A 144179-nucleotide genomic window follows, 5' to 3' on the forward strand; every position below is an offset into this window, starting at 1 on the left:
AAGGCCCTAGCGTAAATTAGCTACACTGGCGGAGGTAGCAGGCATTGCCACACTGCAAACAGAGGCAGCCAGGGGGAGAAACTACCCTTACCATTAGGGACATTTGAGGCATGACACTAGCCAGGAAGCGAACTGGCAGAGAAGAGACGCTGGCACCACCACCAGCAGCAGCAGCATTGGGAAAGGCGAATGAGTGGGCAATTGACGACCCGCTCACCTGTTTCACCTGAGAGCAAAGCATCCAAAGACTGTCAGTCCTAGACGTTTGGGTTTGCGGCCTTCCAGAGCTCAGACACAAGGCCCTAGCGTAAAGTAGCTACACCGGCGGAGGAAGCAGGCGTTGCCACACCGCAAACAAGTGCAACCAGGGGGAGAAACTACCTTGAACGTTTTGGACATTTCAGGCATGATTTCAGCCAGGAAACGAACTGGCAAAAGATGCTGGCACCACCACCACCAGCAGCATTGGGAAAGGCGAATGAGTGGGCAATTGACGACCCGCTCACCTGTTTCACCCCAGGGCAAAGCATCCAAAGACTGTCAGTCCTAGACGTTTGGGAGCGGACTTCCAGAACTGAGACACTAGGCCCTAGCGTAAATTAGCTACACCGGCGGAGGTAGCAGGCGTTGCCACACCGCAAACAAGTGCAACCAGGGGGAGAAACTACCTTGAACATTTTGGACATTTGAGGCATGATTTCAGCCAGGAAGCGAACTGACAAAAGATGCTGGCACCACCACCACCAGCAGCATTAGGAAAGGCGAATGAGTGGGCAATTGACGACCCGCTCACCTGTTTCACCCCAGGGCAAAGCATCCTAAGACTGTCACGTTTGGGAGCGGACTTCCAGAACTCAGACACTAGGCCCTAGCGTAAATTGGCTACACCGGCGGAGGTAGCAGACGTTGCCACACCGCAAACACGTGCAACCAGGGGGAGAAACTACCTTAAACATTAGAGAAAGAAAATTAACTTTCCAAGCTAAGAGCTGGGTAACCCAAACTGGGCAGATTGAATTTAAGAAAGGCAATCTGGAGGACTTCCGGGGCGGCAGCTGAACGGACAGGCTGCTTTTTACATGGGCTCCTGCGACACTACTTATATCCGCTACCATCGGACGGAGAATGGTTTTTTCTTGCCCGACATACTCATCTCCGACACCATTGCAGTGAGTCTCACCTCTTCTCCCCCGGAGTCCGGGTCACTTACCCGTCCTTAAGCCTGGCGCGTGAAACACGCCGCTGCGCATCCACCATCCAGTCCCGCACCACGGGCTGGCAACACGAGATGCTGATCACCACGTGGTAACTTTGGGCCTTGTCCCATACACCACACAACACTGCCAAGTGCCTCTATTTCACCACTCACCTGAGATGTCCTGGTCCACTTGAACCTAGCGGCTTCTTCCTCCTCTACGCATCTTCCACGATACCGGCCGACTTCTTCTCTACACATCCTGCAGACACTCCACGGTGACAGCTGCCTTCCTATACTGCACAACAGCATTGAAGGTTTTGTTCCTGTTCATCGGCTGGCCACTCTGCATGGCACATTGAGATCTACCTGCTCGCCTAGGCCTTCTCCTTGTTTCTGTTTTTGTTGTCCCTCAGTTTACTTTCCTGCCCTGGTGCTGGACTCTTCTCGGCGGCAGCTACCCTCCTCTACTGCACGGCTGCGTTGAAGGTTTTGTTCCTGTTCATCGGCTGGCTACTCTGCATGTCACACAGAGATCTACCTGCTCGTCTGGACCCTTTTCTTGTTTTTGTTGCCGTTTTGTGAGTACTGAACCTATACTGTATTTGACACCTGGACGCCTGTTTCTCCTGTGATGCCTGCCACATCTCGCTAGAGACTTCTCTGCAGTGCTGCGCCGGACACTATATCACTTCCATCACTCCATAACACTACCTGTACACCTGCTTTAAGTGTGTGCTCAGCAAACTCTTTTTACCTGATAAGTGTAGTCTCTTACTATACATTATTGTACATTGTTGGGTTAACATTCACTGTGTCTTTACATATTGCTTTCGGCTTCACAGCCCATTGTGCCTCACTTATATACTGTGCCTTTAGTGTGCTGCTCAATTACTTCGGTGGGGTTTTAGTTTGTGTTTTTTTGGGTTTTTTTCTCTCTCTCTCTCTCTCTTTGCTTTACTCTCCTTCTTGCCTGACCCTACCTCCTCATAGAAAAATACATGGACAACATGTCGAAGACATCGACCAGGCAGGGGAAAGCTAAGGACAAGTCGGGCTCAACACTCAAGTCCTCTTTGATCCAGGCTTCTATGCAAGGCGAGAATATAGACGCATCCGTTCCCTCTGCTCCTGCGCCCCCCGCTCCTCTCTCCTCACATGACCTTGTTAACATTCTGTCACTTTTACTGGATCAGAAACTGGAAAAACTCTCGAGGAATTGGCGACGCATTCGGAGGATCGCTCCGTGAGTTATTCCCAGACTTGGTTTCATTGGCTGGCCTTTCTGGGGGAGGCTTCCTCGAGTTCCTTGCTCCAAGTGTGAGGCTCTTTTTCGTACCTACCCTTTTGAGTAAGGCTCTTTTTCGTGTCTGCCCTTTCTTCCCCTTCTTCCCTCCCCCCTCCTCCTCCCCCCCTTTTTTTTTCTTGTCGTTGTTTGTGTGTGGGTCATTGTTTTTGGTCCCTTGTCACTTCTGTTCGTCCTGTTCTTGTTTGTTGCCTTTGGTTCCTCTTCCACTCCCCGTCTTGTCGGGCCTTTCCCTCTTTTCTTCTGATGCTTCTTTTCATGGTCCTCTGTCTTCCTTTCTCTTCTCGGCTTTCATTTTCCCTTTTCCTTCTCTTTTTTCTTTTCTCCTTCTCTCTCCTCTTCTTTCTCTCTTTTTCCTTTTGTCTTTCTCCTTCTTGGGAGGTCCTGTTTTGGGTGCGGTTGGCTCTCCTTGCGGGGAGTTTACCCTGTGCTTCTGTACTTTGTAATTTTGATGGTTCGTGACCCGCTGCGCCGGGTACTTTTTTGTTATTTGTACCTTCTTGTTCTACTGCTGGACTCCCTTATATTTCTGTTTCTCTTTTTGAAAACTTAATAAAAACGAATTTACAAAAAAAAAGTTATAAAATGTCGACAGGAGGTACTTTACTGTTAAATTCAATGCAGTTGTCAGATATTATCTTTTGGTTGCTGTGGGGGGCTCGCTGGGACTCTCCCGCACCGTGTTTCCTAAATATTCTAGTTCTCTTCCCGACTCCACGGGCGGGCATTGGTTCAGCCTTTAAAACAAATGCACACAAATACTGATTCTACCTCTACATATTCTAAAGCACATGTTCGGATGGTCTCCTGGAATGTGGAGGGCCTAAACTCCCCTGTAAAGAGAAAAAAGGTCCTGTCTCACCTTAAGAAATTATCTCCAGATCTCCTGTTTTTACAGGAAACCCATTGGACGGATCCTGTCTCTAATACTTTAAAAGCCCCTTGGCTGGGCGACTGTTACTCAGCCATGTATTCCTCCAAGTCCCGAGGGGTTTACAAGGCAGTTGCCCTGGCTCGTGAAGTCGGTTATCAGAGATCCGGGGGGTAGATACATTGTACTTACACTGACTCTTAATGGTGTTAAATACACCTTGGTTAATGTCTATGCACCTAATGTGAATCAAACAGCCTTTTTTGCTGATTTGTATTCTTTTTTGTCTGGCCTCCAGTGTCCAAATTTGATCCTGGCCGGTGATTTTAACATGACTGCCCACTCCCATTTAGATTCCTCTGCTCCTCAAGCCAGACCTCGGTCCTTCCTCTCTGCTCCATTGCTAAACCACTTCCGCCTCAATGACGTTTGGAGACTCACACATCCAGTAGAAAGGCAATACACTTATTTCTCAGATCCACATAATTCCTTCTCTCGCCTGGACTACGTTTTCCTTTCCGACGACTTACTCCCTTTCCATTTGTCATCCCATATTGGTAATATTGTCATTTCTGACCATGCCCCTGTCTCGACTGACTGGATGCTTCGTGATCCCCTTGCCTTTTCACGTAACTGGAGATTCCCATCCTTCATGTCCCAGTCAGAGTCCGTCAAATCATTTTTGGAAACTGAGTGGCACAACTACATTGATGATAACATTGTTCATCTGGACAATGTTAATCTGTTATGGGAGGCCTCCAAGCCTGTACTCCGGGGTCAGATTATCGCATACATGGCGAGGCGTAGGAAGGGGGCCGATGAAAACCTTGTTTCTCTTAATAAGACATTGACTCAGGCTTACCAGAATTATAAGGCTCATGCCACCCCTGAGAAGGAACGGCCTACAAGGGGGCTAAGGCCTTGTAAAATGCTTGGGCAGCTGAGAAGGCCCAGACCTCATACACCTTTGTCCGTAATAGGTTTTTCCGTTGGGGCAATCGTTCTGGAAAACTATTGGCCAACCTCGTGCGGCACTCCCTACATACTCACCGGGGGGTTCGGGAGGTGCGTCCCACTCCGACGTCTTCCTGTACAGACCCTAAAGACGTTGCCTCCAGTTTTGCAGATTATTTTGAGTCCTTTTACTCGGCTGTTCCGGTTAATACTGAGACAGTCTTGGAGATATTCACCAAAGCACAAATACCTAAGCTACTTCCCGAGGATAGGGCCCCGATTACACTCTGGGAGCTACAGTCATTAAATCCTTGCCTAACAACAAAACGCCCGGCCCTGATGGCCTTCCGGCCGAATATTACAAGCTTCTCTTGCCCCATATTCTCCATTATTTGAAGGATCTTATAATAATATCCTGAACAGCACCCCCCCCGCGAATTTTAATACTTCTCAAATAGTGGTTGTTTTAAAACCTAATAAGGACCCTACCCTTCTTCCGTCGTATAGGCCCATCTCCTTTCTTAATCAAGATCTTAAGATTCTTTCTAAGCTAATGGCCAATAGACTCCAAACCATATTACCTAACCTAATTTCTACTTCTCAAACCGGTTTTATGAAGGGGAGGCGCTCGACACAGAACATCCGCCGTGTCTTAGCTGCCATTCACCACACCAAACTTACCCGTCAGTTCCATAATATTATTATCAGTTGCGACGCCGATAAGGCGTTTGACAGGATCTCATGGCACTACCTCACCAGTTTTCTCAAATTTCATCATTTCGAAATGCCATTCCTGAACCTGTTTAGGGCGCTATATGAGTCCCCTGTAGCACAACTGACAGTAAATGGTCTTAACTCACGGTTCTTTTCACTAGGGAGGGGTACTAGGCCCCTTATTCCCACTTTTTTTCAACCTGGCCATGGAACCCTTGATACGTCTTCTAGAGTCCTCTCAATCTATTGTAGGTATCAAGGTAGGCAGGGCAGAACTTAAATCAGTGTTTTTTTGCGGACGATTTTCTTTTATTCCTATCCGATCCTAAATCGGCCATCCCCCACCTTCTGTCTTTATTACAATTATTTCACGAGGCCTCCGGTTTCCTAATTAACCCGCTTAAGACAGTGGCCTTGCCCATTTATGACCAGGCTAAGTTAGGTTGGGGTGATACTTTCCCCTTCCAATGGTCCTCTTCACGCTCAATAACTTACTTAGGTCTGCAGATTCCCGCAAATTTACATCTTCTCTATGACTTAAACTTTTCCCCACTCCTCTCTCGCATGGCAAACGATTTCCGCTCCTGGGGACGACTACCGCTCTCCCTAACGGGTCGTTGCCATTTATACAAAATGGTGACCTTCCCTCGTCTTCTCTACCCCCTTCAAATGCTGCCGCTTATCATAAAAAAATGCGACCTCCACACACATGATAGACTCCTTCGTACCTTTTTATGGCAACATAAGAAACATAGGATTTCTTTATTTAAACTCCAACAGCCTGTTTCCCACGGTGGCCTTAACCTTCCATGCCCTCTGGTGTATAGCCTTGCTGCTAACTATAAAATAGCACTTGAATGGCTCTCACAAACACCTTGCTGCGCCTGGCCTCTCTTGGATCAACAGTTTACGCCTGATGTTCTCCTAGCCTCTCTCCTTCACCTGCCCCCTTCCGACTGGCCCGTTTCCTTACGGGACAACCCCCTACTTGTTACCCCTGCCAAGGCCTGGAGGTTGGTGCGTAGGGCCCAAGGCCTTAGCCTGAATGTCTCCTTGTTCCTGCCTTTTCTCCGCAATCCTGATTTCCATGACGGCAGGGCTGCTGCTTTGTTTTCCCACTTATATGCTAAGGGGGGCAGGCTCCTGACCCATTTCTTAACTGGTGGTACCGGGGCATTACTTTCATACAAAGGACTTCTGACTAAATTCTACCCCATTCCTATTCATAGGTTGCATTTCCTACAAATCTCCAGTTATGCTTCTAAAATTCTCTCCCGCCTTTCTCCATCTGACATTAACAATAGACTAGATAAACAGACCCTACTCCTGCAGACTGGTCCTACCTCTGTCTCCCGACTGTACAGTTTAATTCGCCCGTTGATTGATCTTGAGACCTCGACTCAGGGCCTTGCTAAATGGCGGCTGGACCTCCCAGACCTTACGACGGACTGCCTGATTGACGCCACTGTTAGGGCTACTAGGATATTAGTCTCTAAATCCTATTCCGAAATGTTTTTGAAATTGTTACATAGGGCCTACCTTCCCCCAAAGCTATGGAAACTAGTGCACATGGCGGGAGATTCCCACTGCCCAAAATGTCTTCATCCTGACGCAGACTTAATGCACTGCCTTTGGCTCTGTCCCCATATTCAGGTTTTCTGGGCTTCCATTCATGATTTTGTCACTACATCGTTGAAACTGCCTCTTACTATGACCCCCGAATGGGCTTTATTTGGCATTTTTTCCTCCACCGATACCTGTCGACTCCAGCGAGAGATAGATCCCTACTGGTGGTGGTGGCGGCGGTGGGGAAGAAGGCCATTCTTTTCCAGTGGATCCAACCACATCCACCCACTTTAACCATGTCCCTGTCACGGCTTAATTATATTTTCCAAATGGATTGGACCGAATCTTCCCTACATAGAGAAACCAAAGCCCGTGCCTTCTTTACTAAATGGTCGGCGTATATTCCCCCACTGGCTCCCTCCACTAGGGCCTCTCTCCTTTCCATGTTCCAATACACTGGATGGTTCTCTCGGCAATTTCTACTGGGCAGACACCCCCTGCCGGGTTTAGGTTGATTTTTTATTTTTTTTATTTTTTTTTCTATTGCTATTGTAAGGTTTTACTCCTGTATCTTGAATTGTATACTTCTGTACACGGTGTATCGTTCGTTATCCTGGCTTTATGCTGTGTCGGGTGTCCCTTCCGCTTCGTACTCCTCATCATACTCTTACTTTGTCTTATTTATCACTGTACCACTGAAGACTGCTTTATGACCATCTTGTAATCCTTTTTCTTTTTGGTCTTTGTATATGTATGCTTGTATGCTTATACTTTATACAACAATAAAAGTAAAAAAAAAAAAAAAAAAAGAAAGGCAATCTGCGCCATCAGATGAGGTGCCATGCGTGAGCGCTGTGGACCAGTCATAGAAAACACGCGCTCACTTTGAACAGTGGTTGGTGGACATGATAGTAGCTGCTGCGCAACCCATGAAAGTGCAGGCCACACACTCTTCTTTTCATCCCAATAGCTAAGAGGATCAACATTAGGCACAGAAGGAACTTCACAGAGGTAAAGTTTGACCATTTCAGCAGCACTACTCTCCTTTCTGCTGCTAGCTCTGTCAGATGGTCCAACTATACTCCCAAGTGCCTCTTCCCAAAACGCAGCTGCTCCACTCAGCTGTATTGTGCTGCTTGTGGCACTGCTGCTGATGCTGCTGCTAGGAGTAGCAGACAACATCATCTCTTCCTCCTCCTGCACCTCTCCCTCCTCGGACAGCATTCCCATTTTACACGCATCTTTTGAACCAATTGCTCCAGGTAGCTACTGAGAACATTGAATTTCATTGCTAGCTTTCCCTTAATTCTTGGATCACAACGGCACGCTAGCATCATTTCGGGACTTTCTTCCATGCATTTGCGAAGGTGTACTTTTAGCAGATCCTTCAGCTTCCTGACTATGGCTGCTACGTCAGGATGTAGAGTGCCACCTTGAACAGCCTCACGGTTTTCAAGGAACACATCCATCTTGCTGCCTAGATGGGAGAACACTGGGATTACCTGGGCCAGACTGGCAGTGTTTGAGCTTAAATTTTCAGTGGCATCCCTGAATGGTTTAAGGACTGCCACTAGCTGGGCGATCACTGTCCAATCCTCCCTATTCCATGGAGATGTAATCCCAATATTATGCTCTGAGGCAAGATTATGGATTGCCCTCTGCTGCTCCAAAATCCTCTCCAGCATCTCTAAAGTGGAGTTCCACCACGTACTGACATCCTGTCGTAGGCAGTGTACGGGAAGACCTGCCCTCTCTTGCTCTTCCCTCAAAAGTTGGCTAGCCTTAACACTATGGTGAAAGTGCCCAGCGATCTTTCTGCAGCGGGACAGAACTACTGCTGCTACATTAGTTCCTTCTGACATTGCTGCCTTCACTACAAGATGGATGATGTGGGCTGCACAGCGCACACCAACAATATGACCATTTCGCAGCGCTTTCACCATATTGGCACCTCCGTCAGTTACCACAAAACCAACTTCAACACAACTAAACATTTTCCTCATTGCATGCAGATATTTCGCGAAGTGTGCTTTTCATCCATCACTTCTGCATGGAGACGGAATGATCGGTAGCCTGCTGCAGCAGCTTCCTTAGACACACCGGGCTGCCACCAGTGTGCTGTCAAAGAAAGAAAGGCATGCTGCCCACTAGGTGCACTCCACAAATCTGTTGTGGAATGAACAGACTGACCAGCAGCCTTGGAAAGCTCCTCTTTCACTGCTGAAACACAGGACCGATACAATGAGGGGACAATGTTCCTACTGAAAGTAGAACGTGACGGAAAGATTGTGGAGCCACAGCCGCCATCAATTGTTTGAAAGGCTCCCTTCAATCATGGAGAAGGATGCCCCTCCAACAGCAATGAACTGACCAATAAGTCGCGTTACTTTATTGGCCTGCTGCTTGGGCATTGTTCTCTTGGAGTGGAATCCCCCAAATTGTTCCAGGGTGGGCTGGACATGCAGTGCTCCAACCTGCCTTGGTCTCTGGCTGCCAGCACTAGCTGCTGCTGCTATTGGCTCAGAAGCAGATGTTGGGGTTTTTCCACTCTCTCTGGAGATGGTACTAGTTGTTGTTGTAGTACCACGTCCACCAGCTATGCTGCACACTACGTTTTTCTTCTGCATTTTTCCCCAATAGCACAGCCATGTGTTGAGTGCTGAGGTGATGCTTCATGCTAGCACTGGTAAAATGACCAGACACTTTCCCTCTGCTTATTAGCTTCCCACAATGTTTGCACTTTCCATAGCGCCCTTCTTCAACATTTTCAAAGTGCTCCCAAATTGGGGCACTCATAGCTTTGGAGTGTGCCTTGGGTGCTGCTTCTACTGCTCACGGTGGATGAACAGCGGCAGAACTAGTGGTGGTGGCACTGGTGGTACCAGTACTGGCCATAGTGGGACTGCTTATTGCTTTAACTCTACCAGATTTGGTAGGTTTTGCTGCTGGTGGTGGTGATGGTTGTAGCGGAGAAGGTGGAGGCTCAGGGGAAAATTGTGCACGAGTCATCTGTGCACTGCTCCCTGAGGAATCTGATTCCTGACCACTCATCTCCTCTACTTCCTCTGGCTCATAGTCTAGTTCTTCATTAGCCAGATCAAATGGAATTCCTGCTAGGCTGGAGCTAAGACTGATATCATGACTAGTAGTAGTAGTGCGAGCAGGAAGAACAGACTCTGCTAGGTGGAGTTCCACTTTGTGTAGCCCTCTCTCTAACTGTCTTTACAAAAATATTATAAGGACTTGGTGGCTTGCTAGAGGTGCTAGGATGACATGGCGTGGCAGTACCGGTGGGAACAGTAGGCGCAGCACTAGTGGTGGTAGAGGTGGTGGTGGTGGTGGTTTTCTGAGTCTTGCTGCTAATTTGGCTCTGCTTGGTACCTTGCATGCTGCTTGTGGATGGGGAAGATGCTGCTTGGGGCAAAAGGCACTTCTTTTTACTCACTGGGCTAGTAACATAGTAACATAGTAACATAGTTCATAAGGTTGAAAAAAGACCAAAGTCCATCAAGTTCAACCTATATACATATTGCGTCCCTTACTGTGTTGATCCAGAGGAAGGCAAAAAACCCTTATGAAGCAGATGCCAATTGCCCCATACCAGGGGGAAAATTCCTTCCCGACTCCAAATATGGCAATCAGAATAAATCCCTGGATCAACGTTCTGTCCCTATTAATCTAATATCCATAACTTGTAATATTATTGCTTTCAAGAAACACGTCCAGGCTCCTTTTAAACTCTTTTATTGAGTTTACCATTACCACTTCCTCTGGCAGAGAGTTCCATAGTCTCACCGCTCTTACTGTAATATACCGTCTGTGCTGGTGTAGAAACCTTCTTTCCTCCAGCCGTAGAGGATGTCCCCTTGTTATAGATACAGTCCTGGGTATAAATAGGTCCTGGGAGTGATCTCTGTACTGCCCCCTTATATATTTATACATAGTTATTAAGTCCCCCCTAAACTGTCTTTTTTCCAAACTAAATAACCCTAATTCTGATAATCTTTCTGGGTACTGTAGTCCTTCCAGTCCCCTTATTACTCTGGTTGCCCGTCTTTGAACCCTCTCCAGTTCCACTATATCTTTCTTGTACACTGGTGCCCAGTACTGTACACAGCATTCCATGTGTGGTCTGACTAGTGACTTGTACAATGGTAGAATTATTTCCTTGTCGTGGGCATCTATGCCCCTTTTGATGCACCCCATGATTTTATTTGCCTTAGCAGCAGCTGCCTGACACTGGTCGCTACAGGTAAATTTACTGTTAACCAAGACTCCTAAGTCCTTTTCCATGTCAGTCGTCCCCAGTGTTTTCCCATTTAATACATATTCCCAGCCAGGATTTTTCTTCCCCATGTGCATAACCTTACATTTATCTGTGTTGAACCTCATCTGCCACATCCCAGCCCAAGCCTCCAACCTATGCAGATCCATTTGTAATCGTGCACTGTCCTCTATTGTGTTAACCACGTTACAGAGCTTAGTATCGTCTGCAAAGATTGATACTTTACTATACAATCCCTCTACAAGGTCATTAATAAATATATTAAAAAGAATAGGACCCAAAACTGACCCCTGTGGTACCCCACTAGTAACAGTCACCCACTCAGAGTATGTACCATTAATAACCACCCTCTGTTTCCTATCACTGAGCCAGTTACTTACCCACATACACACATTCTCCCCCAGCCCAAGCATTCTCATTTTATGTACCAGCCTTTTATGTGGCACCGTATCAAACGCTTTGGAAAAATCAAGATATACGACATCCAGCGATTCACCCCGATCCAGTCTTGAGCTCACCTCCTCATAAAAGCTGATCAGGTTAGTTTGACAGGACCGATCCCTTGTAAACCCATGCTGATATGGAGTCATACATTTATTTTCATTGAGATTCTCCAAAATAGCATCTCTTAGGAAAGACTCAAACAGTTTACATACAACAGAAGTTAAGCTAACAGGCCTATAATTCCCCGGGTCACATTTTGTCCCCTTTTTGAATATTGGCACAACATTTGCTATGCGCCAGACCTGGGGAACAGACCCTGTCACTATAGAGTCCTTGAATATTAGAAATAGGGGTCTGTCTATTACATTACTTAACTCCCTTAGAACTCGGGGGTGAATGCCATCTGGACCTGGTGATTTGTCTATTTTGATTTTTTTTTAGGCGGCACTGCACTTCTTCCTGGGTTAGACAGGCGACATGTACTGGGGCATTTATCTCATCCTGCTGTATATTACCTGACATTTCATTTTCCTCTGTGAATGCAGCAGAGAAGAATATATTTAATAGATTAGCTTTTTCCTGATCCCCGTCTATAACTTCTCCCTCATTACTTTTTAAGGGGCCAACACTTTCATTTTTAACCTTTTTACTATTTATATAGTTAAAGAACATTTTGGGGTTTGTTTTACTCTCTTTGGCAATGAGTCTGTCTCCACTTTTGCTGCTTTTATCTGATTTTTACATATTTTAATTTTTTCCCAATAGCTTTTTAGTGCTTCCTCACTGCCTTCCTGTTTTAGTAGCTTAAATGCCTTTTTTTGCCATTTATTGCCACCTTTACATTTTTATTTATCCACATTGGTTTTCTCTTGTTCCTGACTCTTTTATTCCCATACGGTATGTACTTTTCACAGTGAGAATTTAAGATATTTTTAAAAATCTCCCATTTAGTGTCTGTGCTTTTGTTTTTGAGGACATTTTCCCAATTTACAGTGTTAAGGGCTTCTCTTAGTTGATCAAACTTTGCCTTCCTAAAGTTCATAGTTCTTGTGGCTCCTCTAAGAGTTCCCTTATTGAACGACAAGTTATAATGTATTATATTGTGATCACTATTTCCTAGGTGCCCTCTGACCTGCACATTAGTTACTCTGTCAGGTCTGTTGGTTAATATTAAGTCCAGTAGAGCGCCCCCTCTGGTTGGGTCCTGTACCATTTGGGACAGATAATTATCTTTACTTATAGTCAGAAACCGGTTTCCTTTATGAGATTCACAGGTCTCGGTTTCCCAGTTTATGTCGGGATAGTTAAAGTCCCCCATAATAACCACCTCATTGTGATTTGCTGCCTTGTTTATTTGCTTTAATAATTGATCTTCTGCTGCTTCAATTATATTTGGTGGCTTATAGCAAACCCCGATCAGTATTTTATTATTTTTCTTTCCATATATTTCTACCCATAATGACTCCACATCATCATTTCCCTCACATATATTCTCCCGCAGTGTGGCCTTTAGGCTGGACTTTACATAAAGGCAAACCCCTCCCCCTTTTCGTTTTTTTCGATCCTTCCTGAATAGACTATAACCCTGTATGTTAACCGCCCAGTCATAGCTATCATCCAACCATGTCTCTGTTATACCCACTATGTCATAATTTTCTACAGACATTATTAACTCCAGTTCACCAGTTTTATTGGTCAGACTTCTGGCATTAGTAAGCATACAATTTAGAGGTGTATGGTTTTTTCTCCTATCAAGCCTATCCCTATTAACTATTCTAACCCCTCCCTCCGCTCCACCCCAGGTACATTTATAAGCCCTAGCTCTCTATCTACACTATCTTCCCCTTCTATATTATAGTTTCCCTCTCCCCCTTTCCCTAGTTTAAACACTCCTCCACCCTTCTGGCCATCTTCTCCCCGAGCACAGCTGCACCCTCCCCATTGAGGTGCAGCCCGTCCCTACCGTAGAGCCTGTATCCGACAGAGAAGTCGGCCCAGTTCTCCATGAACCCAAACCCCTCCTTCCTACACCAGCTTCTGAGCCACTTGTTTAGCTCCCTAATCTCCCGCTGCCTCTCTGGTGTGGCACGTGGTACAGGTAATATTTCAGAAAATACTACCTTGGAGGTCCTTGCCTTGAGCTTGCTACCTAAGTCCCTGAAATCATTTTTAAGGACACTCCGCCTACCTCTTACTTTGTCATTGGTGCCAATGTGCACCATGACAGCTGGGTCTTCTCCAGCCCCTCCCAGTAATCTGTCAACCCGATCCGCGATGTGCCGAACTCGAGCGCCAGGCAGACAACACACTGTTCGGCGATCCCGGTCTTTGTGACAGATCGCCCTGTCTGTCCCCCTAATAATAGAGTCCCCCACTACCAGCACCTGTCTGGCCTGCCCTGTGCTCCTCCTTCCCTCCTTACTGGAGCAGACACCGCTCTGGAGGTCAGAGGCAGTGACTTGCTGCAGTACTGCTAACTCTGAACTAACATCCCCCTCATCTGCCATCTGGGCAAACTTGTTGGGGTGTGCTAGATCAGGACTAGCCTCCCTGGCGCTTTTCCCCCTACCCCGCCTTCTAACTGTAACCCAGCTAGCTGCCTGACTGTCTTGTACCTCCATCCCGCTATCCACCCCCACCTCTACCCGCGAGAGAGCTTGCTCAGTGAGCAGCAGACTCCTCTCCAAGTTGTCAATAGATCTCAGTGTTGCCAGTTGCTCCTCTAGACTCAGGATTTGTGCTTCCAAATGAGCAACCTGCACACATCTCGCACAGCAATATGCACCTTCAAAGCGCTGATCAAGGATTGCATACATTGAGCAAGATGTACACCTGACCGCATTGTCAAACATGGAGGACATCTTTACTCTGAATACCACAAACAAAACACAGTGCTCCCCTTGCAATAGATATAAATATACTCTCCTTCTTTGCTTGTAACTCCTCACTTAGAGATGTCACTTAGGAGATTCGCCCCAGCTCAGGATTCGCTTGTGTGTCCAAGCTAAATGCAACTGCAAAATGCCAAGCAGCATTAGAAGTACTAGTTGTGCTACCCTTTAACTTTGAACGTGCTTCTGGTGCTTTAGGCTTTCCGTAAAAAAACATAGAGCTTGTGGGCCTAGCAGCACTACTACTGCCTGCTTTTGGTGCCTTTCCTTTACTTGATGATCCTTCAAGCAATGCTTCCCAAATGATAAGCGAGAGCTTGGCCTACTTGGCCGACTAGACTGACGCAAAGGCTTGATCTTAGAACTGGTGGTGGTAGATGGAGCTTGTCCCTCCTTAGTCCCAAAAGAAGGATCCATTTAAAAAATGTAAAAAAAAAAATTAAAGACAAAAAAATTAGAGGAAGTTCTCTTCAGTGCTACGGCTGAAAAAGTAAAACTATGCACAACTGCACTGTGCTGTTGTGTGCAATCTGCCAAAGTGCTCAAATTATTTAAATTATTAACTCAAGATTAACTATTTATATTAACTAGCAGTATTTTATTTTTAATTTGAATTTACACGGGCCTAAGAGCCTAGCCTACTACTATGCTAAAGCTATATTTCCTTACTATGCTAACTTTAGCTAAGTCTAACTCTAGGCAGACGCTCTCAAGCCCACTAAGCTAAAGTGAGGTTAAATCAGATTCAGTATATGATTTATTAATTAATTGTTACTCACCTGTCCTCGGTTCCCACGTTGCCGCAACAGCCGCCGCGGAGGAGAGGGAGACCCCCCTCCAACGCACGGCCACCTCCACAGCAGCTGCCACGGAGGAGAGGGAGACCCCCTCCAACGCACGGCCACCTCCACAGTAGCCACCACGGAGGAGAGGGAGACCCCCCTCCAACGCACGGCCACCTCCGCAGCAGCCGCCACGAGGGAGACCCCCTCCACCGCACGGCCACTTCCGCTGACGTCCTCCGAGGTGCCGCGCAGGAGAGGCAAACCTCCTGGCTCACGGCGCCCGGCTACTGCGCTCCCTAATTGCAGGCCTTTATGAAGGGAGACTTCGCCACACTCAAAATGGTCGCGATTTACGGACAACGGAAGTGATGTCATGAGGGGCTGATGGGAGATTCTGACTTCCTCCGCGGTTCTCCATTTAAACCCCTCAGACCTGTTACACCTTGCCTTCTGATGGTCGTCTATGACTTGTGCTAGCACCCAGGTAGCGTTTACTGTCCTGATTCCTGTGTTTGACCTCGGCTCACCTGACTACGCTGTTTTGCTGTATCCTGACCTCGGCTTGTTTATCGTTTATCCTGATCTCCTGAATCCCGACCTCGGCTACTTTTATTGGCTATCCTGCTCTCCGGAATCCTGACCTCGGCTTGTCTGAACTTGTTCTGTCTTGGAGTCCTACCTGACTACGGTGTCTCCTATTTACTTGCACGTGACATTAATATTAAGTTATATAATATTAATAGATTAGAATTACTTATATTATGGATTATAGATATATTATAGATTATGAATTAGAATTTATTATATTATGTTATATAATATATATTAGAAGAATTACTTATATTATGGATTATAGATAGAAAAATATAGATTATGAATTAGAATTTATATTATGTTATATAATATAATATATTATAGATTAAGATTAAAGATTAGAATTATTTTAGTACTACAGCTAGTACCTTGAAGCTTTGCTTAGTTGTTGTCGTCACACAGTCAATCTTTCTTGAAAAGAAGTTAGAAAATAAAATGTCATAGGAAAACAGTTAGCTTCACTGCCGGCTGCACTCACTAGCCCAACATGTTCACTTCACTGATGGACTGAGGTGAGCACAACAAATTAAATAAAATTAAATATTATTAATTAAGAAAAATTGACTTGGTCTCTTGCTGTTGCTAAAACAAAGCACAAACTAAAGAGCTGCAGTGAGGAAGAGTACACTGTGAGAAATGGCAGGCTGAGGCTTACCAGTCTCACACAGAACAGAACTATCTCTCTCTGTAATGTTCGGATGCAGCACAGCAGTGTTGCCAAAGCAGTCACAGCGAAAAATGAATGGATCACTCAGACAAGCTCTGGTCTTATAAAGGCGGTTTCAGAATTCAAAAGGCATTGGATGAGACCCTTAGCGTGACGACACAAGAGCGAGCTGATTGGACAGATGAGGATCAGTTCACTCCTGTTTGAAATTTTGGCGGCTGCACAGCAAAAACGAAGACTATCGCGAAGAATCTTCGATTCTTTGTGTTTGTGAGCCTTCGTCTTTGCCTACGTTTTGCCAGCGCTGTATTCTGTTCTACGTTCCTTCGGAACGAACAAAAAAACGGACTCTTCGTGCTCGTTTTCATGTTCGCCCAAAGACAAATGCACAAGTCTAGTTTTTATCGTGTAACAGTCTTAAATCCTGTTGAAAAGAACAACCCCAATTCCTTGTTGAAAGAGATAAGTCTCTGTAGATCTGAATGCCTAGAGATCTTGGATTTTTAAATAACTTGTTTCTTCCAGCTTTTAGAATGCTTTCCTTGAGGTGATATGAAGTAAATGAGACTATGACATCTCTAGGCAGGGCCGGCCTTTGGGGTGTGCGACCTGTGCGACCGCACAGGGCGCCACACTCCAGGGGGCGCCGCCGCGGGGACCACCGCCGCCGCAGCGCGGTCCGACGCCACTGCCGCCGCGGGGTCCGCTGCCGCCAGTATGGGGGCACCCGGCACCCCTCCAGAGACGGACAGTAATGTCCGCCGCTGGAGGAGCAGGCTCGCAAGGGAGCGGTATCGGAGGTCTTTAACAGACCTCCGATACCGCTCCCTTGTGATCCCCGCGGCAACAGCTGCTGTGCGCCGGGGTTTGCTGTCAGATCCCGGCGCACAGCACTGAAGCCGCGCCCACCGGTCTCCGTGCCCTCTGACCCGGAAGAAGAGAAGACAGAAGAACTAAGAAGAAGAGCGAAGAGGAGGCAAAGAAACTGAAAGAGGAAAGGTAGGAAAGCATAGAGTGACAGTGAGAGTTGATTGGTGTATATGTGTGGATTAGTAAATATGTGTGGTTTGGTATATATGTGTGGTTTGGTATATATGTGTGGTTTGGTATATATGTGTGGTTTGGTATATGTGTGGATTAGTATATATGTGTGGTTTGGTGTATATGTGTGGATTGGTGTATATGTGTGGATTGGTGTATATGTGTGGATTGGTGTATATGTGTGGATTGGTGTATATGTGTGGTTTGGTGTATATGTGTGGATTGGTGTATATGTGTGGATTGGTATATATGTGTGGATTGGTGTATATGTGTGGATTGGTATATATGTGTGGATTGGTGTATATGTGTGGATTGGTATGCGTGTGGATTGGTATATATGTGTGGATTGGTGTATATGTGTGGATTGGTGTATACGTGTGTGGATTGGTATATATGTGTGGATTGGTATGCGTGTGGATTGGTGTATATGTGTGGATTGGTATATATGTGTGGATTGGTATATGTGTGGATTGGTGTATATGTGTGGATTGGTATGTGTGTGTGGATTGGTGTATATATGTGGATTGGTGTATATGTGTGGAGTGGATTGGTGTAATGTGTGGATTGGTGTATATGTGTGGATTGGTGTATATGTGTAAAGTGGATTGGTGTATATGTGTGGATTGGTGTATATGTGTGGATTGGTGTATGTGTGTGGATTGTTGTATGTGTGTGTGGATTGGTATATATGTGTGGATTGGTATGTGTGTGGATTGGTAAGTGTGTGAGAGTGATGGGTGTTATGCTGTACCATTTCCAATGTATTTTTCATTATATAATTATGCTCTAAAGTACATCATAACTCCCATCACTCTATACTGTTCCATACAGTGGCAGAGCTGGGAGGCAGAGGCCTTGCACCCTCACCGCAGGACTTCTGAAAGGTAAGTGAACTTCAAAGAGGGAGAGGGTAGATAGTTAGGAGGGGGTAGATAGGGAGAATGGAGTGAGATGGGGTACATAGGGCAATCATACTCCTATCATGCCAAGTAGTCTACGAGTACATCCTGGAATCTGCGGGCATGATAAGAATGTGATTGCTGTTAATCATATATATATATAAATATTGTTATTTAATTGTTTTGTTATGTGTTATGGTGTGTGTGGGGGGGTCATATTCGGTTTCGGCCAGGTAAATACTGCACTTTTGGTTTCAGTCCAGAATTCGTTTCGGTGCATCCCTACTACTAAGCCAGACAATGAAGTGGTAGGCCTACACCACATCAATGTTTGGCGTAGTATATAGTGATTGGGGTTTTGTTACAAGTTTTGATTCCTTTCTTTTTTTGGGATGGGGGGGGCGCCAGACGAGTAGTCCGCACAGGGCGCCAGAACACCTAAGGCCGGCTCTGTCTCTAGGTATATCCTCTGCAACCTCTTAAGGTTTCCTTAAACGGTGATATCTTTCTATTAAATTGTTTGTCATAAATGTCACAGTAAGGGGTCTGAAGCACAGTCCTCTAGGGCAATCAGAGTCAGGAACACCAGCTTGTAGCAAAACAGGCTTTATTTTTAATCGCTCAAAACTAAATCATAAAAAGAAAACCTAGCTCCCAATTGGAGCCCTCTCTAACTAAACTATGCTGGCCCACACTGACCAGCCTAATTACCCACTAACTTAACCTCCCAGCCAGATCCAGCTAAGCCAGGCTCTGGAAAACCTCCCCCAGACAGCACACAAAAGGTCCAGGCCTCATTTGGCTCAGGGATAGTCTTCTTCAGGGCCTCTCCTTGCCCTGGGAGCTCAGGAAACTTCCTCTTCCCCCAACAGTCTCTCTGATTATCAGACTCAAGGGGTTTTTAATGCCCAGCACCTGTGCCTGATGCCGGCCCCATAGGAATCCTGGACCAGATCCTGCAGACTTCTAGCCTCCTGGAAAAGCCGGCATGGATTTTCCACAGAAAGGGGGAACAGAGCATTGGCCCACCTTGCTCTCCAATTGCTCCACCCCAGTGACCCATATGTATGATATGCATAGCAGGGTTCACAGTCTCACAGTCCATATATTTATCTTCTAGATTTCTATTGGTCTGAGCCGTAATTGTCTGCTATTTTTCCAAACAATCATATTTAGCTTCTATTTTTGTGAGTTTTTCTGTCGTAGTGGCTATTTCAGCTTTGATTCCTTTAGCGCTACATTTCTTGCTTTATATTTTTCATTAAGTCCTCCAAAGCATTTCTTAATGTATCTTGCATTATAGGTATTGAGCCAGGTATTGTAGTACTAGATATTCCATCCTCCGTTGAGGAAAATGATTCTGCTTGAGAGAAATTCATTATCTCTTTAGATTGTCTAGTAGAGAAAAAAACTGAAGCGCCCTTATCGATTTTTGGTTCTTTCTTTGGTTTTCATGTTCTGTTGATTAGGAGGCATATTTATCTTGCAATTTAAAAATGGATTTGATAATCGAATATTTATGCTTTGGTAGCTAATATTCCCTCCTTAGTAACAGTACACGTCGGATTTAAACGCTTGTTTGATTAATTTAGCCTTTAGTTAACCGTACCAGGGTGAGAAGTATAGATAAAATCACTTATCTGCAGCTTTCCAATCGGTGCTCGTATCAAACAAAAGTAGACCACCATTAGGTTAACAGACCTCTTTTGCGGCGTTTCAGCTTGTTGTTGTTGTTGTTCTTTAGGGTCTGCGCATTTCTCCTGCTCCTGGCCGGTACAGCCAATGGCAGCCAGCCCGTCCCAGGTCTCCCCGCTCAATACCCAGACGGATCTTACTGTCCGGTCGGGGGACCGGCACCGGACTGTCCCAGCCTTGTACCAGCCTCACAACAGCCTCATATCACGCCAGTCGTCTCCAGCTTCGTGGGAACCGTCTACACGGTGGCTCCCACCGTGAGAGATCCCCTCGGCTCCTCCTCCTGAAGCGTGCGTCACATCATCACGCTACGCTTCCCCCTCCCCGAGAATGAGTAAGAGAATTAATGAATTAATGTGGGTATGAATTTTGTGAATGTGTCAGAGAATAAATTTATTAACCTCTGTATAATTTGTGTGAAATAGAAAAATAATGAATTAATTAATGTGTGGATGAATTGCGTGAATGAGAGAGAATTAATAAATTAATGTGTGGATGAATGGTTAGAATGTATTAATGAATATGTGTAAATGATTTGTGTGAATTAATGAGAGGATGAATAATTGTGTGAAGGAATTGTGTAAATGAGAGATTGAATGAGTGACTGTATAAGTGTTTTGTGTGTATGATAGATGTATATGTCATTTGGGGAAAGGCAACGATGGCACAAACAGGGTGCTTGAGCTTTGGGGATCAAGATGGCATGGGCAGGGTGTTTATGGGACAAAGATGGCACAAGAAGGCTGTTTATGGGACAAAGATGGCACAAGCAGGGTGTTTAAGCTTTGGGGACCAAGATGGCACAGGCAGGGTGTTTGTGGGACAAAGATGGCACAGGCAGGGTGTTTATGGGACAAAGATGGCACATGTAGGGTGTTTATGGGACAGCAGGGTGTTTGGGGACAAAGATGACTCACGCTGGGCTGTTTGGGGACAAAGATGGCTCAGGCTGGTCTGTAACTTGTGTGTGCAATCTGGGTGCTGGTCAAATTCTATGTGGACACCAGGGCTGGCTTTCAGGTGTGCAACTTGTGATCTATGCCTGTAATTTAGTTTTTTTTAATCTATACCTGTGGTAACCTACCTGGGTGCTACCCGCGGGCACCGGGTCTGGTGCGAAGTCAGCAGCTCCTTCCACTGCCCATCCAGCTTCTGCTTTGCGGGGAACGCGCTCCGGTGACGTCACGCTCAGCGCTTCCCCGAGCAGCAAGTTTATTGTGCTTCCCTGCTTCCGTACCTCGGCTTGTGTCCTGACTCTGCGTGGGCCTTATCTACTAAGTGCCTTATCCTGTTGTCCTGCATACTGAGATCCACTGAATCCTTTATCATCTACCCTTCTGACATAATAACGGAGCCTTATGGAACCCACAGGACTCACAGATGCCATCACTGCCCTGGCTCAGCAAATGGCGGCTGTGACTCAATCCCTTCAAGAGATGCAAACCAGCCAACATCACCTTAGGCAACAGGTGCACCAACTTCAGCTTCATCAAGGCGCTGCATCTGAAGCTGCTGCCACCCCTCCTGCACCTCCCCCGGAGGGAGCTTCTGCGTTGGTACCATCTATACCTCTACCCGAGAGCTTTGCCGGTGATCGTACTAAGTACCGTTCATTTATCACCTCCTGCCAGATCATGTTTAAACTGAAGCCCAGAACCTATGCTACCGACTATGTGAAGGTTCATAGTTATCTCTCTGCTGGCCGGGGAACCTCAAATGTCGGCGCACAATTTTATCCATAACCATAACTCGGTTCTGGAATCTTGGCCTTCCTTCTGGCAAGCACTCAACACACTCTACGATGATCCCTTCAGAGCATCATCCAGCACTTCTACTCTAAGAACCCTCAAACAAGGGAAAAGACCAGTGGAGGAGTACATCACCGAGTTCCGTCACTCTTCCTACTGAGTTTGCATGTAATCCCCAGTTGATCCATACCTGCAAAGCTGGGTATGTGTGTTTATCTGTTGGACTATACCTGCAATGAAAAGAGAGGTGTGGCTTAGTGAATGAGGGGACAAAAGGACTCTGGGGAAGAGTACGGGAGAGACATTTTAAAGTCACGGTTGAGTCAGAAGGAGGGAAGACTGCACTGACTCTCGCAGTCTTCCCCTAATCTGCAGTCAGTGTGGAAAATATATATTTTTTTTTTTTTGGTGTGGGAGTGTAGGGAGTGATTGCATGCTAGGGATGGTGGAGGTGCTGCAAAGGAAATAATTGCCTAGGGTCCAATTTTTTCAATATTTAAAGGGAAAATGTTTTTGTTACAAAGATTGCACTGTTAGCTGTCTTTATTCCTATATTTAATGTATTTAAGGTACATTATTGTCACCAGTGTTTCCAGTTATTTATTTTTGTACTTATTTGCACTTGCACATAAATAATTAAAATTAGATTTTTTCCCTTTCTTTTTTGTCGAGGGGGGGGCGCCAGAGAAGTAGTCCGCACAGGGCGCCTGAACACCTAAGGCCAGCCCTGAATGCAGTCCAGACCTTTATTACCAATTTTTTTCAGGATTTAGCAGAGCTTATGATACATGCACCGTAGAAATAATTTGAATTTAAACGGTAAGGTCCCTCTATTCATAATAAATGCAGGAAATGATGAGGCATCCACAGGACCTAATGTCTGTGCACATTCCTGAGAAGTATCTTTTTACAAGTTAGAGGGCTAGTGGTCACTCTGCATAATCCCCCCCTGATTTGGGCCTTTCCTACTATATCCCTTAGTACTGTTGGTTCCTTTTGGTGTCTTATAATAGGTTCTGCAACTGCAATCTCTGGGTTTAGATCCCAATGTTGTTGAATGGATTAAGGAGTGGCTGAGTGACAGAAAACAGAGGGTTGTAGTCAATGGCGTATATTCAGAACAAGGTCTTGTTACCAGTGGGATACCTGAGGGATCTGTACTTGGACCCATTCTCTTTAATATTTTCATTTTTGTACTTGTTTGCACTTGCACATAAATAATTAAAATTAGATTTTTTCCCTTTCTTTTTTGTCGAGGGGGGGCGCCAGAGAAGTAGTCCGCACAGGGCGCCTGAACACCTAAGGCCAGCCCTGAATGCAGTCCAGACCTTTATTACCAATTTTTTTTCAGGATTTAGCAGAGCTTATGATACATGCACCGTAGAAATAATTTGAATTTAAACGGTAAGGTCCCTCTATTCATAATAAATGCAGGAAATGATGAGGCATCCACAGGACCTAATGTCTGTGCACATTCCTGAGAAGTATCTTTTTACAAGTTAGAGGGCTAGTGGTCACTCTGCATAATCCCCCCCTGATTTGGGCCTTTCCTACTATATCCCTTAGTACTGTTGGTTCCTTTTGGTGTCTTATAATAGGTTCTGCAACTGCAATCTCTGGGTTTAGATCCCAATGTTGTTGAATGGATTAAGGAGTGGCTGAGTGACAGAAAACAGAGGGTTGTAGTCAATGGCGTATATTCAGAACAAGGTCTTGTTACCAGTGGGATACCTCAGGGATCTGTACTTGGACCCATTCTCTTTAATATTTTCATTAGTGATATTGCAGATGGTGTTGATGGAAAGGTATGTTTATTTGCCAACGACACAAAAATTTGCAACAGGGTTGATGTTCCTGGAGGAAGAAGCCAAATGGCAAACGATCTAGGTAAGCTGGAAAAATGGTCAGAGCTGTGGCAATTGGCATTTAACGTGGATAAATGCAAAGTAATGCACCTGGGCAGAGTATAGACTATTTGGTACTGTCCTAACCTCAACGTGTGAGGAAAGGGATTTAGGGGTAATTATTTCTGAGGATTTAAAGGTAGGTAGACAATGCAGTAGAGCAGCAGGTAATGCTAGCAGAATGCTTGGTTGTATAGCGAGAGGTATTAGCAGTAGAAAGAGGGAAGTGCTCATGCCGCTGTACAGATCACTGGTGAGACCTCACTTGGAGTATTGTGTACAGTACTGGAGACCATATCTCCAGAAGGATATAGATATGTTGGAGAAAGTGCAGAGAAGGGCTACTAAAATGGTTTATGGATTACAAAATAAACCTTACCAGGACAGGTTAAAGGATCTTAACCTATATAGCCTGGAAAAAAGACGGGACAGGGGGGATATGATAGAAACATTTAAATACTTAAAGGGAATCAACAAAGTAAAGGAAGAAAGTTTATTTAAAAGAAGAAATAAAACCACAACAAGAGGACACAAGCATAAACTAGAGGGGCAAAGGTTTAATGGTAACATCAGAAAATATTACTTTACGGAAAGGGTAGTGGACGCATGGAATAGCCTCCCAGTGGAAGTGGTAGATGTTAATACAGTAAAGTCATTTAAGCAAGCATGGGATAGGCATAATGCCAAGCTAGATATAGGATAAGGGCAAGTACTAAAGGAGAGTACTCAGAGGTTGGGCAGACTGGATGGGCCTTCTGGCTCTTATCTGCCGTCACTTTCTATGTTTCTATGTTTCTATGTTTCTTGGTTTGTCTTTAAGTGGTATTATGGTTCCAAGTCACACTCTTTCCTTTCTCATTAGTTTCTGTTTAGACACCCAATTAGAATGCGTGTCTATGTCCTTTTATTGTCTTTGTCTGCTTTAAAGCCCTTATTTACCTGCATAAAGTGTGCTTTTCCCTGCTTTTGGACTGTGTACTCTGCTGTGTGTTTGGAGGTATGGAGATTTTTCCCAGACGAACATATTTACTCTGAGGACCAGACTGGCTACCAATCTTATAGGCAAAATTAACAAGAGGAAGACGGCAACAATGGCCACGCATAAAGTGTGGTCACCCTGGTTCCTGTTACAATGAATAATTGAGAGTATAATAAAATAAATGGATTGAGATTTGTAAATCAAACTTAATATGTTTATCTTATATACCCATTGTCTTCGGTAAAAATTGGTGTCGCCACGCGTTTTGACCTTGACTATGTCACTCAAATTTGTTTACTTCAAATGGACATCTGCAAGGCTTTGAACATGTCACTCAAAGTTGTTTACTACAAATATTATTTTTGGCAAAAAACACCTGTACTAATGTGAACGTGACACCTACTGTATCTTTTGTAAAAAGTTAAACGCAAAGCACAAATATAGTTAACTATTGTACTTTTATAGCTGTATAATATATATTAATAAAAAAAAAATCATAGGGGTACACTCAGTGTGAATTGAATCCCAAATAATCATTCACAAAATCAGAAGACAATAAAAAGAAACTGTTTAAATCGCTGTTTATTCTGCTAATACAGAAAGTAATGGGAAAAAAGATAATCATCCCTAGTGTGAGCTACGACTAGAAGAAAAGAGATTCAATAACCTAATCAAGCTGGTACAACTGAGACCCTAACTCCCTAAAATGCCTGGTAGGTAAGTATATTGTTAATCCCCTTGCCTATCTAGTTGGCTATATTATAATCCCAACCTCTCTATAATTAGAGAGCGTCTGTCCTAAGAGTAAATTCGAAATTGTGCACTCAGCGGGATGAAAAAAATCAATGACATGTGACCTCTACCACTCAGACTAATGTCACTGACAGGGTGATCAGGTCTGATAGGAGCCCAGGTGCAGGGGATACGAGGGGCTCTGTCTGTACCCCACGATGCATGATGGCTTGGGGTTGTTACAGACAGGTGCAGGAAATAAATCACAGACAGAAGATGCTGATAATAGTCGTATTGCAGATGATGGTACAACATATAAACAAGGAAAGTATCTTGGCTGGAAGCCCTCTGTATGGGGCACACACAGCAGGAAGCCCTCTGGATGGGGCAGACACGGCAGGAAGCCCTCTGGATGGGGCAGACACGGCAGGAAGCCCTCTGGATGGGGCACACACGGCAGGAAGCCCTCTGGATTGGGCAGACACGGCAGATTGCCCACTTGCAGGGTACTCAGCTTTGGAGTCCACTTGTGGGGCGCTGGCCGTATCTCAGGAATAGATCAGGAACCAAACAGGAACAGATCAGGAACCAAAACAGGAACAGATCAGAAACCAGAACAGGAACCAGAACAGGAACCAGAACAGGAACCAGAACAGGAACCAGAACAGGAACCAGAACAGGAACCAGAACAGGAACCAGAACAGGCAATCCTGTTACATTAATGTCAAGGCCCAGACTGAAGGGCTGGGCAGGTTTATATAGGCTGGCTTAATCAGGTAATAAAGTACAGCTGGACATGATAATCACTCTGAGTGGTTCAGAGTGACAAGGGTGGCCACTAGTGGATGCTGATGGAAATGAGCAGCACAAGGTTGTGTGTATACCAGGCTGTGAAGGGTGGAATGTTATAACTAATCTGTTCCGCATCAGATTGTCAGTGACCAGTGGTGGAACTACTGGGGTCGCAGGGGTCGCGACTGCGCCTGGGCCCTGGAGTTCTGCCAGTCAGGGGGGCCCTGAAGGGCAGAACCCCAGGGCCCAGGCGCAGTTGCGACCCCAGTAGTTGTACCATCATCTGCAATATGACTATTATCAGCATCTTCTGTCTCCTCTGCTCCCTGTCGCCGCCGACACCTGCCTCAGCTCTGCCCCAACTGCAGTGATGGGAGCGTGAGGCGTCTGTCTCGGGTGACGTCATATGCCGGCGCTCAGTGAAGCCGCGCGCACCGCAGAAGAGCAGTGAGACAGAGGCCTTGCGATCCCACCGCAGGACTTCTACAAAGGGGTGTAGGCAGAGGGTAGACAGTGAGAAGGGGGGTAGGGATAGGGTAGATAGTGAGAAGGGGGGGTAGGGAGAGGGTAGATAGTGAGAAGGGGTGGTAGGGAGAGGGTAGATAGTGAGAAGGGGGGTAGGGAGAGGGTAGATAGTGAGAATGGGGGGTAGGGAGAGGGTAGATCAATCTTCTCTCAAATAAAATATATAACAATGTGGTGATAATAAAAGAGAAGTTACTTTGTGTATGTAGTGTACTTTAGTAAGTTAATGTAAAGAAGCTTAACCATTTTTCTTTCAGAACTTCAGATCACCGGAATCCAAAGAGGAATACACACAGAATTGGGTTTTATCACATGCGTTTAGTAAAAATAAGAGGAGAATGTTGTATGTTAGTTCCAGTTTATCTTGGCAGGTAAGAAAGTATATATATGAACCTGCTCCCATAGCTTAAACATGGCATTACTCACACAATATGCGCATCTCTGATAGTTTTCATAGCCCATCTCATAGACTAAGGAGAACCATGATAACTTCAATGTGTGAATGTGCCAATAGATCCCTAATATTATGTCCCCTACATAGTGTAACTGTTGGTTATTTAAGTAGGTACCAATGTTTTTCCAACATCTATTTAATTGCGGAAGTTAAACTACTGACAGCTAAGTACTTTATATTACCGAATTCGCTCGATTATAAGATAACCCCCCAACATTTGAATATTAATTTAGAAAAAAAGAAAAAGCCTGAATATAAGACTACCCTATAGGAAAAAAGTTTTATTAGTAAATATTCTATTTTTCATATTTAATAAAAACTATGCTTGAGAAAAATACATTTTTGGTTTTATTTCCTTTTATTTGCCAACCTGCCCACCAGACTCCCTGGTGTCAAGTGAGGGCAGCCGGTGGACGTGGCGCAGACAACCTCCACTGTTCCCACGACTTCCGCTGGTCATGTGGTGCCGGAAGTTTTTTAAAAAAAAAACATGGGGAAAATCAGCAGAAACTGAACCCCTGTATCCACAAACAGGAGTCTCTACAAGGCCTGGGCCCATAGTCGATAGGGGGGAGGCTATCAGGCCTCTTCAGGGGCCCCAGTGATGGAGGGTTCTGTCACATTGGGTAGCAGCAGAGGTTGTCTACGCGCATTGCACAGACGTTCACCGTCTGCCAGAGAGGAGGATCCAGGTCCCCTGCAGCGTTGCTGGGGATTCCAATGGACGTCTGCGCGATTCACATAGACAACCTCCCCTGCTCCTGGCCGGTACTTCCGCCAGGACTTCTATGGTGGAGCACTGGAAGGTCATGTGATGCCGGTGCTCAGTCATAGAAGCCCCGGCGGAAGTGCCGGCAGTAGCGAGGGATGTCTGTGCGCATCGTGCAGATGGGCACCGGCTGCCAGAGAGGAGGATCCAGGGCGCTGGATCCCAGCGCTGCAGGGGATCTGGATCTTAGTCTTGTAATCAGGCCTCTATTTGAGGTCTGATTGTAAGACGACATCAAATATAAGACAAGGGGTATTTTTCAAAGCATTTGCTCTGAAAAAACCTTGTCTTATAATCGAGCAAATATGGTATATTGTATATACTGCCAGTTGATAATAACATTTTACTCCAGTTGTGACAACTGTATGGATACATGGTTTCATACATGGATACATTTGATGGAAGTGACAGTCCTTTGAAATTTCATGCACATTTCAGCATCTTCTAAAAGAATTTTGCACACTGTTATTTTCTGAAATATTCACTTATTCATGGTTGCTGGATTTTAGTTACTTTATCGGGTAACTTTATTGTTTACAATATTAAATCCATTTATCCCATAGGGAATTATTTTTTATTATTTTATATTAAGTTACCCATCCCCTACTATTAAGTTGCTAATTGTGCCAAATGTTCATTTGGGTTTGTACTTGCTCATGTGAAGTTGTAAAGGGGTAAATAAAACAAATGAAATAAATGAAAAGTGAAATTTAAAGATATTCTTAATTTTGTAAAAGCATCGTATACCAGTAATTAATTTTTTTATTTTTAGATCTACAGCCATCCTGTTTTTTATAGGATGCCCTAAAAACTAGAATACATTTTCCTGTCAAAAATAGTATTTTTATTAATGACCACTAGAGGTCACATTAAGCTCAGAAAGGAAAATTTACAGCCCAAAATTGAACTATGTATATCTCACTGTATATCTCACGTCACACATACAATCATTTTAAAAAAAATATTTATTTTTCCACTAGATGTCACCTCGGATCCAGAAAATAAAAAAAGATGTGATTCATTTATTGAACGTTGCTCAGTTTAAGTCAATGCTAATTCCAGCTGATTTTCTCATATTTATCATTTATTTGTTTGGTAAATAAAGTTTTGTCACAAAAGAATAAACAGATTACAGGAACTGTTCATAACAACTTATAGTAAACAGCAATTTCTGACCTAGGCTGCAGTTCGAGTGATGTGGCTGTCCCTCTTTTGCAAAGCCTGGGGAAGTGTGTCCTGTTGGGCTACCAGGCTTCTTGGTACGCTGCTGCTCAGGGGGCTGCTTGGGGAGTTCAGATTTCTCCCTTGTGACTGGAATAGTTGCACTTTGGATTTGTACTATGGCACAACCACTATGGTAACTTAACTGAGAGCCACATGCCCTTCTGATGGGGAGTACTGGGACATTCCAGCACTCAGCTAAATGGATGGTAGCCGCAGAGGTAAATCCTGTTAGGTCAGCTGGGCAGCAAAGGCAGTGCCGATACCTGGGAACATTCCCAAGTAGGCTACCTGGAGTTTTCCATCTTGAGGGGGAATGGCTTCACTTAAGGGCATGGCTAGCTCCAGAACGCACATAGTGGGGGGGAACCTGGAGGGGAATACGCAGGACCGGACTGGGAATGAAAAGGAGCCCAGGAAACATTTGGAGACCAGCCCCATATAGTTTATTTTGCGGTCGAGCTCTTATACCCACAAGCACCCCACACTATTTGCCATATAAATAACTATAAAACATTCTTTTTATCACATTATTTGTATTAAAATGCCAGAAAGCATAAGTGTTAAAAGGCTCTAATAAATTAAATAAATTAGACATAATGGAATCAGAACATTTGCTACTGCAAAATGTTTTAGATGAAAAAGTTAAATTTTATTCAGTGGAACAAAACAGTGATCACATTATTCTTCACGATATTCTTGCAAGAAACTTTTATTTCTTTATCAATTCATGTAAACTATTTTTTCATATTAAATAAAAGCTATGATTGAGTTTTTTTTGTTTGTTTTTATTTCCTTTTATTTGCCAACCTGCCCCCCAGTTATGCACATCTGCCCCCAGGCTTGCCACTCTGCCCCCAGAAATGCCTTATACCCTCCTATATGACACTCTGCCTCCCTGATATGCCTTATACCCTCCTATATGCCACTCTGCCCCATGATATGCCTTTTAACCCCCTATATGCAAGTCTGCTTCCAGAAATGCCTTATACCCCTATATACATATATCATGGGACAGAGTGGCATTTAGGGGGTTAAAAGGCATTTCTGGAGGCAGAGTGGCATAAAGGGGGTTAAAAGGCATATCATAGGGCACTCTGCCTCCAGAAAAGCCGTATGCCCCCCATATAACAGCCCCCCCCCCGACTTACCACTGCTTCTGACTCCCTGGTGTCTGGTGGGGGCAGCAGGTGGAGGCCGGCGTTCATGAAATTAAAGGGGCCAGTGTGCACCCACTGCGCCGCCCAATGTCCATGCCTAAGCTTTTCATCCCACCCCTTTTAAGACGTGGGCCGAAGTGTTGAGGCACGGCCAATGGGTGGCGCGGTGCGTGCACCCCAGCCCCTTTAATTTCATTAGGCGCCGGCGGCCAGAGGACGCTTTCATACCTCTCGCAGCCGCTCAGCGGCTGTTTTGAATGTTGGTCTGCTGGCCGCCTGGCCCACCGGAAAATATCTCGGTGGGCCAGTTTGGCCCTGGGAATACGACAAACATGGGCGGGTACTGGATATAACCAGTGATCATGTCAACAGAAAGGGAATGTCTGAACTTTAAGTGTTGTCAATTGGCAACTTCATCTTTTGGGCAGGTATTTTTCCCTGTCAATCCTTAAAACGTCAAGATGTATTACTAGTATTATTATATTTTATTTACATAGTGCCAACAAATTACACAGTGCTTATGACTTTGAGTGTTAACTGATGGAATGTTGTCATGTAGTAGTACGTCCATCAGCAGGAAGGTGTTAAAGCATGCCTAAAAGGTTTTAATGCTTTATTTAATATGTTCTAATTAACCTTTAATGGCAAAGTTCACCCCAAGTGTAATTGAGCCTTGCACCAAGACAGTTAAAATTAAGTTGGAGGTGAATCTAGGTTGTAAGAGCAATCTATGTGAAGAAATATCACTGGACTTCATCTTTTAACACAACTCAGGGAATCAATAAACAAGTAACAAAAAACAATTTCCACTATTTTGCACTATTATAACAAATTTGTTTTAAAAGAAAATACAGTGATATACAGGGCAGGACTGGCCCACCGGGATCCTGGGCACCCGTGGGCCGGGTGGCTGGCAGACCAACATTCAAAACAGCTGCTGAGCGGCTGCGAGCGGGATTGAAAGCCTCCTTCGGCTGCCGGCGCCTAATGAAATTAAAGGGGCTGGCGTGCACGCACTGCGCCGCCCAATGGCCGTGCCTCAGCACTTGATCCCGTGTTTTAAAAGAGGTGAATTTCATGAACGCCGGCCTACACCCGCTGCCCCCACCAGACACCAGAGAGTCAGAAGCAGTGGTAAGTCGGGGGAGAGGGTGTTATATTGGGGGCATAAGGCTTTTCTGGAGGAAGAGTGCCCTATGAAATGCCTTTTAACCCCCTATATGCCACTCTGCCTCTAGAAATGCCTTTTACCCCCCTATATGCCATTCTGCCCCAGGATATGCATATAGGGGGTAGAAGGCATTTCTGGAGGCAGAGTGGCATATAGGGGGTCAAAAGGCATATCATGGAGCAGAGTGGCATATAGGGGGGTATAATGCATTTCTGGGGGCAGAGTGGCAAGCCTGGGGGCAGATGTGCATAATGGGGGGGGGGCAGGTTGGCAAATAAAAGGAGATAAAAACAAAAAACAAAAATTTCTCAATCATAGCTTTTATTAAATATGAAAAAATAGTTTACATGAATTAATAAAGATTAAAAGTTTCTTACAAGAATATCGTGAAGAATAATGTGATCACTGTTTTTTTCCACTGAATAAAATTTAACTTTTTCATCTAAAAACGTTTGCAGTAGCAAATGTTTTGATTCCATTATGTCTAATGTATTTAATTTATTAGGGCCTTTTAATTCTTGTGCTTTCTGGCATTTTAATACAAATACTGTGATAAAAAGAATGTTTTATAGTTATTTTTATGGCAAATAGTGTGGGGTGCTGTGGGTATAAGAGCTTGACCGCGAGATAAACTATACGGGCTGGTCTCCAAATGTTTCCAGGCAGGCCCGGACTGGGACAAAAAATAGGCCCGGGCATTTAAGCCTGAGCAGCCCATTTTTATTTATTTATTTATTGTTAAAGCCCACCCTTCATATACCATCTTTGCATTTACTCACTCATTCATACAAATCATTAACACATTCATTAATGCAGTCTCACAAATCATTCAAGCAATTCATCCACACATGAATTCATTAATTGTCATACACATTCACACATTTATTCATTCATTCTCATATGCATTCACACTACCCCCTCTCCCCATCTTATCTGCCCCTTCTCACTATGTTCCCCCTCTCACTATCTATCCCCTCTCCCCATTTCTCACTATCAAACCCCCCTCTGCCCCTTCTCACTGCACCCCCTCCCTCACTCTACTTACCTTGTTGCCGGAGCAAGCAGCAACTGCGACCGGGCCCGCAGCAGGGCCGGATTGATTTAGGGGTTGATGGAGCTGCAGCTCCAGGCCCCTACCTTAAAATAGGCCGCATAGGCCCAATCAGTCCGGTCCTGACTGGGCCTATTTTAAGGTAGGGGCCTGGAGCTGCAGCTCCATCAGCCGCCAAGTCAATCCAGCCCTGCCGCTGCCCGGCCCCCCGTGCAAATGCCCGGTGTGCCCGATGGCCAGTCCGGGCCTGTTTCCAGGGCTGCTTTTCATTCCTAGTCCAGCCCTGGTGATATAACTTTATCTGCATCTCTGGGAACTTCCCAGGTCAGGCTACCCAAAGCTGTCTTTAGTGGACGTGGTTTAGACGTGGGTATATCTTGCTATGCACGTGGGCAGGGTTGGCACCATAAAGGGCAGGGCTAGTCCCAGATAGCATAGAATTGTATGTCCATAATGGATGGGAGTGGGCATGACTAAATGCTTCTCTTGCTTCCTGGAGATAGAACAGAGTGGTCCGAAGACCCAGGGAGCAGTATTTCACCCAGAGACTCTGGGTAAAAATTTAATCTTCTATTTAGCCATTTACCCTTATATCAGGAGCTTTGGTAAGTGGATCCTTAAATATTTCCAAATAGCTACAAAAATGGTCTGCGGAGTTGCTCTTCCGCATAATCACAATCCCTTCATTTCAACTTGTGTAAGTGAACAAAAACCTACATTAATATACTGGGGGAATTTGCACTCACAAACAATCAACTTGTTTACACTGGACAGCAGGGCTGCCTATTAACCATAAAGGGTGAATGATTGGCTTTTTCTTCCCCTATTTGTGCAGCAGGGGGTTATTAAACAAACTGGGGAAGTATAAGTGCCATGCCTCATCCTTATCCCATGCCTGATTTAAAAATGTTCCCAAGGAAAGAAATATCCTGAACGGAACGTTAAGTACAATCTGAATTAATGCAGTAAGCGTTAAACCTGTTTCGAAAAGTTTCAAGCATATCATGAAATCATATGCTGCATGTGGCAGTGAAAGGGGTTAAGGAGGAAAATGTAAAGGGACTACTAAATATAAGTAAAAGATATTAAAGTCACAATTCAATGAATGCACACTCAGCCTATGAAGCATCTATTCCCTATTACATCTTTTGTTTTAATAAATTACTTGTGATTATAACTTTTTTTTATCTTAAGCCACTGTACAGCTACAATTTCTGCCTTTGTCTATTGGTCTGTCCTGCAGCACTCCAGCTAAAATGTGGTAAGATCCTTACTTGTCGTAATCACTAAGTTTGTTTTCTGTGTGAGCAAATCATTCTCTGCCCTGCAGCAGTGCATTGTTTGGTTTTATCGCTCAGAAAGCCTCACTAAGAATCTTTAACTGCTTGAGTGCTAATATTAGCCAACTGCTGATTGCTCTTCTTCTTCTTTCATTATCCCATCACCTGCTCTCAATGATGCATACTTCCTGTGTGTCCGGTTAGACGTGGTAGTGCCTCTTTTGGGCCCAATATCCTCCTGTTTGCCCTAATTTTTAGGAGCTTACTATGTTTGGTGGGTTTGAATGTATCAGTGTACATCTGTCCTACAAATCACAACAATGATAAACATAATAATAATGATAAACAGCAAAAAAGTTATCTAAAATGTTGTCAATAAAATACATTCATCTTCTTTTAAATGTCCTACTCAGCTGCATGTAACTCTACCAATTGGTCAAAATATCATGTAAAAACATGTGTCAGTCATGCTACTCACCACAAACCCAGAACAGAAGTATACCCCCTACATAAATTCCCTAACTCCACTCTTGCGTTCTTGGTCAGGCTGCATGGACACTCCTTTTCTTTCCAAGGATCCTAATCAGCTATTCTAGGTCCATTCTCTTTGTAACAGTCTAAAGCCCAAACAATTGTAATTGTATTGTAGACAAAATGTACGTGAATGGCATATGTTATTTCTTAAATGTGTATTGTCACGCAACTAAAGTGCAATTACAAAAGTAAAACAGTGAAAAAAAATAATCATCTTATATTTGCAAGTAAACTGTTTACTTTAACATATAACATCTTATAATATCTTAGCATTACTAAACAGTTTTAAAGTATTATGTTATTAAGTCTATGGACTATGTTTATATAATGTTACTGTTCCCACGCTACCCAATAACAAAATGGGGGTGCAATACATGTTAGCAAAGTTAACAAAACAGAGGAAATGCACTAGCTGGGAAGAGAAAAAGTATACCCACAAAAAATGTAATAAAATATATTTAAATAAATATAAGAAGTATTTTTATATATTATTTATTTATATAAAAAACTCTCCATAGTGAACTACCCCATTCTCCAGAATCAACAACCAAATCAGTCCTGAGATTCATAATACAGCTAAGGATACTTTTACTCATAGTACAAACTGTTTATACTGGCCATTTTTAACAGTGTTCCCCAACAATTTAATTAATTCTACTGAAGTTTATTATTTTACCACTCGGTTCAGAGAAGGTAGAGGCATTTTTTTTTATAAATGGAAATATATATTGTTCTAAATATTAGGACTTACACATACTCATGTAATACTCACATTATATTATTTTATGTGTGTCTCTCACACACAGTCTTTCTCCCACACTGTGCTTCTGTAAAATTTGATTTATATACGTTTGCTTTCTTTCTGTATATAAAAATATAAAAAGGGATCTAAAGCAATTTTGCTCCGATTAAATAGAGAAGACTTAAAAAAGAAACAATTATTTAATTTTGTGTTTAGTATATATATATATATATATATATATATATATATATATATATATATATATATTCTGCAGTGTTGTGTATTATGCAATTCCAAACTAAATTTACAAACATCTTGCTAAAAAAAACAACTAAACACTGAAAGGTATGTCTCTAAATGTTTTGTCATTTGTATGTAATACATTTATTTTTTTTTTAAAGAAATTTTTTAGCGCCTTATTTACCTCTCCAATCTCAATCTTCCAGTCCTAGTTCTATTTTTATCACAAAAGACAAAAATAAGATGAATAGGAGTTCATTTTACAACTTTAGTTTGTGTTTTTGAGAGTCTTACATAAAACATTCCTGCTCAAATAAAATATCCAGAGCCTAGGCAGATCTAAATAGATACAGTTAAATAGAAACAAGCATATTTCACATTTAATGTATGAATCTTTATTTTAAAATAATCAATACTGGGAGGTCTGTTATACAGATGAGCTTTGCGTGGATACTATTAAATGTGATACTGGGTTCTCTTCTTTTTTTTGTAAAAACAAGATATTTCTTATTGTGCTTTGATTTATTAAATAGAAGTAATGATTTGACACTCATTTATAGTCAATATGTAATGTGCTGTTTATAATTAAATACAAGCATATTATTTTTTAATAGACCTTAAATGTTTAATTTTGTTTTACAACCAAGTATTAAAAAATAGGCAAATTATCTTTTTTGTGATTACTCATAAGTAGTGCTGGGTTTTTTTTTTATTTAATTATAGGTATCCGACAGGCACAATTCTACTTTAATATGCTTATCTCTGAAGTCAGAAAATTGCTCCTTTTTAAAACTGACAATAGCACTGTATGTTTCCAAAAGAGAAAGACAAATTATACAAAATCATCACTTTAAATATATTTAAATAGCCAGGAAGAAGTCCAAATTGAAAACTTTGTGGAGGCTTTTTTGCTGTTGACTTTGATGATAATTTGTGTAATTTTCTAAGGTAAAGAGGGAGATGGCAAAATATAATAACCCCTAAAATGCCAGGTAATTTAGAAAAGCAACAACCGTTTATTTTATACAAATGTATTAAATGGCAGTTGTAATAAATTTGAATTTTTAAAATAATTGTAATTTATATTTTCAGGTGTTTGGATGCTATTAGTAAACTTGCACAATTTTTATATTGTAATCTGCCTAATTTAAGTCCATGGATCTATCTAAGTGCAGTCCAGCAACATGCCTAGAAGGAAATACCAAGTGTTGCTTGGGTGTTATAGGGACTCAAAGTGTATATGCAGGTTAAGTAACCAGGAGTTACCATCAAAAATGGAATTTATTTAGTATTGTTATGGCCACAATGATCAAGAACAGAAGCTACATTGTAAAATAAGAATATAATTACTTTTACAATAAAGAAACTACTGCAAATAATTTTTAATTCGCTTAATAGAGTTTGGATCATAGATGTACACTGTTTTCTGGTTGTAAAATATATAATAGAAGCCCAGAAATAATCCATAACCACAATGTGGAATAAACACACATAGCCAGTGCAAAAAACTACAATATGTATTTTCATTTGTTTTGTTAGTTACAAGGCTAAATATGAAACATGTTATTCCAAGCTAAATTTTCTACTTTTTTTTTTTCTTTTAACTGTGATATGCTGACAGTTGGGCCAATAAACTGCTACAAAAGTAAATTTTTTTGCAAGTTGACAAAGTGTGGCACAGATTTTTTTTTTTAATACAGTTTTTGGAGGTAAAATTACCTCTTAACACCTACCATAAACTCATTCTCTGAAACCACATCGCTAAAAAACATCCCATTTACCTTTATAGGTAGACTGCCACAACCACAAATCTGATGGGAACACAGGATTTTGAGGTTCATTTCTTGCATGTATCAGGATAAATGCTACATGGGTTGGGGATAACGTAAGGGGTAGTATTGAGGTACTGTTACTGGATAGTGAAAGTGTTAGGTCGGCATTAGCGTACAATGTTGGCAATAGGGATGATCTGGCCAGGCGAGAACAATCAATGCATGATGACCTAATGGGCCATTAAGAAAATAACAAATAGAAAAAGTCTGGTAAAGTAGCCTACCCCCCCTTGTTTATGTGGTATTAGCAGAGTTTGGCAGTCACCAGGCTCTGCCGAAAAATGGGTATTCATACTGAGCAATATTTAAGCTAGTAAACAGCACACGCTGTCCTCTGCCAGTAAAGTTAAAGAATTGTAGCGCAGTATTGTGTGAATAAAATAAATATTCTTTATTGGATCACATGATTAAGATGTTTTGACAAAACATATCACACTAGTTTCCTCAATGCATTTATGATCTTCATATGATCCAATAAAGAATCTGTATTATTCACACAAGATTTCGGTACAATACTTTGCAGAGGACAGAAAAGCGCTGTTTGCTCATTTGAACATTGTTCACTAATGTGTCCTTAATCACATAGCAATTTATTAGGTTGAAATGGTAAAAATAAAATGAATATTGTAATTAAAAAAAAATAAAAAAAATTATTGCTATAAGATCACTGGTAAGTGACAAGTTTAGGCCACTGACATTGATTGGTGGGACCGATCAATAATAAGTGACCTAAAGTGCCACTAATCAGAGCTCAGGTAGTAATATTTAACAATTACTGTCCCTGTCACTAATGGGAGGGGGGTATATTATGAACTCATAATGATTAGATCATTCCTATTCTACGCTACAACGTTCCACACTGCATCCTACCAAAGACCTGAATCAGTGGGACTGCAATTTAACCCAATGAGACTCTCATGAAAGTTAAAGCCTTCTCTGTACATGTTTGCAGGTTCTGATAAGATCTTGGGGTCAAGCAGCCCCACCTCCCACCCAGGTGCCCCATTAATGGGCTTCACATTACATGAATCTCATTGGGTTAAAATGCACCGCAGTCCCACTGATTCAGCTACTTGGTAAGCAATATAGCTATGAAAAATAAGATTGGACTCAGCGACCTTAGGGTACTTAACGGCAGGCTGAGCAATATATGACCATAGAGTGTGAAGGAATCCCCAATATTTATGCCTCAGATAGGTGTTTTTGAACGGTATCTGCTGGGTATACACTGAGTTCTTGCTTTTTTATTATACATGTATCTTTACAAAATCACACCAGGAGTGCACTTTCATTTGTATCTTTTTCCAGACCACATATGGAATGCATTAATCACCAATGTGCTATTTTCACAGTCATTTAACATTTTCATTTTAAAGCACTTAAGCATTAACAGAAATTGTTAAAATTAAGACAGACCTGTGGTCAAATATAATTATTTTACAAAAGATACAAATATTCCTCTCCTCCTTCTTCCTTAACTTATCCTCTCCCATTTCATCTTCAACACCCTTCTCCTCTTCTACTTACTCCCCCACCCCATCAAATACAAAAGGAATACTTCCAAACACAAGCTACAACAGCAAAAGCAATCAACGAATAGCTGGATGTCTTTGTCTAAAGGAAGAATATAGCAATTTCTTCTGGCCCACCACTGGGTGTCAACCTTTAACTATCCTACCCGCCTGCATTTTGGATGGCAAAGCTGATTATCTAAAACAGAAAATTAGCACACAATGGCTATTCTCTGAGATATCCCTTATGCAACTAATGGCAAAGCTTGTTAATTGGTTGTAAATGCCAGCTGGGTGCAATGATAATACTTTGGAAATAAGCAGGTATTCTGATAATTACAGCAATCTTCATCTATAAAAGCTTAAGTAGATGAAGAACAGGGGCTGGCTGAAAACCAAGATTTACCCCTGCAGCACTCACATTAAAAAAAAATGGAAAACCATATAGACAATAACGCAACAAAACAATTATATAGCAGGAAGCTGGAGCAATGGTAAGAATTTAGAAAAGTGTAATGTGGGAAATGTAATAACTAGCTATGGAAAAATGGCCCATTTTCATTTGTGTATAATTAAATAGTGGGCAAGGCAATTTGACTTCTTTTTAAAGTATTTTGCCTGCTTTTTATGATCCATGCTTGTATAATAACTTAGGTAAAGTTTTCTTAGAAATAAAAAGTCATAAAAGGAAAGAGCAAAACCCTTTTGAAAATCGACTTTGCATCAGTTTTATGTAATTTGGCTTAATGTACCTTTTCTCCTTAAAATCTAGCTCAGTTTCTTCAGAAGCCAGTTTCACCATAGACAACATTAAAAATAAATATAATTTTAAAATAAAAACATAATTGTTTTTTGCCACTTGACCATTGTCAAATTGTTTTTTTTCTTCTTTCAATGCAATTACTGTCTCATACATGAGTAATAGTTTATTGGGTATCAAGGAGAACAACAACTGCCCCAGAAGCCTTTATTAACAGCACTTAGTTGAGGGCAGATAGTCGTACCAGGCATCCAGGTGCAATCATAAGGGCCATAATCCTGGTGCATAATTTTCAAGTTTTCATGTCTTCATGATGACCTACATGATTTTGGTGGCATGGGTGGCTTTGGTCAAGTGAGCACATCATCCATTCATTATTACCCATAGTGCAATATGTACTGACAAAGTGTGCAGGTATGTACATCTTTGTGGGGTGCTATGTCCAGAGATGGGGTGTGGCAGGCTGAGGCAGGGAGGGGTGGTACCTGGGCAAAACTACCTTACTACCTTACATAGGGAACAACCTTTTTTGCTCTCATCAGAGCAGTGAGGAGGCCCCGTGGAAGCTGAGATGGAGGTCTGAGATACGACAATCCAGGCCTATTTTACAGTTCCCTGGGTCGGTCAGGAGAAATCAGAGGGTCTCTCAAACTAGCTCATGGTCCCCACTGCCTGCAAAAGCAATAAAGTGGGAAGGCTTAGCAGTACAGCATGGCAGTAGCTGAAAAATTGCGACTGGCACACGGAAAACGAGACGGATGTGAGTATGCAAATCTAAGTGTATGTGCATGATGGTGCTTGCAACATTCTCCAGTGTTCCAAAGGACACAGAGGAGCATACTGGTACTCTGACAACTGAATCCAAAATCTGGAAAATAAAAACTAAATCCAGGATAATTTTAGAGGTGTATGATGTTTAGGGTGATTTAAGGGACCAATATACTTCAGTATAACAAAAACACACAGAGGCTTTCAAAAAGCTAAATTTGCTGGCATAGCAACAAATCAGTCTTTCAGTTACATTTTCTTATATCACAAGATTCTAGAGTACCATCAAAAAGATGGTTGTTCACTTTTTGATGTATATATGTGAAATTGGTGGTATGAAACAGATTACGTAAGAAAAAAAAGATTAAAAAGGCTAAACATGAAATTAGGGGTGACGGGAGGATATGCTGAAAGAGAAGTCTGTCAAGATAGGGGGTGGAGGGGGGAGATTAAGCTGTCGAGAGAAGGGTTATGAGGGTGACATGCCCCCCAACTGTCCCGATTTGGGCGGAACAGTCCCGATTTTGGGACTCTGTCCCGCTGTCCCACCTATCCCTACATCTGTCCCGATTTGCCGGGGGGGGGGAGGCGAGAGCGGTACTCACCTTGGGCGCAGCTGCGAGGGGGCGCCCAGCCACCCGATCAGCAGCAGCCTGCAGGACTAGTTGGGAAATCAAAATCTCCCTCTAGTCCGCTCAACATCAATCACTATGCGCCGGCAAATTATGCCGAACGGCAGTATATGACGTCGTACCCCCACGCTCTGCATCAATAGCCGGCGTGCAGTAATGAAGGAGCAGTACAGCCGTCAAGTCTGAAGTGACCGACCTTGCACTGCCATCACAGGATGGAGGAAGAAGACGGATGGAGACGGAGGAAGAGTATATGTGGGTGTAAGGGCAGTGCATGTGTATATATGTGTGTGTTTGTAAGCTTGTGTGTGTGTGTGTGTGTGTGTATGGACATGTGAAACATGGTCATTCTGGGTCACATTCTAAAAAGAAAAAAATTGTAACATGCTTTTGGCTAGCCAATTTCTAGCCTTCCACTGCTTTAGAAGAACTTTGTGGCCCACTGTTCCTGTGTATACACTTTCTATTATAGGGAGAGAAGATTATGATCACCAGTACAGCAGCTCTTAGGTTGTACAGTATTTAGTGAGAACTGTGGTATGTATACATTGCATAAATGGGGAAAGGGATGCCCTTGCCACAGTTGTAATTAGGTTAATCAGGCTATCCTCATTATAAACAGTGCTAATGACAAATGCATAAATAAGTCACATAAAGCAGTCTGATTACAATCAAGTTCTTTGAAATTTTGAACAGGTATGTTATTCATTCCAAAAACTTTTGGTTTAATGTCTTCAGTTTATTTTTAATAGCATGTGACATGCTTCAATTTTGAAATTGTTCCTGCAGCAAAAGGGTTTTATCTGTTTTTATATCATTAGATTTCTCACAAACTGCCGTGCCTCACAATATTTTTATGGCTTTATTAATTAAACGTTTTCCAACAAGCTAGCTGTGGCATTTCTTATTATCAAGGGTTCAATTACTTTTAATGGTGTGAGACCAAATTACCTTTACACCCAGAAGCAAATTAAGAGGTATATTTAGCAAAAGAATAGCACCTGGTGGAATAGCTAAAGGAAACTACTCCTTGTGTTTTGGGGTATTAAAAGAACTAGCTGCTGGAGAAGCATGCTAGCATCCCTTCTATGTACAGTGATTTTATCCTGTTGCTTACAAATTATTTTATGATGGGAATATATTATTCCTAACTAGTCAGGTAATATCTCCAAATGGTGAAAGTTATCAAGTTCCAGGAGGACCTTGAGTGATCTTATATTACATACTAGTAGTTTTATTATTTTAGCCCAAAAATATACATTGTCACACATACTAGTTACATTATGGTATCCTCAATATGTATGCCTTAGGAGATAGCGGTAGTGGCCTTTGTAGAACACCTGAAATTAAGAGGGTTGACCTTGGTCCAGAAACTTTGCAACAGGACCACCAGACATGGTAGTAATATCCGGGAGATCCATAGCCCTTTCAGCAGACAGCTACTCCTTGTGGGAGGTACAGATAGAGACCTTTGCGGTTGCCTCTCAAATGTCTTGCCAAACTTCTCCCTCTACTGATTCCCTGACCTCCTGCTCCCACTTCTTGGTATGCGCTGAATTCTTGCTTTGTTTTATGTACATTATGTTAGCCACCTATTATTCAGGAGCTAGTAAGGCTGTCAGGCTCATTATATTGCAGCCCCTAACTGGATGTTGGAGTCCAGAGTGCAGGAGTGTAAGAACGCAGTGATTGAAACAAACTTCACAAAGGACACAAGCAGAATGTTTGGTTATAGGTTATATTACAAAAGCAAAGCAAGGCATCTCACCAGAAGCAGCAGAGTAGGAGGCATATCATGCATATGAGGTTAGAAAAGTCCAGACAAGTATTCAAAAGGGTCTGGGACAGGTAGCAAGCAAAAAAGGGGAAATCCAGTAGGCAGTCCGGGTGAAAGCCTCCGGTAGGTAGGTAGGTAGGTAGGTAGGTAGGTAGGTAGGCAGGTAGGCAGGCAGGCAGGCAGGCAGGCAGGCCCAACAGGCAATTCAGCGTCTGGCACGACCTATGGCTCCAAAGAACTTAATGAACTCACAACTCTGTTACTGGGAGGCAGGGATATAAAGCATGTTCATTAGGTAAGGTGTGAGTTGTCTAGGCTTCAGGTGAGGGAGGCATGGTAATAGCAAAACCAAACAGCTGAACAGAAATGCACAGCACATTCATTATATACATAGCAAGACATGTATACATGGTACAGGGTGCCACAAATGACAGGCAACAAGGCAAGGAACACAGGGGATGGAGTAAGGAGCTGAGATGTATAAGGGAAAAAGGGCAAAATACATAAAATACAGACAGAGATAAACAAGACAGCAAGCTGTGGAGAGGAGTTCAACTCCAGGCAGACCTCTTAAAGGGGCGGCCACGCCTGGCAGTTTCCAAGGCTGGGGCTGAACCCTGACAAAGGCTGTCCATTCAAAATGAGCAGTCCTCAATATACACTAGAAGATCCAAAAGTATGTGGACACTTGACCATGACACCTATATGAGCTTGTTGGATATCCCATTCCAAAATCTTAGGCATTAAGGGGAGTTGGCCTCCTTTTGTGGCTGTAGCAGCCTCCACTCTTCTGCAAAGGCTTTCCAAAAATCATTTTGAAGTGTTGGAATTTGTGCCCATTTAGCCAAAAAAGCATACTCAACTCCTAATGTGTCGGGCACTGCTGCTGTGTGTTAACCCCTTCAATCCCAGGGGTTTTTGGTACCTCAAAGCCCAAAGCAATTTTGCCATTTTTGGGGTATGTCGGTTTAGCGATGATTCTCTTTTCCTGTGAATAGTGTACCCATGTAAACTATATATTGTTTTTTTCAAGGAGAGATAGAGCTTTCGTTTGATACCATAGTTGGATGATTAGCTGAAAATTTAGAATGAGAAATTTAGTAAAAACTAGTGAAGATTAGAAAAATAAACTAATTTTATTTTACATTTTCCCTCTGAATCCTCACAAAATTAGGTAAAGTGATGGAAAATCCCCTCCAAGTTTATTAATTCAGGTGTCCTGATTTCAGAAATACCTAATTTATATAGATTTTCCAGACTTTCCCAGCACCAGGGAGCATACTATTAGGTGTACAATTTTTTATAATTTTTATGCCTATGGCTTAACGGGTTTGGGGGTTGTGAACGGGGGCAGGAGGGTTATACTGGCTAGATGTTATGCTAGGGAAATGGGAAGTAAGGTTTTTTTAATAATTTTTTATTATCTTTTTTTTATATATATATATATATATATATATTTTTTTTTTTTTTTAATTTTTTACATTTTTTTTATTTTTTATATATTATTTTTACACAGAAATGGTTAGAGGTCCTCCTAGGGACCATTATTTTAATGATTTATTTAATATTATTTTTTAAATGGACTAACGTTTTTTTTTTCTGCTTTTCTCGTTCAGGACGGGAGGGGGAGTGACAGACATGGTTTCTCACTCCCCTCCCCGCGATCCCCCTGCACCGATCACACTGTGATCTCTATGCAGGTCCTCACACACCTGCATAGAGATCGCAGCGTCTCTGTGCCTCATCCTCCGATGACCTTCCGGGTTACGTCAGCAGTTTGCAACTGCGCGATCGGGCACTTTCAACTGTAACAGCTTACCGGCTTTCATGCCGGAAGCTGTTACAGGAGATCGGGCAGCAGAAAGCTGGTGATGCCGGCTTCTGCTGCCAGGGGGGAGTCCAGGCTGTCAAACGACAGCCTGGTCTCCCGTGCAGCGGCAGGGATGTGTCCCTGACGCTGCACGAAGGGCTGGACGTACCGGGACGTCCATAGGGGTTTCTTAGTGGGCGTTTTTTGGACGTCCCGGTACGTCTATAGGGGATTGAAGGGGTTAAAGGCTCAACACGCAATCGATGGTAAACCAGCAATCGCGTCCCCAGCTGCCACAGGTGTGGGGACCTGCCACAACATTCCCTTCTGCCCGATCAATCCATTAAGAGCGATCGTGCAGGGTTAACACCTTCAATGCCGTGATTGTGTATGATACGATTGCGGCATTGCAGGGGTTAATATTTGTCCCCACAAGCCTGACCATTAGGAGTGATCTGATCATTATAGGAGCCCCTGGATGATCCTGCCCTAGAAGCAGAGAGGGGTCATCTAAGGTAACAATAATAAAATAATTAATTAATAATTACCTGTGGCCTACACTTTATTCATTTACAAGTGATCTGATAGATATACATATAAAAAATACAATATATATTTAACCTAATATATAGATTTAACCTAATAAAATACTATGTGACCATTGATTAATTACTTTTTTGGCTACTAATCATTGAGCCTTCTCACTTCAATAGCCAGGGACCTATTTTTCCATTTGCACTGGATATATATAGTTTTTATAGGTGGAACTGTGAAAATGTTTTCTTTTTCCCTAATTTTCCCCACATTTTTAGATATTTTTAATACTAAATTATGGTTTATACATAATTATTATTTCAAAAGAAAGCCCTACTTGTGCTGAAAAATATATAATGTGTGGGGGTGCACTAAATTTGCACCTGATTTAGTGGGCAATCACAGTTGAATAAAGACATAGCAAAAACACAAAAACTGCTCTGGTCATTTAGTGGAAACATGGTAAAAAAAAACAAACAAAAAAACCCCGGTCCTGAAGAGGTTAATGTATATTTGTTATGTGTGTTTACTTCCCCACTTAAATTGTTGGTGCTTAATAAATAAAAATATAATACTATAATAATAATAACAAGGTCAGGCGATGATGTTGCATGGGAAGGCTTGGTTAGCAATCAGTGTTACATAGCAGTACCACATTTAAAGTCACTGAGCTTCTTACTAGCCAGGTTTTGTCTAAAGAGATAGCATGCATATGGGCTTTCTGTTAGCAATGGGTGACACCTTAATTCGCTAATTAGGAAGTGTGTCCATATACCACTGGTCATATAGTGTAGTAAAAGACAATGTAGTAGTGTACGGAGGTGTCCAGAAGTATAAAATTACTGGCATCTTGGCTCCTGCACTCCATATTTTTTTTTTTTATTAATTTTATTACTGGCATTGGTAGTACCTTGGATCTTCTGGAATACATGTCTGATCTGGTACAAAATGGCTACAGTTTTATTTAAAAATAAATGTTCTCCTATTGCTTATACCTCACTGAAATGTACTGCAGTGTAATTTGCGATAATAATAATAAATATTATATCAAATAACAGTAACAGTAATTAACAGTAATCAAATAATTAATGTAATTTAAAATAAACATTCAATGGAAATATGATTTTATGGTGTCTACAAAAGACACACTTGCCTGTTAAAAGATAATTAAAACCAAGATATTACATACCTCAAGAAGATGTTTGTCTCTCAACGAGGCCCAGTGGGTTACCATGGCACAAATTTGCTTACAGTAAATAGATCAAACTTTGCAAAACTCATGATGCTCTGGAGATTCCTGGGTATTCACAAGAACTCCCATAATAGCCATAAATGCTTGTGCTGACATCCTTTGTCATAATAGAAGGATGTCAAGGACAGAAAATATACCAGCAAAATTCCACTGTTTTTAGTTTGTCACATTTAACTGTTTTAACTTCTTTGCATTACTAATGAATGTTTTTCAAGTCATGATTCTTAAGTCACATTACATACATTCTGTTGGCATAAAATGGAATGCCTTTAACTGAGGAATGTGCTTGTATGTGGAAATGCAGGTTCCTGAGGTGGTCCTGCACTAGCCAGTAGTAGTGTCCCTGGTCACAAAATGAACGGCTTAATTCATGGGGGCTTAATTCATGAATATTCATGTCACTCTTAAAGTGACATATATAATTTTTCCTCCTCCCCCTAATTAGGAGGGTAGGAGGATCTGTATTGTTGGAGGGATGTTTAAACCCTCATTTGACACTACACCCTTGCCTGTGTTAGTGCCTTTTTGCCTACACTAGCGTTCTGAATCCTGATTTATCTCTCTGGTATTGACTCCTGCTTGAACCTGACCTCCGTTGTTTTGCTGCCTGCCCTGACCTTTGCGTGTGACCCCGACTACTCTATTGCCTGACCCCTTTGGATACCGTTATTATTTTTTTATTTTCTGTTCCTGTGTTTCACCTACTCATTACTCTCGGTGGTGAACGGCCTGTATCTCCTGTGCCCTGGTGGCAGTGCGTCATCTCTCCACCAGGAGGCGCCAATTCTGCAGCGCGTTTCCAGAACCCGTTCCTCGGTCGTGACAGCCACTGGGAGGCGGGTGCGGGCGGTCTTGCTGGGGCTGCGGGCGGGAGGTCAGGCACTGTACCTGCGGGTCCCGGTAATCCCGCGCAGTCCCGCAAAGCTGCCTTCTCGCTGCTCCCTTACACGTGATGTGACGTCACTTCCTGTGACTCCGCCTTGTCAGAACACCCACATTGCGGAAGCGGGATTTAAAACAGCGGGAGCGGGATTAAAAAAACCATACAGCACTTTGTCATGTCCCTAGCAGTTTAACCCCTTAACCTCCATTGATGGGTCAGGCAAGTCACGCAAAAAACGGTCAGGTGACAGCCAATGACGTGCTTGGCACGTCATTTCATTAAACAAGCTTAGAAAGTGATCTACGAAAGCGAAAACCACTCGGTGCCCTCTCTTTCCTCTACCTAAAAAAAAAAAAGGCACTTGGGGCGGCAAAAGTGCCGCCCGGGGCAATTGCCCCACTCTGCTCCATGGTAGGGCCGGCCCTGTTTGATGGGGTAAATTGGAGTGGCCGGGCCCAAATATAGGGCCAAGGCACAGACTGACCAAAATGGGGGGGGAGCGCAATTCCTAAATGTGGCCTTTTAGCCCCCCAAACACCAGACAAACCCATGTATGGGTGGTATCACTGATGGCCCTATTAGGACATGGGGGCAATAGGATCAGATGTAAAAGTTCCAAGTTAAAAAATGTGCACTTCATCTATGACTGGAGACGGCGTCGTCTACACTGAGATGTTAAAAAGTGGGCAGTTTTTCTCACCACACAGGGTAGGCAGATGATTGATATGTTTTTTTGTTATGTTATGTTTGATAGATTGCGTCTATGTACACTCAAGAAAGTGGATACACAGAAGAATATTTACCACAACGAGGGCCTTAACATATACACATGTTGATGCAACTTGCTGTTTCATTGCTACACCTGTGTACACTTCCTAAATGTGGCATTTTACCCCCAAAACAACCAGACAAACCCATGCATGGGAGTATCACTGTACTCGGGAAATGTGGGTCTTGTTTGAAAGTGATGTATACCAGGAGCTGTAAATCCATACCTGAAGCGCAATTTTAGTGATACAAAAACACAAAATAAATTACTACCACCAAGTTTGACAAAGCATTTGAAATACCTTGAGGTGTCTAGTTTTCAAAAATATATAGTTTAATGGGGTAAATTGCATTGGCCTGCTTCAAAGATACCCAAAATAGCACATGGGCAGAATGACTAGCTTTGGAAAAAACATGGTTTTGAAATAGCAAAACGCTACTTATTGCCCAATAACTTGCACAAAAAAGCAAAAAAAAACATTGGGTATTTCTAAAGTCAGGACAAATAGTAGAATCTATTTTTAGTAAAAGATGAGTAAAAGATTTTTCAAATAAAATTGCAATTTTTTTTTTAATTGTTCATCATATATATATATATATATATATATATATATATATATATATTTTTTTATAGAAAATTAGATAATATGATCAAGAAATAGGAAGTTCTACTTAGCCAGTGCTTCTTTTCCCTGCCAATCACTGGTGACACTAAGGATAGACTCCTCCTCCGTACCTGAGATAGGGCAGGACTTTAAAAGCCCCTCCCCTCAACTATCAACAGTGAATAACAAAGACCACACAGGAAAACAAATATGATGCAACAAAATTCTATTGAAAAGGAAGGGAGGGAACTAACGTGTCACCAGGGAATGGCAAGGAAAATAAGCTCTTGGTAAGTAGAACTTCCTGTTTTCCTGCCATCCCAGTTGACACAGTGGATATATATACCAAAGAAGAAGGGTGGGCAAACTCAAGAAGAAAAAACAGCCTCAATGACCTTATGTCCAAAATGCGAGTCTTCCTTCGCCATCTTATCAAGTCCGTAATGTTGGACAAAAGTATGGAGAGTCCCCCAAGTAGCTGTCTTACAGATCTGTTCAGGAGAAATGCGACATCGCTCAGCCCAGGAAGTGGAGACTGCTCTAGTAGACTGGGCACGGATCCCAGAAGGAGAAGGTTGGCCGGCTGCAGAATATGCCAAGCTGATGGCCGCAACAATCCACTTAGCAATGGAGCTCTTGGAAATGCTGACCCCTCTGTTGGGGCCTGAAGATGCCACAAATAAGCGAGATGACTTATGCAGGGGCAGAGTTTGTTCTAAATAAATGGTGAGGCATCTCTTCAGGTCGAGAGTATGAAGAGCTTCTTCTGCTGAACGGGGAGATGGAAAAAAGGTAGGCAGCACGATCTCCTGGTTCTTGTGGAAGGCTGACTGTACCTTGGGCGTAAATTCCAGAGGCAGAGAAAGCACAAAGAAAGCACTTCTTGTCCTGAAAAAACCAATATATAACTAAATGGGTGAGGAGAACATTACATATAAACACAAGCACTGCAAAGGTGTTAAAACAGCCTCTGTCCCAAAGGGTACAAAAAGTAAAAAAAAACAGCCTAGTCCTTAAAGGGTTAATAGCAGCACATACCATATAATGGCCAGGTCCGTTTCTTGAGTTAAGGATTTTATTTGTCCCCTTCAGGGCCGGCCATAGGGGTGTGCGACCTGTGAGGCCGCACAGGGCGCCATGGCAACAGGGGCGCCTGCCCGGGACTTAAATTAAAACATCAGGGTTTTTTTGTTTATTTTATTTTTTTACTTTATTTAACATCCTCCATGTTAAATAAAGTTTGAAAACTAGACACCCCAGGGTATTTCAAATGCTAGTATTTTAACTTTTTCCATGCACTAATGCATGGCATTTGGTGATCAACTGCCAATGCCCTATTTGGTACATCTTTGAGCCTGGCCATTTCAGTGTGCCCAATAAAACCATATATTTTTTAAAACTAGACACCCCAGGGTTTTCAAATGCTTGTATTTTAACTCTTTCCATGCACTAATGCATGTCATTTGGTGATCCACTGCCAATGCCCTATTTGGTACATCTTTGAGCCTGGCCATGTCAGTGTGCCCAATAAAGCCATATATTTTTGAAAACTAGACACCCCAGGGTATTTCAAATGCTTGTATTTTAACTCTTTCCATGCACTAATTCTACCACCAGTTTTTGTCAAATTTTGTGGTAGTCCTTTTTGTTTTTCACACACATTTTACTTCAGGTATGAATTATCAGGTCCTGGTATATGTCACTTTCACACCCCAATATGTGTTCAGCAACATCTCCTGAGTACAGCGATACCTCACATGAATGGGTTTGCCTGACTGTTTGGGGGGAAAGGGCCACATTTGGGGCATGCACATTTTCAATGTTGAACTTTGATGTTTGGTGATCCACTGCCCATGCCCTATTTGGTACATCTTTGAGCCCGGCCATTTCAGTGTGCCCTATAAAACCATATATTTTTGAAAACTAGACACGCCTGGGTATTTCAAATGCTGGTATTCTAACTCTTTGCATGCACACATTTTACCACCAGCATTTTTTCAAAGTTTGCAGTAGTATTTTTTGTGTGTATTTGTCCCCACACACCTACTTTATGAATGAATTTACAGCTCCTGGTATATGTCGATGTCACACGACACCCCAATATGTGTTCAGCATCTCCTGAGTACAGTGATACCCCACATGCATGGGTTTGTCGGGTTTTTTGGGAACTAAAAGGCTACATTTGGGACGTGTGCATTTTTCTAATTGGAAATTAGATGTGTGGCCATCCTTCCCCCCGAGTTAATTGGGACATTGTTGAACCCGGCTAATTCAGTTTACCCCATCAAATCATACATTTTTTGAAAGTAGACACCCCATGGGCACTTAATATGCCAGTATTTTAACTCTTTCCATGCTAGAATTGTTTTAAGCTAATGTGCTAATTTAAGGACTTGCTCGCAAAAATATTTATATATATATATATGTGAAATTTTTTTTGCCTTTTTATTTATTTGACTAATCACACAAACACAAATATATATATATATATATATACATATATATATATATATATATATATTAGACCTTGCTGCCAATACATTTTATATTGAAAAAATTGGACCCTACGCAAGAATTTCATTGGGCCACGCTCCACAGCATGCAATCACTACTTCCGCTCCCGCACCAAAAAAAATATTAGCCACACTGACTGCAGATTAGGGGAAAACTGTGAGCAGGGCTGGTCTTAGGGGTGTGCGACCTGTACGGCTGCACAGGGCGCCATGGCAGCAGGGGCGCCTGCCCAGGACTTAAATAAAAAAATCGTTTATTTTTGGGGTTTTTTTTACACTTTATTTAACATCCTTCATGTTAAATAAAGTTAAAAAAAAACAAACAAAAAAAATGATGCTTTAATTTAAGTCCCGGGCAGGGGCGCTGAGGGGTTGCTCGTGAAGTTTTCAGCAACCGCTCGGCGCCCCTCACTCTCCGTGACTCTGTCACGGTGCCGGTATTTTATGTTGAGCACCAGAATATGACATCGTTACACAACTCATCCACAGATTAATTCATACTCTCACTCATTCACACAATGCATCCACACATTAATTGATTAATTTTCTCACTCATTCACACAATGCATCCACACATTAATTAATTCATTCTCTCACTCATTCTCTTTTTTAACTTTATTATTCTTACTACCCCCTTTCTTACTAGTTACCTCTCCTCCCTTTTCCTACTATCTACCCCTCTCCCCCTTTCTCACTATCTACCCCCTTTCCCCCCTTTCTCACTATCTACCCCCTCTCCCCCTTCTCATTATCTACCCTCTCTCCCTCTTCTCACTATCTACCCTCTCTCCCTTTTTAGTTCATTTACCTTGCAGAAGTCCTGAGGTGGGAGCACGGAGTCTCTGTCTCACTGTTCTGCCGCGGTACTCGCTGCTTCACTGCTGAGCACCAGAATATGACATCATATTCTGGCGCTCAGCATGAAGCTAGAGACCGAGCTAGAGGGGTGCCGAGAGTTTCATGAAAACTTATTCACAAGCGACTGCGTGTGCCTCTCCTCCGCATCTATCAGTGCTCCCTTGCGGCTGAAAGAAAAAAAAAGGATACCATTTCAATTGGGGGGCACACAAGGGGGCTGTCTGAAGGAGGTCCAAATCGGGTAGCAGTTGCTCTGGTGGCTACCTGCAGGACTCTGTTGGTTGGGTGCCTGGGAATATGTATTATGCTGCTACTGTGCATGGAGGATCCGCCAGTAGCTATTTCAAGCTGAGTTAACAGCAAAAATATTGCCTTCTGTGGTAAGGCTAACTCTGAGCACAAGCTATGGTGGCTAGTTTGCAAGGCTTCCCCACAGGCTGAGTCTCGTTGGAAGTATGTGATCTGGTTTGCCCAGTCCCATGAATTTAATGTGGCCAGGGTTCTATTTTACAGTTGGGACAATGTCTCTGGTGGTATTGTGGTATTGTGTGTAAGGCCTCCCCCCTAAAGTAGCACTAACTCAAGTCACAAGCAATGGAGCTAGTTATGGTTTTGCTCCTGGTGTCACGGAACCAGGTCCTTGCAGATGACTGCATTGACCCAGCGTGCCCAAAGATTGTGTGCAGGAGTTACAGTGCAGTAGCAGAGTTGGACAGGGCCTGGTTGCAGGGCGACCACACTCACCCAGGTGTTGAGCACCTAGGGTTGTGCAGCCACATATCAGCTCCCTGACATAGCAGCAGATGTAATCCAACAGGAAACAAAGTGATATCCTGCAGGGACCCTGGAGCAGGCATGAAACATATCACTAGAATCACGTGCAGGATGCTGCAGGCTGGGAGTATGGAAGCTAAGCAAAGAAATATAGCAGAAACATAACAAGCAAGGGGCAGGGAGACCAGGCACAAAACATAACCAGACAAGATATACATGTTACAGAGCACAATAGTGAACAAGACAAGGAATAAACATAACCAGACAAGATATACATAATACAGGGAATAACAGGGAACAAGACAGGACACCCCGCTGCCGGGGATACAGGACAGGACACCCCACTGCCGGGGATACAGGACAGGACACCCCGCTGACACACATAAAGTCCTAACGCTAATCCCTGCTGACAGAGGTACGACACAAACCAAACATGTAATCCAAACACATAGCACTGAGACATACCTGTAGACTGCAGACTGAGACAAACAGAACACATGGGTGGGGCACACCTTATAAAGGAAACAGAGCTGAAGCAAAAGCAAGGAATGGGAGATCAGAACAGAGCAAAAGGAAATCCAGGAATGGATTAAAGCAAGAGTGAGATATGCAGCTCCGCAGCCTGGGTAGGATCATGACACTGGGCCATGTATGATAGGTCAGGAGTTTACGCCCCAAGGGGTGGAATCGTGAGAATCTACTGGACTTGCTTTCACTCTCTGTTTTGTTCTATACGGCCTGACAATTACACCCCAATCCTGTGGGAGCTATGGAATGCCTGTCCTTGGCTGCCAATCACAATTGGTGTTTTTCTATGCTCACCAGTGCATTGCTCACCAGTTTTCTCTTGCAAACATTATTCTATTATTCTGGTACTTTGTCTGCCTTTTATTTCTATTCTCTTGTTCGTATGATGTGTATGTATGTGGCTGTAGGTAGGGCCCTGGGACTGTACTTAAAGACAGGAGGACCATATTTACCATGTTATTGTACCTACCATTGATAGGTTGGCATTTGTATGCTTGACCAGTATTTCCCTATATCTTTAATTTTCTGGGTTTGACCTTGTATCTATCTCTAAAATTGCACACCTCACCTTAAGTCAAAAGATACAAGAAAATATTAGCTGAATATAACCTCACCTTTTCCACATACAGGGTTTCATTTATATAAAATCAATTTTTTCCATATACATGGAAATGTATTAATAGCTTATATTGAGATAAAAACTTCATGTCTTCAGTGTGTCTACTGGTTTTTAATACAGACATTTTAGGACCTTTTAACCAGTGAATCCATTGAGGCAAGTGGTACTTATTGCATGTGCCTTTTTTCACCCCTCACATAACTAAGGTCAAAACTTAATAACTGTAACAGTTCTAAAGTAAAATTCTTTCAGGCAAAATACCTGTACTGCAGTGCGCCATTTAGGACACCCAGGTGATGCCTGGGTAATTGTATTAAGGTCCACACAGATAAGAGTCCATTCCATTTAGCCAATGTTTTTATTGGAAATAAGTTTAATAATTTCATTTTCATTATACTGGCTGATTATTAACATTCTGTCCAGAAGTGTCTTGTAAAATCTTTCTTTGGCCTTCACCTATAGCCTTGGTAGCACCGCTAATACTTATTTTAATATCATTGGTATTGTCTCATTTTATCTGTTTATTAACTTTAAGCTGATCATTGTGTGAACTACTGCTACTGGGGCACTCATTTGCTGGATAAACACCGAAAAATAGTTACCTGCACACTATCCCAAACACCTGTGCTTATATAGACAAATGGAGGTTTTTAGTTTCACTCCAAAGGCCATTAAAATGGAAGTTCACTTGCCACGTCACGGCAAACCTCTTAGGCGAGTCCTACACTATACAATTCACCTCGCTGCTGTGAGCTAAAGGTAAAAATCTCTAATGAGACAAAGAGGGGTATTCTCTTAACCCCCCTGCTGCATAGACAAAGGTTTGCTAGACATTTCATGGGAGGATATCTTGTCCCCCTATGGACACTTTGCCTATACATGGTTTGACCAAATGTTTTACTGGTGTATTCTGGGTTTTTTGCAAAAAAGAAAAAAAAACTCCTCAAGCTAGTAGTTCACATTAGGTGCTAATTTTTTAAAGATTTTTTTGGGGCATTCTTGCCATATTGGGGCATCCCGTCTGTTTTTACAGAACAGACAGTTCGTTGCATAAGAAGGTTGATATCCAGTAGGTTCTATATTTGCTCATCTGGGCTGATTTGTCTTCCATCTGATTTATCTCCACAGGGTCCGGTAGGTGTCGGGTGTGGCTCATTGGTCACTCCTATGTATATTGGGCTCAAAGGCGAGCGCACGTTTGCCCTTGAGAGTTCTGTCTCGACCTTCTCACCAGTGTTCCGGAAGTGAGATGGTTCCGGACCTGGGGCTTGCAGTGACCCGGGGATGGCATTTTTGGTGTTGTCGCTATACACTGTACCCACTACCTTCACACTTGTATTTTAGGGGTATTTTTTAACATATACTTGATATTGTCACTTACTTGTGTAGAAGGGGGAGATCTCCCGCTTCTAACTCACAGCAGCAGCCTCTGCAAAGAAGGGGGAGAACCCCTGCTTCTACAATACAGCAGCCTCAGACGCTGCGAAGGAGGAGACTCTCCGCTTCTACAATACAGCACTCTCAGCTGCTGCAAACACAGCAGCCTACAACACAGCAGCCTTAGCCGCTGTTGCGAAGAAAGGGGAGACACCGCGCCGCAGCCACTGCAGACAAGAGGCAGGTCCAGCTCCTCCATTAAAGCGCCATCCTGTGCTTCCTCTTTACGCCATCTAGTGGTGCCAGTGGAAATTACCTAGCCTTATAAAGGGATGTTACGTGCATGCCACACTCAAGATGGCCGCGGGATGGATGTGACATAACGGACCATTTGAAAATTAGGCGGGAAATTCAAATTAGGCACCAAAACCTTTCTGCTCCATTTAAACCCTCAGAAACCCTTGGACTTTGCCTTCTGATGGTCATGCCTGTATCCTATTGTGACAATTCCTGACGTCTTGACCTTGGCTTGTCTGACCTTGAACCCTTATCTGTGGTCCGGCCTGATATCGGTGTCTCCACCTACATTGTGCGAGACAGATATGTGCTGTTTATTCTTTAAAAAAAAAAAAATTCTCCATTTGTATTAGGTTATTATACTATTATTCATTGCTGTTTAATACCAACCTTCTAGTTCCACAAACCTGTTTCTTGATCACCTATTGGCATGCCTTACACACAGGGCTAGATTAAGAGCATCATGGGCCTGGTACTGAGGTTTTGGGTGGGCCTTTTTTAAGGAAATATATAAAATAGACAGAATCTTAACTACTCGGCATCCATGTGTACTGGATAAAGATGACATCAGTGCTGGGCAAATAATATAGGATAGAATCTTATGTGATGAATTGGAAGTACATCAAAAAATTTAATCATACATGGGATGCCTGAAGCCATAGTTTAGTGCTTCCTCTGAAGTGACTACAAATTCAGGAGGGCGTTTCATCTCTGGATAAGTAAATTAAATAGTTCAAAATAGTTCAGTAAGTAAATTAAATAGTTAAATTTATTTCTACAGCATGTAAAGTGCCAGGAAACAGATGACCAAATACACTCACGCCAGGACAGGCTCTGCCACACAGATGTCCAAACGCACCAGAATGGGCTCTGCCACCCCGACACCCAAATGCACACACCAGGATGGGCTCTGACACCCTGACACCCAAACACACACCAGGATGGGCTCTGCCACTCTGACACCCAAACACACACACCAGGATGGGCTCTGCCACTCCTACACCCAAACACACACACACGCCAGGATGGGCTCTGCCACTCCGACACCCAAACACACACAAGCCAGGACGGGCTCTGCCACACCGACACCCAAATACACACAAGGCAGGATGGGCCCTGCCACACCGACACCCAAACACACATAAGGCAGGACGGGCCCTGCCACACCGACACCCAAACACACACACCAGGACAGGATCTGCCACACCGACACCCAAACGTACACACACCAGGACAGGCTAAGCTACAACAATAAAAATGCATTTTGAAACAGCCAGCACTATGTGTATTTATGCCCCCAGCATGCCCCTCCATTCAGTATTTATTTATGAGATGGCCCCAGCCATCCCCTTTTGGTTACTTTACTTTTTTCCGGACTTTCCTGCCTGCTCCACAGGACTGACAGGAGGAACTGTGTGAGCCCGACCCCTCAAGCGTCACGTATTTAGAGGGCAGGACAAAGAGCCTCACTGAGGCATTAAGCGTCATGACATCTACAAGCCGGACGCTTTACCTTTAGGTGGCCTCTTGATTTCCCGGTGGGCCAGTGCGGCCCTGACTGGGCCTGCAGCTCCATCAGCTAGGGTGACCACATGTCCCGGAATGGAAACACCGTTTTTTTTTTTTTTGACGTCGAGGAGAGAGAGGGGTGCCGAGCGGTCGCTCATGAATACGTTTTCAGCAACCGCTCAGCGCCCTTCACTCTCCTCTGCGAGGCCTCTAGCTCAGACAAACAGAGGCCTTGTGCTCCCACCTCAGGACCTCTACAAGGTAAGTGAACTACAAAGGGGGGGAAGTAGATAATGATAAGGGAGGGAAATGGGGGTAGATAGTGAGAAGGGAGGGAGAGGGGGGTAGATAGTGAGAAAAGGGAGGAGAGGTAGCTAGGGAGGATGTGTGGATGAGTGAGAGTTATGAATTAATGTGTGGGTGAATTGTCTGAATGAGTGAGAGTATAAATTAATGTGTGGATGAATTTGTGAGAATGCATTAATGAATATGTGTAAATGATTTGTGTGAATGAGTGAGAGAATACATGATTGTGTGAATTAATTATTTAAATGAAAGTGTGAATTAGTGAGTGACTGTAAAAGTATTTGTATGTATCATAGATGTGTAATTGATTTGTAGAAAGGCAACGATGGCACAAGCAGGGTGTTTGAGCCTTGAGGACCAAGATGGCATAGGACAGACTATTGGGGACAAAGTTGACTCATGCATGGGTGTTTGAGGACAAAGATGGCAAGTCTTATGTGTGTTATCTGGTGCTGGCCAGGTTCTATGTGGGGAATATGGATGCCAGGGCTGGCTTTGGGGTGTGCAACCTATGATGCTATGTTTCCATAGATTATTTATGTATACCTGCAAATATAGCGTATTAAGTTGAGCAATACCTGCAATGCTGTTTCCATGTGTTGTTTATTTGATCTATAACCCTCAGTGCTGAGTTTACATGTGATTTCCAGTTGATCTATACCTGCAATGCTATGTTTCCATACATTATTATTGTATACCTGCAAATACATGATTTGTGTGTCTGATTCTGTGTATTTGATCTATACCTTCAGTGCTGAGTTCACAGGTGAATTCCAATTGATCTATACATGCAAAGCTGAGTTTTGTGTGTTAATGTGTTGATCTATTCCTGCTATGCTCTGTTTCCATACATTATTTATGTTTACCTGCAAATACAGGGTTTGTATGTCTTATTCAGTTGATCTATACATGCAAGTGCTGTTTCATGTGTTGTTTATTTGATGTATACCTGAACTACAGGGAGTAAGTAAAAGAGAGGTATGACTTGGTGAATGAGGGGACACTGGGAGGATTGCGGGGGAGAGGACCTCTCAATGTCACGTTAGGGTCCGAAGTAAGGAAGATTGCACTGACTCTCACAGTCTTCCCTTAATCTGCGGTCAGTGTTGCAAATATTTTTTTGGGTGCGGGAGCGGAGGGAGTGATTGCATGATAGGGAGCGTGGAGCGGGGCCCAATTAAAAGCTTGCGTAGGGTCCAAATTTTTCAATATAAAATGTGTTGGCAGCAGGGTCTAATATTTATATATATCGGCAGCAGGGGCTAATAGTATATATATCGGCAGCAGGGTCTAATATTTATATATATCGGCAGCAGGATCTAATATTTATATATATTGGCAGCAGGATCTAATATTTATGTATATGTGCAGCAGGATCTAATATATATATAGTGTCAGCAGGGTCTAATATTTATATATATATTGTCAGTAGGGTCTAATATTAATATATATTGGCAGCAGGGGCTATTTTTAAAATATATCAGCAGCAGGGGCTAATATTAAAGAATTAAAACTGACAGTTCAGATGTTATTTTGAAATCATATTTCAATCACGATCTTTACTATATATATATATATATATATATATATATATATATATACATATATATATATATATATATATATATATATATATATATATATACACACACACCTGTGTGTGTGATCTCATGTTTCCCTGAATGGCAGAAATAAAATTTGGTCACCAGTGTTCCCTCTAAGCAGGCTCGGTTGGGTAGATCAAGGATCTCCTTTTAACCGGCTTAACCCCTTAAGGACCGGGGTTATTTTTTCTCTTTGCAACATTTGGTTTTAACACTTTTGCGGTGCTTGTGTTCAGCTGTAATTTTCTCCTCACCCATTTAGTGTACCCACACACATTTTATATTGTTTTTTTCAGGACAAGATGGGCTTTCTTCAGATTTTGATCATATCATCTTATTTACTATAAAAAAAATAATTGTGAGAATTTGAAAAAAACACCTTTTATGATTTTTTCTTTGAAAAATCTTTTACTCACCTACAAAAGGAAGTAAAAAAAACTAGCTAAATAGATTCTACTATTTGTTCTGAGTTTAGAAATACCCAATGTTTTTATGTTTTTTTGCTGTTTTTTATAAGTTATAGGGCAATAAGTACCTTTTTTCCAAATCTGGTCATTCTGCCTCCATCTCCTCTTTGGAACATCTTTGAAGCCGGCTGCTTCAATTTACCCCATCAAACCATATATTTTTGAAAACTAGACACCCCAGGGTATTTCAAATGCTGGTATTTTAACCCTTTCCATGCACTAATTATATAACCACACTTTGTCAAACTTTGTAATAGTAATCTTTTGGAAAAAAAAAATTTCACAAATTGTTATTTAGTTACAAATATAAAGGTCCTGGTACATGTCACTGTCAAACAACACCCCAATGTGTATTCAGCAACATCTCCTGAGTATGGTGATACCCCCCATGCATAGGTTTGTCAGACTGTTTGGCTGGTAAACGGCTACTTTTGGGACATGCGTAATTCAGGTGGTCATTTGGTCATTCTGCCTCTATCTCCTCTTTGGAACATCTTTGAAGCCGGCTACTTTAATTTACCCCATCAAACCATATATTTTTGAAAACTAGACACCCCAATGTATTTAAAATGCTGGTATTTTAACCCTTTTATCCATGAGATTCTACCACCTGCCTTTGCCAAAATTACATTTTGTATTTTTTTCCACACAAATTATATTTCAGGAATTAATTCATAGCTCCTGGTATGTGTCACTATCAAACAACACCCCAATGTGTGTTCAGCAATATCTCCCGAGTGCAGTGATACCCCACATGCATGGGTTTGTCGTGTTGTTTGAGATTTAAAATGCCACATTTGGGAAGTGTGCTTTTTTTCTCCATTTTGGTCAGTCTGTACCTATGCCCTATCTTTGAGCCCGGCCACTCCAATTTACCCCATCAAGCTATTTTTTAAAAAATTAGACACCCCTTGGGTATTTGAAGTGCTTTTATTTTAACTCTTTCTATGTTGAGATTTTTGAGAAATTTTAGCACTTGCTCAAAATAATAAACTTTATTTTTTTTTATTTATTTTTTTACACATTTTGCTGGTACTGGATGGTTCCTCTGGTGACACCACTGCATCATTATTTTTAAATGTTAGCACATTTTAACAAAAAAAAAAAATTCCTTTTTTTTTTTAAATTATTTTTTGAATATTTTACTAATCACATTGTGATTAGAAAGCTGGGCACCATTGACTTGCATGGTTGAATGCAGTACCTGTATTCAACCTGCAAGTGGAGCCAGAGTTCTCTAGAGGCTCTGGAGACCATCTAGCGAACTTTTTCAACTTTCTTTTTGGCGAAGATCACTGATCGAGGCATTCCAGCGACACCATTTAAGTTTAGGAGGTGATCGTTGATCTCCTCCTAAACGCTTTTAAAACGGGCGTCCGCCGCCATACAATGTATGGCGGATGTTGGCGCCCCTAGGAGGCGCTACTGAATGCCTCGACATTGCCTCGATTGTTGATCACTTTCCAAGCTTATTTAAGTTAGTGACGGTTCAGGACCGTCAAAGGTCGTTACGTGACCGTTTTTGCATGACGGCCCTGAACCGGCAAAGGTCATGAAGGGGTTAACATTTGCAGAAGCATATTGTGCGCACAAAATTTTGGCACTGGGAAAATTTTTGCACAAGAAAATTTTTCTGCATACACCACCTAAGAAAAATTAGAGGGAACATTGGTGGGCACCCTACCATCAGCCCCTACGTTAATCGGGCCCTGTTTAGACATTTTCCCTCCTCTGACATCCCCTCTCTCTTCCTTGGTGGCCTCAGCATTCCCATTGAAATCTGTGGCCTCCTTATCTCTCTACTGGACCTTCTCCATCCTTCTTCAAGCATGCCATCCTAACTCCAATCTTATCTCCCTGTACCCTATAAAACATTCTTGTCACTGGCTGTATGGTTTAGGATTACATTTAAAATTTCCCATAAATCTTTTCATATAGGTTCATCTACTTAAATCCCAGATTTATTTTCAAATACACACCTACCTGGATCCTTAAATCATCTGATCCTTACCCGTCATCTGCTGTAATCTCTACCTTTTTTGATAGTATACAAGACTTCTCAATAGCTACCCCTATTTTTTGGCATGCTCTCCTCTGGCTTTTAAGACTCTCCCCTTGTCTCCAGACCTACTTCCTATCAACAGGTTAACTTCCTTCAATCACACCTACCACACCTTTCCTAGCAGTACTCCTACATCCAACTAATACTAATATCTCCCTACTAACACATACCTCAGCCAGTCTATACATATATCTACGCAGACCAGAAATGTATGGGGCGCAGGTGCATATATAAGGGAAAAAACAAAAAACAACACAATATAGTGTGGATGGTATGTTCAAATGTAGTGACTAAGTGATATATTGCACTCACAAGTGAAAGAGGCAAATCCAACCCATCAACATGGACTGTAAAAAGGCTTTAATGTTCTTCAAATGAAAATCTAAAAGACAAACTTAAAATAGTGCAGTATCTTTAGGTAAAAAATATATACCAATAGGAATGCACTCACAGTTTTTTCGTGCACAAAGTGCATATACAGGCGTTTGGTTAAAATCTCATCAAAATGAAGTCCAATTGAGTCTTTTCTTCTGAAAGAAAGAACTATTTTAAGTTTGTCTTTTAGATTTTCATTTGAAGAACATTAAAGCCTTTTTACAGTCCATGTTGATGGGTTGGATTTGCCTCTTTCACTTGTGAGTGCAATATACCACTTAGTCACTACATTTGAACATACCATCTACACTATATTGTGTTGTTTTTTGTTTTTTCCCCCTTATATATGCACCTGCGCCCCATACATTTCTGGTCTGCTTGTATTCTTACACTTTGAGGAAGAGTGTCGTTTGGGCAGCTGCGGTCCATATTAGGGAAGTATCACTATATACAATTTATTTACCATTTATCACACTTCACCTAAGTAGCACGTATTTTTTTTTTTTTTTTCTCACGGTGTTATATACATATATCTAGTAATGTTATTTATTTAACCCCTTAAGTACCAATAATCTTTTACATGTTTTACAAATACAGACCAAAGCATTTTCCTGTCACTCATACCCACAGGCCTGTACTGGCCATCTGGCAAACCATGCAAATGCTAGTTGATCCAATGCCTTTATTTGCATCCATGAGCTAATTACATGTTTCCACACTGGAAAGTGTTAAGCGTTATAGTGTGTGGCCGCGTGTACCCACAAATCATTTAGCAGCTGCTGGCCTTAAAGTGTTGTGTTTTTCTTCCCCAGTGCAGGAGAATCACGACTTGAAACCATACATATTCATACATATAAACAATAGCACAATTATATGAAAATTAAAAAACACATTTCTTAATTTTGCTTGCGATTTCTTCTACAGGATTGTAAAACACGTTGTTCTTAATTTTGCTTTTGGTTTATGTCTACAGGATTGTTGCCATTGCTAAACAACTGACCAATTAATTTTCAGCAACATCCCCTCAGTTACATAGCTTTTATTGATGTTTTGGAGGTCCAAAACACTTTTTTATACCATTTTTATTTTTTAAAACTCATTTTGGGCAGTGAGCAACATTTTTTTAGTTTTTACTTATTCTGGGAAGGGTATGATATGTTGTGTGACTTATTTTTTAATCCTCCATAAACTTTTTGTTTTCATTTTTTGTTTCTATTCGCCTTTTTATTTTTATTATTTGTAACTGTGTCAGGAAAGGCAGTGCTGTTATACTACCTTTGTCTGCTGACAAAGCCGAGATGAAAGAGTTTAAGTTTACACAGGGATTGTTGAATGTTTGGTCCACTTGAAACATTTGCACTTTCATCTCTAGATTGTTAAGTCATTTGAACAGGACCTTCATCCTCTTTTGTTTCTGTACACCAAAATTGTTATGTGATATACTACTTGCTGAGTCCTATTAACTCGGTCTGCATAGGCAGAGAATCATTTAGATCAGTGGTTCTCAACCCGTGTATCCTCAGGACCCACATTTGTCTTTGGTCATTAAGTCACGACCCAAAAATAATTTCATTTCCGAAACATTATATTTTATTCCATAAAACAACTTGTGCAGTATTCCACATACATACATATATATGCAATTTTTAAACAGTAAACAAACAGTAGACAAACAAACGGATACTTTGCACAATGAATAATGCAGTAATCACAGTGCTAGTGAAAATTAATTGTGCAATAATCACAGTGCTAGTGAAATGAAAGTGCCATTGAGGCAAAAACCCAATAAATAAACAAACAGTCATTGAAACATATGAGGTAGAACTAATGGGAAAATTGGGGATGCTTTTTGCTTTTGAGGAGTGTCCCAAAGTCTGAGGTGATGATAAACAAAACAACTCTGAGGTCATGTTCAATGTCCATTCTGTTTCTATGCTTTGTCTTTAACTGAACCAGAGTTGAGAAGCCACTCTCACAAACATAAATTGTGCTGAATAGTAGTAAAACTTTGATGGCATGGGTTGATATGGAAGGATATTCAGCCATAACATTACACCAAAACTGGGAGAGGGTTAACTCAGTAAAAACAATTTTTAGCATCTGATCGCATAAAAGCTCTACAAGCTGACTCTCTTAGTTGCTTGGCAACATGACGCTTTCCAAATCAACTCCAAAGGGATCGCGTATCATGCCGTTATCCCTGTGCTGCTCTGGGAAGTAGTCTTTAAAACATTCCTGCAGCTTTGTGAGACGTGCTACTATAGTGTTCTTCAGTTTATTTCTGCCTGTGGAGTCCAGGTGTGTAAGCTTATGACTAGCATTGTGGAACATATCAAATCTCTCTTTGCAAACATAACTTGTCCACAATGCCATTTTCTTTTTGAAAGCCTCGATTTTTTCACTCTGTGCAACAAATATTGCGTTCCTTCCGTTGCATAGACACATTTAATGTGTTCAGCTGCTCAAACACATCTGCAAGATAAGCAACTTGTATACAAAAAACTAAAACTATCTGCGCTTCTTACCCTAATAAAGTTGGCAACAAATATGTAAACATAATATAAATGAGAGGTTTTGGTTGTATGAATTGGCCAAAGCATAATTAAGATCACCCGCCACGTCAAGGCACACTCTCAATAGGGTGAGAACCTACTCTCACCTCCTACATAGTGGGCACACAAAGCAGTTTATACTGCTACCAAAACCTTATTCATGTGTTGGGGGAGGTGCAATTAAACTCCTCCCCATTAACCCCTGGACAGCAAGCTGCAACCAGATAGTTATGCTATCAATAACCACTAACTATTGAGTGTAAAGTCAAAGTCCACACTCCTTGTTTTCTGCAATTAACAATATTTATTAAGAGAGGCTAAACAAACTAACAATACATATACAAATTACTATAAGTTAGGATATGCTGTTACCAAACTATCTATTCATTGATTGAATGGAAATAACAAAGAAACAGCAGGATAAGCCTGTAAACACATGGAAGGTGACCAAATGTCCTAACTGATTTGCCATGTGCTCTGCAGAGAAGAATCTCCATTAATGTTTGAGACCATTTTAAGGTCTTGTATAGAGAGGCTTTGCCCATTGGATCTCTGCATCATAACACCATTACACTTCATGCATAGGGGTCATAGATCCAGTATTCGGGTAGCTTACAGGGATGGGGAGTCTGATAAACCTGTGGCAAAACATTTTTTGGACCTTAAACATCCTCTGACATCCCTCAGGTTTATAGCAATTGACCACATCCCGGAGTCATTAAGAGGGGGCGACCGTGGAAGGCACCTATCTACAGAGAGAAACATACTGGATCTTTCATCTAAAGACAATGTCCCCCTTTGGATTGAATGAAAAGCTCACATATACATCGTTTTTATGAGTTATCTCACAAACTGTATATAGTTAGTGTCCAATGCCTGTATGCGGCATTTTGGAGTAGGTACTTGGGGAGTAGAACACCGTATGTGACTGATATGTAACCCTTTTATTAAGCTTAGAACGTATTAGTGGATACTGTGCAAAATCATATAGTGTAATGTTTTGTGGTTTATGGATGGAGCTATACCAGTAGAGATCTTCTTGGTTTAATTGTGGTATCTGGTACTACATTAGACAATAGATACCCATGAGTTAAATTGTCTATTATAGTGTCTTTATGTTGAATCTAGATGTATACATGAATAAGGAACTGTGTTCAATAATAATGGACACACCAAATTATTAAACATGCCCTATATCTATACATATTTGAATTAGGGATTTTGGTAGATTCAAATTCCGATGATTTGTCCATTTAATAATAATGTTGATTTAAAGTGAGTTGGTATTGCATGTTGCATTTGCAGGCACTTTTTTTTAGTGCTGCATCTACTGACATGCATGGTTTTTAATGTGATGTATTTTTGTATTTTAATAATAAAAGTATATAATGCTTGTGTAAGGGTTAACATTTAGGAACATACTTGCACTGTCACTTTAAATTTTGGACTAGTTTCAATTTTGCACATTTGTTATTTGCACCTTTTGTGCTATTTGCAGTTTGCACAATTCATTGCACATTATTGGTACTCTTTGTTAGTATGTCTAGCAAATACCTATATTCACTATATGACATATTGTAGATATATTTAACATTTAAAGTTAATCCCCAATCATGTTTGCACATTATAGCACTTTAAATTTAACATAATGAGCTCTTAGGGGCATCAGAACATATTTCACATCACTTTAAAACATTACTGATTGTGCACAAACTGAATAAACTGTTACTATACTAACAGGAACACAATAATGTTACACTGCACTTCCGGGTATGAGCAGTGTTATTACACACAAGTTCACTAATGGCATTGACACGCCGATTTCAGCACACACCCACTCACTTCAGATTGGTGAGTTCTCAAGCTATTTTATTATAAATAGGTGTTTGTTTTAGTTCAAATGTATGTCCTGATGAAAGTCAGCAATGACTGAAACGTCGACTTGACTTTGAATAAAATGAAATTGTCAATTTAAAGACCTCGAGTGCTGACCATCTTTTGAAAGTGTTTTATATATATATATATATATATATTCATACAGTAAATGTTATTCAATAATTACAGTAAGATTCATAAAATACAGACACGTTTATGTTTATAACAGGGCTCTGGTGAGGAGTAGGGGACAGGGACTGTGTTGGGGCAGGGACTGTGATGGTGGATAGGGGCTGTGGTGGGGCTAATAGGGGATTTGGTGGGGTAACCGGGGCTGTGTCCTAGTGGGGGACAGAGGCAAAAGGGACAGCAGAGCAGTCCCGACAGCCTGCGGCTCACAGATTCCCGCTAGAATGTGTAAGGCAGCCCCAGGAAAGTGAAATTTTCCTGGTATGCCTCCAGTCCGGCTCTGTCCCTCCGCGACGCCACTGAAGACGGGGTCCCATGAGTTGAGAACCACTGATTTAGATAACACCACCAGCACAAAACAGAAACTAAATATCACCAATCACTGTATTTGCATATATATGCTAAACACTGGGATTTAGCAGGGGTTAACAGGTTCAAGGTTATAGAGGTGACTCTTTCACTTACTGGATAAAATCAGTTTATTAACCAGATCAAAATACATGCATAATAACCAGCTGAAAAAGCAATGAAATAGATTATGCTTAGGTTTAACTGTGTTCTGCCCAACCAGAGCGGTTCACATGACATCACTTTGATTTAAAGTTCCTGTTATTCTTTTATACAGAGATTAACCGAAAAAACGCACATTAACCCTTTCCTCAACAATTAACCCTTACACCAATATGCTTTCAACAGATAACTACAACTATTGTCAGAGTACTGCCCAGAAAACAAGTCTAGGGTTTAATAAAGCTGAGTGCAGGTTAACAACCTGGTTGAATACACTTCTATTAGACGTCGACTGCAGCATTATTTTCATGTAAAATGCATATTGGAGTCAATTTTGCATGGACTTCAGTGCACATTACGGTATGCAGATCAATGTATGCACTTTTTAACTGTTTACTTGAGTTAAAACATAAAACTTCTGTCTAAATTAACTCCTCCCCCAGAGGCGCACTCAATCACATGTATGTTACCGGAACACTCCTGTTTTGCTAACATACCTGCAATGTACTGACAGGGGATGTAACTAAAAACCACAGGGCCCTGGTGAGAAAAATTGCCTGCTGTCCCCCAAGTTCAACAGCTAGTCTGTGCCCCCACACAACTGGTATATGCCTTCTTTGCCCCTTGCCCTCCTTCCAACATACAACAAATATAAACACGCTCACTCACCCCACTTACACAATTACACATCCATCCTCATACACTGCCTCTTTGTCTGCAGAGGTAGTTTTATCAGAGTCTGTACAGACATTTAAACAGCAACTGGATGAATACTTGAAAAACTTAATATTCAGGGATATAATTAAATTATTGGCAAACAATTTCTTGAACTGCCGTTCTGGGGTCAAGAAAAAATTTATTTCCCTAGTTTGTTGCCTTCTTTTGGATCATCAGCAATTAAAGGCTGAACTTGATGGGCGCATGTCTTTCTTCAGACTATGTAACTATGTAATAAACACACACAATTACACATTCATTCTTACACACACAAGTACACATCCCTCCTCACACACGTATACACACATGTATGTGTAGATCAACTGAATAAGTCATACAAACCCTATATTTGCAGCTATACATAAATAATGTATGGAAACATAGCATAGCAGGTATAGATCCAGCCCAGTTTAAAACATCATTTGAAACATCTTTGTTCCCAAACAGCCTGCCCTGTGCCATCTTTGTCGCATAAACTCCCTGCCTCTGCCATCTTGGTCACCAAGGCTCAAACACCCTGCTTGTGCCATCTTTGCCTTTCCCCAAATCACTTATACATCTATGATACACACAAATACGTACAAATCAATCATTCACACAAATCATTTACACATTTAATGCATTTAAAAAAATCATTCACACAATTAATCCACACATGAATTCATTCATTCTCTCACTGATTCACACAATTCATCCACACATTAAATAATTCATACTCTCACTCATTCACACAATTCATCCACACATTAATTCATTTATTCTCACTCATCAGGAATCCAGAAAGAGAGGTGGGGGCGCGTGCACGCTCCTGAACACAGCTGACGAAGCAGCCGACAGAGCAGGAGGGAGGACGGCAGAGGCAGCAGTGGCGTGTAAGCAGGTGTGTAGTAGAATGAATGTAGTATCTGCAGACGGTCCTCAGGTGGAACGTAGACAAGGTCGTTATGATAATAATAACCGTGTTGATATCGTAACCTGGGAATATCCGGGGGATTAGTCTTTCTTGAATGTCGACGCACAGAATCCCATACTGAGTGGGTAACAGCTAGGAAATGGTTAGGGGAGAGGATTGTGTCCTGATCTGAAGATGACGAGGTTAATTAATACATCCGCGATAAAACATCCGCTTTGATGTTACGAGACCCTGGACGGTAGGTAATGTGCAGTGGAAACCGGGTAAAAAACAGTGACCATCTTTCCAATCGGTGTTGCAGACGTCTAGCCGAACATAGATACTCCAAATTCTTATGATCCGTCAGGACGGTGATGGGGTGAAGGGTACCTTCGAGGAGTTGTCGCCATTCTTCCAGTGCTAGTTTTATGGCTAACAATTCACGTTCGCCTATACAGTAATTTATTTCGGCAGGTGTGAGAGTTCTAGAAAAGAAGGCTACGGGGTGAAGTTGGCCATCGGAGTCTTGTCTCTGGGAGAGGACAGCGCCTACAGTGGTGTCAGATGCGTCAACTTCGAGTGTGTACTCGGTCCAAGCAAATCTTTGATAGGTTGTATTGTTCGTGAGAAATTGCGTGTGAATTTACGATAAAAGTTTGCGAAGCCAACAAACCATGGTACTCCTTTTCGGTCTGTAGGAGCTGGCCAGTTGAGAATCGCCTGGACCTTTTTGGGATCTATCTCAATACTGGTTGGGGACAGGATACATCCCAGGAACTCTATTTTCTTTCCCTTGAACACACATTTTTCCAATTTGACATACAGTTCGTGCTTTCTCAGACCGGCCAGAACTTGGCACACATGTACATGATGCTTTTCCAGTGACAGGGAGAATACTAATATGTCATCCAGATACACGATAACAAAATTGTCTAAAATATCATGGAATACATCATTGATGAATTGCTGGAAGGTGGCTGGGGCATTGCACAGGCCGAACGGCATAACGAAATATTCAAAATGACCATACCGACACCGAAATGCCGTCTTCCACTCATCGTCCTTTTGTAAGGTTCGTCTTACCAGGAGGAATCCGATATGCAGGACTGGAACACACTTGCTCAAAAACAGAACACACACAAGGAGCCTGGTGAGGGTAACAGGGCACTTGGTAGTGTAACTGTAAGCATGAGTGGTCAGAGGGAAGCCGTTTAGCAGACCAGGGTCGGGACGCCAGAGATACACAGGAACCGTTCAGATAGCCGGGGTCAGGAAGCCAGAGGTACGCGTAGTCGGTTTGGATAGCCAGGGTCAGGATGCCAGAGGAACACAACGTAGCAGGGAGAGCCAGAGTCAGGAAACCAGAGAAGCACGGGAAGCCGTTAAGCAGACCAGGGTCGGATACCGGGAGAACGAGAATTAGGTATAAATTTACAATACAGGAGGAGCTCACGATATACAGAGAGAATCAGTATAACTGAGCACTGAGGACACTGTGTGAGAGGTTTAAATAGCCCGGGGGGGCGTTCCCTGACGTCCGGGACGTGATCGCGTCCTTGATTCTCTTCAGTATACCGTATTTGCTCGATTATAAGATGAGGATTTTTTCAGAGCAAATGCTCTGAAAAATATACCATCGTCTTATAATCGGGGTGGTCTTATAATCAGACATCAAATAGGTCTGACTATGAGACTAAGATCCAGATCCCCCGCAACGCTGCAGGAGACCTGGATCCTCCTGCCCCCCCCAACTTACCAGTGCTTCTGAGTCCCCGGTGTGTAGCCGAGGCAGCGTGTAGACGTCTACGCGATTCGCGTAGACAACTTCTGCTGCATCCGGAAGGAGGTGCGGTTAGCAGCGGGGGTTGTCTGCGTCCATCACGCTGACCTTCCCTGGCTGTCAAAGATCAGAGTTCCCCTCTCTGGGGAATTCTCTCTCCGGGGAATTCTCTCTGACAGCTGGGGAAGGTCTGCGCAATGGACGCAGACAACCCCCGCTGCTCACCGCACCTCCTTCCGGCTGCAGTGGAAGTTGCCTACGCGAATCGCCTAGATGTCTACACGCTGCCCGGACAACACACCGGGAGTCAGAAGCACCGGTAAGTTTTTTTTGGTGGGGTGTTAAATGGGGGGCATAAGGCATTTCTATAGGCAGAGTGCTCTATGAAATGCCTTTTAACCCCCCTTAATGCCACTCTGCCTCCAGAAATGCCTTTTAACCCTCTATACGCCACTCTGCCTCCTGAAATGCCTTATACCTCCCTATATGCCACTCTGCCCCTTAATATGCCTTTAAACCCCCTAAATGCCAGAGTGGCATATAGGGGTATAAGGCATTTCTGGAGGCAGAGTGACAAGCCTGGGGGCAGATGTGCATAACTGGGGGGCAGGTTGGAAAATAAATGGAATTAAAAACAAAATATATATATATTTTAAATAGTTTACATAGTTTACATAGTTAACATTTACTGGTAAAACTTTTTTTCCTATAGGGTCGTCTTACATTCAGGCTTTTTCTTTTTTTTTCCTAAATTAATCAAAATTTGGGGGGTCGTCTTATAATCGAGGAAATACTGTATTTTTTCAATGTAGCGAGTTCTGGTTCTGAGAGAGGATAAATACGACCAAAGGGTATAGCTGCACCAGGTAGGAGATCAATGGGGCAATTGATCTTCGGTCTGGAAGGGGGTAGTTTATCAGCACTCTTCTTTTCGAAGACGTCTTTGAATTGTCGATAAGGAAGGGGAATTTCTTGGGGAGAAATGGTCTGTGTGAGACAGATGGATTCAGTCTTCAGACAGTGACTGGTACAATAGAAGGACGAGAACTGAAGAATGCCAGGCTCCCGGTTTATGAGAGGGTTATGTCTCCTGAGCCATGGGAGACCTAAAATGACAGGGGACACTGGAGAGGGTACGACGTTGAACCGGATGGTCTCGATGTGGCCATTCCCTATTTTAAGGGTCAAAGGAACTGTTTCTCTGACAATGGGGCCGGTTTTAAGAGAACTTCCGTCCATAAGCTGGCTAGCTACCGGATTTTTCTTGAGACATGTAGGGATGGTCAGAGTTTGAACTGTCTCGACGTTGATAAAATTCCCGCTGGCTCCTGAGTCCACCATGGCTGTGAGACGGGCTGTACCTTTGGTCCACTGCAATAACACAGAAATAGACAGATGAAGTGATAGGTAGGGGTGTCTTTTAGAATGAGTATGAAGCAGAATGATCGGTTCCTTACCCTGGGTATAGGGGGTACGGGTTCTACAGTCTTTATGTAGGTGTCCTGGTTTGCCACAATACATGCAGAGGTTCAAGGCTCTATGATGCTCTTTTTCTTCGGTCGAGAGTGGGCCTCAAACTACCGTATTTGCTCGATTATAAGACGAGGTTTTTTTCAGAGCAAATGCTCTGAAAAATAACCCTCGTCTTGTAATCGGGGTCGTCTTCTAATCAGACCTCAAATGAGGTCTGACTATTAGACTAAGATCCAGATCCCCCGCATCGCTGCAGGGGACCTGGATCCTCCTGTGCGGTAACCTCAGCTGCTGCCGGCGTCTATCACCGAGCGCCGGCGAAAGTGCCGGCAGCAGCCGAGGTTGCATAAGCGCATACCTTCCCGGGATAGCCCGTCCACTGTGGGGAAGCAGAGCCGGTTGGGGAGATTCATCCAGAAGACCGGAACCCGGCGGTACTGCGCTGTCCCTGCACAGACCTCTTCAATTTTCTGGAGGAGGCGGGGCCTAGCGGGGTCACACAGCGTCATGCTGTAATCCCGCGGGAGCTGCAGCAAGTGCTGAGGCATCGCAGTGAGTGAAGTGCCTGAGTGAGTAGGTAAGTGTCTGGGTGGGTAGGTAAGTGTAAGTGTCTGGGTGGGTAGGTAAGTGTCTGGGTGGGTAGGGAAGTGTAAGTGTCTCAGTGGGTAGGTAAGTGTCTGAGTATGTAAGTGTCCCCCTATATGCCACTCTGTCCCATGATATGCCTTTTAACCCCCTATATGCCAGAGTGGCATATAGGGGGTTAAAAGGCATATCATGGGACAGAGTGGCATATAGGAGGGTATAAGGCATGCCTGGGGGCAGATGTGCATAACTGGAGGGCAGGTTGGTAAATAAAAGGAAATTAAAAACAAACAAATAGTTTACATGAATTATTATTTATTTACTAGTAAAACTTTTTTCCTATGGGGTCGTCTTATAATCAGGCTTTTCCTTTTTTTCCTAAATTAATATTCAGATTTTGGGGGGTCGTCTTATAATCGAGCAAATACGGTATACCTATCTGCATAGGTTTTTCCTTAGGAAGAGGAGAAGGAACCCCGGGATGGTTATGAGCTGGTGTCCAGCTGGAGCTAGTGGCTTGGCGTTCAGATCGCCTTTCTCGTAGCCTTCTGTCGATCTGGGTTAGAAGGCGTACAAATTCCTCTAAAGATGAAGGGATAGAGGTACAGGCGAGTTCATCCTTGATGGCCTCTGACAAGCCCAAGCGAAACTGATCATGTAGTGCAGGTTCGTTCCATTTAGACTCCAGAGCCAGGTGTCTGAAATCCGAGACGTATTCTTCCTCTGGCCGACAACCCTGCTTTAAGGCTCGCAATGTGGTTGTAGCTGAAGAGACCCTGTATGGATCTTCATAGAGGGTATCCAAAGCCTCAGAAATGGAACACCATGAGTCCAACAGTGGGCTATTACTGTACAATAGGTGGTATGCCCAAAGTTGAGGTGTGCACCTTGATGTAGTCTGTAGGGTAAGTCCGGGGCTTCAGACGAAAGAGGATCTCACAAGATGTTACAAAAGCACGATATTTGCTTCAATCCCCTGAGAATCGTTCTGGTAGGGGTACTTGAGGCTCAAGAGCAGTGGCGCCTTCGACAACTGGAAGTGCTATGGTAGGTGGATTGGTTGGAGCTTGCTCGGTAGGTGCGTTTTGTTGCATCTGAAGGTGATGCACCTGTTGTCTTAAATCGCGCTGGTCAGCTTGAATCTCCTGAAGCGCCTGTTGTAAGTTGGTCAACTGCTGTGTAAGAGCAGTCATCGTGTCCGATAATCCTGCGGGTTCCATGGCTGCTCAGTTATTATGTCAGGTTCGGGATGTGGAACCCGGTATGCAGGATACCACACAACAGGCAAGGACAGATAGTAAAACACAGCAAAGTCCAGTAATCAATAGCCAAGGGGTCAGGATCTGAGAAATCAGCATAAACGGCATTCAATAGCCAAGGGGTCAGGATCGGAGAAATCAGCGTAACCAGTATTCAATAGCCAAGGGGTCAGGATCGGAGAAATCAGCATTAACGATAATCAATAGCCAAGGTTCAGCAATAGGAATCGAATAGAAGAAATCAGCAACGCAATAGAGCTCCGTTAAGCACAATAACTTTTAAAGCTACTGCCGTGTGTGGCGTCGTTGATGCGCGTTCCATGCCTTCTCCATTCAGGAATCCACAAAGAGAGGTGGGGGCATGTGCGCGCGCTCCTGAACACAGTCAAGAAAGCAGCCGACGGAGCAGGAGTGAGGATGGCAGAGGCAGCAGCGGCATGTGAGCTGGTACCCGCCGTTGGCGGGTACTCCGGTGAGTCGCTCCATCGGGGTCTTTCCTGGGGACCCTGACACTCATTTACACAATTATCCTTACATTAAATTAATTATCTCATTAATTCACGCAATTCATCCACACATTCATTATTCATTCTCTCACTCATTCTCTTTATTTCAATATTCTTACTACCCCAATTTCTCACTAGCTACCTCTCCCCCTTCTCACTAGCTACCCCCTTACCTCCCTTCTCACATCTACCCCTTCTCACTATCTACCCCCCCCTTTGTAATTCATTTACCCTGCTGAAGTCCTGTGGTGGGAGCGTAAGGCCTCTGTCTTGCTGCACTGCCGCAGTGTGCGCTGCTTCACTGCTTAGCACTAGGATATGATGTCATATTCAGGCTCTTAGCATGAAGTGTCAGCACCGCAAGCAAGACAGAGGCCTTGCGCTTCCACCGGTGCAGTCAGGGCAGCGCCTTTGCCGGTGTTGGCAGGGAGCGGAGCAAACAAAATGATGCTGAGTGACAGATCCTCCACTCCCTTCCACCTGGGTGCATGCACCCTGTGCACCGGCCTAGGCGCGGCCCTGGCCTTGGTGATAAGATGGCCACCAGGCGCCCCTGCTGCCATGGCGCCATGTACAGCCGCACAGCTCGCACACCCCAAAGGCAGGCCCTGATGGAGAGGATGCAGTAATTGTTCCATATACATATAAAGTAATAGAATATCCTCTCACCTCCTTCCCAGACTCTAAAAATACACTAAGAAAACTCAAACTTTGGTTTCCTACAACCTTTGGTTAAACCAGAGGCGTGGGGGCAAGTTTTCTCATTTTTGCCCCACCCTGTGGGTGTTAGGTAAAGAGTAATGAATGGTCACATTAATAAGAGCTGGGGGAATATGAAAGCCACAAAAACATAATATGGTGTGTATGTAACCTATATACATAGGTGAAGTGTGTTTTGCCCTTGACCTGCTTGATTAAGTAATCCACAAAATCAATGCCCTTTTTGGCAAGACAATACCAGAATTAATTTAGCATCTTCAGCTTTTCAAGGAGAACAAAGCAACTTGTACGTGTTTTTTTTAGTCTTCTTCATTTAAGTATTATTTTTTAATTGCAGCATATTAAACATAAAATCTGGTACAATCTTTAAAAATAAACAGGACCTAAGTATAAAAGGACCCTGTTGTGTTTTTATCTTTGACAAGCAAGTAATTGCTTCTCAAATTTATCAGTTTGTTTATGCAAAAGCCATTTGCCAACCCTAGCTCAAAAAGCATCAATTTCATCATTATCATCTTATTAATTTAGTCTAGCTATAACACAGCTGATTATTTCTGAGTAATATGCTCTGCAACACATCATGTGTGGCAGAACCATCTGTACAGTACCTATTTAATAAATAAACCCTCGGCTAAATGTCTCTGTTTATTGAGAACTAATGTTTATAGAAAATATAATGGTTTACCATAAATAACTCGACTTCATCAACCTGCACATGAATCAGTACGCAGAATGCTGACATCATCACCTTTTCAGTAGCAGAGGAAGCAATATTACCCAAAAGAGCCATTAAGTCAATATTAAGACATTAAAACTGCAATGAAGGCATATTAATGCTTAAAACGTCAATGTTGGCAGTCAAATTGCCACAACGGATGGATTTTATCACTCCAAGCATACTTAGATTTTATGGCTGTTTTTTCTCATTTTTTTTTGGGAAGCCTGTGATTTAGTTTGTTTCCTGCACTGTAGAGAAAAGATTATATGTGGATATAAAAATATATGTGTGTATATATATATATATATATATATATATATATATATATATATATATATATATATATATACATACACACAGTATATGTGTGTTTATATAAATATATTAATATAGAGTATATATATATAAAGAGATATATATAAACATACACTAATAAACCATAATATATTATTCTAAGAGGTGCAGAACCAGCAGAAGTAGTAGTAGAACACTAGGCCTGGGCAGGCAGACACTGGCACATCATGTGCAGCCCCGTGAAGCAGGACTGAATTTTGTCACCAATATGAAGAATAATAGGTGATATGATAGAACGATAAGAAAAATTGTTTATGAAAAAATGTCTGCTGCAGTCCCTGTAATACAATACAGTAGGCAGTGCAAGCTCTCCAACCACCCTACAACAGTGCATTGTCTCCACTAAAATAAACTATTAATTAACTTGCAGCATGGTAGCTGAGCAAAGAGCATCAATCACAGCCTCTGCTAAGCTGTCTCACACTCCAACCCCCATCAGTCTGTAACTGCTGCTACTGACAAGTTAAAATGGCGTCAGCACACTTATATAGCTAAGGCACAAGCTATATAACTCGCCGCCGCCCAGTGGCCGTGCCTCAGCATTTCGTCCCACGTCTTAAAAGGGGTGGGATGAAGAGCTGAGGCACGGTCACTGGGCGGCGCGGTGCGTGCACGCCAGCCCCTTTAATTTCATTAGGCGCCTGACAGTTGGGGGCATGGAGATGAGAGGATAGATAAAGATAACTGGGAGAGATTTGATAGAGAGAAGGACAAAAGGGAGAGCTAAAGAGATATGGATAAGTTCTATATGTCCAATATTGGTGCCAGGGCTGGCCTTTGGGGTGTGAGACCTGTGATCTATGCCTGCATTGTAGGTGCTGTCAACGCAGTGCGGGTGTGTGATGTGTATGATGCACGTATATGATTTCTTTACGATACTACAAAATGTTCTCTATACATATATCTATAAATGCCATCAGAGAGGGCGGACCACTAGTCCTGCAGAGGGCAGCATGCTTGAAATCTGTCACTTTATTCTACATCAACTGTGGGGATGAGGATTATGTGCTTTGTCAGATTTTTTCTGATTTAAAATGGTACTTGGTAGGGGTGTGCTTTTTTCCTACAATGGTTTTTGTTCTTACATTTAAGAACCCCAACAATGTTGTCAGGAAAAGAAGGTCCTGAGCCTGCTATGGGTTCCCAGCCTAATTTAACAAAAGGACTGGATCTTTTTGGGACCCATATTAGTTTTAAAATTAACAAAAGGAAGTTGGAAATTTACAGGTAAATGGAAGGAATTGGTGACTGAACAATGACAAGAGAGCTGCCATTGAGAGTGCTTATAAAGTCCTCACAATGTAATACAGAACCCTGAGTCAGTTGAGCAGGATGGGAAAAAAATTCCAAGAAATGAAGAAAAAAAATTAGGGGAAAAATAAACACATTAACAATGCCCTTAATTTCTGATATAACATACAGAAAGCAATGGATCATATATGCTATTAATGAAATACAATTAGAACTCACATATATATTTTTCTTGTTAAAATTTTAATAAAACTTCATTTACGAAACATTTAAAAATCAAACTGCCTGTGATTGGTGCCAGTTTTGGGTGCTCAAAGCACCGATTACTGGAAAGGAAGCACTCCCATTAAAATCAGTTGGAACACTTTCTCATCAAGGGCACAATGGAATCTTACTAGATCACCTGAACTCTTGTGGGAGCACTGGAACTGGCTGGTGGTAAGTATGTGTGAATACACACTGCTGCACAGTAGATTCATTTGGTCAAACACATATTCTACCATGTAACCAGCTGGGGAATGGGACAAGGCATCAAATGCATAGAGGCGATTCTCATGATCCCCTATATGTATTTGCATATAAAAAAGACAATTAATTAAAAATGACACTCTTCAGTCATATAGATTAAAGAACATACAATGGCTCTACCTTTGATGTTGCTGGGAATACTGGAAAGGGAAATGGACCTGTTTGGAAAGTTAGGAAATCAACATGCCAATTAGCACTATAACATTAATGTTAATGTTTGATTTATTTTTGTTGATGACAGAATGCATCACAGGCAGTTACAGTGAGTGGAATAGTATATTACAAGGAGTATAAAAAGGCCTCCCTTCTCTATGCATGAACTCACAGCAGTACAGTGAAGGAAACAATTATTTGATCTCCTGCTGATTTCGTACGTTTGCCCACTGACAAAGACATGATCGGTTTATAATTTTAATGGTAGGTTTATTTGAACAGTGAGAGACAGAATAACAACAACAAAAAAACAGAATAATGCATTTCAATACATCCCCTATCATTCAGCAAGATGTCTTACATCCAGGCAATGAGCCGAGGTTAGGAGCATACTCTTAAAGGGATAAAAGACACCTGTCCACAGAAGCAATCAATCAGATTCCAAACTCTCCACCATGGCCAATACCAAAGAGCTGTCCAATGACGTCAGGGACAAGATTGTAGATCTACGCAAGGCTGGAATGGGCTACAAGACCATCACCAAGCAGCTTGGTGAGAAGGTGACATTGGTGAGTTGGTGCGATTATTCGCAGATGGAAGAAACACAAAATAACTGTCAATCTCCCTTGGTCTGAGGCTCCATGCAAGATCTCAATGATCATGAAAATGGTGAGGAATCAGCCCAGAACTACACGGGAGACCATAGTCACCAGGAAAACAATTGGTAACACATAACGCCGTGAAGGACTGAAATCCTGCAGTGCCCACAAGGCCCCCCTGCTCAAGAAAGCACATGTACAGGTCTATCTGAAGTGTGCCAATGAACATCTGAATGATTCAGAGGAGAACTGGGTGAAAGTATTGTGGTCAGATGAGACAAAAAATTGAGCTATTTGGCATCAACTCAACTTGCCGTGTTTGGAGGAAGGGGAATGTTGCCTATGACCCCAAGAACACCATCCCCAACGTCAAACATAAAGGTGGAAACATTATACTTTGGGGGTATTTTTCTGCTAAGGGGACAACTTTACCGCATCAAAGGGATGATGGGTGGGGCCATGTACCATCAAATCTTGGGTGAGAACCTCCTTCCCTCAGCCAGGGCATTGAAAATTGTCCAGCATGACAATGTGCCAAAACACACGGCCAAGGCAACAAAGGAGTGGCTCAAGAAGAAGCACATTCTCCAGACCTTAATCCCATAGAAAATCTGAAGGGAGCTGAAGGTTCAAGTTGCCAAACGTCAGCCTCAAAACCTTAGTGACTTGGAGAGGGCAAAATCCCTCCTGAGGTTTGCCAAACCTGGTGGCCAACTACAAGAAACGTCTGACCTGTGTGATTGCCAACAAGGGTTTTGCCTCCAAGTACTAAGTCATGTTTTGAATGATTAAAATGCAAATCAATTTATAACTTATTTGAAATGCATTATTCTGGATTTTTTGTTGTTATTCTGTCTCACTGTTCAAATACATTTACCATTAAAATTATAGACATATCATGTCTTTGTCAGTGGGCAAACGTACAAAATCAGCAGGGTATCAAATCATTTTTTCCTTCATTGTAGAAGAAGTATAGATGCAATATTAAAAAAATATTCAAAATGTCTTTGTATGTATAGGGTAAATTGCTGTAATGAAATTGAATCTATTTTTCATTTAACTGGACTTGTATGTAAGCATGTTTTAATAAAGCACCTTAAGTTGGCAGAACTATTTTTCGCATTCAGAATGCACAAGTTTGATTTGAAATACTTTCCATGATCTTCTTGGCAAAGTAATAGCTACAGTTGTGCAATATTTTTTTAAACTATTCAACATAATTCACTGATTTCTAATTTTGCTATTGCATATGAGTTATTGTAATATCCAAGTGAAGTTGACCTGCTCAGTAAATAATGGGTTAATCAGGTCATGTCATGTCAATGAAAAGCACTGCACAGTCTGAACTGGGAACTGAGCAGCTGGTGGAATTTAGTTGCATTCTGCTCCAGCGCTCCTGTGTTCTAGGGCTTGAAATTGATTTTATTCTATTGGCACGTGGATATTCAGGCTGTTCTCTGTCCCAAATTCAGCTCAAGAACACTGGCAAATGTGCCTCTTTATGACAAGAAGATGTGAAAATGTCTGAAAAAACTACAAATAAGTTTGTATTTACTTAAATATTTGATATTGCAAATCCACTCTCATTAGCATGTAAGTGATTAATTGTTCTTTTGTTTTGTTTAAAGTTTTTTCCCCCCTGCTGTCTAGGAAGCAGTACGGTTGCCCACCCAGGAACACAGCATGTTGGCAGACATTCTGGTACTTTATACTATGACTCAGAACAGATAGGAAAACACATTCTCTGTCATGAGTCAGACATTAACAAGTACACAATTAAGCTTCTCGTTAACATTTTCCATAGATGCTAATCAGAAAGTTTATTTCACCAAGGTACTCTTTAACACAGAAATACATGCTGTTCACAAATCTTTATTGCATTCAATGTTACAATGGTATAACAAAAACAAGGGGGTTCCTGCTGCTTAAGTGTGCCACTCAGCAATATTTTCCATTAAGAGAGAAACTTTAAAGATTTCCACACTCTTAAGTGGAAGACGTAAGCTGATCCAAAAATGTTTCATGCAGACATGCAGCACTTTCCTCTTTCAACTGAACAGTTGCACTTAGAGGTTGCATGTTGAAATAAGGGAAGCTAAGTCAAGCTATGGTTCTATTTAATATCATTTTGTTCCACTTGACTAGTTTTGTTACTACCAGAGTATCTATAGAAAGTACAGGATGTGTAGCTGTAACAAGACCCTGAGTTATTGGGGAAAGCTACGTGGAGTAGAGTTGTGCACGGCAAGCAAAATCAATTTGGACAACATTTTAGTTTTTTTTTTACTGCTTTTGTGTTGAAGCAACACATTTCGTTTTCCCAAGTGTTTGGATCAGAAAAAATTCGGGAACATTTTTTGATTCAGAAACAGGATTCCCAAAGGGAGAGGTCCCTGACATCTTCTGAACTAACATTTCATCTATAGTAGCACCACCTCTACGTTTAGGAAGAGAACCAAACTCAATTTTGCACTACATGACCAGCAGCACTTCACCAATGGACACACACATCTAGCAGCATGCTATGGGACTCAATTTCACCAAAAAATTGAACTGTTTGATTAATTGATCCCTCAGATTAGTGAAGGTGATATGGCAGCAGCAGCAGTAGTTGCAGGGCACTGATAGTAGGTAGACACTAGCACAAATCCAGCCTACCGCACACTGAAATTCCCCCAAAATAAGAAAAATATTTATCCCCATATTAGAGTAAAAATGAATGAATCCTAACAAACTTTTGGTACCTTTGCTACTCATTTTTGGAAATTTCGTTTTGAGATTCGTATGAATGCACGAAACAGGCAAATTTTGTCAAAAAACAAGTTTGTATGAATCTGAATGCGCAAGTCTAATGTACACCAGGCAAACTGTGCCACTGTTAGCACAGCACATATCTCTTTACTCGTGGCTTATTGTTTGTCAGTCTCCTTGAGATAATTGAAACTCCTGTGTTGTGTGCTATTATTTCCTTTGTCATTTCAAGCTGAAGGGCTAAGAGAGATCTATCTATTACTCACCAGTCTGCAAAGAATAGGAAGTCCCTAACACAATCTGCCCCTCCCGTAGACAAGTTATGCCGGGGTGTGTGAGATGAAGAGTAGCTAGATGGAGTCACCCATGTAATTCATTGTATAGTATCAGGCTCGGAGGAATTTGTTGATGCTACAAAAATATAATAATATCAACACACTTTTGGTAAACATGTTATTTCTTGAAAAAATTCTCAACTGAGGTATTTGATTTTTATAAATTTCTAACAATAATAACTCTTCTGCATACTAAAACAAAGCAAGGAAAGTTTGTAGAATGGGATTGCCTATGGAAATGACTGGGTTTTTAAATTACCGTATTTGTTTTGCTTGTCAATTTCTCAAGTGATTGTGATAGTTATTGGCAGATAATATTATTGGACCTGTCTCATAGTCGGTTTAACTTCTTATCCAAATGACCATGTGTTTTTTGAGAAGTAAAGTGTGTGGATAGGGAAGTGGTACATTTATTTCTTGTGTAAGGAAAGAGGAGAAACAAAAAAATGTCATAAGATTCTCTCAATTATACTGGTGCACAAATATGTTACAAATTAGAAATCACGAAACTTAAGCTTTTGGAAAGTGACACGGTAACTTTATCTTCATTTTAGGGAAAAGGCTGGTGTCTTTGCAAAAGGGTCAATTATCAAATAATTTTCAGACCTAAACATTAAGTTTTTGTATATGAAAAGGTCCCCATGTGTTTGACGTTTGAGGCCAGATGCCTGTTGCCTGTGATTATTTTGAATTCTCTGTGGGCCATTGATAACCAAACTCACAGAGCAAAGGTAATGAGAAGGAAACAGTTATACCAGTCAATTGTAGGTATAGAAAGGGGATCTGTTCTACATGAGTTGCGGAGAGAAGAAAACTGACAGTTTACAGAATGAGACTAATTTATTAAATGAGATGTCTAATATAAACAGCCATTTGTTTCCAGGTTCAGACAGCTAGATCTGGAAAATGTGACTTTTTCTGTAAGTAAATCGTTTTCTTGGGGATCACTTATTATGCACTTTTGTACCATTGTTAGTCTTCATTAGATTAGATTCTAACCATTCCAATGAAATTTACCAATTGTAATTTTTAGAATGTTGAATGTTTTAGATTATGAGATGACCCCCCCCAAAAAGCCTGAATATAAGATGACCCTATAGGAAAAAATTTTATTTTCCAACCTGCCCCCCAGTTATGCACATCTGTCCCCAGGCTTGCCACTCAGAAATGCCTTATACCCCCTATATGCCACTATGCCCCATGATATGCCTTTTAATCCTCTATATGCCACCATGCCCCATAATATGCCTTTTGACCCCCTATATGCTACTCTGCCTCCAGAAATTCCTTATACCCCTATATGCCACTCTGGTATTTAGGGGTTAAAAGGCATATTATGGGGCAGAGTGGCATATAGGGAGGTATAAGGCATTTCATGAGGCAGAGTGGTGTATAGAGGGTTAAAAGGTATTTCTGGAGGCAGAGTGACATAAAGGGGGTTAAAAACGCATATCTGGAGGCAGAGTGGCATTAAGGGGGTTAAAAGGCATATCACAGAGCATTCTGCCTAAAGAAATGCCTTATGCCCCCCATTTAACACTCCCCTCCCCCAAACTGAGTGGTGCTTCCAACTCCCTGGTGTGTAGTCGGGGCAGCGGGTAGACGTCTATGCGATTCACGTAGGCAACTTCCTCTGCAGCCGGTAGGAGGTGCCATTAGCAGTGGGGGTTGTCTGCGTCCATCACGCATACACCCTCCGGCTGTCAGAGAGAATTCCCTGCAGCGGTGCGGGGAACACTCCTCTCTTTCAGCCAGGGAAGGTCTGCGCGATGGATGCAGAAAATCCCCGCTGCTAACGGCACCTCCTTCTGGCTGCAGAGTTTCACTCTCATCCATGTATAACAGTGCTACATAATCTGTTGGCACTCAGTAAATAAATCTAATATAATAGTGGAAACTGTCTGTAAATAGATTATTCAGCTCATGCATTTTGGTAGCCTATACTGTGTTTAAATGCTGTGTCTAAAACAGCAGACATATGCAAATAAGGGAGCCCATTTGAGTAAGCAATAAAAAAGGGACATTGACATACCTTGTTTTGTATGCATCTCAGTCTTAGGTTTATCCATATTAACATAAGTACCGTATTTGCTCGATTATAAGACTTTTTTTTCAGAGCAAATGCTCTGAAAAATACCCCTCGTCTTATAATCAGACCTCAAATAGAGGTTTGACTATGAGACTAAGATCCAGATCTCCCGCAGAGCTGCAGGTGACCTGGATCCTCCTGTCTGGTAACCTCCGCTGCTGGTGCTTCTGACTCCCTGGTGTATTCGGGGCAGCGGGTAGACATCTACGCGATTCGCGTAGGCAATTTCCTCTGCAGCCGGAAGGAGGTGCCGTTAGCAGCGGGTGGTTTCTGCGTCCATCGCGCATACAATACTCTTCCTTCCTACATATAACAGGATACATCCCCAAGCTCCTCCTTTTTCTTTGTAATAAGTCCATAAAATATAACAAATGTCCCATAAACAATTGGAATCCCAATAAATGAATCTATGAAAAAACAGGAACTAAAGACTCCACGAAATCCAACTGGATCGTTGAACGAAAAATTAGGATCAATATAGCGTCTTCTTTATGCTAGAAGGAGAAGAAAATGTATGATAATACACTTGTAATGAAAGACAAATAGCAGTGTATCATCCATAATTATATACGTTAAACAGATGTCAAAATCCGATATCATACTTAAGATCAAATATGCATAACAGACTGGGTGGGTAACATAACAGTAAATCAAAAACCAAAATTCCCTATACAGGGCGGGAATAATACTCGCCTCCGTGTCTTTATAAATCATGACTTTACGTCATGTTATTAGTAAAATCTAGGAATTTATAAAGACACGGAGGCTCATATTATGCAATTTTAAAGCTGCGCTACAACTGAAGAAGAAAAATGAACATTTGGTCTGAAACAGAATTCCCTAAAAGTTGATTCTCTAGACCAATCAGCAGCCTTAAACAGATCTTCCAATCTACATCCCAACATGGCTGCTTTGGAGGCCATAGCACCTCTAATAGAATGACGGCCGAAGATAGAAACATCCACATCTGCTTCCGCTAATAACCATTTAACCCATCGGGCTAATGATACCGCAGCAACAGGCTGATGGGGTCTGCGGATTGCGAGGAACAATTCCGGACGGGCTAAAGATCTAAATCCTTGAGTCCTATCCTCATATGCTTTGAGGCAAAAGGACCGGACACAACTGGGGATGTTGGGGAAAATACGGATAGAAAAACAGATTTAATAGCTGTCTTCGTACATCTGGAGATGTCAAACAACACACCCTCCGGTGTAAAAGAGTGAGAGGAAACATCCAGAGCTCTCACATCTGACACCCGTTTGCAAGATATAAGACAGCACAAAACTACAAGTTGTGCTGAAAGCTGATGAAGTGTTATTATATATGTAGTGATATAGTTCTCCAATAGCCGTCTAGCAAGTTTGATACCCTTAAGTAATCGACAAACCAGCGGATGTTTGCCAACGGGGACCCCTTCAAACCCGCAGTGTCCTGCAGAAATGGCCAACCTGTACACATTAACTGTACGATAACCCTTATTCTCCTCAAACATGCACATAAGAAAACGCAGAATTAGAGTCACAGGAGCTTATATGGGATCCATCTGTTGTCCCATACACCAACAAACCCAGGATTTCCAAGCATATTGGTATGGACGCCTAGTACCCGGTGCCCATGCTCCGGCCAGGGCTGTAAATGTCTGTCATACAGGGCCCCAAGGTAGTCAGAGATGGCTCCAGCCTGGCTGTCAAACAAAAATAGCACAGGCAGGAACTCCATTGTGTAAACTAATCCCATTAACAGGATTGCTGCCAGGGGGAGATTTAGAGGCTAAAGCGGATTGAAGGTTGGGTTGTCTACATGTACCTGTTTATCAATGTTGATTTATGTTAATGAAGTTCTGTGGCTATATGAGTCTATGTTTTACAAGAATAAATTGTTAATTCCTGATATACTCAATTCAAGGTAGTTGTGTCTATTTATTGGGTACACATAGCAGGGTTCCAAGGTGTGCATGCTGGCTGGTGCTGGAAGGTATTCCGGGAATAACAGGAGGATACTGGGTGATCTCTGGGAGTTACTACAGCTCTCTTGATGAATCCGTTACAGTCTGTACAAACAATCCTAATTCTTTGACGAAATTAACGCCAAAGAGCATGCCTTTAGCCGGTGGGCCCAGTTCACTTCTTGCCATGTCGGCTAATTTACCGTATTTCCCCATGTATAAGACACACCTTTTTTCGAAAAATTTGTGGTCTAAAAACTAGGTGCGTCTACAGTGGTTGTAGATTGCAGTTACTACTTCCCAGTCCCTCCCTGCAGTCCCCTCTTCCACCATTTCAAAAAATTTTATGCATGGGCCCAGCACATCCAGTACTTTGTCTTGGCAGTTTCTGAGGGAAAAAATCAAGACCCTTCCTGGGTTTCCAGTCTGTCTTCCCCAAGAACTGGCTGACTTTGGGGTTGACCTCTGGTGTCTTACAGACTGCATCTGGCACCATGGGTCTAGGGCACTCCGCCCTCAATTTGTTCCACGTGACCTTATCTAAAGGCTTACTTGTTCGGTAGGGAACCACTCCACAGATCTAGGGTGCTGGAGGTTGTCGGGATCAAACAGAGGTTCTCCCTGTGGGTCGAGCAGGGTGTGTTCATCAAATGGAGGGTGGTTACTTTCTCCCATCACAAAATCTGTATCGGAGCCATCGTCCTCAGCACCGGAGTACTGGGCTAGGTCATCCGACCCCTTGGACGCCTCCTCATGCTCAGAGTCAGAATCGGACAAATCTGGTAAGGCCTTGGCCTTCTTCCACCTGCATGCCAATGTTGCCCGGCTCTGGGCTGTTTTGCGTGGTATCACGCCATCTTTGACAGGATATGCACTGTCTACTATAGGTTGCTTGGAGGCAGGGGAAATAATATGTTTCTGTTTATCAGAAACTTTCCTACATCCGTCGGGTTTGGACTGGGCCGCTGTAATAGCTGGGTGAGTATCACCTTGACCAGGTGTAAAATGAGCAGCTTTCATAGCAGCTGAAATGGAGTCTGCGATGTTATGGGTGAAAACTCTCATGGCAGACTGAATATTCGAAGTCTCCCAAGTGTTTTTCCTAGGGTACATCTTTAGCGGTACCGGTTTCGAGATGGATCCTGCCAGGCTCCAGTCCATTCTGCAATGGCCTCAACCGCAGGGACTTAAAGCTATCCAGAGATTCCTCGGCTTTGCTAATTATTATCGCAGATTCATCCGGGACTTTTCCAAGGTGGTAGCTCCTATGACCGCTCTCACCAAAAGGGAGCTGACTGTGATAACTGGCCTACCGCTGCAGGTTAAGCTTTCCACAAATTAAAGACCCTGTTTGTGTCCGCTCCGATCCTCGTTCACCCTGATGTCTCCCAACCCTTCATTATCCAAGTAGATGCATCCGAAAATGGAGAGTGGTACTGTCCCACCGCAAAACATACGAAGGACCACTACATCCGCGTGGCTTCTTCTCAAAACAATTTTCTCCTGCGGAGAGAAATTATGACATTGGCAACTGTGAACTTCTGGCCCTTTCTGAGTGGTGTCACCTCCTGGAGGGCTCTTGCATTCCTGTTACCATCCTCACGGGCCACAAGAACCTCCAGTATATTGGTCATGCCAAAACGACTAACACCTGACAAGCACGATGGCCTCTCTTCCTGTCCCGCTTTAATTACATTATCTCCTATCATCCTGGATCCAAGAATACCAAAGTCGACACTTTATCTTGTATGTTCTGTACAGCCACCTGACCCACCTGGCCCGGAACCCATCGTACCCGCTAACTGTCTCATATCTGCTGTTACTCTTGCCATTGCCTCTCCTCTTCTGCAAAGCATTCAAGCCAGTCAACTCTGCTCCAGCCCATGCCCCATCTGACAAGTTATTTGTGCCACTGCATACCGTGAAAAGATACTCCAGTTGCACTGTACCACAAAGTTTGCAGACCACCTTGGTTTCCGGCGCACCAGCCAGTCCCCTAGGCCGGCGTTTTTGGTGGCCCTCCTGGAGACAGGACTTTGCTGACTTCCTCAAGTCTTGCCACACCTGTGCTACAACCAAAACCCCCATTTTATTGCAAATTATTTGATTTATTAACCATGGTTGATTTCTCAGATTTCATCATAGGTGGTGATTTTAATTCAGTGTTGGACTCCAAACTGGACAGACAAGGTTCCACTAGACTTTCACAGACGAACATGAAGGTATCCGATTATTGACGCACCACTCCTCCTTCAGGTCTTCTGTTGCCCCTTCCGGTGCCTAGTCATCCCTGGACCCATGTTGCCATGGACTTCCTCCCTCTCATGGCTACACCACTATACTTACCATTGTGGACCGGTTCTCCAGGATGATTCATTTTGTACAGACTGTACACTCACTACTTTACACTCACTTTACTTTACAGAGTGGCATATAGGGGGGTATAAGGCATTTCTGGGGGCAGCGAAGGTTGTCTAAGCGCATTGCGCATATGTTCACCGGCTGCAGAGATGAGCGCAGAAATATCCGCTGCCGGCATTTCCTCCGTCATAGAAGCCCCGGTGGAAGTGCCGGCAGCGGAGGTTTGAGTGCATCGCTGCAGCTGGTGACAAGCCGGCCCCGCTAGACACCAGGGAGTCTGGGGTGCATAGGTAAGTCTGGGGGGGTGGCACATCAGGATGGCAGAGTGGTATTTCTAGGAGGCAGAGTGGCATATCTGGGGGGCAGAGTGGCATTTCTAGGGGGCAAAAAGCATATCTGGGGGCAGAGTGGCAAAACTATAAGTAAGGTGCATTATGTATTAAGGGGGGACCTTAAAACGGCTATATGTTTTCCAAATGTCTGTTTATCTAAAACCTATGCTGAGTATGCTGCATAATAGATACCAAACATGTTAAAATACATGTATCCCTGTGTAGTAGGTAAAATACTGTTTTATCATTCCACTGATGTGTATTTTTTCTTTAAAATAGCACCATGTGATTGTAAGGGATATACCTAAACAACACGACAAAGAACCAAACATGAACAAAAATATACATATGGTCGCATAATAAATAAATACAAACAACTGAAATTGGATAAAACAGGCCGTGGTCTTTTATTTAGCTTAAAATACAATTACCAATAAAACATGACTCATTCATAAATCCAACTGATTTGTAACATATTAAACACTCTTGGCCCAAACCCAGAGTGCCACAAACTTTACCAATAATCCAGGCCATCCGCCCTAAAGCCAGAAGGCCCACTGAACCACCAGTTCACCCTTATAATAAAAAAGGGCAACCCTAACCCCAATAAAAGCCACGACAATTAAAAGAAATCAAGATCTATATGGGTGGGAGGGAGGGTGCCGGCAAAGAAGTTCCTCCATCTTCTCCTTTGGCTCTCCTGCTATGCTGCTGCTCACCAGACGCTGCTATGAGGTCAGTGCAGACAGCTTGCAGTGCGCCACAGGTAATGAGCAGCACCGCAAAACGGTGCTATTTATAACGCAAATTCCAAGCCACCCACGAGCAAAAAAGGGCGGGAAAACTAAGTGACGCGAGCGGAGAAAGAACATTCTACCACCTTTTTTTTTTTTATCACTTGAACTTCTGACCCTAACCTTTCTGTCACTATATACCTAGACTGAACTTTTGACCTCAACCTCTTATACCTAGCTAACCTGCCTGACCTATAATTGACCCCTTATCCCCACAATAACATGTCGCCCTGGCTGCTAAGCTCAGCCAGAGCTATCCAATCTTTTAGAGTGCGGGCTATAATTGGGTGCAGCCTATAATCAAGCCAATACGGTATTTTCACCATAATCTTCATGTCCTGGCTGATTAGCGTAATTGGCCTATAAGGAGCTATCAGTGTAGGGTCTTACCTGGCTTTGGAAGTAAGATAGTACAGGCCTTTGTTAAATTGGTAATATTGGGATTGTCCTGAATAATAGAGTTGTATAATGATGCCAGTGTACCTGTGATGTGCGGCTTAAGAATCTTATTAAACTCGGCTGGGTAACCATCAAGTCTTTATTGTGGAGAGATGATATGGTGGACTGGGCCATCTAGGATGTCTCTGTGGTCTGGGGTTAGTTTAGGCAATGATGCTTTCCTAAGCAGTTTGACCCCAACATCAAGGTTGTCAGGTGCAGCTTTATAGAGAATGGAGAAATATTCTTGAATACTATTAATTTTTTATTTTTTATTAATAAGCGTAAGAAACGTCTCAAGTTTGTTGAGTGGGGTTTTAATGTGTGTGATGTTATGTCTGGGTGCTTTCGGCTTAGCAATGGCTGCTAACAGGCTACCTGATTTGTTCCTCCATTTAAAAAACCTTGCACGAGCGTAGTCTATCTGTGAGTAAGCTCGAGCCTGTAAAAAAGTATCCAGTAGACCTTTACTAGTAAGATAACGGGCTTTCGTAGCATCAGTGGGATCATGAATATGATCCATATAAGCCACACTTATGTCTTGGTTAAGTCGATTGAATGTATCATTCCAGTCTTTTTTAGATTGTAAGAACTAATATGGCCTCTCAGTACCGCCTCCACAGTTTCCCAGAACAAAGTCGGGTTATCTGCATGATCACAATTGTCATCTACAAAGTTACCCCATGTAGTGTCCAAAAACTTCTTAAAATCATCAGTAACTAGGTACTGAGGAAACTGCCAGGGACGCGTGTAAGGTGTTGTGTAACCCAAATGTAACCCCAATGTGATTGGGGCATGGTCCGAGATGACAATGTTGTGTATGAGAGTGCTGGTGATGTGTGGAATAAGGGAGGGCGAAAATAGGAAGAAGTCTATGCGTGACATTGAACAATGCGCCCAAGAGGCTTGAGTGTAATCCCTAATTGTGGGGTGTGTGACCCGCCAAGGATCTACGAGGCATAAGTGGTGCGTCAATAATCGGATACCTTCATGTTCGTCTGTGAAAGTCTAGTGGAACCTTGTCTGTCCAGTTTGGAGTCCAACACTGAATTAAAATCACCACCTATGATGAAATCTGAGAAATCAACCATGGTTAATAAATCAAATAATTTGCAATAAAATAAATCATTTGGCGCATATACATTAACTAAAAGCAAACATTTACGTTCAGTCGTAATATCCAGCAATATATATATATCTCCCTTGTGGGTCTATTACCGTGGAGTGCCTGGTGTATCTCAGTGTTTTGTGCAGCAAAATAGCCACCCCTCTGGATTTTGACTTATAAGGAGCTGAGATGTACTCTCCTATCCAGGAACCTTTGAGGGTGGTACCCTCTGTGTCTTTCCAGTGTGTTTCTTGTAGGAAAACCACATGGGCCTGTAGCCGTTTCAAGTGGTTGGTAACTATGATATGATATGGTAACGGTGATATGTGTGGGCATCAGACATATGGGGTCCCCTCCTGTCCCATCGCCTGAAGGGGTACCCAAGAACAAACCTGAAGCCTGAAGTGTGACATCAGTAAAGCAAAAGAGCCATGACCCGAATGATAATAACACAAAAACAACAGAAACAACAAGAAAAATACAAATAAAAAGATTCATAACCATAAAACTGGCATGCCTTTAAAAGAGACATCAACTACGTGCAACGTTACCCATAAAGTGAGGATCTCGCCAAGCATTATGGCAGGAGCAGTCTCTGTGAGGTGAAAGCTGTGGTACAGGATACACCAGATTTGGACCCTCCTAGTTCCTGTGAAAGTTTCCTCTCATCCATGAAGGATGCAGACTCAGCAGGTGTTGTAAAAACATAATGGACAATCCATTGCTTCGCAGGGTACATAAGGGTGAATTTGACCTTATGTTAAAACAATTGCCTGCACAGTGGGGTAAATTCCTTGCATTTCGCGGTCACCAATGCGGAGTAGTCCTGGAATATAAAAACTCTATGCAACCTCAAAAGAAGTTCCGGGAGCCACCTGTATTTCTTATCCTGGAAGTTGAGCAGGCGCATTATCACATGTCTAGGTTTGGAGTTGGGATCCATGCGATCCGGGCCTATTCTGTGAGCACTTTCAATTAGTAGTGGATTATCTTTAGAATAGGGGAGACCAAGGGAGTCTGTCAAGCACCCCTGCAAGGTCTGCAGCAGCTGATGGGATTTAACAGCTCGGGTTCTCTGAGCAGTTTTTTCATTAGTTTTTATAGTAAAATACAGTATATGAAAAGCTCAAAATAATGGCAGCACTGCACCAAGGCGGGTGCATGGGACATAGAGTGGTCATGGAAACACAGAGCAGCTCGTTCAAGATTTCAGCAACCACTCTGCACCCCTCTGTCCCCTCCGATCCCTGTTGTCATGCGTCTCAATGACTGCTGACTGCTGTGATGCGGCCTTGAATGGGAGCACAAGCCTTGTGAACACGAGGCCTTGGGCTCCCAATGCCGGACTTCAGCAAGGTAAGTGAATAAGAAAAGTGGGAGGGTGTGGGAGAAAGGGGGGGGGTAGTGAGAAGGGGAAGATGTAGTAAGAATAATGAAATATTTAAGAGAAAGATAGAGGGGAGGGATAATGACGAGAGGAAATAAAGATGGGAGTTCTCATGTGTGCAACCTGGGTGCTGGGGCATATTCTCTAAGTGTAACCTGGGTGGAGGTGCAAGTCTTTCAGTGCAATCTGGGTGCTGAGCAAGTTCTTTGAGTGCAATCTTCGGTAAGTCCTCTGGTGGCTGCGGCATGTCCTATGTGTGCAACCTGGCATGTCATGTGTATGCAACATGGGTGCTGGGCAAGTCCCATATGTGCAACCTGGCTGCTATGTCAAGTCATGTGGATGCAACCTGGGTGCTGGACAGGTCTTGTGGGTGCAACCTGGGTGCTGGCAAGTCCTGTGAGTCCAGTCTGTGTGCTGGGGCAAGTCCTGTGAGTGCAATTTAGGAGCTGGGGCAATTCCTGTAAATGCAATCTGGGGCAAATCCTGTGGATGAAATCTGGGTGCTAGGGCTGGCCTTTGGTGTGTGCAACCTGTGATCTATGCCTGGTATGAGGGTCAATGAATACTAATGTATATTATATAGTATATAGTGATAGAAGAAATGCTGTACCACTGTCTGTGTAAATCCTGCTATAATGATAAAAGATACACTGCACCACCCTCAGTGTCTTTATTACTATATAATGATAGAAGTTATACTGTTGTGGCTGTAGTGGTGAAAGTTGTGGTATACCACTGTCAGGCTCAGTATATATTGATGGTAGTTATGCTGTACCACCCTCAGTGTCAAAATCGGGGACTTCAGGTTCTACACAGACACTAATTGCAATTTCAAAAGCTACAGGTGTGGAAACTTAACCTTTGCTTTCCATTTTAACCTGTGTCTTTCATCTTGTGTGTCTGTAACAAGGCTAAACATTCAAGGGTATGTAAACTTTAGATCAGGACCATCTGAGTGATATCTGTTATTATTATGATTTAAAAAGGAGTCAAACAACTATGTGATAATGAATGGCTTCATTTGATCACTAGCCATAAATAAAATACTGTTTTTTGCATTATCAGTCATATTTTCAGAATTAATGCAAACATTTCACAATTTCTGCCAGGGTATGCAACTGTACTGTTAACTTAAGATATTGGGTGGGATGAGATATTGAGATTAGAATTGTCGGAGCAAGGTGAGATATAGTTTATATCAGAAAAAATATTTAACGGTTTCTGATAGCAATGTGTTTTTGTGAATATGGCTATGTGATTTCTTCATAAACTTTAGGCATGTTTAAACACCGGCTTTGCTTTTTTTCCAACTTCAAAGATGGCAGAAGTTAGCCATTGCCCTTACATGAAGAGAACAAGTTCTTACATTATAAATAGAGGACAGACTGAGGATGATTTCTATTGGCTTCTGCCAATTACGTGACCAGAGGTTGCTATAGAGATGGAAACTTTAGCCTCACTTTCATAAGGATTGTTCTGACTGGAGAATGACCGTGACTGGTAGTCTGAATTGCAATACATTCTTGGATTGGATTTAGAAGGTTATGTCACATGGAAGCATTATACAGGAACTGTGGGACCAGCTGGTTTTAATAAGGACTCGACAGGGATTGGACAGATAGAGGGGGGAGGGATATTTATATGGTGTGTATGTGTAGGTATGTGTTGAAGCCTTTCACAGAAATTCCTGAGGAAGGCTGCATTTGTGGATGAAATGTGTTAGTGTCGGGAGCTTTATTGCACTGTTGCTGATTGATGTTATGTTCTGGTCTTTTGTATCTACTCCCACAAGTCACTGCAGTAGTATTATTTCTTTATTAAATTTACAGTACATATATTATAATAGGATCTTTACGTAGTACTAAACACATAAAAACAAAACATTCATAATCAACACGGTTGGTTATTATTACCATAACATAACATAGTCAAGTGTGGTCAAAAATCACAAGAAGCTGCAGATATATAGGAGATTGTGGGGATGGACATATGTAGATGAGGAGCAGATGGATACAACTAAGATGGGAGGAAGACAGAGAGGCTACTTCAAGGTGGAGAAACTGAAAACAGTCAACCCCACAGGGATTACTCAAATTGTTCTTTCCTGCCTGATCTTCCTATCTTTCTTTCCTTATTTCTTTCTTTTTTTATTTGTTTTCGTCTCTCCCCTTTTGCCTTTCCTTTTCTTTCCTTTCTTTTCCCCCCCACCTTTTCGCATTCCCTTTCCCTCGCGTTACTTATTTTTCTTTCTCTTTTCTTCAGTTATCTTTTGATTAAGGACCAACGAGACCAGATTTTGTCATTTTTCTTTTTAGTCATTAATGTTGTAATTATTATTATTTATTGTTTTATATAGCGCCATCAAAATCCGTAGCGCTGTAAAATGGGTAGACGGGACATAAGTAGTATGTAACATAACAAATTGACTTACAGAGACAACAGGTGAGGAGGGCCCTGCTCAAACGAGCTTACAGTCTAGAGGGATTTAGGGTGTATTACACAATAGGTAAAAGTGCCGTTGTTAGGGATAGACCAGCCACACTAGTAAAAGTATTGCAGGAGAGGCACTAGGAAAGGTGAGCTAAAGAAATATGGGAGGGCGTTAATGTGCTATGTTGTAAGCATCCTTAAAGAAGTGTGTCTTGAGGGATTTTATGAAGGAATAAAGGCAGGGGGAGAGACGGATGGAGTGGGGGGGGGCATTCCAGAGGATAGGGGCAGCCCTTGAGAAATCTTGTAAGCGGGCATGAGAGCTAGAAATCAGAGGAAAGGATAGAAGGAGATCATTGGATGAGCGGAGAGACCGGTTAGGAGTGTATTTAGAGATGAGTGAGGAGATGTAGGGAGGGGAACCGCTGTGAAGGGCTTTGAAAGTAAGAGTGAGGATTTTGAAATTAATCACTGACAGGCAGCCAGTGAAGAGACTGACAGAGGGGAGGTAAAGCGATGTGAGAGGAAGATAAGTCTGGCAGCAGCATTCATGGTAGATTGTAGAGGGGTGAGACGGTAAAGGGGAGACAGCCTAAGACAAAGTTACAGTTGTCAAGACGGGAGATAATCAGGGCATGGACAAGAGCCTTAGTGGCATGCTGTGTTAGGAAGGGACGGATGCGGGCAATGTTTTTAAGCTGAAGGAGACAGTTTTTAGAGACAAAATAAAGAAGCAGAGGCTCAGCACTCAAATGATAAGGTGAGTTTATTTCACGAAGGCAACGCTTCGACACACAGATCTTTCGCAAGCCTCAAGACCTGGGTGTCGAAACGTTGCCTGCGTGAAATAAACTCACCTTATCATTTGAGTGCTGAGCCTCTGCTTCTTTATTTTGGATTTATTGAAGGATTTGGTGGTACCCTGGCTCGTGCACCATCTCATTACTGAGTGCTGCATTCCAACTTTCTTTCTGTGTAAGTTTTTAGAGACAGACTGCATATGGGGTGTGAACGAAAGGTCAGAGTCAAGGGTGACACCAAGACAGCGTGCACGAGTAGACAGGGAGATGATAGCACCATTAACAATGAGGGAGATTGATGGGGGAATCTTAGCATTGGAGGGAGGGAAGATGAGGAGTTCGGTTTTGGAGAGGTTAAGTTTCAAGAAACGTGCAGACATCCAGGTAGAGACAGATGCAAGGCCTGTTAGTTACATGACAGAGGGAGAGAGATCAGGGGAGGATAGATAGATCTGAGTGTCATCAGCGTACAGGTGGTATTGAAAGCCAAAGGATGGGATCAGTTTACCAATGGAGGAAGTGTAAAGAGAGAACAGAAGGGGTCCTAAAACTGAGACTTGGGGTACCCCAACTGAGAGGGGGAGGGGAGGGGAAGAGTTACTGGAGACAGAGACACTGAAGGTACGATCATGAGAGAGCAGTATCACGGAGGCCAAGATCATGAAGCATTTGAAGGAGAAGAGGGTGGTCCACAGCGTCAAAAGCAGCAGAAAGGTCCAGTAGGATTAGCATGGAGTAGTGGCCCTTGGATTTAGCAGTGAGTAAGTCATTAGTAACTTTAGTAAAGACAGTCTCAGTAGAGTGTCGAGGGCGAAAGCCAGATTGAAGAGGGTCAAGCAGGAAATTGAAGTCTAGAAACTTAGTTAATTGGATATAAACAATTCTTTCAAGAAGCTTGGAGGTGAAAGGAAACAGAGAGATGGGACATTAATTGGAGAGATCAATCGGGTTGAGGGAGGACTTTTTCAAGATAGGAGTAATGGTAGCATGCTTGAAGGACAATGGGACAGATCCAGTAGTGAGGGAGAGGTTGAAGATATGAGTTAGAGTAGGGACAAGGGTAGATGAAAGAGACTGGGTGAGATGGAAAGGGATGGGGTCAGGGGGGCATGTGGTTGGACAAGAGGAAAAAAGAAGAGCATGTACATCCTCTGCAGTGACAGCAGAGAAATTAGTTAGTGTAGTGAGGGGAGAAGAGGTCAATGGGTAGGGGGACGCATAGTCAGAGGGAGGGTGAGGGCAAGGAGGTGACTGTGCAGATATGTCATCTATGATAGTTTGAATTTTATTGAAGAATGTGGCAAAGTCAGATGCGTTAAGGTTAGTGGAAGGGGTAGCAGGGACCGGTCGAAGCAGGGAATTGAAAGTATTAAAGAGTCATTTAGGGTTGTGAGACAGGGAGGAGATGAGGGAGGTGAAATAGGTTTCTTTAGCAAGGTTAAGAGCAGAGTAGTAGGAACGTAGCATTAATTTATAGTGCAGAAAGTCAGACATGGAATTAGACTTGTCGTGAGGAGCGAGTAGTAACTGGTGCTACATGCTCAAGAGCAGATGTGAGAGTGTTATAGTTATAGACAGAGGTAGCGTTGTTAGGGCACGACATGTTGGAGAGAGGAGAGGGAGTAAACCTGAAGGTTAATAGAGCTGAGGTCTCTGGTTAGGCAGGGTTGGGATGCAAGGGAGCGAGTATGAGGGAAGTTTAGAGAGCAGGAAAGGAAGTGGCGGTCAGAGAGGGGGAAAGGGGAATTAGACAGAACGTGCATTCCAGAGTGCAAAGGTAAATAGGGGGTAGGAAGAGCGGCAGGATATGTGGACAAGAGGTTTCTGGAATGTTGACTGGGAGAGGATGAGGAATAGAGCACCAAAGGAGGCCCTGGGTTTGGGGAGATATCCCCAGCAGCTAGAAGAAGTAGAATAGAGAGTGAGAGGAGGTATGAATAGGACTTGTGAGTGGAGCGATTTCTGGGGGTGAGGGAAAGGGAGGAGGTGAAGTTGAGAAGTGCTTGGGATGAGAGAAGGGGAAAAGAAAGTAATGATGGTGCAATACAGACATAGTGTGGGGTAGCTGGTGGCTGGAGAGAGATAATGATTTTACAAACAATAGAGGAAACAAGAAAGGGGGAACAAGAGGATTATGAACGTGGTAATTGGAGAAGAATGGTGATGGGAATTGAATGGAAGTGGAGCAAACACAGTGAGCAGTAGGTAGCGCTTGACAAATCAGGCAGTTCTGTGGAGTATTGATTGCAGGGAGTCTCCAGGTTCCTCTGTGTCCTTCCTTGTTGTCCTTCTTGGTCAACTCCCAATTGTCACTTGGATGGAAAGTGGCACACAGATGGAATGTGGCCTGTGAGGGGAGAGGGGGAGAGGGGGTTATAACTAACAGGGTGCTAATCATGCAATATAGACAGATCAAAGGACAAACAAAGGGTTGATACAGATGCTAAGGGTGGAATACCTGAATAAATAATTAATTAATTAAACAGGGCAGTCAGCAATGAGGTAGAATACAGACAGGGTAAGGCACAAAGTGGAATACCTGAATAAATAATTAATTAAACAGGGTAGTCAGCAATGAGGTAGAATATAGACAGGGTAAGACACAAAGTGGAATACCTGAATAAATAATGAATTAATTAAACAGGGCACTCAGCAATGAGGTAGAATACAGACAGGGTAAGGCACAAAGTGGAATACCTTTAGATGAGAGAAGAGAGATGATAGATTAGTTCCTGATGTTGTATGGGTGAGTTTCAGCAGAATGAACTCCCTTGGTCAACTCCCAGATAGTGGCACTTAGTAACAATTGGCACTTGGATGGAAAGTGGCGCACAGGTGGAATGTGGCCTGTGCCTCACATTCACATGGGGAGAGGGTGTTATAATTAACAGGGTGCTAATAATGCAATATAGACAGATCAAAGGGCAAACAAAGGGTTGATACAGATGCTAAGGGTGGAATACCTGAATAAATAATTAATTGAACAGGGCAGTCAGCAATGAGGTAGAATATAGACAGGGCAGAGAGTTGTTCAGAGAATCATTCAGAGACTCGAATGTTTCAGAGATTCGAATGTTTCAGAGATTTGAATCCTTCAGAGAATGAATCAGAGAATCTCACTGACACCGTACTTTTATAAATAAATACAGGATTAATCTTCACTGCTCTCAGGATTTAGATTCCCCTTAGTTTGCCCACCTAATGCCATCCGTGCTAACGCCACTATTACGGGCATTCCCATCTTTATCCCTTGTTCCTTTTTCAAGAAATGTCATCAGTTTTTTTGATCTTATGTCTGGTGCTCCAAGTCTCCTAGATTATCCCATACACATTTAATTAGACCTAAACAAAAGGAGGGATTGGGGTTACCGGATCTAGAAAAATATTGGCAGACAGCCCATTTCCGTAGAGTTGTGGAATGGTCTATTTCGGTCCCCAAGCAATGGTTGGAAATTGAGGGGTCGTTCGTGAGCGTTCCCCTCCGTTGCCTTCCTTGGTTACCGGACTCCAAGAAACACTTCATCTCTATGATTTCGCTCACTGTTTCCTCCACGTTAACGGTCTTTAGGGGGATTGTGAAGGAGGGTGTATTGACCTCGTGCCCGTGCCCCCTCTATCCGATTGTTCCCAATCCTAATTTCCCCCTCAGTATGACTATTCACTGATCCCCGCTGAGGCCCTCGTATCAGTGGCTGACGGCCCGCTTCCATTCCATGCTTGTGGGCGACACCCTTGTGTCAGCCGAGACCTTTTATGGCAAACAGTCCTTGACTTCTGCCGAACTCCTTTTGTATTTACAAACTCACCATTTAGACCATTATCCAACTTTGAATCGCTGTGCTCCTCTAGCTCTGAGACTCTGCATTTACTTTCGGCCCTCTATGCCCTCCTGCTGGAATCTGCCTCCAGGACAAAACCCTATTTCATGAGCATGTGGGAGGGGGATCTCTCTATTTCACCATCACCCCAGGACTGGGATAAAGTTCTGTTTGCTATCCATAGGGGCTCCATCTCCAGTAGGATTCAGGAGTGCTCATACAAACGCTTGACGAGGTGGTACAAAACACCAGTAGTCTCCATAGGCTCCATCCCTCGCTCCCTGATATGTGCTGGAGGCAGTGTCCAGCGATTAAATCTTTTTGGCAGACAGTCTTGAGGGTGGTGGAGTGGGTAGGTGGCATGGACTTGCATATAAGCGATCGCTCACAATCCACCTTTTAAATGCTGCTAAAGCTGTAATACCCAGATTTTGTCGCACTTCCACGACTCCACCAATTTCTTTGTGGTTACAAAAAATAACTTTTATCGAACAAATGGAGGAGATGGTATGGACGTCCAGGGGGAAGGGCTACCAAGGGCTACTAGCAGATGGTTCTGGTCGCACGAATTTGTCGTCTCCTCTACAGATTTTTGACTCATTCTGGGCCCACACCTCCCGGCTACCCCCCTTTCCATATCTTCCCAGTAACTGCCCTACTACAACACTTCAGGGATTGGTAGGGATGACTGTCAGTACACATTTTGGGTCTCTGTTTTTTTTCTTTGTTTTCTTTTAATTGCTTTGTTCCTTTTATGGATGCGTTTATTTTATGTATACACTGTACCTGCGTGGTATTGTTACCATATGGCCTTCCACTTTATAACACAGCGTTTCGCTTCATCCCTGTATTGGCGCCTGCCTGGAGTAACCACTCTCGGAGCTCTTTGTTTATTGGTTTTTAGTTTATGTCGTTTCTTTTTGGCTCCGTTTGTTCTGTATGATCGAAGCATGCTGCCACATCACCCATGTTCACTTCTGCATTACTCTCGGATTATTACCGATGCGCTGGGTTTGCCATGTGGCGCTTTTCTTTATCGTACACTTATGGAGCTTCATGTAACTATCTGATTTGACATTTCTGTAACATCTAGGTGTCTTTGTTATTTACTTTACGTATTGCAGTGCTTGTATATACTCTATGTGTATTGTTTTACTTGCGGATATTCTGCAGGATTTCCCCTGTGGATTTAACGTTCCTATACCTGACGCCCTCTAAGTGTGAAGTTGTCGATGCACTACTAAAAGACATCTGGACTTTATACATGTGTATTGTTCATGATCTCTGTATTTTACGCTGCTCAATAAACGGAGAATTGAAAAAAAAAAAAAGAAGAGAAGAAATGCTTAAGTCTGATATATTTAAACATTTCTCTCGAGAATAGCCCATATTTCTCGGACAAAGAGGGAAATGAGATTAAAGCGTTTTATATAAAAGATCATCAATCAAATTAATACTAGCTAATTTCAAGTTAGTCAATGGAAGGTCTGGGAGAAGTAAGGTTAGGACATCAAAGGGGAAATTTCTTGAAAGGGAGTGTTCCTTAGAAAATGTTTTTTTTAATTTTATAATATGAATACATAATATCTTTTATAATTAGGCTCGGGATATTTAATTTCCTAAAGTGTGATTGTGGTAACCAAAACAATAGGAAGGAATCATGGTTGTTTATGAGTATACGTGATTGAGGGAATGAATGAGTATTTGTGAATGAATATCTGTGAATGAGTACATGAATGAGAGAATGAATGTGAATGAGTAAATTAATGAATATCTGTGTGATAGCATGGATGTGTAAGTGGGGTGTAGCATGGCACATGGAGGCTGTTTGAGACTCGGATGCCACAGGCAGGTTGTTTGGGGCAAAGGTGACAAGCCCTATGCTTCCAATCTGGGTGTTGGGCAGATCCTGTGGATGCAATCTGGGTGTCAGGGCTGACATTATACTAAAGAGGGGGCATTCCTTCACAAGGGGGTGCATCACATAAATACTAAAGGGGGGCTGGGTGGTGGGATAAATATACAATGTGGGGCTAGCTGGGGACAATACACAAGGGTGTGGTGGCATTAGGGTGACCACATCAGCCATGTTTTCCAGGACATATATAGCCCACATAAAATGCTGCTCTGCTTTATGGGGGATGTATAGACTCATGGAAGGAACCAACTAGTCAGATATATATCCCCCATACTTCAGGGCAGCTGGGGCCATTATATAAATCAATACTAAATCGAGAGGCAGGCTGGGGGCATAAATACACATAGTGCTGGCTGGGGTCGATATACAAGGGGGCAAAAACACAAAAGTGTGGAATATAATTTTTTTGTAGCTTAGCCCATCCAGATGTGGGTTTCAGTGTGGCAGAGCCCGTCCTGGTGTATGTGTTTGGGTGTTGGTGTGGCAGAGCCTGAATTTGTATTCACTTCAGAGGATAAAACTTTCTAGGCCCTGAAATCAGCGAGCAGAAAAGTAAAGGTTTTGTGTTAATCTTATTAAAAAGGATTAGTGGCGCTAAATTGTGGGTTCAGGCATCCCATGTATGATGATTTTTTTTAGTGTACTGATGTACTCCCAATCCCATCACATTACATCAATATGCATTACAAAATCAGGAAAATATGAGCATGGATGGTGGGCTGATTCAGTGGTGCAATGGGCCACTTGACTAGACTTGAGAGTCAGTACTAGGACGTAGTGGCAGTTCCTCATGATATGTGTAGGCTGTTTCAGACATGCTAGTCTGACTTTGGGGAGCTTTAGTGGTACTAGTACCCACAGGGCCGGCGCCACCTATAGGCAAAGTAGGCACCCGCCTGCAGCCCGGGCCAGACTGGCCCACCTGGATACTGGGAAATTTCCCGGTGGGCCGGTCGGCCGGCAGACCAACATTCAAAACATTCAAAAACTGCTCAGGGGCTGCGAGCGGGATTGAAAGCGGCCAGGCCGCCTTCTTCGTCCACCGGTGCCTTATGAAGTTAAAGGGGCCAGCGTGCACGCACCGCGCCGCTCAATGGCCTCAGAACTTTGTCCCACGTCTTCCTAAAAGCTGACAAAATGTAAGCTGAAGTATGCCGCTTATCCATAACCTCAACATGGAGTAGGAAGGATCTATAACACTCCTGCCATTATGCCCTAGTTCTGTCCCTCCTTTCACCCCATGCGCCTACACCAGCTGCATTGTTACTGTATTTGGGCAGCTACCAGTGTGCCGTCAGTGAAAGAAATGCATGCTGTGCACTAATGGTGCTCCATAAGTCAGAGGTCAAGTGGATGGTTTGTCCAGCTGCAATGGAGAGTTCGTCCTTCACCAATGACACACTTTGATAAAGTGACAGCACTACAGTTCTGCTGAAGGTGATGTGATAGGCGAAGTGGTAGTGGGGAGCGAGGGCCTCATACAGCTGCCTGAAGTACTCCCCCTCGGGATGTGTCCCTGACGCTGCACGAAGGGCTGGACGTACCGGGACGTCCATAGGGGAATGAAGGGGTTAACGCCACATCTCAGTTAGGTAATCAACCACGATTTATTTGTAGTCCTAGTATGCAGATATATACAGAATTACATAGTACACAACTTCCCTACAAACAAAAGCCTAGCTCGTCTGAGCGCTTACTAACATAACTCCCTCACTACTCAGGGTCTAAAACTAAACATAATGTAATCCCACCAACCTTTTTAATGGTCTCTTTTGTGCATAGCAAGCCCTGCTGCTTCCAAACAAACTCTCTCTCCTTCCCTCTGTCCAACAGGTCAGGTTATATTGCAGTCAGTGCAGCTAATTACTTGCAGCTGACCAGTGCATTGGAGTCAGCTTAAACTTCTGGCCTGGATCCTGTGTCAGTCCAGGTGCATGTAAACTGTGGGGTGGAGCACCAGCCTGCCCTATATGTCATATAAAACCCTGCAAAATCGAGGGGGAATGTATACCCCTTCCACAACAACACCCCGCACCTTGTTACAATATGTACAGTGCATGTATTTCTACCATTATTGGTAGTTTGTTTGTTTTTGGTGATTATAGATTTGAAAAACCAACATAACTTTAACTATGTTGACAGAGTTAATGCAAGTTCAAGTGTTCTTGAAAAGGAGAAAGTCCTGGAAAGTGAACTGTCATTCTGGTTAAAGGTTTAAGGTTGCCTCCAATCCCCTTCGCACAAAGACTGAAGCTCAATTTGCAGCCCATCAGAATTAGCGGGGGTAGAAGATGGAGACGTTCACCTCATCAATGGCCAGGTACAGAACCATTCTGTATTTTTAAAGACTAAGTTAATTTGTTGTTGCTGTCCATGTATTAAACTGCAATATAGGACTCCCAAGTATCAAGAAATCTTTCCTTCTCTTGGAGAAGCAGGGTCCACTACTGGAACATAACTTGTGTGACTATATTCCTCCAGTATGTGAGGGTAGGGGCTATCTGAGCTAACCTTAGATCCAAAAAAGCGTGTGATCGGATGTTTTTTTTTTTTACATATATAATGTTTTTTGCTCATATTTGTAATATTAATTGAGAAGGGTGGGTTTGATATAAGCACCTAATTCACTTTTAGTGCATTGTAGACTATTTAAATTCAACATGGTGGTGACAATTACCAAGTCATATGTATATATAAGTGTGTGATGTTGGATTGAGAGCAGTGGCGACTCTAGAAACAATATATAGGGGGGGCACACAAGATACCACAGTCAAACTGGGGGGGGCATTAATAATTTCCACCATTAAAACATACCACTGAAAATATATATATATATATATATATATATATATATATATATATATATATATATATAGCCAAAAGTAATGTGCTATGGAATGATACTTTTGTTATTGGACAATACAATACTTGATCATTCAACATGGGAAGCCTGAAGCCACAATTTAGTACGACTAATCCTTGAAATCCTTTAAACAACACAATACCTTAACTTTTGCACTAAATGATTTCAGGGCCTAATATTAGACCCTGCTGCCGATATATATTTAAATATTAGATCCTGCTGCTGATATATATATATTAGCCCCTGCTGCCCATATATATTAATATTAGCTCCAGTTGCCGATATATATATTAATATTAGTCCCTGCTGCCGATAGCAGGTATAGATCAACACATTAACACACAAACCCAGCTTTGCATGTATAGATCAATTGAAATTCACTTGTGATCTCAGCACTGAAGGTATATATCAAATAAACAGAATCAGACATACAAATCCTGTATTTGCAGGTATACAATAATAATATATGAAACGTAGCATTGCAGGTATAGATCAAATAAATACATGGAAACAGCATTGCAAGTATTAATCAACTGAACAAGACATACAAACCCTGTATTTGCAGGTATACATAAATAATGTATGGAAACATAGCATAGCAGATATGGATCTACAGAATAACACAGAAACCCAGCTTTGTATGTGCAGATCAATTGGAATTCACATAAAAACATGGCATTAAAGATATATTTAAAAACCCCTAAATAACAGGGATTGATCACAGGTTGCACTTCCCAAAGCCAGCCCTGGTGTCCACACTGCCCACATAGAACCTGGCCAGCACCCAGATAACACACATAAGATTTGCCATCTTTGTCCCATATACACCCCGCCTGTGCCATCTTGGTCCCCAAGGCTCAAACATCCTGCTAGCCCCATCTTTGCCCTTCCACAATTATACATCTATGATACACACAAACACATTAACTCATGCTCTCCCCCTCATTCAGACAATTCATCCACACATTAACTCATGCTCTCTCTCATTCAGACAATTCATCCACACATTAACTCATGCTCTCCCTCATTCAGACAATTCATCCACATATTAACTCATGCTCTTCCTCATTCAGACACTTCATCCATTTTAAGAAACTACGCCCCTTGGAGCTTCAAATGAGGGTCTACATGTATTTCTAGGACAAAAGTTGAGTGCACAAATAACGATGGAATATGTCGCTTTGGCTAGAAAATATGTTTTTTCTAACCATAGCGACATGTTCGTTTGTGTCTTGCCACACCAGGTTTGTACTAGAAACACATACAGCCCCTCATTTGATGCGCCAAGGGGTGTAGTTCTTGCAAATGTGTACTTTTTGTGCCATAATTTAACTTCCTACGTGAGCAGTAATGCCACGTCAAGGCTTCAACCCTAATTACTGATCATTCACACGCCTTTCATATCTCCATTCACTCGCAGAAGCACACACCATACTTTCCATACATTCACTCACAGAAGCACACACCATTCTTTCCCCTTACAATCCCAAAGAAATGATGGTAAAGGGAGAAAAAAAAAAAAATCACTTTTACAGCAAAAATAAGTTTTGCAGTAAAAATGCAAGGATGAGATGGTAACTCACGTACCGCACAGGCAGGGGGGCTATTAAATGGAAAAAAAATAGTATTAAAGCAGCGCCGGCCGGCGGCATCAGCACTCAGTGCCCGTATGCGATGGCCGCCAAGCGATGGGAGCAGCGTGAGGGGTGAAAGCTCCGCCCCCTCGCACTCACCTTTCACCCCTCACGCTGCTCCCATCACTATGCGGCCATCAGATTGTTGGAAATCTAATGTAAACAGCCGCTGGGTGCCGATGCTGCCGGCCGGCGCTACCGTATATTCCGGCGTATAAGACGACTGGGCGTATAAGACGACCCCCAACTTTTACAGTCCAAATATAGAGTTTGGACTATACTCGCCGTATAAGACTACCCCTCTACCCAGCGTACAACAACCAGCCAATCACGGCAAGCGATGTACCTTACCGGTGATTTGCTGACATATACATACATGCACTGCCCTTACACACACACACACACATATATAATATATATATCTATATATATATCTACACATATGCCTGTCCATACATACACATTTATACACTGCCCTCACCACACACCCCTGTCTTTACACACACATGTACATGTACATATATATTTCTTCCCCCATCTCTTACCTTATCTTCTGTCTTCTTTCTTCCATCCAGTTGTGGGAGCCCGAGGTCTGGCACTTCAGACCTCGGCTTCCCTGCTCTCTAATCACTACGCGCCGGCTATTGATGCCGAGCGCCGGGACATGACATCATCCCTGCGCTCAGCATCAATAGCCGGCGCCTAGTGATTAGAGAGCAGGGAAGCCGAGGTCTGAAGTGCCAGACCTCGGGCTTCCCTGCTCCCTCATCACTACGCGCCGGCAATTGATGCCGGGCGCCGGGACATGACGGCAACCCTGCGCTCGGCATCAATAGCCGGCGCCTAGTGATTAGAGAGCAGGGAAGCCGAGGTCTGAAGTGCCTGAAGTGTCTGAAGTGCCACTACGGCGCGTAGTGATTAGAGAGATTGGTGGCTTCGTGGGAACCTCCGGCTTGGTAAGTACCCGGCGTATAAGACGACCCCCACTTTTAAGAAGATTTTTTGGGGTTAAAAAGTCGTCTTATACGCCGGAATATACGGTACTTTAATACCTTATTTATTTATTTTTAATATGGCAAGCCGATCCAGCATATTAAATAAATAAAAAAAAGGATTAAAGTAGCTCCGGCCGGTGGCATCAGCACCCAGCGGCCGTTTAGATAAGTTTTCCAGCAGTCTGATGGCCGCATAGTGAAGGGAGCAGCGTGAGGGGTGAAAGGTGAGTGCGACGGGGCGGAGCCACTTCACTTGACTTGCCCCTCAGGCCTTAGGCTGCCAGCCCTCCCCTGCGCACAGGCTAACTGGCTGATTTTAATAATATTTGCATTTCATCAGGATTTCAAAAATTGCCTCCCTCCACCGTTGGCTAAATTTAACCCCATGATCAAAGGGATCATGGGATTCAAAATTAGTATCGGCCATTTTTAAAAAGGGAATGTACTTTTTATAGCTATATGATCACTGTGGTAACATTGGCTACCACAGTGATCATTTAGCTAGAATACTTAAACTTTTTTTAAAGTTAAACTACTTTATGTTTCAATAATTTCATTTGGGGGTCTCTAGGCAATTTTGATCTTTTTTCATCTGCCTTTAGAGACCCCCAAATCTTTTTTTTACATTTTTAACTTAAGATTTTTTTAAATTCTTTTTTACAAGCTATATACCATTGGAAAGGTGAGGTAATTACCTTTCCAATGGTATATGTTGGGGGTCTGTAGCGGCTTAGATGCCTGAGATACAGGCATCTAAGCAGCATGCCCCCATACCTCTTTAACTGACAATTGTCAGTTGTTAATAAAGTTGCGCGGTGACGTCATCGCGTCATTGCGCGAGACGTCACCGGGCGGATCGGGTGGACCCAGTGATGCCCTTCAGTTTGAGGGGCAGATCGCCGAGGTAGGTGGTAATGGAGGTCCACAGACCTTGACCTCCATCAAGGTAGGGTAGTGCTAGCGACGGCATGGTGCCGTCGTCAGCACCTGACTGGGACTGCTAGCGATGTCACCATGCCGTCGTTAGCAGTCAAGGGGTTAAAGTCCCATTGCGGGACTGTCCTGGGTGGCTCCAAATTCGGCAGGGGGGCAACAGGGGGGGCAATTTTTTTATCATGCATTGTTTGCCAATGCATCTATTTTCAACACATATTGTATTATTTAATTTTGTTTAAGGGACTGAATCTTAGCTTTCACCTTCAACAAGATACATCCAATGCGGTTTTTGCATGCCCCAAATGGAAACTCTGCCCTAAGCAAGCCCCTAGAGTTTCATTAGATAACATTTAAATGGAGACATTGATTCAGACCTGGTCTGGTTAGTGTTTTGTGACTGCTAACTTACTAAAGTGTATTTATTTGTCCTGCTTTATGAGTTTACTACTTTATCAAATTGGAGCAATATCATTTTACAAGTGGTCACTAATAGGAAACCTCTGGTTATTTCGACTGACGTATGCCAGAATATTTAACTATTCAAGTGCCCAAATTTTTACCCTTGGGAGGCCAGGACAATTTCAGTGATTTTTCGCATCCTTACGTTTAACTAACTTACTAACAAACAATTACACACATATACATTCATGCTCATACACATTCATACCAACATACACACACACACACATTGATAACACCACCAACTTAAACATTTATGTTATTAAATGTTAATTGCAATCTTTAGGGTAACCTCTGAAGGTTTAACCCCTAGAATAGAAGCTATGTAGCAGGGAAAGTAGGTTCAGAAAGTCAATTACAAATCTCCACTGTAGCACCACTCTAAGCCCTGTGCTGCTTTGGGGGAATTCTCCCATGTTTAAGAGTACATATAAGACTTCTGTTGAAGACAGATGCTTTGCTTTTACTCTTAAATGCAAGGCTAGATTTGGGAGCAAGACACACTGATCAGTCTGTGACTACAATAAAGGAAACTAAAAAGGGGGGACATGCTACAAGGGTAGCCAGAGCCAGAAAGTTCACCCAGGTGGCAGGGAGCAGAGGAGAGGGACACTGAGCAGTCGCTGAAAACTCTCACAAACGAGCGGCTTGTTCATAAAAAGGTTTTAAGCAACTGCTCTCCGCCCCCTGTCTCTTCTGCTCCCTGCTGCCACCTGTCTCAAAGCTACCCTGTGGTGGTAGGAGCGTGAGGCCTCTGTCTCAGTCGCAGCGTCAGCGCTTCATGCAGAGTGACAGAATATGAAGTCAAATCTTGGCACTCAGCAGTAAAGCCACGAGCACTGAGACAAAGCAACAAGACAGAGGCCTTGTGTTCCAACCGCAGGACTTCAGCAAGGTAAGTGAATAAGAAAAGTGGGAGGGTAGAGGCAATTCTGATGGTCCAACCTTCATAGTTTCTTCTAGCTGGGCCTTTTATATATTTAAACTGGCCCTTAATAATGTATAATTATTGGACACATGTCTTACCTACAGCTACTTGGTGGAAAAACTAGGAAAGCTTGTACCAGTGGCCCAGCACATATAATTAAAAAGTGATATTAACATACTGATGTGATACTTGATCAGTTTATAGTGATGGGAGTTATGATGTATTACCGTCAATGTCTGGCACAATATATAGTGATGGGAAATATGCTGTACCAAGAGGTGGATTAGGAAATGGATGTGGTTAGAGGGGTTATGTTTGTTAGGGGAAGAGTTAGAAATATTGCCAAAAACATTTTTGCACTCAGGCGTCAGTGACCCTAGGCTCGTCCCTGCTCCCACAGCATTTGCTTTCTGTGTCACTTGACAACTAAACATTCCTACCAAAGATTATGAATGAGGGAAACGTTTACATTAAATAACATTTTTTCCACAAAGAATTTTGGAGCATCCAACAGAAGTAGGAATTATGTCTTTAATGTTGCAATTAGTTACAAAAAGTGTTAAATTCACTAGAATAGGTGGAACAGCACATTTAACTGACAGATAACATAAGGAGTGTTTTCTTCTTTATGGTTCACAATGAAAACTACAAAGTTGTTACTTCATACCTAAAGCATATTAGATTAACAGCTTTCTGATTGATAACTTGGTTGACCAGGCCACATTTATTGAAAAAAATATTCTCCCTGCGTTTGTAAAGTGGTTAAATAAACTGAAATGAAGTACCTTGTCCCAGAGGATACAGTTAGTTAAGGCTCTGTTTATTTTTTCTGGCAATAGATGAAATCCAGAATCTGTTACCTGCTGCCATTCCTGTCTGCTGCTTTGTTTTTTCCTCATAAATCAATCTTGAAATAGGTCACTGTGTGAGGTCACCCCTCAAAAAAATCAACAAAATTATTTGTACAAAAAATGGCAAGTTCACCTTTCTAGACTCTGTAATGACCCTATAAACTTTTGAGAATATGTCTTGTGCACTAAATGTCTTGGGCACAAAATGACATTTTATAGCCACCTAAATAATTGTCTAGAAGTACATAGTCTGTTAAAATTTGGACTTGATTCATATACATAACACAAAACTGAAGATTATTTCTATAAACAATCCTAAATTAGCCCAAAGGAATTATATAATTTATGGAAATTTGGGTTACTTTTGTGGCCAGCTTTTGTTTAATGGTAATAGCCTGTTAAAATCTGTCCTCTTTTCTCTTCATGATTCCTACATAGTGTTTTTACAACACAAGTAACGTAAACAGGGATATGTGCCATTGGCTATATTTTACATATTTGTGGTGCAACCCGTGCAAGGAAATCAGGAAGAACCTAGATTCAGTGGATATCAAAGGCTCTGTCTGTACTCCAGAATGCATTATTAATGACCAGATAGCACAAACAGAACCAAGTAGTTAGAAATAGATACAGTACATCTTGACAGGACTGTAAGTACGCCAGATGGATAGCACAGGCTGGACAGCCCACGGACAGGCCCCTGTGGCTGGACAGCCCACGGACAGGCCCCTGTGGCTGGACAGCCCACATACAAGGCACATGGCAGGATACAAACAGGATGCTGGTAACAGTAACAGAACCAGCATTAACTTTTTCAGCTGTTTAAGTTACATTAGCTCATCTGCTAGCCTTCACATGCATCAATGAGCCTTGGCTGCTCTGTCGACGGTTCATTGCTTTTCCTTCCTTGGACCACTTTTTATACTGGCCACTGCAGACTGGAAACACCCCACAAGAACTGCAGTTTTGGAGATGCTCTGACCCAGTCATCTAGCCATTACAATTTGGCCATTGTCAGCTCAGCGACTTTCTGTTGCTCAGATCCTTACGCTTGCTCATTTTCCTGCTTCTAACACATCAAACGTGAGGACAAAATGTTCACTTGCTGTCTAATATATCTGACCCACTGACAGGTGCCATGATAACAAGATTATCAGTGTTATTCACTTCACCTGTCAGTGGTCATAATGTTATGGCTGATCAATGTAAATCAGCTGATTTTTATGGAGTAGGGCTGCACCAGATAACAAGGCCAAGCTGACAATCTTAAAGCCAGAGTTGCCACACCCAGAAGAGTGGCTACCAGAGGCTGCAAGCCTCCACAGTGGGAATATATATACAGGAACCTGGCATGTAGGATGGAACTGTGACAAGTTGTTTCTTATAGGCTAGAATGGACACAGCTATATAAGCCACACAGGAAATATCCACTAAAAGGCTCTTTAGTACCTGAAATATATCAGAATGAAAGAGGAGCCCTGGAGCTGCGTAGGGGTAAGGTGCACCACAAAGGAAACACGTGACCAGTCTGGGATTCCTAAATTGTGTATACACAGGATGAACCAATACCACCCAGGGGTTGAGCCCCAAGGATCAAATGGCCGATAGTATACAAACAACCAGGCGTAAGGCTACAAAGAGTTAAATCCAAAAAAACTCAAGCCAGAAGGTTAAAGAAAGTAACAGTTACTAAAGGTAGCTAAAGGTCAGGTACAAAAGGTAATCAAAATGGGTAAAGCAGAGAAAGCGCTAAGCTACTGATACAGGAACCAGCTAACAGCTAAGCAAAGAGGGCTTTTATGTTGGAATTTGGCGCCCTCTGATGACATCATTCCATACAGCCACACCTCCTGGAAGAAGCCTGCATCAGCCGTGTAGCAGAATTGAGATGCATTGTCATGTCAACTGTAGAGCTGAGGAAACGACATTCCCCAGGTTAGCCCCCCCATATTAAGAATTTTAACAAAAGATCATTCAATTTGTTAGAGCTTTGTTAGCTCAGGTTAGATCAACAGTTTTTTTCGTTAGATCTACTCTAACATATGCAATATTAACAATCTTTTTCGGGGGGGCTAACCCGTAGCCAGCCCCACCTCAACCAAAAATTCAAACTGTTATTGATTATGATAGCTCCGCGTTAGATCAGGTTTGATCAGACAAAATTTTTGTTTAATCTAATTACTCAGATATTGCATATTTAATGAGGGGGACTGGCCCCCCTCAACTGAAAGTTGGATTTTTAAAATTGATTTTAGTAGATATTCCTTAGATCCGGTAAGATAAACAGTTTTTTTTCTGTTAGATCTATCACGCAGGAGGCGGTATTCACAATCCTATTTTGTGTACAGTGGATGGGAATACATATGGCCCCCCTCAACTGAAATTTTGAATTTTTGTCCCGCTGAGCTCTACCTCTGTTCCGTGGAACACCTGAGGCCGGCCCTGGAAACACTATACAAAGCTAAAAGATAGGAAATAAAGCATATAGAGAAATAAAACCTATCCCCCACCGCACACATAGGATAGGGAACACCGCCTCCTGTGTGATAGATCTAACAAAAAACAGTTGATCTTACTGGATCTAACAAATATCTACCAAAATCAATAAAAAAACAAAATTTCAGTTGATGGTGTGCCAACCTGTATGTATCCCCATCCCCCGCATAAAAAAAATAAGATTGTGAATACCGCCTACTGCGTGATAGCTCTAACGGAAAAAACAGTCGATCTTACTGGATCTAACAAATGTCTACTAAAATTAATTAAAAAAATCCAAATTTCAGTTGAGGGGAGCCAACCTGTATGTATTCCCATCCCCTCCACACATAAGAGGATTGTGAATACCGCCTACTGCATGATAGATCTAACGAAAAAAAACAGCTGATCTTACCGGATCTAACGAATATCTACCAAAATCCCAAAAACAAATTCAGTTGAGGGGGGTCCAGCCCCCCCTCATTAAATATGCAATATCTGAGTAATTAGACTAGATTTAACAAACATTTTGTCTGACCAAACCTGATTTAACGCAGAGCTATCATAATCAATAACAGTTTGTTGAATTTTTTGTTTAGGTGGGGCTGGCTATGGGTTAGCCCCCCTGAAAAAGATTGTTAATATTGCATATTCTAGAGTAGATCTAACGAAAAAAAACAGTTGATCTAACAAAGATCTAACAAATTCATCTTTTGTTAAAATTCTTAATATGGGGGGGCTAACCTGGGGGATGTTAATTCAAGGGTTATCTGGATATACAGTTTACGATATACAATCATGCAAATAATTAAGGGGTATGTATGAGACATAGGGAAAGCCACACATTAATATTTTTATGTGAAACACCAGGACCTTTGAGCTTCATTTACAATTGTACGTTATATTGTACAGGAATAGTTAAAACTGCGCTTTTAACATAAACACACACAAATACTTAAGCCCCTTATGCTGGTATGAGTCTGTGGCCACTGCATATAGAAGACACATGACTCCACTAGGCACAGTGACTAAGGTTCAAGCTGAATGCTTGACCCTGCTTATTACAGAAAATCATGTGGTCAGATGTTCTATTTATTTCAGACCATGGGACTTTTAGAGACGTCTTTTATTTAAACTGGACAGCTGCCCTCCACATTAAAATGAGAGGGCAGCCTAGTAACTAAACAAGGATGTTGAAAACACAAAATACAGCTGATTCAGGGACACTTCATGATTTATGATCATATCAGGACATGGACTATGTGACTCTCAGAGCAATATAAGCTGTTAGTACACTTAAAAAGCACTTACATTGCACCTGGAGAGCATAGAGTGAACATTATATGTCCCACACATTATTTTGTTTTGTTATTAGGGTTTGTTAAACAGGTTTTTTAAAGGGAAACCTTTTAACATTATTGTCAGAAGCAATGTTTTTATTAAGATAATTTGCAAAAGCTACATATTGTGAGATAGGTCAGGGATCGCCCCTCGCTGAGGTCAAGGGACAAGTGCCCGTCTTCATTCAAACCAGGCAAACAGCAGTAAGTTTGCGCAATCTGACACAGGGTCAGGTTTCTTAGAAAGGTTGCAAAGACAAAAGAAATATAACAACACAGCAACAAAACACCTTGCCTGTCTGGCACTTACTATACAAGGGATGTCCCTCACTACCAGCTGGAGAGCTTCTCTCTGCCAACACAGTACATCCAGCAACCTTTACTCAAACATCTCTCCCACAGACAGGCTTTCTGTGTCCTCAGCCAGAGAGCTATCTGCCCTCCTGGCTTCCCTTTTATACCCGCCCTCTCATTCACCTACATTAATCACCTAGCAGGTGGAAGACTCTGGTGTTACTTCGCATAGGAAAGGAATCTAGGAGAAACATACCTCCCTTCCACCACCAATCCTACATGAATGTAACAATAGTAAATTGAGATACGTTATACATATCTTAAATTTATTACAAGTTTGTGCATTTTTTCTATTGGGATCTGCAGTAGGTTTAACAAATGACAGCTTTATTATTTAGAATTTGTACTTATAGAATCAAATTGAGGCTCCACCAGACCCTTGAGAGTGAAATAAACTATGGCCCCAATCTTTGCATCCTTACATTAAGTTTGCAACATATAGAGTGAATACTTGAGATAGCAGGATCCATCACTATGCAGGGGTCATTCTATGATTAAATACTGAACTGGTCAGAGCTTAATCTCATAGAATGATTGGAATGGGCTAATTGATGTGCATTATTCACTTCCATTCTTCTATAATAACTAATTTGTGTACTATTTAATTTAATTTAACTTCAGTTTCAGAGTTCATCTGGTGCTCCTTTACCATAATGGTCACTTGTAGACAGTTAAAGAAGATCTCACCAATCCTCAAAATGTGATTATGTTTATAAAAATTGCTGAGACAAAACTACTCCATGCACTTTTATCACTGCTTGAACTGACTGATTCTTGAAAGTATTGTTTAAAAATGTTAATTTTAGATGTTAATTATAGAGTTGAAACAAAGCAGTGGTCAGAAGATATTTGGCTCAAGCTGAATTCACCATAATGACACATTTTGTTTGCTCTCTGTAATTTAACTTTTTGTTACAAGAACAGAATAGGTTGTTAGTGCCATGTGGAATGTCCTGAGATTTTAAGTGACACAATAAAGTATGAATAGTTATACAGCATCAACAAGAGGTGTCATTACATTAAAAGGACAGGCAGATACATAGAATGACAGCTTAAGATGCCACACAGTGTATATAAAAAGTCTGAAATCTTAAATATATTACCAATTTTGTACTATTTGCCTAAACATCCAATAGGACACTACAAGACTGAACAGACTAAGACAAACTGATTTACAGAAGGCCCCAGGAGCGTAACTAGAAACCACAGGGCTTCAGTGCGGAAATTGCCCTGGTGCCCCCATAACGTTATCAAGCAACATGTCCAACAGTGCCGCCGTTTTCTCCCAAACAGCTTGGGAATGCCACCTCCCCCCTAACCCCCAAAGAACCTGCTTCTGCCTTCTTTGCCCCTAGCTTGTCAGTGCCCCCAAACAACTTTTGTGTGCCTTCTTTGCCCTCCCATTATACATTGTGGCACACATACAGTATGTAAACACACATTTATACATACTAAGACACATGTACACACTTGTTTTAATACACACCCTCTCACACCATTCATGCTAACACACATTCCCCTTCACACCACTTACACATACATGCTCACACACACAATTACACATAGACATCCATGCCCACATACACTTATACATAGACACCCATGCTCACATACTTTTATACATACACATATACATACACATACATACAAACATATATACTTCCTCCCTGCCTCCCTCATCCCTATTACCTATCCTGTAGCTTTCTGTCCGGCTGCTTTCACACAGTGTGAGTAGCCTCGGTGCCACGTAATGTAATGTAACGTGACCCTCCTGTGTTCCTGTCTCCCTGTGCCAGTTCAAAATAGTTTAGAAGGGGCCCTATCTATCTGGACAGGCCTTGTCACAGTTGCAACCCCTGTGAACCCTGTAGTTAACCCACTTGAAGGACCTAAACAATAGTAACCCCAAAATCTGGTTCACTGTTGCAGTAGCCCCTTATGTTAGAACAAGCAATACAGTTAATCACTTGGTCTGACACATCGACCTGTCCATAATTAAAGAATAACATGGACACTTGGGATACCTTGAAGTCCTAAACTGTGGAAGAAGCTCCAGAGTGGAGAAAAAAGTGGTATAGGAAAAAGTAAAAGAAAAAGCAGCTTATAAAAATGTCCATTGATGAAGATGGGACGTTTCAGGTAGTGACTCTGGAAAAAACTATAGTTGGAGCTTTGGCAGGGACGTTTATATTGTATTTTATTTTACATGTAGTATATACTAATTAAAATATATGACATTTAAGACATATGGTTTTGGAGTCCAGCAGCCAGATCAGCAAGGTCTTCTGCTAGAAGAAACTTGTTTCCCACGTGGTTGGGCCCCTGAGCTTTGAGTGGCAATCTGGTCTTTAGCAGAGCTGAGAGGTTGGGACAAAATGTAGGAGTGTAGTAAGGAAAGACGAGGTCAGTAGGTAGGAGAAGGCAGCATAGTCTGTCGGTCCAGAATCGATAACAGGTAAGTAGAGATCAGTAGCAGGCTTGATATAATGCATCCAGGAACCACAACAATCTGGCAAGTATAGTGACAGTAAGCTGCTTTTATAGGCAGAGAGTCAGACACTTGACCAGACACAGCTGAGGAGAGTTGGCAATTATAACAAGGTTTGTAGGTTCATGGTTACCAGAACTGTGAAAGACAGGGTAGCGAAGCAAGTAAAGAAGAGAACCAGTAAAATGGAATTTAGGGTTCAAGTCCCGGTGAAGTCAGTTCCTGACACATAAGCCTGATCTTCCCTTAGCAAAAACCCAGCCCACTGTGAGTCTTGCACTCAACTACTTGTGCTAGTGCCACCACTTCTGTGCCTCTTATACCTAATGCCCATGATAGTACTAGACCCAATGGACCCCTGCTAACACTGATCATGCAAAGTATGGAAGGCAAAGAAATACTTGTGGCAGATTAGCCCAAAGATTACTAAAGCGAACCCTTTCTATAGTATCCCATGGTTGCCTGAAATACTGTCACAAGCCTTACCTGATATCTGGTAAGTTGGAGTGTGACTGATTGGGGAGGCATTATGTGAATGGGAGTACTGATGCCCAGCAGAGGAGGGCTGCCACATACAATAAAGGTTGGACTGCCTGTGTTGACCCCCTCCCTAAATCAAACAGAACTCCCTAAATCAAACAGAACTCCAAGAGTTGAGCCAAGACTATACAGAGGTGAATCACACCATACGCTATCACACCATATACACATCTATAACAATTCAGAGAAAAGTCATATGGAAAGGGCATACAGACTAGAAAGAGCCTGTCACAAATGGAGGAGTGCGTGCAACAGGTGAAAAAACATCTCAGTGGAAATCCACCAATTTAAGGTACTGGGTTCAGAACCACAAGGCCAATACCCTGAGCTGACAATTTTGCAGCCACAAAGAGACCTCAATACTCTGAAATTGACATGTTTGGGCCAGGACCTGGGGTTCTTCACAACACACGTATTGAGGCTTTGATGGCTTCCTCTAGCAGAACCAACCTCACGCAGCGCATTAATCAGATTGTACTTCTGGGAAATGATGTGTAAAAGAGTTGTTTAACTCCCACCTGATACCTGCCTGGTTATCACATGCTCCCAATTAATGGACTACTGCACTCTGGGACTCAGTATAGCACTGCCCCTACCCAGAAAATATATTCCCCATAGTATGGTCACCTTCCTATAATTTTCAGACTAAAATTTTGAATGACCCCCACTAGGGAACTCTACGGACAGGGTGGAGTCTGGCACCATAGGTACACTCCAGTATAAATTACTGAAGCGGGCAGCCTGGGGGACTCAAGGGGATAGACAGCTGTCAGCAATATCTCATTGAAGCACATAGAGCCGCCCTAGCCAGTCACTTTACTATTAGATACACCAAGAACCAGATGATACGCACACCTTTCTATCTAGTTATACTTAGTACCTCAAAAATCCTCAGCTTTTGCTCCAATTAAATTATTGTATGGATATCACATCAGGAGCCCCTTACGTGCAGGAATACTGGTAATGAAAGTGTAAGTCTGTAGAAACAATCCCAATTACCTAAAAACTGAACTCCAGAAGAAATAAGAACATCTCATGAGGCTGCCCCACCACAATATGAAGGCTTCTCAAGCTCATCAGAAAGTTCAGCACCCACCTTCAAATATCCATAGTATAGCAAATGGTCCTAATGAAGAAAAAAACAAACCAGGAGACATCACTTACATCCTAGCAAAAGGCACAGTTCAGAGTATTTGCCATACAAATAACTATAAAACATTATTTTTATCACATTATTTGTATTTAAATGTCAGAAAGCAAAAGTATTCAAATGTCCTAATAAATTAAATACATTAGACATAATGGAACCAAAACATTTGCTACTGCAAAAATTTTTAGATTCAAAAGTTCCATTTTATTCCATTTTATTCAGTAGAACAAAATAGTGATCACATTATTCTTCACGATATTCTTGTGAGAAACTTTTATTTAATAAAAGCTATGATTGAGAAATTTTTGTTCTTTGTTTTTATTTGCTTTTATTTGCCAACCTGCTCCCCCCGTTATGCACATCTGCCCCCCCTACCATTATGCACATCTGCCCCCAGGCTTGACACTCTGCCGCCAGAAATGCCTTATACCCCCTATATGCCACTCTGTCTCCCTGATATGCCTTATACCCTCCTATATGCCACTCTGTCTCCCTGATATGCCTTATACCCTCCTATATGCCACTCTGCCCCATGATATGCCTTTTAACCCGCTATATGCCACTCTGCCCCATGATATGCCTTTTAACCCCCTACATGCCACTCTGCCTCCAGAAATGCCTTTTAACCCCCTATATGCCACTCTGCCTCCAGAAATGCCTTATACCCCTATATGCCAGGGGCATCTCATGGGACATAGTGACATATAGGGGGTTAAAAGGCATATCATGGGACAGAGTGGCATATAGGGGGCTATAAGGCATTTCTGGCGGCAGAGTGGCATATATACACTGCTTCTGTCTCCCTGGTGTCCGGTGAGGGCAGCGGGTGGAGGCCAGCATTCATGAAGTTAAAGGGGCCCGCGTGCACGCACCACGCCGCCCAATGGCCGTGCCTTAGCTCTTCGTCCCACATCTTAAAAGGGGTGAGACGAAGAGCTGAGGCACGCCCATTTGGCGGCGTTGTGCGTGCACGCCGGCCCCTTTAACTTCATTAGGCACCGGTGGCCGAAGAAGGTGGCCCAGCTGCCACTTTCAATCCTGCTTGCAGCTGCTTAGTGGCGGTTTTGAGTGCTGGTCTGCCGGCCACCCGGCCCACGGACCGACCGGCCCACCGGGAAATTTCCTGGTATCCCGGTGGGCCAGTCCGGCCCTGGTTATGACCCATGCCAAATAACCATTCCCTTATTTCCCCTTGGTGTCTAGATGTTTAAAGACCCAATCCCCTGCAATAAACATTAGTCTATTTGAAATTGATCTCATGTTGTGTTGTTACTATGGAGGTTTGTATGGAGATTATGCTCTGGAGTATTACCTTATTCCAAGGACCGAAGTACCCAACCATTTGTATTCAGCCAGTGTATGAGGACGGTAGCAGCAAAGGCCAGGAACGTCCTGGTAGACCCCTGGTTCCTTTTACAGCCACTAAGTTGCCTTATCACACCAAGATCCAGTGGAGGTGGAGACATTGGTGTCAGGGACTGGGTCCATACAGACGACTGTAATGACCCAGAGTGCCCAAAGATGGTGTTCAGGAGTTATTACGCAGTAGCGGAGATAGACAGGGCCTGGAGCAGGACGACTGCACTCTCCCGGGTGGGCATCTAGGGTTGTGTGGCCACATATCAGGGCCCTGACATAGCAGCTGATGTTGTCCAGAACAAAGCAGAACTTGGAGATATCCTGCAGACACCCTGGCGCAGGCATGAAACATAGCACTAGAATCATGTGCAGTATCCTCCAGGCTGGGAGTAGGGAAGCTAAGCAGAGTAACAGCTGAAACATAGCAAGCCAGGGGGACAGAGCGAGCAAGGGACAGGGACACAGAGCAAGGAACATAACCATACGATACATACATGGTACAGGACACAACAAAGGACAGGGAACAAGGCAAGAAACACAGTGGATGGAGTGAGTAGCCAGAATCCTCAGACCCTTCTCCTTTAAGCAAGGATAGGACAACTTAACTGAGACATGGGGAGAGGAGAGAGGAACCGAAATCCTCAGACGATTCAGAGAATAGAGGGCAAAGGCACATAAGAGACAGACAAACATGAATACAGGAACTAACCTAGGACTATGTGATAACAATTGGAGATTCCATCACATCATATGGCCATAGTATGCTTAGCCCACCACTACGCCAAAGTACTCCAATATTCGGTGGGTCCTACCGCTAAACCCTGCCTACTGAATCACTAATAAGACCAAACATTGAATCTAAACACAAAACCAAGGGCATACCTTTAGACTGCAGACTGAGACAAACACAACAAACCGTGGGGCACACCTTATAAAGGAAACAGAGCTGATCAAAGTGCAGAACTGGAATCAAGGAATCAGAAGCACAGAACAGAGCATATGGAAATCCAGGAATGGATTACAGCAAAACATTGGAACTGAGGCAAGGCAAGGAAACTCAAGCAAGGCAAGAAAACCAGAGATGAGCAGCTCCGCAGCCTGACTTAGAGCGGCCCTCACAATTGGTCAAGGTGGACTGAAGCAAGGCAGAAACTAAGCTGGCAGGGGCCGAGTTGACAGGGGAAGATTGTAGCTGGAAGTTGACTTCAAAGAAGCCAAATTAAATGAGGTCATGATAAACCAAGCCCTGTGGACAGCTGAGGTAGTCAACAGAAATCCACAAGGTACACATAACACATCAAGTGTGACCCCTTTGTTCTATTTTTGCTGCACATGCATATCAGCAGCCAGTAGTCATGGGGGAAGCAACATAGTCTGCACCTTCAGGGCTGGCAGGGTCTTTGTGTAACATAGTAACATAGTAACATAGTTCATAAGGTTGAAAAAAGACCAAAGTCCATCAAGTTCAACCTATATACATATTGTGTCCCTACCGTGTTGATCCAGAGGAAGGCAAAAAACCCTTATGAAGCAGATGCCAATTGCCCCATACCAGGGGGAAAATTCCTTCCCGACTCCAAATATGGCAGTCAGAATAAATCCCTGAATCAACGTTCTGTCCCTATTAATCTACTATCCATAACTTGTAATATTATTGCTTTCAAGAAACACGTCCAGGCTCCTTTTAAACTCTTTTATTGAGTTTACCATTACCACTTCCTCTGGCAGAGAGTTCCATAGTCTCACCGCTCTTACTGTAAAGAACCCCCGTCTGTGCTGGTGTAGAAACCTTCTTTCCTCCAGCCGTAGAGGATGTCCCCTTGTTATAGATACAGTCCTGGGTATAAATAGGTCCTGGGAGTGATCTCTGTACTGCCCCCTTATATATTTATACATAGTTATTAAGTCCCCCCTAAGCCGTCTTTTTTCCAAACTAAATAACCCTAATTCTGATAATCTTTCTGAGTACTGTAGTCCTTCCATTCCCTTTATTACTCTGGTTGCCCGTCTTTGAACCCTCTCCAGCTCCACTATATCTTTCTTGTACACTGGTGCCCAGTACTGTACACAGTATTCCATGTGTGGTCTGACTAGTGACTTGTACAATGGTAGAATTATTTCCTTGTCGTGGGCATCCATGCCCCTTTTGATGCACCCCATGATTTTATTTGCCTTAGCAGCAGCTGCCCGACACTGGTCGCTACAGGTAAATTTACTGTTAACCAAGACTCCTAAGTGCTTTTCCATGTCAGTCGTCCCCAGTGTTTTCCCATTTAATACATATTCCCAGCCTGGATTTTTCTTCCCCATGTGCATAACCTTACATTTATCTGTGTTGAACCTCATCTGCCACATCCCAGCCCAAGCCTCCAACCTATGCAGATCCATTTGTAATCGTGCACTGTCCTCTATTGTGTTAACCACGTTACAGAGCTTAGTATCGTCTGCAAAGATTGATACTTTACTATACAATCCCTCTACAAGGTCATTAATAAATATATTAAAAAGAATAGGACCCAAAACTGACCCCTGTGGTACCCCACTAGTAACAGTCACCCACTCAGAGTATGTACCATTAATAGAGGTTGTTTCACTGTCAAAAAAAGCCTATTGTATGAAAAACTCCCTCCCCTTCCTTTAAGGATGCTTTCATGAATTAGCAATATTGATGCTAATTATCGGACTGATACATTAAAGTAAATCTCGGTAGTTAAAAAATGATTGCCGTTAATAACTGTTAAACACTGGCAGTAGTTAACCTTACAGGCAGTATTGCCGGGGTACAGTATTTCTTCAGCGTCCACTACCCTTAAAGTAACACACACTAATGCAAAAACTTGCTATGGCACAATTAATTAACACACACATTCACTGTAATATGATATACTTATGCATACATACACATACTCTCCACTAACCCTAGGCTCACCCCTGACACCATACATTCACACACACTCATGCTAACACCATACGCTCACAAACACCCCAACACTATACTCTCACACACTCCTAATACCATATGCTCACGCTCTTTCTAACACCATAAAGTTTTAAATATAATATATGACCAAATGTATGTGATTACCTGACCAGCACACCTATATGCGCTTGTTGGATATCCCATTCCAAACCATGGGTATTATATGGAGTTGCTCCTGCCCTTTGCAGCTACAATAGCCTACAGTCTTCTGTGAAGGCTTTCTATAACCCAAACTAGTGTTCACATGGGCCCCAAATCTTAATTGTAAATTAACATGGAGCATTACCTCTCCTAAATTTTTCAATTTAGTTTAGTAAGGGCTTGTTTTAATGTAGGGAAACCAAACATGGGGCCAATGAGACAGAGTATCTCTACTCACACAAATTACAAATTAACAATATCAAATTTCAGACTCTTTCAGACCAGAAATGTCATCTACCTTCTACGATGACCTTCCGGCCTTCAATATGTGGGTAGAACCACAAGGCGTTTCAAGACACGCATAAGTGAACACATTGGCAGGAGAAGGCTCAGTACACACAGTCTGAACACTTCCTTATGAAACATAGCAAAGATCCCATTTTTTTATTCTTGCCCATTTGTCAAGTTTGTTATGACTGGAGGGATGGCAATTCAGTTAATGCATTCGTAAGGAGAGAGATGTTTTGGATTTGTGAACTAACTACACTATATGGGCAAAAAAAGTATTGGGACACCTGACCATTACACCAGCAGGGACTTTTATGACATTACATTCCAAATACATAGACATTAATATGGAGTAGTTTTCCCCTTTGTAGCTATAATGGCTTCCACTCTTCTGGAAAGCTTTTCAAAAGATTTTGGAGTGTTTCTGTGGGAGTTTTTGCCCATTCATCCAGTAGAGCATTTTGTAGGTCAGGCACTGATATTGGACTGGAAGGCCTGGCTCGCAATCTTTGTTCCAGTTAATCCCAAATGTGTTTGATGGGGTTGAGGTAAGGGTTCTAATTTGAAAGTGGTGATCACACCAAATATTCAGATTTAGATTTTTCTTCTATTCACTCACTTTGCATTTTGTTAAATTATAAAAAATACTTGACATCTTACTTTACAGAGTTTTTTCAGAACTGCCTAAAACTTGTGCACAATACTGTATATATAGGGTTTCTTTGATAAAGTTCTTATAAGAGTGTCACAGACCAATAAGTATCATCTCCTTTTGGTAGCCTAATGACTACAACAGTAATCTAAATAAAACCTGATATTTGTTACTATGCAAGAATCAATGCTTGTGTCCAGCAGAGTCTATCCAACAGTCCCATAGTATGCAAGTTGTTCAAATTGTTAAACATGGGTGCTATAATTTTTTTCTCCTTTGCTTGATTTTTCTTTCAATAAACTCACATTACAATGTCTAGAAGAACATTGTAGTTATTTGTTTGTTTTCTTGGGCTCGCATGAACTACGCTTTAGTTCTCATAGGCTAAATTCAGAGATAAGTAATTTTGCCCTATCATTTAGTTTTTTTGCTATTTAAATTCAGTTTCTCAGTCCCAAAAAATAAATAGCTTTAGCATGTTCTATTCAATATAATTTTCCTCTTTGTCGGTTGATTGGGCTGCTTTACATGTAGGTATGTAAATCCAGTGGCCCCAAGATCAACATTTAAAGTAATATATAACTATATTGTACATTTAGTTATTTAACATTCTTAATATAAAAAAAGAGGGAAATGTATGTGGTCAATATGATATTCCAAATGGGAACAAAAAGTTTCCAAAATATTAAAATATAGCCATGGGATTATACAATGTAAGACAGAAACATATAAATGAAAGAAGAACCTGGAAAACAAGATGGCAAGACTTGGATTCCACAGCCATGGTAGTACTATTTATGTGTAATAAATTAGAAAAAAAGATATATGCTGTGGGGGGTATTTTACCTGTCACCAAAAGACAACTTGTCATTGTCTGGCTGACAAAAACACTGCATTTATTGACATTGTACATAAAAAAAAAACTCACTATAATTTTATACCCATCCCGGAAATGTAACAGAATTATGTGTTATGTTCTTGGTTATATATTTCCCTCTGATTCCTAGTCTTATAATTTGCTTTTATGCTAATTGCATAAAGCACACTATATAAATAAAAGTAATAACAGCAAATCTGGTTTCTTTCAAGCAGCTCATGGAAAACACTAAACCATTTGTTTTATAAAATGAGGTTATTTAATAGCTTTGCAATTTTAGTCCAGAAATATATCACCATAAATCTTACTGGCTATAGAATGTGTATTCATTCACCAGCACCACTCTGAGGGTACAACTGTTTATTCCCAACTTTGTTTGTATGGCAGATGACAGGAGTAGCCTGTCAACTTTCAGGCTATGCCATGCCCAATAACCCCCCCAATAAACACACACACACACCAATGTGGGATGAAAAGGCCACAGCTGATTTATTAACCAAGTCTTGTCACACAACCTGTAAACATAAAAGGTGCATTAACACGACAATGACCCAAAACCATTTGCATAGTAAACTGGGCTCCCATAAGCTTGCCAGGATCAACTGGGGCCAAACCTTTAACGTCTAGATCATATCATCTAATTTCCTATAAAAAATAATAAAATAATTAAATAAAATTTTTAAAAAACAACAGTTTCTCACTTGTATTTGAATTTTTTTTACTTATCTAAAAAGCAAGTAATTGGGCAATAAGTATAAGTAGCTTTTGCTATTTCAAAACCATTTTTTCCAAATCTGGTCATTCTGTCCCATGTACTATTTCAAGTATATTTTGAAGCTGGCCAATGCAATTTACCCCATCAAACCATATATTTTCAAAAACTACACACCCCCAAGTACTTCAGATGCTGGTATTTTAAACCTTTCCTTGCATTAATTCTACTACCATCCTTTGTCAAACTTTGTGGCAGTAATTTATTTTGTGTTTTTTTTATCACACAAATTGTACTTCATGTATGTATGTAAAACTCTTGGTATTTTTCACTGTCAAATAACGCCCCAATATGTGTTCAGCAACATCTCCAGAGTATAGTGGTACCACCCATGCATGGGTTTATCGTATTTTTAGGGAAGTAAAATGCCACATTTGGGAAGTTCACATTTTTTAATTTGACATCTGGTCCTACTGCCCCATGTCTTAAGTGGGCCATCTTTGAAGCCTGCTAATTCAATTTACCCCACCAATCCATATATTTTTGATAACTAGACACCCCAAGTTATTTCAAATGCTGGTATTTTAATCCTTTCCATGCACGATATACTACCACCAGTCTTTGCCAAAGTTTGTGGTAGTAATTATTTTGGGTTTTTTTCACACAAATTGTACTTCAGTTGTATACCTTGTATGAAAAGAGTTCTACACAAGCCCTTATATTAAAATATATTATGTTATTGTACAAAAACATATTAATAAAAAACATATAGGATATTTCATAATATAGACAACAGAGGTTTCTAGGAAACTAATCAGAGCATATGGAGGAAATATGGCTATATATATATATATATATATATATAAAGTGTCTCAAGTGCATGTAAACCATCAAAAAATCATAAAGTGCTGAGTCATTCAAGTATAGTTGTATATTACTCTCTATAGAGTGCACCTATTAATTTTGTAAACATCATAAAGTGCATAATTAACGTTACTCACTATGGAGTGCACCTTTGAATTTTGTAAACATATAGAACACTATCGACATCAATAATAGGTATACAGGTAATCCAAATAATCAGAACAGTATCAGGATACTGTTCTGATTATTTGGATTACCTGTATACCTATTATTGATGTCGATAGTGTTATATATGTTTACAAAATTCAACACTTCAACACAACAATAGAACACTATCGACATCAATAATAGGTATACAGGTAATCCAAATAATCAGAACAGTGTGGAAAAGGTGAGCTAAAGGAATACGGGAGGGCATTAATGCGCAATGTTGTAAACGTCCTTAAAGAAGTGCGTCTTGAGGGATTTTTTAAGGAATAAAGGCACAGAGAAAGACAGATATGCCGGGGGAGAGCATTCCAGAGGATAGGGGCAGCCCTTGAGAAATCTTGTAAGCGTGCATATGGGCTAGAAATCAAAGGAGAGGATAGAAGGAGATCATTGGCTGAACGGAGAGACTGGTGTGGAGTGTATTTAGAGATGAGTGATGAGATGTAGGTAGGGGAACCGCTGTGAAGGGCTTTGAAAGTAAGAGTAAGAATTTTGAAAGCCAGTGAAGAGACTGACAGAGGGGAAAGGTGTTAGAAAAGCGATGGGAGAGGAAGATAAGTCTGGCAGCAGCATTCATGGTGGAGGAGGGGAAGTGTCACCGGAGACAAATTTGTAGTGCAGAAAGTCAGCCATGGAATGAGACTTTCGCCAACTACGCTCAGCAGTGCGGGAACAATGTCGTAGGTGTCGGGTTACAGTCGTGTGCCAGGGTTGGAAACTTGAGCGTCGTGAGGAGCGAGAAGTAGCAGGGGCTACATCCTCAAGAGCAGATGTGAGAGAGGAGTTATAGAGGAAGGTGGCATTGTTGGGGCACGACATGTTAGAGATAGGAAAGAGGAGAGGGAGTAAATTGGTTGAGAACTTCTGAAGGTTAATAGAGCTGAGGTCTCTGGTTAGGCGAGGATAGGGTGCAGTGGAGTGAGTAGGAGGCAATGTTAGAGAACAGGAAAGGAAGTGGTGATCAGAGACTGGGAAAGGGGAATTAGATAAGTTAGTGAGAGAGCACATGCAAGAAAAAATAAGGTCCAGGGTGTGACCATCATCATGAACAGGGGAGTTAATATGTTGTATGAGATCAGAAGAGGATGTAATAGAAAAATTTTTTGAAGCCATTGGAATTAATGGGGTGTCAACTGGGATGTTGAAGTCCCCGAGGATAACAGAAGGAATATCAGAAGAGAGAGAGGCAGCCATGAGGAAAAGTGGTCAAGAAAGATGTGAGCCAGGCCAGGGGGACAGTATATGCAAGCTATGCGTACGGAGATGGGATTAAGTAGTCGGATAGCATGGACTTCAAATAAGGAGAAATAGAGTGATGGAGCAGAGGGAATAGGTTGAAAAGTTGAGGAGAGTAGGAAGCCTACCCCACCACCCTTCCTGTCATCAGATCGAGGAGTGTGAATGAGGTGGAGGCCACCATAGGAGAGAGGAGCAGGAGAAGCGGTGTTACAAGAGGTTAGCCAGGTTTCAGTTAGAGCAAGAAGGTTCAGGGAACTAGAGATAAAGTGGTCATGTAAAGCTGTTAGTTTGTTACAGACAGAACGTGTGTTCCAGAGTGCAAAGGTAAAAGGGGGGTAGGAGGAGAAGCGGGGTATGTGGACAAGATTATCCATTCTGGAGTGTTGAATGGCAGAGGATGGGGAAGAGAGCATCACAGGAGGGCCAGGATTTGGGGAAATATCCCCAGCTGCTAAAAGAAGCAGAAGAGAGTTAGAGGAGGTTGGAATAGGACTTGTGTGAGCGGAGAGATTGCTGGGAGTGAGGGGAGGTGGGAGAAAGGGAGGAGGTGAAATTGAAAAGTGTTTGGGATGAGAGAAGGGGAGAAGAAAGTAATGATGTGCCACTTTTTGCCACCTGAACCATGGCTTAATCATACATGGGGTTGTTCCATCTGATACCACTAGTAGCCACCCTCCTCCCTCTGGAGAGCTCTGAAGCTCATTATCAGGTACAGCTGCGCCTCATTGCCTGAGTAAAGCCCTGCCTTTATAAGACCTGCCCCTGCCGTTCTGTGTGTTCAGCAATATCTCCCGAATACAGTGATACCCTCCATGCATGGGTTTGTCAGGTTGTTTTGGAGGTAAAATGCCACATTTGGGAAGTGCTCATTTTTCAACTTGGAACTTTAACATCTGGTCCTATTGCCCCCCTGTCCTAAGTGGGCCATCTTTGAAGCCAGCTAATTCAATTCACCTCATCATATTTTCATATATTTTTGAAAACTAGACACCCCTTGGTATTTCATATGGCAATATTTTAACCCTTTTCATGCCCTTATTTTACCTCCAGCCCTTTTTAAAATTTGTGGTAGTAATTTTTTTGTATTTGTTTATTACACAAATTGTACTTCAGGTGTGAATTTACAGCTATATGGAAAAACAGAAAAAATTCTGGGGATACAGCTTTAAAAGTACTCTGTAAAAAAGAATAAAAACCACAAATGGTGCAATAACGTTTAAACGTTATTGCACCATTTGGTTTTTATTCTTTTTTACAGAGTACTTTTAAAGCTGTATCCCCGGAATTTGTTCTGTTTTTCCATATATCTGTTATAAGGGGCTTTTTGAAGGAAGAGTCCTTGGGGAAGCTACCACATATGTGTTCCGATGAATGAATAGAAGGGTTAAAAAGCTAAGTACCCTGTTTTTATATTATCTTTCATTCTTGTAGAACACAGTTACAACTTTATTGTGAATTTACAGCTTCTGGTATATGTCACATCAAACAACACCCCAATATGTGTTTAGCAACATCTCTTGAGTACAATTCTGGTTGTTTTGGGGCTAAAAAGCCACATTTTGGAAGTGTGCTTTTTTCCCATTTTGTACAGTCTATGCCATATGTTTGAACCTGAACACTCTAATTTACCCCATCAAACCATTCATTAAAAAAAAAAAAAAAGTAAACACGCCTTGGGTATTTGAAATGCTTTTATTTGAACTCTTCCCATGTCAGGACTTTTGGGAAGATACAGCGCTAAGTTTATAAGCAGTTGCTCATAATAATATACTTTTTTAAAATATTTTACAAATCACATTGTGATTAGAAAGCTGAGCTCCATTGACTTGCATGGTTGAATGCAGGACCTGTATTCAACGAGCAAGGGGAGCCAGAGTTCTCAGGAGGGTGTCGAGAGACCTTTCAAAACATATTATTTTTTTTAAAGGACACGCTGCCATCTTGCAATTGGCAAAATCTCTCGTAGTGGCAAGCGGTCACAGTGCGTCTTGGGGTGGGTGTTCGGTGCACCTCCATTGATTGCCTCTTAAAACAAGCATCCGCCACCATACAGTATATGACAGACGTTGATGCCCCGGGGAGTGGATAGACATGGCCCCTGATGCTGATCTCTGTGCTGTTGAATGTCTTGACATCGAGGCATTGCACTTTTTAACCGAAGCTTGTTTAATGTCATGACGTGCCAGGCACGTCATTGGTCATTAACTGACCGTAATTGGTCGCTAAGGGGGTTAAATTAGTTAATGTTAATTTTAATTAACAATAGTGTTCATTTTATTTATTTATTGTAAATATTGTATTCTCAAATAATTATAATAGCACTATGGAAACTGCTGATGGTGTATAAAAATAATGTAATAATAATAATAATAATACATTTTCAAAATTTTACCAGACATTGCAAATTCGCATTCTTCCACCAGATGGCGAAAAAGCATGGAAGATTATTACCAGACTAGTATTCATTTTTTTTTTCTTAATGGACATTAGACTTTACATTTTATAAGGCTTTATGCACAACTGAATAATTCACACATTTTCCCTATTATGTGAAAATAGTGTATAGGATATGTGATTGTTAATTTGAAGTTGATTTTAGAGATTTTGGTGGTAGGAATTTATTAATCTTTTCCCAGTGTTAATCTTATAAAATCAATGTATTATATATATATATATATATATATATATATATATATATATATATATATATATATATATATAAAGCAAATATATATTGCCCCATTGTATCCTGCCCCTGCTAAAGTGTCCCCATTGAAATCAACGTGAATACTTCACACATGCGCACTGGGGTGCATCTTTTAATGAGCATTGTGCTTTTCTAATGGATATGCATTTATGAATTAACTTTAACCAAAATTATTTTTTATTTTTATAGGTACCAGATGCTGTTCATCATACATCTAAATTATCTGCACCCACCTGCAGTTTTTGATTCCTTCTTATGGCCATTTGATTTTATATAAGCATCCCTGAAAATATAATTGTAATAATGAAGCACATAGGGGAGCTACAAGATTTAAGGGTGAAGTACAATTCCCTTCATGCCTTACTATGCTTCTCTTTTAAGAACTGCTCTCAATTAGAAATAATTATCTTTTTATGTACATATTTACATAGATTTCTCCTTTCACATCATGATCACACATGTTATGGTAAAACAAAACATTATTTTTATAGCATGAAGAAGAAAGCTTGTGAAAAATGTTTATTAGAGGTGACTTCAACTTATGTTTATTTTCAGACCTACCTCATTGCAAAAATGTGCTTTTGGTTCTAGGTACAACTTCCTTTCTGGGGAAGGTTTCTAAGAGTGATTAAAGCAAAAAACTACATGTGAAAAGAATTTAAAAAAGAAGAAGCAATCCATACCTCCCCAAACTGGTATAATATCATATTCTTGTGTCTTGGTATCTTTTGGTTATATTTGCACTTATAATGTAGTCAATGTTAAACAAAGAAATGGTAACCATCTGTTTTGGTTTTCCTTGTTTTATAAGAGGATCATAACATTTATTCACTAAATGGTGAAATTGCTTTTGAGAATCTAAAATTCCACAATCATAGCTTATTTTATGTACGAATTTTGGGTATTTTAAAAACCATATTTTTGTTAGCTTTGTTTTCAGTTGGTATTGAGGTTAAAGCTAAATGCAATGAAAAGCATATTTGGATTTAGTCAACAGTTATGGTCAACATTGTTACCCTTGAATATTTCTTACACAGTATAAAGTATATCATGAAAAAATTGTATTGAAACAGCTTTGATCTATTTACACTAATATGTTTAATACATAATAGTACAGGATAAAACAATAACAATAAAAAAATAGAAATGGGAGGAAAAGTAATAAAATGAAAACATTACAATGACACAATTATGTGCACCCTATTGAAGAATTAAAATCAGCTTGAAAAGGAGAGCTACAATATCATTGCTATGATAAATTTGCATGGCTTGATTTAGCCAATCACTGAAAGCTTAAAAAGGCTTAGTGAAGCACCAAACAGAGCACTGACGTTTATGGATCTGTCAAGAGCTGCCCTAGATGTGGTGACAACAAAACAGAGAAGTCTTCGAAGGTTGGTATAAACTGTAGAAAAAATACCAGAAATCTACACAGCTTAAGGCTGACCTTGTTCAATATAGAGTGATGGATTCAACCCGTACCATACGCCGCACACTAAACAAAGAGGGTCTTTAAGAGAGAAGGCCAAAGAGGATCCCACTTCTGAAGACAAAACATGGAAAGGCACAACTGACCTGCTAAAACAACAAACTTTGTGGGAAAATGTAATATTGACAGATGAAATCAAAGAACAGCTCCTTGGCAATGCATACCAACAATATGTTTGTAGGTGACAAACCTTTATGCTGCCTAAGGATAGCAAGGATCCTTTGTTATGCCAGAGCTAAAGACCCATTTCGCTCCTGAACTGTGATTTAAAAATCTTTGAAAAAAGTATTGGTGACCAGGCTCCAGAGGGTTCTGGGTCTGCTGGTGCATCAGGACCAGTCTGGCTTTCTCGCAGGCAGGGAGGATCGCAACAGGACATACTCCAGCGCTTCCGCTTCGCTCAACTTATATGCTACATTACTTCGCTCCCGGGTATACTCAAACTAATTCAACCAGACACTCACTATACATTACATGGACAAAAGTATTGGGACACCTGACCATTACACAACAGGGACTTTGATGATATTGCATTCTAAATACATAGACATCAATATGTACTTGGTCCCCCCTGTGCAGCTATAACAGCGTCCACTCTTCAAGCAAGGCTTTCCACAAGATTTTGGAGCGCTTCCGTGGGATTTTTTGCCCATTCATCAAGTAGAGCATTTGTGAGGTCAGGCACTGATGTTGGACCTGGCTCACAATCTCTGTTCCAGTTCATCCCAAAAGGGGCTGATATCAGCACTCTGTGCGGGCCAGTCAAGTTCTTCCACACCAAACATATTCAACCATCTCTTTATGGAACATGCTGGAAATACAAAAGGGCCTTCCCAAAACATTATTTATTGTTTATATAGCGCCATCAAATTCTGTAGTGCTAATGGGTAGACAGGACATAACAAGTAGTATGTAACATACCAAATTGACTAATAGAGACAACAAGTGAGGAGGGCCCTGCTCAAACGAGCTTACATGACGGAACCATATAATTGCCCAAAAAGTCTTGGTACGTCCCCTTCAGCACACAAAGTTGGAAGCACAGCATTGTCCAAAATATCTTGGTATGTCCTCTTCAGCATGCCAAGACATTTGGCAGACACACACAAACATACCCAGGCAGGCACACAAAAATACCCAGCCAGACACTAACATACATATCTTCACATATTAAAATACCCAGGCACATACTAAAATAGCCAGACATACATACATACCCAGGCACACACACATACACATAGCTCACTTACCCAAGGAGCTACCCCCATGGAGTTACGCAATGCATATTTGCGTGACCCGCCACCTACTGAAAACTAGGGAGATAAAGAGGTAAGTTCAGGTGTCAAGAGTTACCTCTTTATCCCTACTTCTGGAGCATGCATCCATCTATCTGGGGGAAATGAGGGGGAGCCACTCCCCCTCCCCGATCCACCAATGTCAGCTGACATTCCTTTTAATTAGCGCTGGTTAGAGAGAGATCCATGATCATCATTCATATATATTTCGAATGAAGAAATATTGTAAGTATTTATTTAAAAAAAAGCAGGTCTGGATTTACCATTTTCTGCAGGTCCAAATTTTATCGAAACACAGTTTGCTGGATTTTACTATTTTCTGACAGACCTAGAGAATACTGCTTTACTTTAAGATGGGATAAGAAGCTTATTACATGTTTTTAGGTGGCCAAGCAGTTGCTTGGAGAACCTATTGTTATTGTTTGAATTATAAAGTGGCCAAGCAGTCGCTTGGAAAACCTATTGTTATTGTTCGGATTATTATTATTACTCCGTTTTTCTTTGAACTGCAATAACTTTTAAACCGCTGCGCCAAAACACTTCAAAACATTTTCACCAGTGCTAGAACTCTATAGTGAGCATCTGCTTATACAATCTTGGTTCCCTAGGTCACATGGTCTGTGGATCCTAGGTTTTTTCATGATTCATTTTTCACTAACTTCAACAATCTTCTTCTCTGCAACCACCAGAGTTATAGATCTGAAACTGTGACAGCAGCTTCACATTATGACCCTTGTTAAGAGAAGTCTCTGCAAGTGCACCCCTATCTTCAATTTCTCTCTGGTGCACCAGTACCCAAAATGGCGGCACTCTGGTGCGAACCTAGGGGGAGCTGTTTTGGGTTCTATAAAAGCTTTTTAACCCCTTAAGGACAATGGGCGGCCCCTAAACCCATTGAAAACAATGCATTTTGAGCCCGTACATGTACGGGCTTTGTCATTAAGGGGTTAAAATCTTAAAAAATCTTCTTCTCTAAAATGCACTTATGCCAACGACTTGAAACTTGGTCAGTCACATTGTCTCATTAGGCCAAAAAAGTTGGTTTAAAACAAGTCGATCAGACTTTTTGGTGGCCACCATCTTGGATTCTTTAAAATCGCTGGTGTATATTTTTCAGCATTCTCTATATCTCAAAAGGATGCATCAAAACGCTTCAAATGTATAACAATGCTACAACTCTGCAGTGGGCCCTACTCCTAAAGTCTCAAGCTTCATAACCTCACATAAACCTTCTTTTTATCTGTAATTCTGAATTTAACCTCTCTAACTTTTGCACTGCAGCAATAAAACTAGACATTCACTAGGACTGTGTGTGTCTGCAATATCTGTAGTTCAGCCGCCGGGCTTGGCCACCTGCATTGCTGTTTGCAGCTATATTAATATATTAAGGTTGGTGAACATGTAAACATATATTTATCAAAAGAAGGTGCCAAGCAGTTTTAGGGAGAGTAATCAAACCCATGATTTATAAATCATTCTAAAATAGCATAATAACCAAGCAGTGATCAGGTTTTAGCATTCTTTTTTATTGTTTGCTTAGCCCTTGTACATGGATGAATGTATATTTGCCTACATGATCAAGCACATATCAATAGCAAATCTCACCATAATAATAAAGATTATTGGAACATTTTCGAAAAACACTGCATTTCTCGGATGTCCTTGAGAAGTCCATGCAGAATTGAATATAATCTCCATCTATTCCTATAGTATAGTCAGATACGTCAAAACACGTGGAGCCCAGGAGGTGTTTTACAGCTTTCTTTGTTGTCTCATAATAAGCAATCATTAGTTTACAGTTATGGATTACATTCAGATATTGCAGTTCCTCTTCAAACCTACAAATTTTAATAATTGGTGTGTCATTAATTCAGGAGACTCCAGATTGTGGACACATGGAGTATAATTTTTTTTTCTCAACAGATCTACACAATTTAGTACATTTTTAATGTCCGCAACCTCCATTGTGCCACAATTTCCTCTAACTAGGTGTCCCTTATACCCATTGTTCCCTCTAAGCTGTGCGCTTGTGCGCGCGCACATAGCTTTTTAGAGAGCGCACACATCCAAAAATTGTGTGCACAACAGTTTTTCCCAAAAAGAAAAAAATAATAATTTTTTTGAAACTTTATGCGGCGTGGATATTGTGCGCACAAAATTTTTGCTCTGTGAAAAATTTTGCACAAGACAAATTTTCTGCGCACGCCAACTAAGAAAAATTAGATGGAACATTGCTTATACCTATTATTTTATCTGGACATGTCATGCCACTGACATTTTGTGATCAAGAGTTTAAAAAAAAACCAAAAAAAAACTTTTTCCTGTTCTTTAAATTCCTCTTATATGGCTCATCCGAAGCTTGATGTTTTCAGGGAAGATTGTCAAATCCTTAAGAGGAGATGAGCATCTAAGGAGTTTGTAAATGTGTTTTAATTAAGATTCTGCTAAATTTTAACAGGCACCAACTTGAAAAACAAAGCAGTTGAATAATTAACTTTGATGAGAGCAGATGCTGCTCTAATGACAACCTGTTACCGCTCAAGTGCATCGTTATTAGGTTGATTGCGGTTTTAGAGATGTCCAGATCTCTGTAGGAAATACAGAATTGGGAGTTCATGTTCCTGGAAGACTGGCCCTCATCAGCATTTACCAGTTCCACGTTTCATTAGCAATATTCAGGCTTTCCATCATCAGCCTAAATGCAGACATTAAAACTCAGGCAGCTAAGTATTACAAAAATAATACAAAGTAATTAACATATAGTTTATTGTACCACATAGAAATATATTTCCGCACTTAACAATTTACATAACAAAAGTTTCCCTGCACGGCATCATTGGAATATGGTATAGATCAAGACAAACAATAGACAGTATTGGTAAATATTCATCACAAGCTGATGTGCCTGTCATTAAAATGACAGTAGGTGTCCCATTCACTTTCATATCAGTGTCCTATCAAATCTGCATGGCGTGGCTCTATGCTTGTCCTTCTTTTCGGCTGTCTTATCACAGCTCATTGGTTGCAGCTAATGGGGGACCAACAGAGATGGCTGCTAAGCTTCAGCCTGTTGTACATGTGTATCCGGGGGCTTAGGCAGTATGGAGCATAAGGGTTGGAGGACATCAGGAGAGCCCAAGCCAAGGAAGCACACAAGTATGCAATCCATTGCTACATGCAAGACAGCTTTCCTGTGAATCTTGTATTGTTTCATGGAGTTTCTATCAAGTGACACAGAATTTAAAGCATTAAAAGTCTACAATTATTTTTCTGCTTGTGCAGCATCCTGAACCTGATATGTAAGAATTATTCAGCTGAAATGTGTGCTACTGTTCTTGAGAGACATGCATGCTGTATTGTATCCTCACATGAATTCTCCATGTCGTCTGCACTCCCTGTAGGGAGACTAACATCAAGTGAGGCTTAAAATTTGATAAGACGTTAATGATGCATACAGGCATACAGATGTGCAGTCTCCATCCCCATCATGCTTTTGCAGGAAAAGAAAAGCAATGGGCAAGGATTTTAACTCTTATTTTTTATTGAAATGACAATAAATATAAATCCATCTTTTGAACTTTAAACTACTAGTAGGGGTCTATAAGAACACTGCCACTTGAGGGATTACTCTACTACCTGGATTGTTGGTCCCCCTTTAGTTATAGTGGTGATTATGTTGGATTTGAATTTGCTATTCAAAAAACTCCCCTATTCTTAATGATGTGTCCACAGTTCAAGTGCGGATCCAGACCCTGACACACACCCAGATACTCTCGCTAACGCATCCACCCAGACACTCACGTCAAAACAACAAGACACTCAGCACTACCACACACATTCAGAAACTCAGCACTAACACACACATTCAGAAGGTCAGCACTAACACACAGAGACACTTGACACAAACATACACACCCAGACACTCAAACGAACACAACAAGTCACACACATACTAACATACCCTCCACACACACACTTGCCAACATACCCAGACAAAGACACATGTTCACACAATAAAAAACCTCGACACACACTAACTTACAGACACACACACACACACTCAAACATACAAAGACACACTTTCACTAACATACCCAGATATACATGTTAACATTCTCAGGTAGACACACATGGGTGCCCCAAGTCTGACCCAGGGCAGTACTCTATCCTGTCCTTACTGCCAAAGGCCTGGATATAACATCATATCAGCCAGACACAGTCCTCTGTTGTGCACATGGGCCAGTTGGGGAAACTCAGAGAGCTTCCTTGTAACTAGCTCTTTGAGCAGCAGCGCATAAGCAAGCATGAAAGCCCAGTTAACAACTATTAATAGCATTTACAGCTATTATACATTGTATATGCTTTCGAAAGTTACATAAACGTACTTTCTGAATTCCTAGGAGATATGAGTACATTTGGCAGCTTAAAAATATCAGTTTTACTTTGCATATTATAAACAATTATGCAATTCAGCAAGTATGCTAACTTTTAAGGGGATATATACATCTGCCCCCTGAACCTAAAAGTGAAGGGTAGAGTATGACTTTCAGCCTATGCCTGCTCTTGACACTCCAGTAATTCAGGGCAAGCATTGTTCAGAGGGAAGCAGCAATGTTGCAAAAAGTGGATGGTCTTTCCTGTTTTTTAATCTTTGATGGCATGCGTTGGAGGGGTAAATGTAATGTCTTGAAGAGAAGACAGTTATTGTCACAGCTCAGTAAAAGACACCAGGACAGAGCTTGCGTAGGAGAGTCTATCTTTGAACCATAGTTAATTTTTGAAAAGGCACTCTTTAGTTTATGTTGTGTATGGACTAAGGGTCTTGGTTATTGGGATTATGAGCTGCCTGGTATGTGCCAATTGGGCCCTGGCAGCAATAGGTTGTTATTTGCTTAACTGTTAACGCTAGTTTACCTAAATACCTGTGGTCTACCCTAAGAAAGGATGCCTGCCGGGTTTTAACAGATAATGGAAAAAGGACCTCAGGTTAAAGGACCTCAGGTTATGTAAGCGCATCATACACATGATCTATTCCCTGCATTGATGGCGCCTACATTGCAGACATAGATCTCAGATGGCACACCCCATTGGACAGCTCTGGTACTCATATTGCACATATAGAACTTGCCCAGTACTCAGGTTGCACTGACAGAACTTGCCCCATCACCCAGATTTTGGCCAGATTGCATCAAAAGGACTTAACTCAGCACCCAGATTGCACCCACAGTGGCTTCCTCTCAGAGTCTCGGGTCTCCTCTCAGTCTGGCTCACATGCCTTTATTTATTCTATACCCTTTAGGCCCAAAACAATAACTGTGATAGAAAGACTGTCAAAATACATACATATGCTCTAACCTTACAAATGTCAAACACACGCACCTGTCCATACACATTCACACTTCCCCTTACACATAAATATCCTAGCTTACACTTGCCCTTGCATTCACACATTTGCTTGCCATAACATACACTTTCAAAACACAAACTCTCTCTCTCTATCCTTTCTTAATACCCCTTCTATCTCTTCCCTTTCTAAACTAAACTTTCACTCACCTTCTCTTTGATCTTCCTTTGATTATTATCTCTCCCCTTTCCATTTATCTCTCCTCTTATTTCTGTTTATCTCTACCATTTCTCATTATCTCTTCTTTCTCTGTATCTCTCATTTTTCTCCTTTTCTCTTTCTTTCTTTCTTTCTTTCTTTCTTTCTTTCTTTCTTTCTTTCTTTCTTTCTTTCTTCCCTTTCTATTTTATTCCTCTACTCATTCTCTCTTTTATCTCCCCTCCTTCCTTTTATCTCTCCCCTTTGTTTTTATCTATTTTTGTTATCTTTAATCTTCCTCCTTTTTCACTTTCTTCTCCTCTTTGTGTTTACCTCCTCTCCTCTTCCTCTCTACCTCCCCATTTTTCCCTATCTCTCCCTTTTTGGTTAATTACTCCTGCTGATTCTCTTTCTCTCTCTCTTTTCATCCTACCGCCTCCCTTTCTCTTTTATCACTCACCATTTTCTTTGATCCCCTTTTCTAATTATCTAATCACTCCCATTTCTCTTTATCTCTCCCCCCATATCTTTCCCTTTTCTCGTGAACTCTTCTCCTTTCCCCATCTCTAATTATCTTGTGATAATAACTCCTGTATCCCAAGTGGATACTAACCCCAAATTATGCTCCCATAGGCGGAAATGAAACTTAGGAACTCTGGTAAACAGCTTCAAACCTCAGACAGGACCAATGCGGAGTAAAGGCAGAAACAAGGAGTATAGCTCAATTCACCCAGTCACTAGCCAAGACAGGTGTAGGGTGAAAGCATAACTGACTTAATAAGAGACACAGGTTATTTATTAAACTTGGGTGCCGGTGAAGTCTTCATGTTTGTCTTCGGGCAAAAAAATGATTCGCCTGTTCCTGTATACGTTCTTTGTATTCGTTTTTCTCTTTGTATTTATGACGGTTTTCTATCCTATCTTAAGTCTTTCGTAGTATAGCAGGGGTTAATGCGGGAATCCACAAGGGAGAAAAAGCAATAGTGTTAGAAAAATAGAACCCTAGCACTCTAACCCTGAAAAAAAACTAATAGTGTGAGAAAGATAAATCCCTAACACTCTAACTCAAAGCTCGTTTAAACTAGATGCACCTTGTCTTCATCAGGGCGGGGAATCACTAAGCGTAAATCCTGGCTTTAAAGGTCCCTACTCTACTGATTCTTTAGCGTGAATGGGATGGTTGATGCTAGACGAGCCCCCTGTCAGCGACCAGTAGAGTTTTATGGGGGAAGGGACCAGGGAGATTAGCTAGGAGGTATTTAGGGATTTTGTCTTAACTAATATGCTAGCCTAGTATATATATGTGAACACGAAGAAACTAAGCATATGTTTTTCCGCGACCATGTTCGTTTGTTCCTTATTAGGTTTGACAAATGAAAACACAGCCTTTGTGTTATTTTTCATGTTCCCCCGAATATCAAATGCACAAGTCTTGTATTTATACACAGCAAACACAATTAACATACAATGGAACACAAAAACACACAAAGTCCTTCTTCAGATCCAGTAAGGGGAATACATAAACAATACAATAGGATAATAAGATTATCCTTCTGGCACCTGACCTGTGGAAATATAGTCTGGGGAACACACCGGATCCCCCAAGGGAGCTCACCCACAACAAAGGTGTTTGATAGCCCAGGGTCCCCACTGTCTCTAGTCCAAGAATGGCACTAAGTGGGGTTCCGAGCGACACCTCTTTAAAGATTTACTGTGTGCAGATGGAAATGTACCCAGCGAGGGGTTCCATGGCGACTGAATCTATTTCCCCTGGGCGGCAAGGAGTCTCCCCATGAATCCATCATGCCCCGCTCCTAAACTCAAACCTACCCCCGTTTGTCCTCAGCCTGATTCTTCCTCTTTATCTCTCCACTTTGTTCCCATCTCTCCTCCTTCTCATTATCTCTTCCACTATTCATTATCTCCCCCTTTTCTTATCTCTGCAACTATGCCCTCCTTCTCTCTATCTCTCCCATTTGTTTCACTTCATTATCTCTCCCCTTTCTTACTATTTATCTTTCCACCACTGTGGTGCACTCATATTTAAGTTGTATCAAATTTGATTCATTGGCAACGATTTTCATTATCGATTATTATCGATCATATCGATTAGTTGTCGCAGCCCTAAACAACGATAATAAAAAGTCACAACTTCCTTAATGCAATGTGTTTTGCTCTTTAATATGCCCTTAATCCAGGTGTATTTGGTAGTTGCCATAATGTCCTTTATATTGTGTTCCAAACCCAGTCCAAGTTGCTTCTAATTGTCTCAAATTGCGTCTGCATTTCGGGTCTGACGAGACTTTGTGATGTCATCCAATACGGCCACCTCCAGATGGTTTTTACTCTTAAAAAAATATTATATTTTGACTAAACTTATATATATATATAATGTCAAAAAATCTGAGTATTGCAGAGTATGCGGTGATACCTTTTTTATTGGACTAACATAATATTTAAAAGACAAGCTTTCGGGAGTTATCCTCTCTTCATCAGGTCTGAAGCAATACTGATCAACATGAAACAACAAATGATGGTATAAGGGGAGGGTAGGGGTTGAGTGGGGTGTCATAAATAATTGGCCTGGAGGTGAAGAATGCAGAGAGGTAGAGCGATAACCAAAGGACAGAACAAATAGATGTAGGGAAACCAATAAACACAATAACACATCAGAGACAATAACAGCAATTAGACACATGTTGGACATTAAGATGAGTGTCATATGAAGTTCTAGTAGTGTGTCAGGAAACCAGAATCCACATTAAGTCCTTCTTTTATGGTGTTGAAATATGTTATCATTTTCATCTCAAATGTTTTCCTTTCCTGAGAGTCTTTGAAATTCCCTTTCAGTACTTTAATTTTCAAGTTTTGGATGGAATGATTATTCTGTGTAAAATGAGGCCCAACTGGGGTGCAATATTTGTCTTCCAAGTGGTTTTTGATAGAACTTCTGTGTAGGTTCATTCTGAGGTGCAGCTTAAGCCCCATTTCTCCAATGTAGCACCCTTTGTCATTTGCTGAACATTGTATCATGTACACCATGTTTGCAGATGTACATGAATACAAATCCTAGATGATGTATGTTTTGTTGTTGTAACTGGCTGTGTTACTGTCACATATATGTTGGCAAAGTTTGCAGTGGGATATGTTGCATCGTACAGTGCCATTCTGTGTATGCTCCTGTTCTTGGGCCAGTTTTCTGCGCACTAATCTTTTCCTCAGGTTAGGTGGTTGCTTAAATGCCAGTATCGGGGGCTGAGGGAATATTTTTTTCAGTATGGAGTCCTCTGAGAGTACTGGCTGTAGGTCTTAAATAATTGTGTGTATCTCCTTAAGGGTTGTAGGTAACCACCAGAGGGATCCTGCTTGTGTTATCCATTTTTTGTACTCTAGAAGCCTTTCCCGTGGTGTTCTTAGAGCAGATTTAATTTTTTTAGATATAGTTTTTTCCTTGTAGTCCTCTGCCAAGGCGCCTAGGTGTTTGTCTCGGTCCTCAGTGTTACGTCGTATCAGACACCACAGGTGATAGACCCACAATTCAGGAATGGTGTGAACTCGCCAAGGAACGTTATGAACCAGCTGAGCGAAAGGGAGCAATTCTAAAAAACAAGCCGGGATCGGGGCAGGCAGCACAGAAGCAACGTCAGAAGAACGAAAGCCGAGGTCTGGTACACGTGAAAATCAAGCAGAAAACACTAGCGAAACAAACACCCTGAGAACAATAATAGGGACTCGTTGAACGTGCACAGAAACACAGAACAAGGAAGTTGAAATAGAGCCAATGGCAGGAGAACAGGGAGCGGACCAATCGCAGGTAAGATGACGTCATCGTGACCGACGCAAGAATAGCCTTGCCACGATGGCAACAACACTAAATACTCTCTGCCTGTGTTAAGAGGTACTGTTGAACCGTGAACATGTAGCGGCGGATCGAATACCCGATTGCCGCTGATATGCTTGCGGCGGCTCAACAGCAAAAGTCCTCTCTGCCCGTGTTACTTCCGCGAGCGACGCGGAAGCGCCACACAGGCAGAAGAGGTTCTGTTTGGGCGCAGCGAGCGTGTAGCGGCGGATCATTTATCCGATCGCCGCTGATAAGCTCCGGTAGCCTGAACAGGACTGTCACTGGCCGGAAGGCGTGACCGCTTAGTACACACGCCCCCTCGTGTGCGTGCTGAGCACATGTCAGTACACGAGGAGGACGCACGAGAGGGACGCTGCGGGACCCCGATAGGACAGGTAGGTGTGACACTCAGTGTCAGAGCAAATACGGTGGTATCTAATAGTTTGGCTGTAGATGATGCCTTGTTTTGTGTGATTGGGATGAAAGCTTAAATTGTGAAGGTAGCTGTACCTGTCTGTGGGAACCACATAGGCGCTGGCATATTTCACATTTTTGTTGTTCACAATAACTAATTGAGTGACACAATCACAATGATACATACAGTAGAAGTATTTTCTCCTAAGCAAATGGTATAACCCCCCATAGTAGGGTGGCGGATGTATGTCGGACACCCACAATAGATGGTATACACCTTTAGGCATTACTTTTGTACGAATCATTTGCATGCTATCTTACGAACACCCTAAAAAAAGGATCATTAAATTTGGGACCCAGAGAGGTAAAAAGTGTTTCCTTGTTATGGAAACAAGAACAAAAAATAACGAAAGTAAAAATTGCAAAAAGCTGACACATACCTTACATTTCCTTACTGCATTATTATTATTATTATGGATTACTATTATTGACAGAACAAAATATTATGTACAAAAGCTGCATAATCCATTGTTAAACAATAATAATTTCAGAGCAATTTAAGCTCTCATTAAAAATACAAATAAAAAATAGGCAAACCCTGAAAGCCTGTATGAGACCTGCCAGATGGTATGGACATGATGCCTCAGGGTGGTGGATGTATTCAGTCACTGGTGAAAAGCAGGAGGATTATGCTGAATTGTTGCACGCTGTATTAACTATTTACTGGCTCCAAGAATACTCCTCATAAGATCTTGATGTTCAGTATATTTAGGCTCTATATGGCAGATACATGGTAAAGCAATGCGCTCCATTTTGTCAGTAGCTTTGGCCAACAGAATTTAATTATAAGACGACCCCCAAAATCTGAATATTAATTTATGAAAAAAAGAAAAAGCCTGAATATAAGACAACCCTATAAGAAAAAAAGTTTACCAGTAAATGTTAATTCATGTAAACTATGTGAACAATTTTTTTTTTAATAAAAGCTATGATTGAGAAAAATATTTTGTTTTTATTTCCTTTTTTTTTTCAACCCCCCCCCCCAGTTATGCACATCTGCCCCCTGGCTTGCCACTCTGCCCCAGAAATGCCTTATACCCCCTATATGCCACTGTGCCCCATAATATGCCTTTTAACCCTCTAAATGCCACTGTGCCCCATGATATGCCTTTTGACCCCCTATGTGCCACTCTGCCTCCAGAATTGCCATATACCCCTATATGCCACTCGGGCATTTAGGGGGTTAAAAGGCATATTATGGGGCAGAGCGGCATATAGGGAGGTATAAAGCATTTCAGGAGGCAGGGTGGCGTATAGAGGGTTAAAAGGCATTTCTGGAGGCAGAGTGGCATTAAGGGGGTTTAAAGGCATTTCACAGAGGACTCTGCCTCCAGAAATGCCTTATGCCCCCCAATTAACACTCCCTCCCCCTCTCTCCTCCAAACTTACCGGAGCTTCTGAGTCCCTGGTGCTTAGTCCGGGCAGCGTGAAGAGCTCTACGCGATTTGCGTACACAACTTCCGCTGCAGCTGGGAGGAGGTGTGGCTAGCAGTGGGGGTTGTCTGGGTCCATCGCGCAGACCTTCCCCGGCTGTCAGAGATCAGAGTTCCCCTCACCGGGGCGGCCGGAGAACTCTGACAGCCGGGGAAGGTCTGCTCTATGTGAATCACGCAGAGCTCTACACACTGCTCGGACTAAGTACCGGGGACTCAGAAGTACCGCTAAGTGTGTGTGTGTGGGGGTGCTTAGT

The 144179-nt window shown here is 42.0% G+C and overlaps 1 long non-coding RNA gene across 1 annotated transcript; it reads right to left on the bottom strand.

Moving 5' to 3' along the window:
* Positions 1–11978: 11978 nt before the first annotated feature.
* On the bottom strand, positions 11979–120662 carry LOC128501899 (uncharacterized). Its single transcript, XR_008355067.1, has 2 exons — positions 120601–120662; positions 11979–12147 (listed from the first exon to the last, which is right to left on the bottom strand). It is a non-coding gene; the product is annotated as an uncharacterized LOC128501899 (long non-coding RNA).
* Between the last annotated feature and the right edge of the window lie 23517 nt (positions 120663–144179).

Source organism: Spea bombifrons, chromosome 7 (genome assembly GCF_027358695.1).
Source record: "Spea bombifrons isolate aSpeBom1 chromosome 7, aSpeBom1.2.pri, whole genome shotgun sequence".
Lineage (NCBI taxonomy): Eukaryota > Metazoa > Chordata > Amphibia > Anura > Pelobatidae > Spea > Spea bombifrons.